General features: G+C 44.0%; 2 protein-coding genes across 6 annotated transcripts in view; both read right to left on the bottom strand.

Moving 5' to 3' along the window:
* The window catches only part of si:ch211-220i18.4 (SRSF protein kinase 3), a 15,735-nt gene extending 13,935 nt beyond the window's left edge, over nt 1-1,800 (bottom strand). The window contains exon 1 of the mRNA XM_037541176.1: nt 1,551-1,800. Coding sequence (XP_037397073.1) covers nt 1,551-1,552 — 2 coding nt within the window. The 5' untranslated portion in view covers nt 1,553-1,800. The remainder of the gene's footprint in view (nt 1-1,550) is intronic.
* Nucleotides 1,801-12,268: 10,468 nt separating this feature from the next.
* On the bottom strand, nt 12,269-114,020 carry plxnb1a (plexin b1a). 5 transcript variants are annotated; one of them, XM_037541333.1, is made up of 39 exons: nt 113,716-114,020; nt 60,689-60,756; nt 58,716-58,892; nt 57,438-58,548; nt 56,219-56,398; nt 52,575-52,703; nt 51,304-51,404; nt 51,020-51,152; nt 48,985-49,141; nt 47,320-47,428; nt 42,407-42,515; nt 41,368-42,039; nt 40,140-40,274; nt 37,980-38,102; nt 35,845-35,938; nt 35,107-35,273; nt 33,831-33,982; nt 31,255-31,360; nt 30,366-30,502; nt 30,015-30,191; nt 29,019-29,247; nt 27,769-28,011; nt 25,534-25,710; nt 25,189-25,337; nt 23,418-23,518; nt 23,114-23,331; nt 22,821-22,999; nt 21,594-21,660; nt 21,305-21,451; nt 19,935-20,100; nt 19,584-19,687; nt 19,411-19,495; nt 19,117-19,289; nt 18,465-18,625; nt 18,190-18,337; nt 16,837-16,901; nt 15,557-15,632; nt 14,943-15,017; nt 12,269-13,278 (listed from the first exon to the last, which is right to left on the bottom strand). In XM_037541333.1, the coding sequence occupies exons 4-39, from the start codon at nt 58,524-58,526 to the stop codon at nt 13,174-13,176; spliced, it is 6,438 nt and encodes a 2,145-aa protein (XP_037397230.1). In that variant the 5' UTR covers nt 58,527-58,548; nt 58,716-58,892; nt 60,689-60,756; nt 113,716-114,020; the 3' UTR covers nt 12,269-13,173. The 5 variants fall into 5 exon arrangements, with proteins under 5 accessions (XP_037397230.1, XP_037397228.1, XP_037397229.1 ...); XM_037541331.1 differs by having other exon boundaries at nt 40,140-40,277; XM_037541332.1 differs by lacking the exon at nt 58,716-58,892 and having other exon boundaries at nt 40,140-40,277.
* Between the last annotated feature and the right edge of the window lie 6,041 nt (nt 114,021-120,061).

A 120,061-nucleotide genomic window follows, 5' to 3' on the forward strand; every position in this document is an offset into this window, starting at 1 on the left:
ACCTTATGTCCCAAAAAGATGGGTTAGAGAAAGGTTTCCGTTATATTATGACGTGTTTATTAAGATTAACATCAGTTGACCCTTATTAGTCCCACAATGGGGAAATTTCACCTCCGCATTTAACTCCACCACACACACACACACACACACACACACACTAGGGGGCAGTGAGCACACTTGCCCGGAGCGGTGGGCAGCCCTATCCACAGCGCCTGGGGAGCAGTTGGGGGGTTAGGTGTCTTGCTCAAGGGCACCTCAGTCATGGACTGTCAGCTCTGGGGATCGAACCGGCGACCTTCCAGTCACAGGGCTGGTTCCCTGACCTCCAGTCCACATATATGTCACGTTATATATAATATGTCCTCATTCAGTGCTCCATGGTTGCTTGGCAACAGAAGCCTACTCAAGCAGCTTAATGCTTTAAAGCATTTCTAACTGAACCTTAATAAAACTCTAACCTTGCTGTTTGTGAGGTGATCTGCGTTTCTGTCCAGGATGGAGGACGATGTCCACAACATCAGTGTCCACCACCATTCATGTACGCATCATGTGGGTGCAGATGACTCTGACCATTTTCACCACGTTTTAATGCACAACTACTGTGCGTCAAATGTGGCCTGTGCAAAAATGATGGCAAATTTGATGTTTTATGTTTAGTTTTTCCGCAATCCAGGGTGAGTCAAAAGTCACAGGACACCGTTTTACCTTATGCGGTCACAAGCCTCCACGATGCGGTGCTGAAGGTGGTGTTTGTTGCGGATTTTCTCAGCATACACAGTTTGTTTGAGATGACCCCAGAGATAAAAGTCCATAATAAAATAAAAAATCAAATAAGATAAAAACGGTGTCCTGTGACTTTCGACTCACCCTATACAGTAAACTACATGCATTAAAATCAGCAGAAAAATGGCAGAGTTAAGCATAAGATTCTACAGAACAGTAGTCAGTATATCATGAAATATAATTTCACCACAATTTAATTAGGCTTTCTTTTTATTCACTGCCGTCAGAACAAAACCTCCTATCTGCATTTCTGTAGTTTTTGGTTTATGACATTATTTGAAAGCACTTTACTTCGTGTGTGAATGTCATGACGAATGGACCAACAGAAATGACCCAAAATCACTAGAATAAACATCTGGTTTCATTGACTTACATTCATTTTTTTGCATTAAATGCACAAATGTGACTGATGCAACTATTAAACAAGAGTATATAGAATACGATATCAGTGCAGCAAGCTTTCCTCTGACTGTCTCTTTACATTTAACTTTCATTTAACCATGAACAACTCGTTAAATGCATTTCATATGCATGATGAAGAACATCCTGAGAATTTTGGTTTATCCAAACATTTAAGGAATATTAATAGAACGGATTAGATCGTCCAAAAGCAACTGATGCAGCTGAATCGGCACATTGCACCATTCATCCATGCATTTTTACAACCCTAATAATCATCACTGTCATCCAGCTGGCTGAAAACAACTTGTCAGTGCATTAATATGATGAACGCAAAAATGTCGAAGTGCAAGAAAAAGGTTACTCACATTTTAGTGCTGGTCAGCTCTGGCTTCAGTTTGATTGAAGGTTCTCAGACACTGTGAATGTGTGCAGGGGAAACCCCCTCTCACATAAAACCCCCCAACCATTTTCCATCACCACCACCCCTCCACACACACACACACACACATATACACACACACACACACACACACACACTCTCTCACACAGCTGGGGGATATTCTGAGCGGAGGGTGAGACAGGTGGCTGGAGCAGTGCTCAGGATCGTCAGCTCAGCCCTGAAAAGCCCCTGTAGAACAAAACAAGCAAAGCGTTTAAACTACAGCCAGCGCAGCAGCACTGAAATCAGAGAAGCATGCAAATCCAATCCAGCCTGGCACGGCGCTCAGACCGCGCTTTACACCAGCCTGTTAACGCTCAGCCATGACACAGAGCTCACAGATCCACACGACAGCAGCTCAGGAGGGCTGGACAGGACACAGAGACTGCTAACACTGGCTTATACAGTGACCTGTGGTTTTAATGGTATCTGTGGAAAAGGAAAAAGAAAGTTGATAATGACTGGCCTTTTTCTTGTGGCTTTCCTGGGATTTGAACTCATTTTCTCCCAACAATACAGCCACTAATTATGGGTTGTGCCCCTGGGAAAGCTGGTAAGTGGCTGCTCCACCCTGAACCTCTGCAATGTTTATATTATTTAAGTTGTTTGAGTTTAACACATTTCCCCTAAAAGTTGAAAACCTGTTAAAATTGGTTTCAGCACTGGCCACAAAATGTTCACATCAGTTAAGCCCTACTAAAGAGTGAGAAGCGAAAAAGGAGGAAGGGGTTTGGATTATAGGCGCCATAAATACACCCACCCATGATGTACAACAGTTAGTTCCGGCCATGCGAGCTGACTGGTTGAGAGGCGTTCTATCTGTGCTGTTATTTCACCATAACATCACTGGTTTTTCACAAACACTATCACTACACTGAGACGCTGTTGCTAAGCAACGGCTTTGACAGCTGTAGGAGACACTCAGGCCATTTGAACGTTTTTACTTCTTACTTTGCCACAAACAGAAAACGGACACTGTTAAGACCACATCTGACCGACAGCCGATTTGGTCCGACTCTGTAATACAACTGTGAACACAGTTCATCACTGCATCCACAAACGCTGTTAAACCTCTAAAATACAAAGAAGAGCCCAAATATAAACAGGATCCAGAAACGCTGCCACCTTCTCTGGGCCCGAGCTCATTTACAATGGACTGAGGGGAAGTGGAAAAGTGTCCGGCGGTCTGACGAATCAACGTTTGAAATTCTTTAGGAAATCATGGGCACTGTGTCCTCCGGGCTGAAGACCACTCAGCTTGTTATCAGTGCTCAGTTCTAAAGCCAGTATTCATGATGGTTTAGGGGGGCATTAGTGCTCATGGCCTGGGTGACGTGCTCATCTGTGAAGGCTCCATTAAAGCTGAATGATATAAACATGTTTTATCAACATCTGCTTCCGTCCAGACGACGTCTTTTTCAGGGAAGGCCTTGATTATTTCAGCAAGATGATGTCAAACCACATTCTGCATGTATTACAGCAGCACTGCTCCGTATTAAGAGTCCAGGTGCTAAACTGACCTGCCTGCAGTCCAGACCGGTCACCACTGAGAACATCTGGCACATTATGAAATGAAAAACACAACAAATGAGCCCCTGAAACTGCTGATCAGCTGAAATCCTGAATCAGACAAGAACAGAAACCATTTCACTTTCAAAGCTACAGCAGCATCTCCTCAGTTCCCAAACACTGACAGAGCTGTTAAAGAAGAGGAGATGAAACTCAGCGGTAAACAGACCCCAGAAATGAGCACATACTCTTTCCAAAAAACAATAAAATTTCTCAGTTTCACCATTTGATTTGTTGTCTTTACACTATTTCAATTAAATATAGGGTTTAAATGATTTGCACATCATTGCATTTTGTTTTTATTTACATTTTGCACAGTGTCCCAACTTTTTTGAAAACAGGGTTGTAACAATAATCAATCTGCTGTTAATTTCTATTAAACTGTTTATTGTTGTTATTCCTGCAATTCCTTTATTTCTCCATGTTCTTTATTGTCATTTTTAAAAATTGAATAATGTAATTTTCTAAGAATAATCTTCTAATATCGATTTGGTGAGTCAGTAGAACGTAAGACATAGGCGTTCTCTGTATTAAGTTCCGGTTAGTCAGTTAACTCAGTATCTACTGGTATCTAGCAGGTTTTTTGAATGTACTTCTTGATTTCGTCTGATTTTGTGATTTGCTAATCAAATCGACTCTGATTTGTGTGGATGCTGCTTGACCAACTCAGATACCTTTAAAAGAGGTTTACTTATTTCTGTGCTTTACCTGACCTGGATTTTAAGAAGTGGCCGTTTTGTTGTGGCACACAAGCATCCCTAAAACATCCCTAAAAGCATTTGGAGTGATAAATACAGCACATGAACCCGAGAAGCCCAGCAGGACCCCTGTTGTCCTCCTTTGAGTCCCAGTGATCTGACCCTCACTCTCTGGAAGTGACATTGTTCCCAAAAATAGTCTCTAACGTGCATCAGTGGCACATCTAATTTAGGTTAGTGATGCGTAGTGATTGGAACACATGCTTGAATGCACTTAAACAGTCCAGCATATTTATTTACGTCATTATTAGGACCAATATATATATATATTAATGTTTTTCAGCTTTTGACATAACTTGAAATACATTACAAAATACCAAACTTTGTGTAAATTTCAGCTGTGTCTGATCCACTCATACCAGCACAACACACACTAACACGCCACCACGATGTCGGTGTCACTGCAGTGCTGAGAATGACCCACCACCCAAATAGCACCTGCTCTGTGAGGGTCCATGGGGGTCCTGACCACTGAAGAACAGAGTATCAGAGAAACAGATGGACTACAGTCTGTAACTGTAGAACTACAAAGTGCAGCTATACAGTAAGTGGAGCTGATAAGGTGGACAGTGAGCGTAGAAACGAGGAGGTGGTCAGAACGTTATGCCTGATGGGTGTATGTATAAATAAAACATTTCTGAATGTTGTTGTGGTGCGATGTGAGAGGGTGTGAGATGGTAGCTGACAGACTCATATAAAGCCTCACGCAGAGGCTGTGCAGGTTTGCTGATATTTAATCTCTGTGTTTGAGCTGATTTTAGACATGGCAGAGTGTCAGACGACCCTATCTCAGGGCAGTTGTGGCTCTGAGTGACAGCCTGGCGCTTTGATCCCACTATGCGTGGTGAGGGACACTGCGGATTCCTTACATGGTAAACTCAGCTCAACCTCCTTCTCTCCACTGGAACAATACAGCCGATACGGTCTGCGTTTAATGTGGAACACAGGCACGAGGATTTTACACATCCAGATCAAACAGAGTTCACAGAAAACAAACAAGCGTTTCATTTGGTACAGATTGAGAAAGCAGTGTGTGTCATGACTGCTTCCTCCCACTCCCCCATGGGCCTTGTTTACTTCCATCGTCCACGTGTTTCGTTGTTTTGTTTTTCACCGTCCTGCCCCCTTGTTTTGTAAGTCTGCTGACTGTTTTCACCTGTTTTCCACCTGTGTCTTGTGATCCCTCTTGTATTTAAGCCCTGTGTTTGCCTCTTGGTTTCGTTGGTGTTTGTGCTCATTGTTTGTATGTATGTATACGCTGTTTTAAGTGCTGTCTGTATGTTTATAGTGTTTCTCTCATAGCCCCTGTTTTATGGTCTTTGAGTTATGTCTGCCTATCGTTTTATCCGTGTTGGCCACGTAACCTTGGACTGTTCCGACTACGACCCTGGATTTGCCCAAAATAAAACTTGCTTATCTCAGCGTATGCTTCCGCCTCCTTGCTCCACCTTAGTAAAATGATGCAAAACACAGTTAATACAGTTTATGTTGCTTGAACCTGTTATGGGATGGCATTGAGGCGGACCCACGTGCAGAGAAGAAAAGGTCTTAAATGAATTTATTGAGGTGATGGAGTCTGAATAGGATGATTATGCACATTGGAGTTGAGGTGGCTCAGGGCCAGACTTGAACCGGCAATGTACTGAGTGGTACTTCAAGGAACGGGAAGTAAAAAGGTAGGAAAAGGGCAAATAAAGGGGACGCTGATCGCAGCGCTCAAACAAAGGCTGACATAGAAAAGTGAAATAAAAGATCATCAGAAAACAAAAAACACTCTGTGATTCTAAGGGGAAGGTCAGCTTTATGTTTCACCTGTTTGCTCTTAGGGGAGCAAACAACTTTTTCCAGCCCTCTTTTCTTTTCCTTACTTTCTGTTTAAACACCCACCTGGGCTGAGTATCATACCGGTCACCCCTCTACAAAGGTGTGACAAAGCGCTGCCACGGCCTTCAGTAGAGGAGTCCACAGGTGTGCCAGGTTGGGCCTAATTCGCCTGAGGGCTTCTGGGAATTGGAGTTCCCTGAAGTTATGGCACCTTGCCGCAGTCGCCCTCTGCTGGTGGCCAGGAACGCAGGCTGGACCCTTACAGAATCAGATGAGCTTTCCAACTACAAATACAATTTATGGGCTTTTTTGGTATTTTTCCATTTTCTCCCCCGTTTATCTCCATCCACTACCTAGGTCTCCCAGAATACGCAGTATGACCAATGCTGGGAGGGTGAAGGCTGAGTCATGTGAAGCCAGCCTTCACATCTTTTTGATCTCCTGCTAATGCAATGTCACCACGCAGGAAGGAGAACAGATGCCTGCACTGGCTAGAATCATGCTGGGTGATGGAGGGAGAGGGAAGGTCCTCCATCGCCCTAAGTTATTCCACATGACATGATCTAAAAAGAGTAACGGTAAATGTTGTTGAAATCTGACCGAACTGGACTTTATTTGATCTGATGTTCAGTAAATGTTGTTGAAATCTGACCGAACTGGACTTTATTTGATCTGATGTTCAGTAAATGTTGGTGAAATCTGACCGAACTGGACTTTATTTGATCTGATGTTCAGTAAATGGTGGTGAAATCTGACCGAACTGGACTTTATTTGATCTGATGTTCAGTAAATGTTGTTGAAATCTGACCGAACTGGACTTTATTTGATCTGATGTTCAGTAAATGTTGTTGAAATCTGACCGAACTGGACTTTATTTGATCTGATGTTCAGTAAATGTTGTTGAAATCTGACCGAACTGGACTTTATTTGATCTGATGTTCAGTAAATGTTGTTGAAATCTGACCGAACTGGACTTTATTTGATCTGATGTTCAGTAAATGTTGTTGAAATCTGACCGAACTGGACTTTATTTGATCTGATGTTCAGTAAATGTTGTTGAAATCTGACCGAACTGGACTTTATTTGATCTGATCAGCTGTCGACTGTATAAGATGTTGATATTCCTAATCAGCTACTTCAGTAAACAGTATATGGCTCTGAGTCACGATGCAGGTCAGACGTTATGATATTCCGAACCTTTGCCTGAGGAAATTTTCTCTAACTGGACCTTGAATTTTAATTAAGGACCTCTGGCCTAAGGAGATGTTTTTCATTAGTCTCACCAATTGGAAATTAAAGGCTGATTGGTTGATTTCACTGTCACTTCCTAATTAAGTCGGTGGTTAACCTGACAGACCAGCTTCTGAAGGCCTAACTAGTGGGAAAGTTCTCTTTACTGTACCTTCCTACATCCATCCATCCATTTTCTAAGCCACTTCTCCGTCAGGGTCGCGGGGGGATGCTGGAGCCTATCCCAGCAGTCATCGGGCGGAAGGCAGGATACACCCTGGATGGGTACCTTCCTACATACCACAGTGAAAAAAGTCCTGACTGGATAATTTTCCATCGGGCATTTCAAGAATGTCACCCTTTATCCGAAGAAATGAACCTTTTGTTAAAGAGTAGTAGAACAGTAGTTAAATACAACAAGCATGATGATCATGTTAAATAAATCTGAAGAAATATTACAGCCATATATTTTTTATTTGGAGTGGTCCTTTGTAGATGATTAATGAACTCCTAACAGGTCATCAGCAGCACATCAGCAGCACATCAGTGAAGTAGTAGTGAAGCGTCTGAAGACACTGAAGTAAATATCCTGTAGATTTTCTGTTAACCTTAACCTCAACCCAAAATCTAATGCTAACCCTCACCCTGGCCCTAATCCTAACCTTAACCTCAACCCAAAATCTAATGCTAACCCTCACCCTGGCCCTAATCCTAACCCTCACCCTGGCCCTAATCCTAACCTTAACCTCAACCCAAAATCTAATCCTAACCCTCACCCTGGCCCTAATCCTAACTCTAACCTTAACCTCAACCCAAAATCTAATCCTAACCCTCACCCTGGCCCTAATCCTAACTCTAACCTTAACCTCAACCCAAAATCTAATCCTAACCCTCACCCTGGCCCTAACTCTAACCTTAACCTCAACCCAAAATCTAATGCTAACCCTCACCCTGGCCCTAATCCTAACTCTAACCTTAACCTCAACCCAAAATCTAATCCTAACCCTCACCCTGGCCCTAATCCTAACTCTAACCTTAACCTCAACCCAAAATCTAATCCTAACCCTCACCCTGGCCCTAATCCTAACTCTAACCTTAACCTCAACCCAAAATCTAATCCTAACCCTCACCCTGGCCCTAACTCTAACCTTAACCTCAACCCAAAATCTAATGCTAACCCTCACCCTGGCCCTAATCCTAACTCTAACCTTAACCTCAACCCAAAATCTAATCCTAACCCTCACCCTGGCCCTAATCCTAACCTTAACCTCAACCCAAAATCTAATCCTAACCCTCACCCTGGCCCTAATCCTAACCTTAACCTCAACCCAAAATCTAATGCTAACCCTCACCCTGGCCCTAATCCTAACCCTCACCCTGGCCCTAATCCTAACCTTAACCTCAACCCAAAATCTAATGCTAACCCTCACCCTGGCCCTAATCCTAACCCTCACCCTGGCCCTAATCCTAACCTTAACCTCAACCCAAAATCTAATGCTAACCCTCACCCTGGCCCTAATCCTAACCCTCACCCTGGCCCTAATCCTAACTCTAACCTTAACCTCAACCCAAAATCTAATCCTAACCCTTACCCTGGCCCTAATCCTAACTCTAACCTTAACCTCAACCCAAAACCTAATCCTAACCCTTACCCTGGCCCTAATCCTAACCTTAACCTCAACCCAAAATCTAATCCTAACCCTTACCCTGGCCCTAATCCTAACCTTAACCTCAACCCAAAATCTAATGCTAACCCTTACCCTGGCCCTAATCCTAACTCTAACCTTAACCTCAATCCAAAACCTAATCCTAACCCTCACCCTGGCCCTAATCCTAACTCTAACCTTAACCTCAATCCAAAATCTAATCCTAACCCTCACCCTGGCCCTAATCCTAGCTCTAACCTTAACCTCAACCCAAAATCTAATCCTAACCCTTACCCTGGCCCTGATCCTAATTCTAACCTTAACCTCAATCCAAAATCTAATCCTAACCCTCACCTTGGCCCTAATCCTAACTCTAACCTTAACCTCAACCCAAAACCTAATCCTAACCCTCACCCTGGCCCTAATCCTAACCCTCACCCTGGCCCTAATCCTAACTCTAACCTTAACCTCAACCCAAAACCTAATCCTAACCCTCACCCTAGCCCTAATTCTAACCTTAACCTCAACCCAAAACCTAATCCTAACCCTCACCCTGGCCCTAATCCTAACCCTCACCCTGGCCCTAATCCTAACCCTCATTTGTTTCTGCCGTGTTACTGAGAGTCTGTTGAGTGTTTGTTTCTGGGTCACTCTGTCCGACTGCTGCCAACACTCACTGATGACGTTCCTACAGGAGCATGAAGCTGCTTAACTGTCTCGAACATCCACGTTGCATCTCACACCATGTTAGGCTGTGCCTCACTCTCCTCTACGCCTGCAAGGCTGACAGCGTGCAGTGAGCGCTTACCCCCAAACCTCCGATTAAAACTACACCAGAACCGGCAAAGCTGGTCTTTCTCACAACTTTATTACAGGACAGCTTTCACAAATGCACCTTTGCTCCATTTCAACCGCTTGGGATGCACACGGGTGTTTACAACGTCTCTATTTACAATACAAAAGCGCAGCTAAACATGACAATGTTAATGTGACATGATCAACAGTCAAGAGCTCAAAACACCTCCGAAGCATGATTTACAGAGAAGCAATGTGGAACTTTCACCACCACACAAAGTTCCTAAAATAACGAGCACACTGTAAATAAGACTCGTACGTCGGGAATTGTCAGTGTAAACTAGAACAACATTCCGGGGAACCGGAGGCCTTCAGAAACGGGGTGGAACCTCATTTATGGAAATTTGGTCTTCACATAAATCCAGCCGTCAGCAGCCAATCGGACACAAGATAAATAAATAAATAAATAAAAAGTTAAGAACATTCGAAAGGAAAACAGTCAGGAGGGCAACCTGTTGGCGCGCAGTGGCCCATTATTAATGCACCTGATGGCTATTAACAGCAACAAGGAAATACACAAAGCATTGGAAGTCCGCACGAACAGCGCATGCTGAAGTTATCCGAGTGAAATTCCTCTGGCGTGCCTAACGTTTTGTGCTTTACTGGGATTCAGGGATTTACAGGCATTTGAAAAGCAATTTCCACACAAACTTTTCTCTTTATTTCTATCCAAACACAGCACAAATATACAATGTCAATCATTTTTCTAGGCATTTAGGGGGAAGAAAAGGATCTGGTGGTCGCCCAGCCCAAAGCAGGAGATCCTGTGTGCAGTAGTATTGTCAGGTTAAGAGCTTGAACTACACTAATGGTTAATTTGTCAGTACCTGCAGGGCTTTACTAGAAGGAGCCACATTACTGCAAGCAATACAGAGGAAAACATAAATTAATGTCATGAGTAATAAAAAGACTGGTGATGGGCCCTTGCTGAGAAGAATTCCACTTTAACTTGTCCAAGCAGCTTCTTCGGTTGATCGGACTGCTGTTGTGATACGCCAATCAGGCGTGACATCATGACCACCTCCTCGTTTCTACTCTCACTGTCCACTTTATCAGCTCCACTTACTGTATAGCTGCACTCTGTAGTTCTACAGTTACAGACTGTAGTCCATCTGTTTCTCTGATACTCTGTTACCCTGTTCTTCAGTGGTCAGGACCCCCATGGACCCTCACAGAGCAGGTACTGTTTGGGTGGTGGGTCATTCTCAGCACTGCAGTAACACTGATGTAGTGGAGGTGTGTTAGTGTGTGTTGTGCTGGCGTGAGTGGATCAGACACAGCAGTGCTGCTGGAGTTTTTAAACACTGTGTCCACTCACTGTCCACTCTATTAGACACTCCTACCTTGTCGGCCCACCTTGTAGATGTAAAGTCAGAGACGACAGCTCATCTGCTGCTGCACGGTTTGTGCTGGTCATCCTCTCGTCCTTCATCAGTGGTCACAGGACGCTGTTGGCTGGATATTTTTGGTTGGTGGGCTATTCTGAGTCCAGCAGCGACACTGAGGTGTTTAAAAACTCTCTGATCCACTCAGACCAGCGCAACACACACTAACGCACCACCACCACGTCAGTGTCACTGCAGTGCTGAGAATGATCCACCACCCAAACAGTACCTGCTCTGTGAGGGTCCATGGGGGTCCTGACCACTGAAGAACAGGGTAACAGAGTATCAGAGAAACAGATGGACTACAGTCTGTAACTGTAGAACTACAGAGAGCAGCTATACAGTAAGTGGAGCTGATAAAGTGGACAGTGAGCGTAGAAACGAGGAGGTGGTCATGATGTTACGCCTGGTCGGTGTATGTGATCTATACATACAGTACTGTATTATTTCCAGGAACATTGATAGTGTTGTAAGACCATAAAGAAGCACAGCAAAGATTATGCACAGGTTAGTCTTCAACACTTACGGACAAATTAACGACAGGACAGTAGGTGCCACAAGCTACATTACAGCGCCATCCTAATGGGGTTAATCTAGCGATGAGTTATCAGCAGAAAAGCTCAGCTCAGGGTCAAATGTCTAAATCTGAGAGAAGCATCCATGCATGCTCCTTCAGTGTAGTGCTTATTATCACCATCTAAAGCAAGTTTTAATACTGCGCAAAGTCAGAGAGTCTTCATTTACTTCATTTTCAGTCAAAAAAGCCCTGAAGAGTTATAGGCTATTCAGGAGGTACTTCTGAGGAGATTAGATATAAGATACTCCAGAGTTTCTGAACTTAATTTATAGACAGAACATAGAAAATGGGACTTCTAACAACCATGCAAGACCCGGTGGATCACCGATACGATCACCATCAGATAAACAGCAACTTTCATACTTAAGAGAGTAAAAAAAATCAAGCTTCGCTTTTCCTTCAGACCTGAAAAATCCCATGTACTTGTCCACTGTGGGAAGGAAATTGGTGTGAAAGGATGCAAAGTTATTACTGAAAACAAAGATGTCCCAGACTTCCAACGTCATTGATTGCGTGGGAATATTTGGAGATAAGAAGAGAAGCAGACAGACTGAACTTTGGAAAAACGTGGAATGCGGACAAACATCTCTGCAGATTCCTACGAACAACTGAAAGCGAGTCTCCCGGAAAGAATGGAAGCTGGAATAACAGAGTGAAGACTGAGAAACCCTGAAAAACGGAATATTGTTGCCTTTTGACTGGAAATGGAATAAATGAAAGGGTGGTCTTTAACTTTTACATAGTGCTGTATTTGTCCCTGGAACCAGTGCTACTTCCAAACAATCCAGATAATCATCCGATAAGATAATAGCGTCTGTTTTATTCGGCTTCACCGGCATCTGTCACATTAATATAAAAAAAAAGGCTGAACTGGAACATCTCAAGACTGTAAGTAAGGCTGAAGTGAACTGTACATCATACACTGTACCGAACGTCAGAGAGAGCAGTTCCCATGCTGCCAAATGTAATGGAATTAATCGTGCAATTAACCGTGGTGGTCATCAGCTCGCTCTCAATCACTGAGCAGTTCTGAATGCTTTCGGAGATGGAAAATGAATCAGATTCATGCATTTTAAGGTGGACTGTTATGTGGCTACAGTACATCTGACCTGTGTAACACAGCATGTATTGCTATGCAGTTAACGCGCTGAGTTTATATTCTGTGTACCTGGTATTTTTTCTCTTCTTGCTCCTGCATATATTATTAGCCAGATGTGTATATAATTCCCTTTAACCGTTTCAAGAACACTACGTTTTACTCATGAATGAATCGGAGAAGAGCCAGATAAAAACCCTGTAGATGGCAGGGAAGGAGCTGCGTTGTCCTTCATGCAGCTGCCGAGAAACCTTCTCCCATCAATGCATAAAACAGAGACAATCAAGCTTCAACACATGCTCTTCACAAACATCACTGAGCTTCTGCCGAGGTCCTGTGGAGATCCAGACAAGCCCGTCAGCATCCCCCAGAGTCAACGTCACACGAGTCCTGCCTCATGAGCAGGGACAGCAGTCTCGACTTCGCTGGACATGAAAAGCCCAGGGTATAATCTCAGCACGCACCCAAAGACCACCTGAGCATCTCCCAGCGAGCAAATCCGAGGAAAACAGTTTCGCTTTGAGTGAAGGAACATGCCTTTCGAAGTCTTCGCGCCATCTCTGTTCCTGGCCTTCGTGTCCTTTTTCAGCCCCGATCTGGGTCTGTAGGTTAAAGGTCAGTAACCTTATTCTCCACGGCAGCTGCGATCTGCTGAAGCCTGTAACCCAGCTGCATCTTCTGAGCTGTGGAGTCTTCCTCTAGAGCTGTGATGATCTAGTGGCGGCACAGAAAGAAAGAGAGAGGACAACGATGCAGCGAGATTAAAGAGACATGGGGTGTCTAAATGAGTTCAGGAGGTAGATGCAGACCAGGGATGTCCAGAGTGCGGAAAATCCCTACAAGGACTGTTACTGTAGTGGTAATTTACTCAAGTACTGGTAAAAGGATTAGTACATAAAATGACTCAAGTAAGAGTCAATGAGTAGTTAGTAGGTGAAAAACTACTTAAGTACTGAGTTACTTGCTTACTGCTGTCACAACCTGAACTTGTCTCTGAGTTACATCATTTAAATAATCTGTACAGAAAACCACTGAAGCTAAAGGTCTGAGAGCTGAGACTGACCACAGTTCGCTCCGCATTACATGGTTAGACGATTATATGGGACGTCCTAGTTTTACTGTTTCCGATATTTTAGAATCCCTGAAAGGCTGTGCAGAGGTTATTACTGTTTAATTAACTTCATTTAAGTTTCATTTGAGTCAAAATTATGAGTAGATTGCTTAATTGACAATGTAATTTTAGTGAGAGTCCTTTTCTTCATAACAAGCAAATCACTACCAATAGGCTGACGTCTCAGTATCTCGTCTCGCTAAACTTCCCGTTCCACCTTAAATGGAACAGCAGTTACATTCTGGCTCTGTTTAAGGTGGAACGGGAAAATTCTATCAAGAATCTGGAGAATCTCTGACTTCAGCTTCACATCACTGAAGAATTAATGGGGGGTGATAATAAATAACTGCCCCCCTCTTTGAAGGCGTATGATCCCTAAATGTAACTAAAGCCCAGCAGTGAGGAGCTGAACTTTCCCCTCCTCTGCTGTCCCTGCAGACGGTCAGGGTCGCCTACAGAGCGGCGCTGGTAGCTGTTAATGAAGTGATGCTCTGTTTATTAGAGGGTCTCATTTCAGAGGGAAGATCTCAACCACTGCCCTGTAGCTCAGTAACAAGGGGCAGCACTCCAAAACAAGGGGTAGGGGTAAAAAGGAGACTGGGATTTGGGCCTATATCACTTTTTTACACATCTCTGTGTGCCAGTGCTAAAATAAAGATGATTTGGTTGCTCCATCTGAATTTACGTGACCAAATTGTAAGGCAAATTATTCAGTAACTGCATTAAATAAACGTCAATTTTATTTATTTATTTATTGTAAAAGCCCCTCAGATGATCAGAGCGTGTGTTCTATGATCTCCACATTTCACTATACGCTCACAATTTACTGCTGAGAGCCAAAAATCTGCGCCGCTCTTTGTGTTGTTCTCTAAAAGTGATGTTTCCAGAGCAGATCACTGAAGAGACGCCGTCTGTTTATAGTTTAGAGCCCAGATTTGGGGAAAAACGGGTCGACTTTCAGTAGAAAAACAAACTGAGTTCAGCTTCTTTTATTATAAGGGTTTAAAATGACGTCACCGTCTATTAGACTGGAGAGAAGAGCTACAGCCTCACACGACGCCCAGCTTCTGAATGGAGCTTATGGAATATGAACGTTATGGAGAACATGACCAAGTGCGGTTTGGGACCACCGGTGGTCCCGAGGAGATTAAGAGGTTAAACTGTATCATGCAGCAGCCCAGTCATCTGTCTCTTTTCTCATTCAGTCAGGTTTTCCTTTCTTACCCGTCTGCAATAAAGAACAAGCAGGTCTGCACAATTTCCTTACCTGATCGTAATATTTGTTGATGTACTTGTATAGTTCGTGTAAGGCCACTAGGTGATTCACCTCACTGGAGTAGTTCTGAAACAGTAAAAGTATTTATGATTTTCTATGTGTGAACAGTACCGAGAATTGGTGACTACATGATGTACAATATTACGATGATATTGCTGAATCGTTCTGAATACAGTATGCTTTGTAAATGATTAAAAATTTGATGCAACAATTCCTCCGTTCTGTTTATTCTAGATAAACAGTTTCCTGCTCGGCCGGTTCAGCCGGTTCTTACACTGATACCAGGCTGGTGCTGATGAGCAGGAGAGACGGGGAGGCTGAGTGTTTCTTTATGGGGGAATCGGATGAAAGTGCAGCTCCACCAACTCACCACTCCTCATTTAACACGAGGAGGTGCTGCTTCAGTTCAAAGCCTTTGGCCACAATACTGACCTTTCCTGTATTAATGCCACTTTATTGTCGTAATTCTTCCACTTTTTAAAAAACATATTACGACTTTTTTCTCTCGAAGACAAGTTTTTTGTTTCTATGAACAGTGGCCCTAAAACGCCGTCGTAGGACCTTCATCGTTTCCAACGGTTTTAAAAAGAAACGCACTCACTCACCCTGGACAGCTCAGCCAGAGCAGAGTTCATCTCTTGGTCACTGGCAGATATGGTCTGCCTTATATCAGCGTAATATCTGTAGAAACACAAGAGTGGCAACAGTCATGTATAAATACTGCAGCATACAAATCACAATGTTTATCTTAATTTCTACAATAAAATTGGGCAAATATACCGTTCACATTTTAAAACTCCAAAAAGGGGTAAACGAATAAATAAACAATGAGTAGGAGGCCAGATCAAAAAGAACGGTGTCAAAAGAAGCAACAGATATTAGAAAATGTAAAACTTGACAAGTCGACTAACGAGTGGCAGGCAGTTTCTAATGTTTAGTTACAAATTCTAAAACAAACAAACAAACAAACGGTTCCCAAACGATATAAAGCGCTGGTAAGAGGAGTAAGAGGATTAAGAGCAGCGCTCCATCTTCAAATTTACTGTATACCCTGGAAATTAAAGTTATATGCAAAAGTTTGAAAACTCTTGATCACATTTTTTGATTTTCTGATTGAAAATAAGTGAATCCGTCCTCTAAAGGGAACTTAAATATGGTGTTCTCTGCCAATTTCTGTTTATTTGCTGAGTTTAACTGGGAAAAAAAATAAAACATAAAATAGAAATGTGCCAGACGTTTTTCATGGGCCACATTTTATGTTTATTCCAGTATGTTAATGCCACGATTGGCTCCTCCCACTCCATGTGCGTTTTGTTTTGGTCCAGCCCCCTCGTTTCACGACTCCACCCCTGATTGTTTCCACCTGTCCCTCATCAGTCCTGGTGTATTTAAGCTCTGTGTTTGCTGGTCTTTCTTGTTTGTACTGGTCTATGTACAGTTGTTTGTTCTGTTTGATTCTGGTCTGTCATGTCGGTCCCCCGATCAATCCGTGTCGGATCTATGACCCTGGACCGTCTTGACTATGACCCTGGATTCGCACATAATAAAAGTGGCTTATCTCCGTATGTGCGTCTGCCTCCTCGCTCCCCGTTGCTGTTAACTTAAAATAAACAGAATTTTTTCATTAAAAAGTGCAGTAGTGTGTCTCTGTAGAGGACGTGTTAACTTATCTTCACTTAGAAAACCAGGCCGTTTGACCGGAGCGCCCAAACTTTTAAATACAGCTGTACACAGAGGTGGATCAAAGGTGTCCGCAGGTTTAGAGACGAGCAAAGCTGAGAACTGAGGCCACGTTTTGTGTACAAAATCCCCGACTTGACGGTACTGAAAGAAACTTATTAGAATGGCGACAATCAGAGGAATCAAAAGTAGGGAAAACACTCACCTCTCCACCATCTGCTTGTAGCGTGGGATGTCTCGAGCATACAGCAACTTATTGATAGGGGAGTCCTATATGAAGAAAAGAAAAACCCACCACCCGTGACATCTTCTGTATTTTAAAAGGCTACACTGAGTAGCTGGTTTACTACTACTACTACTACTACTAATAATAATAATAATAATAATAATGTTTATTTATATAGCACTTTTCATGCCGGGTGGCAGCCCAAAGTGTTTTACACACAGTTACACGTGAAATTATAAGCATTTATTTAGAATCATAAGAAAATAAAACAGATCAAATTAGAGTTTTAAATAAATGCTGAGCTAAAGCTGCGTTTTCAGATATTTATTAAAAGCGAGCTCTGAGCTCGACTGTCTAATGAAAGCTGATCTGAGCTCCACAGTTTGGAAGCAGAGTAACTGGACGAGTTTCTCTCTTTTCTGTGTTTTATTGACGGTGTTTGTAGGTCAGAATCTGCAGATCTAAGATCATAGCCAGATACTCTGTGATGTAAACAGAGCTTTAAGGCCATTTAGAGCTTTAAAAACTAGTAGCAGAGCTTTAAACTCTGTCCTGAGTGATACAGACAGTCAGTGCAGCTCTTTTAAACCGGACTGATCTGATCTCTCTGTGTTTTTGTTAGGATGCTGCTGCGTTTTGTCCGAGCTGTAAAGGATGTACTGTTTTCTTTGGAAGTTCAGTCGGAAGACCATTACAGTGATCAACTCTGCTGGAACAAACGCATGAGCAGGTTTCTCTGCGTCGCTCTGAGAGAGAAAAGGCCGAACTTTAGTGATTCTCTCAGATGATAAAAGCTGCTTTAGTGACTGTGTTTACATGCAGATGAAACGGAGCTCAGACTCTAACATCTCACCCAGGTTTCACACGGCAGGTTTGGTGTATGAAGCTACAGACTACCTGCTTTTTTACCTGCACTTACAGTTACTGACTGGCTCATCAAGTGCCAGTCACTCTCCATCCCATCCATCAACAGAACGGGACCAACACCTGACCAGATAATACTTGGTGGAAAACCATTCACAGCACAGCAGTACCACGGACATAGCTGCATGTTAGTGAGTGTTGTGCTGGTACAAGTGGATCAGACACAGTTGCATTGCCAGGGTTTGTCAACCTGTCATCATTACTGCTGGGTATCTCAATAATCCACCAACCAAAAACATCCAGCAAACAGTGGTTTTGTGGTCATCTGGTCAAAAAACGACCACCGACAAACGTCTAGATGATGAATAACGGAAACCAGCCAGGTGTACCAGCAAGGTAGGTGTGTCTAATAAAGTGCAAGTAAGTAAGTTTAGAAACTAATACTTGGAAATTCTCCTCTTATCTCACCCTGCCCAGTTTGTGGTCAGCAATGGTGCAGGAGTCCATGAAGGTCTGAGCAATAACAGACAGCACAGCATCCACGTTGTCCGATGCTTGAACGTCGAAGATAAACTGTGGGTTCTTCAGAATATTGATCCAAAACCTCAGTGGCAGACTGCAGAACACAGACACGCAATGGAGTGTTGTTCACTGTCAAATTATCTTCATCAGTCTGGCAAAGAGATGATCTGTACTGGTGTGCAGTACGTTTACTGATGATACAGTAGTTCTGGAGTTATTACCTGTTTGTCTTCCAGATGTGGATGGTTTCTGGGTCAGTAATATTGTGTTGAGCTGCCTGGTCGTCCAAAAGATCAAAGAAATACTTCACGGCCAAAGGAACCGGCCGACTGGTGCTTAGAATGACGGTGAACAGGTCATCTACAAACTTCTGCAGTGTGCCCTGCAACACAGAGACAGCAGACGAAGTTTAAGGGTGAATTCACTAGCCAGTCAAGACCACTGACAGAGTGGTCTATCTATCTATATTATATATATATATATATTGGCTTTCAGCAGTACTTTACTTTATGCAGTTATTAAATAATTTCCCTTATGATTTGGGGATGTAAATTCAGATGGACAAACCAAAATATACCCAGTAGCACAAGAGGCTATTTACTTTATCACTACGGCTTGTAACCATCTTTGTCCATCTTTATCTTTGGGCTATAAAAGAGTAAATAGGTCACAATGAGTTCTGCTGTCAAAGTCAACACTGGTGTTCACACGATCCCTTGCTCCTCCAAGGGCTCATGCACTGCCCTTCACTTGAGCTAATAAAGTAATTATGGCCCTTAGGATGACATCAGGGAATCCCCTGAGGGGAAATGGCAAGACCAAGTGGAATCCAGTCTTCCACACAGTGTGTGTGTGTGTGTGTGTGTGCACTACCTTCATAGACAGCAGGCGCGTGAGGTAGATCTCTGGTATGGCCTTGGCTCTCTCCCGCTCTCTCTCCCTCAGACTGCCTCGTCTGTGTTTGGACAGCTCCGGCTCCTCGCTGGCCTTCACCAGGTGCCACTGCCTCACCCCCCCTTCATCTCCATCCTCCAACATTGGAGTCTCTGAGCGAGAGAGATGGAGAAGGAGAGGGAGAGACGAATAGTGACGGACAAAGATTTGGTTATGCAAATCTTCCAGGTCCACACAAAGCTAAATGTTAGTGCAGTTGGCCTTGTTACTCACTCTCTCCCGGTACATAGTCATGGCTGTCATGGTGGACTTGTTTGGACTGCCGTGCCACCAGTGTGACCGTGGCACCATCTGGAACCTTCACAGAGTGGATTACAAACGAAAATAAACATCAGCAGGTCGACTACACACAGATACAACATCACATCAGAACTTCCAGATCAGACCTTGTAGTGCTGCAAGGTGTTGAGCCGTTTCCATGACCCCTGCACCACCGAGGTCAGGTCTTCATCAGACAGGATCAGATGCCCTGCCATGCCAGCCCTCCATTCTGCATTAGTGTTGGAAGAGAAAGCAACATTTAAGGAGTCACCTGCCTTGAAAATATCGTTCAACCAAACAATAACAATAAATAAAACCTGTGACATCTAACTGACATGTGCTTTCACAGTTTCGCAAGTTAGAGCCGTGTTAATGACCTGTTACTCAGCACTGTTTGCTTTCTGGCATATTTCCTACAGCCACAGTGCACACATTACAGCTTATAATGAGCTGCTTATGAAGAATGACGCACTGACCCAAGTGCACCGAGTCTGTGGAGGGTCTCTGAGAGTAAGATGTGCCCTTCCACGTCTGCTCCAGGATCTTCTCCTTCACCTGGGTGATGGTGTCGCAGTCCAGCACTTTCGTAGGAACCGTCTGAGACTCACTTGCGCCCCCGGCGGTTACCAAGACATTCAGTGTCTGGAGAGTGAATTTAAGGAATAGTTTGTGGAGAAATCTTTTTCACATTTTGGTAATTTTGTTTCTTAAGCTGAGAGCTGGAGCTGCCAGGCTAATTTTACAAACAATAGTCAACAGTAAATACTGTGACCCTGATTTGGTTTAAGGCAGAGTACGACTTACTGTGCATGTTAAAAATGAACAATGTCAGCGTGTAAACATCGAGGGCAGGCGCACAGGCGCTAGGTGAGATTCACAATTCCCGTTTGCAATTTTTAAAATTTACATTTTCAGTTAGAATATTCAAAATTAATTAATATTTATTTAATAATATGCTGCCTGCAGTGTTCAGCTATATATTGTTTTGTACATTTTGTAGGAGGACTGTTGGGGGGCTATCTGTAGGGGGACTAACTGTAAGAGGACTAACTGTAAGAGGACTAAATGTAGGGGGGGTTAACTGTAGGGGGACTAACTGTAGGAGGACTAACTGTAGGAGGACTAACTGTGGGGGGGGGGGTTAACTCTAGGAGGACTAACTGTAGGGGGGGGGTAACTCTAGGAGGACTAACTGTAGGGGGGGGGGGGGGGTTAACTCTAGGAGGACTAACTGTAGGGGCACTAAATGTAGGAGGACTAACTGTAGGGGGACTAACTGTAGGGGGGCTGCTATAACATGTTGGGGTCTCGGTTGCTGTTCCAGAACCACATCAATTAGTCTGTGCAACCTTAAAAAAGGTGGACACAGGTAGAGAGAACCTTTGGGGATGTATTTATGGAAAAGATTTGAGTGACTATTGATTACTAGTGCTTGTTAACAATGTTAGACTCATGGGGAGGCGGAACAACGAGCTCTCCTTCCCTTTCACCTCAGGCTGCCCTTCATGCTGATCTAGCTGGCAGCGTGAGCGCCTTGTTAAAGAGCAGAGAGGGACCAGACAGCGAGAGAAGGACGAGCAGCAGCAGAGACTGAGTGAAGAGCTGAAAGTTGGGGTGAGAAAACGACTGAAAAAGTCTAGTTTAAAGCCACCGAAAACTGGCAGGCGTAGCTGTGGTTGGCGTTTTGTTTTTAGTGAGGAAAATTAAAGCTACTGGCTGCTGCAAACCTGCACCCTGCCTCTGTCGAGCTTCCTGAGCCTGGGGCAGCACATTTCTCAGAGGAAAGAAAGTGAAAAGACGTTGCTAACATTGACACCGAGGCCGTTACACTGGACGTATCTCTCACCAGCGTGCGGTATTCCACATCTTCACGCAGTAGCCTGTTGTCGTTGAGTGTGTACTTGGCTTTGCCTGTCACAGCATCTACAGGGCCTTTGTCCACCTGATGTTTTATGGCTCGGAATAACATGTAGAAAGATTCCCCGGCCGAGTCCTGCATTCCAGGGAAAATGCAGAGAAACGGAGAGAGTGAAACACAAGCTCTCACCGCGCTGAACACACACTCACTTTAACGTAACAGTCTTCTTTTTCTTCACAGCAGGTTCCCTCGAAAGAGTGTAGAAATCCAAACTCACCCTTAAAAAGGAGTAAAGACAGATGGACATCCAGTTGGTCAGCAGTTTCTCCACCACAGACTCTGTTCTGCAACAGCACAGAAGACAAAAAAGATATTAATGAAGTTAATAAAGTTTAAAATTAATGAGTTGATAAAGTACTTTTAGCAGTGCTTCTCATTCCCGGTCCTGGAGCCCACTGCTCTGCATTTTTTGTGTTTTCCCTGCTCCCAACACACCTGATCCAACTAATCAGCCAATCGTTGGGCTGAAGTGGGCATGTTACACTGGGCCTCCAGGACCAGGCTTGAGAAACGATGCTTTTAGGACCAAACCTATTTATGCTGCTACTGTTTATGCTCTACAGGGTATGTTATTATATATATGGATGACAATACACCGGTCAGGCATAACATTCTGACCACCTCCTCGTTTCTACACTCACTGTCCACTTTATCAGCTCCACTTACTGTATAGCTGCACTCTGTAGTTCTACAGTTACAGACTGTAGTCCATCTGTTTCTCTGATACTCTGTTACCCTGTTCTTCAGTGGTCAGGACCCCCCTGGATCATTCTCAGCACTGCAGTAACACTGACTTGTGGTGGTGTGTTAGTGTGTGTTGCGCTGGTCTGAGTGGATCAGACACAGCAGGGCTGCTGGACTGAGAATAGTCCACCAACCAAAAATATCCAGCCGACAGTGTCCTGTGGGCAGTGTCCTGTGGGCAGCGTCCTGTGGGCAGCGTCCTGTGGGCAGCGTCCTGTGACCACTGATGAAGGACTACAGGATGACCAGCACAAACTGTGCAGCAGCAGATGAGCTGTCGTCTCTGACTTTACATCTACAAGGTGGACTGACAAGGTAGGAGTGCCTAATAGAGTGGACAGTGAGTGGACACAGCATTTAAAAACTCCAGCAGCACTGCTGTGTCTGATCCACTCGTACCAGCACAACACACACTAACACACCACCACAAGTCAGTGTTACTGCAGTGCTGAGAATGACCCACCACCCAAACAGTACCTGCTCTGTGAGGGTCCATGGGGGTCCTGACCACTGAAGAACAGGGTAACAGAGTATCAGAGAAACAGATGGACTACAGTCTGTAACTGTAGAACTACAGAGAGCAGCTATACAGTCAGTGGAGCTTGGGGTATAATCATCCATCACTTAGATACATTAGCTTTGTAACTTGGGTGCATTACTAGTGAAGCAAATCGATCTAAGCATCTAGTTGAGAGCTAACCTGCGAAGCATGAGTTTGGGGTTCTTGGTGGTGTACTGCTCCACTAGGTGACTCAGCAGGGTTTTAAGGATGTCTGTGAAATACTCCAGCTTTCCATGCAGCGCCACAGTGAGCAGAGAGGCCACATATGCACGGTCCCGTGGAGAGAACGTTCTCTGCCCCTCCAGAGTGTGGATGAACTGCAGTTATGGAAAAAGCTAAATGAACTCCACACATTCAACTTCAACTCTTCTCCAGGTCATGTCATTTATGAGTCTAGGGCTGTGTGAGTGTTTGAGGGTAGAGGAGGCTACCTTGGTGAGGAAAAGCTTGCTGTTGAGTAAGTTGGAGAGTTGAACGAGGCCCTGCTCCACTGTAACCCGACGACAGGCCGGTACATCCAGGTCTCGTCTCAGTGGCGACTCCCGGTGGCCAGGGAAGAAGATTCTCTCGGCATAGGTGCGATAGTCCAGAAACGGAATACCTGATCCCACCAAGTCGCTGGACATATCCATCATCTCGGTCATCAAATCTAACAAGAATAAGACAAGAATGTGGTTTATCATCTAACTTTTGCAAGGGGTACTCATCAACTTAGGGCACACAGAGAAACTATACCGGTGAACTCCTTCTTGCAGCAATCCCTCACACTGGTCTCCAGGTTCTCAAGCTGAATTTGAACTTTTTTATAGTCCCTCAGAGCCTGTTTACTTTTCCTCCTGGGGGAAAAAACACATGCAAATTCTCATACAAATACGTACACAGACAAATTTTGGAAGTGACCAGGCTTATGAGGTCGTGTGAAATATACAATTGACCGTATCCCCTAGCCAAGGCTGATGGACAACAGCATGGTGGAGATCTTATTCTTATTAAACACGTTAATAAGCCAACCAAGCTCCACTAGTGCAGCATTTGGCCACAATCTTGTAAGCTAATTTTTTATTGTTATGGTTTTTTAAGACTAAACCACTTTTTCTTAAAAATAACACGCTGAAACTTACCGAATTAAATTAACCTACACCAATCCTTGTTTCTACACTCACTGTCCACTTTATCAGCTCCACTTACTGTATAGCTGCCCTCTGTAGTTCTACAGTTACAGACTGTAGTCCATCTGTTTCTCTGATACTCTGTTACCCTGTTCTTCAGTGGTCAGGACCCCCATGGACCCTCACCCCCATGGACCCTCACAGAGGAGGTACTGTTTGGGTGGTGGGTCATTCTCAGCGCTGCAGTAACACTGATATGGTGGTGGTGTGTTAGTGTGTGCTGTGCTGGTCTGAGTGGATCAGACACAGCAGTGCTGCTGGAGTTTTTAAACACTGTGTCCACTCACTGTCCACTCTATTAGACACTCCTACCTCATCGGTCCACCTTGTAGATGTAAAGTCAGAGACGACAGCTCATCTGCTGCTGCACAGTTTGTGTTGTTCATCCTCTAGTCCTTCATCAGTGGTCACAGGACGCTGTTGGCTATTATCAGTCCAGCAGCGACACTGAGATGTTTAAAAACTCCAGCAGCACTGCTGAGTCTGATCCACTCGGACCAGCGCAACACACACTAACACACCACTACCACATCAGTGTTACTGCAGTGCTGAGAATGACCCACCACCCAAATATTACCTGCTCTGTGAGGGTCCATGGGGGTCCTGACCACTGAAGAACAGGGTAACAGAGTATCAGAGAAACAGATGGACTACAGTCTGTAACTGTAGAACTACAGAGTGCAGCTATACGGTCAGTGGAGCTGATAAAGTGGACAGTGAGCGTAGAAACGAGGAGGAGGTCATGATGTTACGCCTGATGGAATATACGCCACTGTTATTGCAGCCTGTGATCGTCGTTAGGTCGGATTATATTAAATCGTCTTTTTAAAGTAAGAGCTTTGTTGTAACTTCATCCTCTTTTGCATGGCCAACCTTGGTGAGATGAGCATATGACATAACAGCTTATTACAGCTTGTAAAGGGCATGAACAACAAAATAAAAGACAACATAGATTATGGCACAAATAAGAAACCACTAACAGTAGAATTTCTGGTGGTTGGATAGTGAAGTGAGTAACACCTCTGCCTCCTACACTGTGGATTGGGGTTCAATCCCCCACCAGGGAAAGCCCTATACACATAAGAGTCCTTGGGCAAGACTCCTAACACCACCTTGGCCTACCTGTGTAATACGACCAAACTGGAAGTCGCTCTGGATACGAGTGTCTGCCAAATGCTATAAACGTAAATGTTATTAATTTCCTCTAAAGGGAAAGACCAAAGAAGTTTAATGGCCATTCCCTATCCTGTTTCTGACGGTTTGCTAATACCATCATCAATCAGATGTAAAAAGTCTATAGGTGAGTATGGGGAGTATGGCCCCGCTGTCTTCTGTACCTGTATATGAGAACGATGACGAGCACGATGAGAGCCACGATGAAGGCACCAACCCCCACCCCCACCTGAGCCTCCAGAGGGAACATGGCCTGGCCCTGGGAGTCATACTGCACTCTTCCCAGAGAAAAGTTCAGGTTCCCCATCCGCACCTACACATAGGAAACACCTTAAATGCGATCTAAAGATTTATATTTCTAACCAAATCTTCTTTCAGAACAAAGCCAAGTCTCCAAACGCATGCAAACTGGTTTGGGTCATGCCAAGAGTTGAACACATGGACGTTGGTACTGATTACGCTAAATCCTGAAGACTTTTTACAACAAAGAATCATCACTCGTGACTCACTGTGAACTCCGGTAGAGCGTCTGTGCCCTCTCGCTTCTTTGAAGCGGACACTGAGGGCTGCTGGGTTGGAGGCTCACAGTAAAGATGGTTCCTGGTGAGGGTCTTCACAGCACACACTCCATCTCCTATCAGAGCCACCACTTCCTCCTTAAAAATGGCCAAATCCAGATTCTCCCCCTACATCAGACAGAAAACAGCAGCTTCAACCTCAACAGACATCACTGCTACGTTAATAATGACAGCAGTTTTGGAAAATCTACTGAATGTGACAATCTATCTATCTATCTATCTATCTATCTATGAAGTCTTTAGGTGCACGTTTGAATTGACCCACTCACTTGGGCCCTCCACTGACAATCTAGCAATGTTGCATCATACACTGATAATATGAGCAATGTAATCGCATTATAACATATGCTAATAGAGCAGGTGTTCCCAAAGTCTTATCTTCCAGGGGGTGGTGCAATGTTTGTGGTGGGTTGAGGGCCAAAAACTCAAAACAATATACAACCACATTTCCAAAAAGAGTTGGAATGCTGTGCACAATGTAAATAAACAAAATGCAATGATGTGGAAATCATTTAAACCCTATATTTCATTGAAAATGGTACTAGGACAATAAATGAAATATCAAAAATGAGAAATTGTATTGTTTGTTTTTTAAAAATATATGCACAGAAGAAGGGGAAAACATTTCACTTTCAGAGCTACAGCAGCGCCTCCGCAGTTTTCAAACATTTACAGAGTGCTGATAAAGAAGAGGAGAGGAAACACAGCGGTAAACAGACCCCGTCCCGACTTTTTGGGAACATGTCGCTGGCATTAATTCAAGGTGGGCATATATTTTTCAAAAAGTTTCTCAGTTTCAACATGTGACATATTGTCTTGGTGTCACACCAGTCGTTTCTGGCGCTCCTGTCTCTGGCAGTGAAAACTCACCCTCAGACTCCAACTCCCATAATGCCCTGGACTCTTGCATCACACGTCCCACGGATCACATGACTCTGACCAGCTCTCAGTCACCTGAGTTCTAGATTGCCTTCACCTGGTTCCACTAGTATATATACCCCTTTGTTCCATATTGTACTCGCTGTGAATTGTTTGCGGTTCCGTCCCAATTCTACAGAGTGTTCCTGTTATGACTGTGTTCTCTGTGTATCTCATTTTTGCCTTGCCTTTGATATTGATCAGCCGTGCTTCGAAGCCTGGACTATTTCCCAACTCTGGTACGTTTTCTGTTTTGCTTATTTTTCTAACTTTGAGACCCTGGCCCATTTTTCACCACTCTTTTGGATTTGCCCCTTTAAATAAAGCCTCATTTAACCACCCGCGCTTGTCTTCTCCCTGCCCGGTCGTGACACTTTGTAGTACTTTCCTTTAAAAATATGGTTTGTATGATTTGCACATCATTGCATCCTATTTTTATTTACATTCTGCAAAGCGTCCCAACTTTTTTGGAAGCGGAGTTGTACAAAGTAAAGATGGAAAGGGAAAGTAGGTTACAATTTAAGCTTGTGAAAATATATTTTACAACATTACACTATATTTTATCCCTATAAATATAATGTAACCCCTTAAACTCCCAGGCTACATACTACAGCTTATTATCCAGTAACTACACGGACTTCAATGCAAACTGGTTGAGGTGTTTGTCACGATTGGCCCCTCCCAGTCACCCATGTGCTTGTGTTTACCTTTTGGTCTTGTCCATGTGCTTTGTTTCTTCCCTGTTCTGCCCCCTTGTTTCTAGACTCTGCCCTTGATTATTTTCACCTGTGTGTCGTTAACCTGCTCCTGTATTTAAGCCCTGGGTTTTCCCCTGTGAGTCTGGTGGTCTTTGTATTGTATCGTTTGGTGTTTGTTCTGCTGGTCTCTGTTTGTCTAGCCCGTTTTTCCTTTTCTGCAATGTCGGTCCCTCGTTCTCTCCGTGTTGGCTCTCTGACCCTGGAATGTCTAGACCCTGAGACTGGATTTGCCCCTGATAAATCTCGCTTCTCTCAGCACACGCGTCCACCTCCTCATTGCTCCCCGGCGTGACACTATTCTCAGGTTACAGAAGTGTGTAACAGTGTAAAGGGTTAAAGTTAATAAGTTCTCTCACTGGCTAAGCGGGTGGGGTGAGGGTAAATTTCTAGCAGGTCAAATCAAGTGACCTCACAGGCCGCTTTGGCCCGCAGGACAGACTTTGAGCAGCGCTGGTATGCAGTGTGCTGTGGGTGAAAGGTGATGTGTAACCTCCACAGAGATGACGCTTCCAGGCTTGTGGCGATAGGGTTTGCTGGGGTCGCCCCGGTTGAGTGGATGGAGGATGGGGTTCAGCTCATAAGAAAAGGGGCTGCCGCTGACCGCCTTGAAGTCAAAGCTGAGGTTATCCAGCAGGAAGTGGACATTGATGACAGCGTGTCGAGCCTCTGGGCCCAACTCCGGCGTGGGGCACAGGAGCAGAGTGGAGCTGTTGACTGTACAGTGCTCCTCTATCTGAGTAAAACAGGACGTGTTTTATGTCCAAACATTTCTGGGTTCCTCTATTCAGGCCAATCTATACATACATATACACACTGAATATGCATGCGGTCCTACAAGTTCATTTGTCATGGAATCAAATAAAACCTAAAAAACAAAACAGAGTCAAGGTTTTCTTGTAATAGTGATCACACACCGGTCAGGCACAACAGTCTGACCTCCTCCTTGTTTCAACACTCACTGTCCACTTTATCAGCTCCACTGACCGTATAGCTGCACTCTGTAGTTCTACAGTTACAGACTGTAGTCCATCTGTTTCTCTGATACTCTGTTACCCTGTTCTTCAGTGGTCAGGACCCCCATGGACCCTCACAGAGTAGGTACTATTTGGGTGGTGGGTCATTCTCAGCACTGCAGTAACGCTGACGTGGTGGTGGTGTGTTAGTGTGTGTTGCGCTGGTCTGAGTGGATCAGACACAGCAGTGCTGCTGGAGTTTTTAAACACCTCAGTGTCGCTGCTGGGCTGAGAATAGCCCACCAACCAAAAATATCCAGCCAACAGCGTCCTGTGACCACTGATGAAGGACGAGAGGATGACCAACACAAACTGTGCAGCAGCAGATGAGCTGTCGTCTCTGACTTTACATCTACAAGGTGGACTGACAAGGTAGGAGTGTCTAATAGAGTGGACAGTGAGTGGACACAGTGTTTAAAAACTCCAGCAGCGCTGCTGTGTCTGATCCACTAACACACCACCACCACGTCATTGTTGCTGCAGTGCTGAGAATGACCCACCACCCAAATAGTACCTGCTCTGTGAGGGTCCATGGGGGTCCTGACCACTGAAGAACAGGGTAACAGAGTATCAGAGAAACAGATGGACTACAGTCTGTAACTGTAGAACTACAGAGTGCAGCTATACAGTAAAATGGACAGTGAGCATAGAAACGAGGAGGTGGTCATAGTGTTGTGCCTGATCGCTGTATATTCATATGCACACATCACATTTATTCACTGCCTACCTGCTTGACATCACAGAGACTGTCTTCAGGACAGCCGGGTTCTGGGACTATCCGCCGTTGCCTTTTGAGAGGCCAGAGCCTGTCTTCTCTCCTTGAGTGTCCGTCACTCCTCCTCTTCCTTCTCTTTCTCCCTGAAAAGTGTGGCTCCAGAGGGCTCAGGGTCACACGGATGCGAGGCTCCTGGACCACATCCAAATTCTGACCAGAAACTCGAATTACACGACCCCCACTGGACCATGAGAAAAATGTAAATATTGCTTACCGGGTTACTCAGGCAATGGTCTGTATAGTTTATACAGCACTGTGTGGAAGTCTGAGGCAGCCAAGACACGTTTTCAAATTCTATTTATTTGTGTAGTTTGTGTTTATTTGCTGAGAAAAGTGTTAATATTTGAATAAATATTGAATAAAATGTATATAACATTAATTAATAATGATTTATATATATATATATAATAAACAGTGATTTTCTGTATGTGAGTGTGTTTGTTGACCCATCTCCAAGCCTCTCCTCCTCGAGGAAGCCCAGTATTATATGTAGTTAAAAAGCAGCTCCTGGTTTGACCAATCAGTGCTCAGTAAACTGAGCTCATGATGTAATTGATGATATTAAGTCTCTGTGGCGGCTGTGAAGGTGTCCAGGAAAAATATGGACCCAAGAAATTCTTGTTGCTTTTTATTGTTTTTCTGTTTATTTGAATTATGAATTCGACTTTATTCTAATGTATATTGTGATAAACTCACTGCTGAGGTCAACTGGTTAAAAATGTGCTTAGATGCCCTAAAACTTTCCCACAGTGCTGCACAGTGAATCTGGTACTTGGTAGAACCTTATTTGCCTCTAGAAGCGCCGGAAACGTTCCTTTAGGATCTTGGACTTTAATACTTCATGCAACAAAATTCTGTTCCATCTCATGATCATCTGTACACCACACTGTTCTGCTGAAAAGAGTCTGCAGGTGTAAGTTTCTTAGACACTTTTAAATATGAATATACCTGAGGAAGCTTTTACAGGGAGCAGCACTCGTGATGTTGGGGTCTGGTGTGTAGTGATAGGAAGATGTCTGTAGATGGCGCTCTGCACTACCGAACTGTACAGTCACGCCATGCTCCCCTGTTCTGTTACAGCCGCCGGACAGACATTTGATTTGCTCGTCTTCCAGTTCAGAAGAACTGCAAAACAAGTGTTTTTAAATTGGCGACTTTCCGTAATCATTTACACCAACGTTAAGCCACAAAACCAAAACCACACTTTATTTCAAATAAAGATGATTGTGATTCATTTTCACCAAAGTTGTCATTCATTAAAACGACTTAATTAAATGACCCGTGAACAGTGTAACTCACATGAGACACGGCACTCCACCAATCAAAACACTGATCTCACTCAGCTGGCCTGTCCGCAAGCCCCGCCCCATGATGGTGAGTGACGTGCCTCCAGACATCGGGCCTTTCAGGGGGGACACTCCCAGTAACACTGGGTCCTGATATTTGGAAACACACACACACACACACACACACACACACACACACACACTCTTATACAACAAACAGCACATCTAAATGCTAGAAATAACATATTAAAAGGAAATTGAGATTTTTTAAAACTTCTGCATAATTCAAACCACTGAGATCTAATCTCATTACACATTCCTCAGGACTCGTTCCGCATCGTTCAGGGTTGTTTGACAGTAAGTTCTCAACCGACTGACTAAGGCTTCTTTACTGAGGTGGTGATCAATGTCCCAATGTTTACAAGCCCAATTAAAGCCATTTTAACTGCTACCCAAGTCGCCCAGTGAAGCTACACGTCTTCAGTTTTTACTTGTAATGTTAATAGCAGTACAATAGTGGTAAATCTAACATGTTTTCTTTGAGGACTCAAAGAAAATGTTTCTGTGAAGGAGCTGTTAGACATTAAATGCTCTGGATGTCTGGTTCCTATCACCACTACTGTGAGCAGTTCTGACCTTCACCAAATTGCTCTGAATGACTTTGTATTCCTCAACCATTTAAAGATGCAGAAACATTGGTCAAGTTCTCTCTCACCGTTTAACACCGCAATCAAAGAGAATGAGGAGTAATACAAGGAATCTGTCAGATTAAAACTGTATGAAACTAGATGTGGTTCTTAATCCTGTTGTGGCTCAGCCATAAAGTCTAGCCCCAAAAATCTGAAGGACAATCGTGGAAAGTTCTAAGAAACTTTTCAGAGGAAAGTTGTTCAAGCAGTTACCTGGTAGTGAAAGTGCTGTACAGACTGACCGGTCCCTCCTTCTTTAACCTCCACTGAGACCTGCCCTCTCCTCTCACCACCGCTTGCTGTAGTCTCACACACAATACTGCGTGCACACACACACACACACACACACACACACACACACACACACACACACACACACACACACACACACTCCCATTAATTACTGCTTCACATCAGCTTCACAAATCGTGTTATTTTTGTTACACAGCAGTGGTTTGACTTCTTAAAACAAACACTTGTTTAAAGTTAAAGGATCAGTATGTAATACTGCGGACAGCAGTCCAAATATAATATAAAATATTGGAGACAGCTGTCTGTCTGTCTGAAAGCTCACGAGGGTTGCCAGGTTGAGGGCACTATACTTATACCAGGGGTCACAACCCGAATGTTAAGAAGAGCATCAAACCACCTTGGGAGCCACAACATTTCATGTCCATTTTACCATCTTGACTGTAAATGTGTCTGATGTGCTGGCAAAGGCTAAAAAAATATACTACAAACGAAAACGCTGACTTACTCAGCTACAGCCACTTTTCTCACATCTCCAGCAGGAAACCTTTTCACAAAACTAGATCAGCTTCTTGTGAAATGTCTCCTAAAGTTTGAATTTTTATGAGGCTGAAGTCGCTTCTCATTCACCAGCTTCTTTTCACGTTCCACCTTAAATGGTCACTGAGGTGCCAGAATACAGCTGCTGCACCATTTAAGGTGGAACTGGACAATTCAAATAAGACGATGGCAAAGGAGCAGCGACTTCAGCTTTGGGACTTTTCAGTGTTTGACAGTTTTTCATTGTAGATTTAACTTGTTAGGAAACGAGCTGGAGCGATTCTGAAGACAAATCAGTCCATTTGTGTCTGAAATATCAACGTTTGCCTTAAAACGACCTCTTTGTCCTGGCATTAGTTACTAGCTAGGTGTAATTGTTGCCTGCGTTGCTGAGAGCAGGAGTCTGCACGCAAACCTTCAGGGTAAAAGTTTGGTGAATTGCCAGTTGTAGGCTACATTACCTCCAGCGTTTAGGACCATATATTGCTATAACTGTGCAAGAACATTCAACAGAGCTTATTTTACTGCAAAGGAAGATTTTTCCTGCGACAGGGCAGTTAAAGAGCTGCATGTTGCTCACGACAGCAAGCAATGACAGGTTCTTCAGTGTAAGTTGTGAGGCTGTGTGGTTGTTTAGTGTAGTGGGTAACACCTCTGCCTTCTACACTGTAGACTGGGGTTCAATCCCCACCTGGGCAAACACCCTACACTATACCAATTAGAGTCCTAGGGCAAGACTCCTAACACCACCTTGGCCTCCCTGTGTAAACTGATCAAATTGTAAGTCGCTCTGGATAAGAGTGTCAGCCAAATGCCGTAAATGTAAATGAGGCAAGTTATACATTTGCAATATTATTACTGTTTGCAAAATATCATTCAGCTCATGTAGATGAACTGTGAAACAGGCTGGTTGAGCAATTCGGTTTTCATATACGCAGTGTGTCCCAATTCAGGGGCTGGACGTGGTCTTCGAAGGCTGTGGAGACCCACGAAGGCTGAACTGAAATGAGACACTCTGCTCTACGGTGGATCTCCTGTCTTTGTGTGTGTTCTCTAGTGTCAGACAGGCGAAACTTCCCCATTGTGGGACTAATAAGGGTCACTTAATCACACTCAGTTTAAACCCAGCACTTATATTTCCGGGGCGGTTCCTTCGCCAGCCAACATACCCTGAGGTTCGTTTCACGCCTGCAAGGATTCGAGAACACGGCAGCATCAGCAGAAGAGTGAAGGACGGCTGGAGAGACAATTTTAAATATAGCTGGAAAAGGAAAAATGTATCGTATGCGTACAAATTTATCCCAGCGTATGAAGGAGCCTTCGAAATGAAACAGCCTAGTTGCGCCACTGTAATGCAATCGGCCTTCAACTGCAGCGTCCGAATGTCGCAGCCCCTGAATTGGGACACAGCACTGGGAAGTGAACACACACACACACACACACACACACACACACACACACACACACACACACACACAGACATTTCCTTAGCCGCTTCTCCCTCAGGGTCACGGGGGGTGCTCAAGCCTATCCCAGCTGTCATCGGGTGGAAGGCAAGATACACCCTGGACGGATCGCCAGTCCATCGCAGGGCAGACAGACAGACACACACACACTCACACCTAGGGGCAATGTAGCGTGTCCAGTTGGCCTGACTGCATGTCTGTGGACTGTGGGAGGAAACCCACACAGACATGGGGAGAACATGCAGACTCCACATAGAGAGGACACCGGTCGCCCGGCCGGGGAATCAAACCCAGGCCCTTCTTGCTGTGAGGCGACAGGGCTACCCACCGTGCCACCATGCCGCCGGGAAGTGAACAGTACATTTTTTAAATTAAACAATGTTTACATACTTTATCAAACTCTTATTTCAACAATATAGGCCCTTTAAGTTAGAGTAAACACTTAACAGTATTGTTACATCACTGACTTTATACTCCGAACAGTGTTTGGGTTCACCACCCTGGTAAAATCAGGGGATGTGAAATGAAGTTTACCTGGACGAGACCTCGTATCTGCTGGGGATTACCCTGCAGGGCGCTCCAGCTACAGTCACAGAGTGCTGGATGTCCTCTGCTCTCTGACCAAGATTTGACCCAGAGATGGTAATCACAGTACCGCCCTCCACTGGACCAGACAGAGGCTCTATCTACCACACAACAGGATAAGGGACTGTCAGAAAGAAATATTCAAAGAGAGCATTTAACAATATTTTGATATCTTGTGAACATACTGATCTGATTGTACCATCAGCCCAGCATTGCACTGTGGACTGTAGAAGCGGAAACTGCGACAGGCCTCGTGACACAATATTAAAATCACGACACAGTTGAATTATTGCGATTTAACATCATTGTATGGACCGTGAGTTCTGGAAATTATTCCTCCAAGAAGAATATCGGATTACCAAAGTTTGCACTTATTTCATCTGACCTGAATCTTTTTTATTGAAGCAAAACAGATCTGTGTGTTTACATTCACATATTTAGCAGATGCTTTTATTTGTAAAGTTTACAAAACAGTTGATCTATTTAATGAATGCTTTCATCACCTTTCTGTAATGCTGGTTTTTCTGAAAAGCTGCTTTGTGACAACACCGGTTGTAAAACGCCGCTTGCTTGCTCATCTGCAATTTCCCTCTGGGATCAATAAAGGATTCTGATTCGGATCTAAGGCATCCAGTACTATTTTTAACCTTGTTCTGCTGGTGGAAATTGATTTTTAATTAAAAAAAAAAAAAAAAAAAAAAAAAAAATTATATATATATATATATATATATATATATATATATATATATACACACACATACACAGTATATATAAGAATGAATTAACATTATTAATTAAGAATTAATTAACTTAATTAATATAACCAAATAATTTCCCCCCTATAACTTATCAGATTAACAGAGTTAACTAACCACCTCCAATCTTTTTTACTTGATTTTATTTTCTATATATATATTTTATAGCCATGTTTTTAGTTGTTTAATTTTTATTATTGTGTTCTTATTTGTTTTTATGGTGCCAAGCTATTGGGTTACATCTTTTATGTATTTATTTTATTAACTATATATTCTTACTTTATCCTTATTTTTTCTTTTTTACTATATTTTTGTATTCTTATATAATTTTATGTTGTAATTTAGCATTTGTTGTTTTAACCATTTAACTTCTCAATCCCTGATCTCAGTGTTGGCTCGGCTACACTGTGCACGAGGGTCTCCCTCAATGTACTCGGAGTTTAAACACACACACACACACACGCACGCACCAGGTGTATGTGGGGTGCGGGGCAGGTGTGCTGGATGTGGTCGGTACAGGAGCTGTTGAAGACGCAGCTGGAGTGGGCGCCCTCACACCACACACAGCCGTACTGTTGCTGCGCCGTGCGGCAGCGGCTGCAGTCCGAACGGCCCACCGAGCAGTTATACAACCTCACTGTGAATCAAACACAAGCCCAACTGTAAACACATACGGCCAAACATCAACTCAGACACTCCCAGCCACTAGAAAACATTCCCACCAACACCAAAGCAAACCCTCCACTGCAATTTAGGTGCTTCAGTCACACGCAGAGACCTGGGTGCCCATTACAGGTTTTTCTTTTTGAGTTAATAAGTTAACACATCCTCTACAGAGAACATATTTCTGCACATTTTTATGCACAAACACTTTATTTCCTGAATTTCACATATTATGTTTTTTTCAATATGTTAATCCTCTATTGCACAATGTTGCCTCTAGGCAACAAACACATTTTCCTCACTTTACACTAACATCATACATATTTAATGACAGTGACGGGGTGAATAATAGAGGGAAGAGTTTGAGTAAGTCAATAAAAAGCATGTATCTGGCCCTCCTCTCTCTTAGTGGACACGATTAAACCTCTTTTTTTAACATTTCAGTATGCTTTTTTTTTGTTATGAGAACTTGCAGAAGTACATTTGTTGTCTAGAAGCAACACTGACACTTGAGGCTGTTAACTAAAGGGCAGGGCCTCGCTTACCGTGGAGACCCTGAGGACTGTCCATCTGAAAAGAGCCCCGTCTCCTCACTGTGATTGCAGCATTGTATTCTTCCACAGCAGCAGAGTAAGAGTACTGCAACACACACACACACACACACACACACACACACACACACACACACAAGTTTCAGCTCATTGTTTCACACTTCCGAAGCACTTTACTAGACCTCACTGGTACAACTTGTAGGTGTAGTTACGGACTGTAGCTTATTTTTCTGTGTACAACTTCTATTATCCACCCTCTGGTTCCTTCCAGCAAAGCCTCCATGACTTCAAATCAACCTGCTAGAAAAGGGAAAACTCTCCAAAACTTTGGGCTGGAAGGAATCAAGTGTGACATGGGTTACTCTGGATTAGTTTGGTAGACTATTCTTAAGCTACGTTCACATTACAAGCCTCACTGCTCAGATCCGATCTCTCTGACTTGATGCTTCCCACTCGTTTAGGTCAGTGACTCTAATCAGTCATTAAAGTGATGAACCGGCTCCTGAACTGACCCTCATGAGCTCCTCCTACTCAGTAACGTGACGTGACTGAATCACTGCATCATCAGCACAAACTAACGAGCAGAACGAGCTTCGCTGAGAAGATCATTAACTCTGATCAGCTCTCAGCTTCATTATTAGAGCCAGACGGAGGAGGAAAAGGTGAGATGAGCTGCTTTTCCACCGTTTACAGGCTTTAACGTCTGTTCGGCGCTGTTGCCGTGGTAACGCTGAATGACATGAATTCCGATCTGAGCGTCACATTGAGGTCACATGGCCACGAATCAGATACGCATCCGGTCTAGGACCACATGCGAAAGGCTCAGGTCGGATTTGAGAAGATCAGATTTGTGTCCACACAGCCCTGAAAACACCAGATCGGAGTCACATTAGAGCAGGACATCGGATTCGTGCCACTTCAGCCTGGTAATGTGAACGCAGCCTTACTGAGGTGTGTACAATCCCCAGAAACAGTGATGTGCCACTGATACCAGCGCAACACACTAACGTACCGCTACCAAGTTAGTGTCAGCACTGAGAATCAAACCTGATGTAAATAATATCCGGTCATTGATGGTCTGCTGTGGTAGCCTTTGTCCACTGATGGATGGGGAAGGGGACCACCTCTGATTTTATCACCACTTTGAAATAAATTCATTTTATATTTTTAGAAATTCACTCTCAATGTTATAATAACTTCCTCGGTGATTTTAGAGTCTTTGATGGCTCTGTTCATCATCCTGGACACATTTAAAATGTATTTATTTTTTACTTGCACCTGATAAAATGATCATTGGGTACAAGGTATTTACAGAAACGTCCCCATCTCCGTCTCTCCACAGGAGTCACTGGTGTTACTGGTCATCATCGGTGTTCCACATAATAAAGGAAAAACCAGAGACGTTTTTAATGATCAATGCGTTTTACAGAACATCAAACCACACACTGTCAATCAGGGAACGTCCACTAAAATATGGAATTTAATCCATTTGTGTTTCTATTTTTTCACAGTGACCTCAGAATAAAGTCGGTCACACCAGTGACGTCAGCTAAAAGCTTCATATGAGATCATGAGCTGAATGAGAAGATCTCTGAGAGCTGAGAGACACAGTGGACTCACCATGAGCTTTTCTCCATAGATCCTCAGAAAACAGGTCAAAGGAGGTCGAGTGACGTCATCGGCGTGACTTTTATTTCAAAATAAGAGTTTTTTGTTACGCGGTAACACCAGTGACATGACGCCTGGGGGACTTTCATTATAAATTTTATAATATTTATTTGTTTTCTTTGTAACTTAAATCATATATTTTATAGTCAGGTATAGATTATTGCAGTTAAAATAGCAGAAAAACATGTTTTTACCTCAATATATGGCCTCAGCCTTCACAGATAACTGTGGACGTGCTGGAATTCTATAGGACTGATTTAAAAACCAATAGGTCAAAACTGAGGCTCAAGAAGGTGTAACTGCTAAAATAACTTGTTTTATTTTAAAATATAAATAAGTTGCAACCCTCACATGTTTTTGTGTGTAATATATCTGTAAACACAGTGGACGTTTCTGTAGAACGACCCATTTATGCTTAATAGAAGGCAACTCAACGTATGTGTATAAAAAACTGGGAAAACCTGGTGCAGCTGGCAGGTGATGTAGAACAAAGAGGACTGTGAATCATCCATCTCCACGAACGCAGCTACCACCACAGATCTGCCCTCAATGGACAGCACGCACTCGTAATCCAGCTCCTCATCCTGAGAGCACAAACCCAGCGGAGGAGTCAAAGGTTCAAATCTTACCAATCCTCTCTTAAGGCCCAAACACAGACATGCAGATACAGATCAGCCAGGTTTCTGTGATGCAGTGATCTGGCAGGTGGTTTAGGGGAAACCTGGTGCCTCATATCTGAACAGGCATGTGAGGACATGGGATGTTTGTGCGTTATTGTGGACTAAAAAGATCCACGAATATTTCTGTTATATTAAACAGGATAATCTGCATCGAATTCAGATTAGAGCGTGCTGCTTGGTTTGCAATGAACTGAAAGCTTTAAATCCCATTTTTGGAAACCATCCTAACAGAAAATCTTCCAAGTACATTCCCTCCCCTATTTACAAACCTGTCTCCCACCCAGGCTGAACAATTTGGGAAAAAAAGGATAAATCTTGCCTCATCAGCTCGTCCCCTATACAGCAAGTCACAGAGCATATGCAAAGTACCAGATGAAGTGCTTCTTGAACTGCAACTGCAGCAGTGCACCTGGTACATGTTTTGGGAATGCTGCAAAGTAGTAGATGTATAGACCACTGCAGTAGACATTTTGACCCAGTCCCGTTCCTCCTTTTCATTCCTACCCCTTGTTTTCAAGTGCTGCCCCTTGTTACTGAGCTACAGGGCAGTGGTTGAGATCTTCCCTCTGAAATGAGCCCCTCTAATAAAAGAGCATCACTTCATTAACAGCTACCAGCGCCGCTCTGTAGGCGACCCTGCCCGTCTGCAGGGACAGCAGAGGAGGGGAAAGTTCAGCTCCTCACTGCTGGGCTTTAGTTACATTTAGGGATCATACGCCTTCAAAGAGGGGGGCAGTTATTTATTATCACCCCCCCTAATTCTTCAGTGATGTGAAGCTGAAGTCAGAGATTCTCCAGATTCTTGAGAATTTTCCCATTCCACCTTAAATGGAGCAGCAGTTACATTCTGATGCTTCAGGCGACTATTTAAGGTGGAACGGGAAAGTTAGCCAGATTGCTACTGAGACATTAGCATGCTGTGAGTGATTTTTTATGCTTGTTATGAAGAAAAACAACCAAAATCCACTGAAACCGCATTAAACTAAGTGAATACGATAAGTATTGTAATTTTTTAAAAGAGAAAATTCCCACATTTGTGGGTTTCTTTGGTGTCTTGTTCTCCGTCTCGCCGGTTTCTCTGTTTTTCTCGTCTCTCTCTGTTTGGAGTCTCTGAAAAACCTCCGTTTGAAGGGTCATGTAGCCCCAACACTTCACCCCACCCCTCTATCTCATCAGGAGTCGGGACACCCACCCCTAGACGAGAACACGCATAACAGAGGGCTAAGGGCTCAGGGGTAGGGGCGAGGGGCGAAATGGGACTGGGCCTTTATCCAGATTATATGGAGCCAATATTCCATCATCACTGATTCAGACCTTTATTTTTCCTTCACTCAGCACAAGATGGAACTGGCAGGTTTCAAAGCCACCAAAAATGATTTTGCATGGAATGTCTTACACGGGTATTGGTAAACTATTACTAGAGTTTATGATTCAATCAATTCTTCAATCTTCGGTTTTTAACTGTACTCTGTAATAATCATCTTCACCTGGGATCTTTTGTACATCTGTGATCTGCATGTGCACCTAACCCTGCTGTCTGGCTGCACTGCCTCCCTCCCTCTAGTCAGCAGTGCAATAAAAAGATGATCACAAAATAAAAACAACAACAGTCCAGACAGACAGACAGACAGACAGACAGACAGACAGAGAGATAGACAGACAGATAGACAGAGATAGATAGACATATAGATTGATCAGACAGACAGACAGATCAGATAGATAGACAGACAGGCACTTTATTGATCCTGGAGGAAATTTAGCAACTGTCGACTTTGCCAAACTAAGCTGAAATAATAATGGACTGAGATAAAATACAGATGGACTGAGATAAAATGCAGATGGACTGAGATAAAATACAGATGGACTGAGATACTGACACGAGTAAACAAAGCAGACAAACAAAAAGTGGCAACAATCACGGAAGCTTGTTTCTCACGTTACCTGGTACAGGTGCAGGTTGCGTCCCACCAGAGTGACTTTCCTCTCAATATTAACAGGTAGGAGAGAGGACCCCTGAACAGTTTCAACACATGGACAGGCAAAGGACCCCCCACTGACCAGCGAATCCTCATCGCCCTGCTTCACACACACACACACACACACACACACACACACACACACACACACACACACACACACAAAATGCAACACCTGTTTCTTACACACTCTAAGCTTCAGGACTTCATCTGCAATGTTAGAAGTTTAAATATGACCGTCTACATTGAGCTGCATCTAACATAAAAACCAAGCCTAACAACAGTAAAAGACAAATGAGCTGCTGCTCAAAGAATAGCAGACTCAGCGTTTGCTGAGAAACCGCTATTTTTTGTCAGGTTGTGTTGGATGAGTTTTTCAATGAGGACACAAGGACACAAGAAACAGAGGCAGGAAAGGGAAAAACACATGATCTTCCTAGAGCGAAATGCGGGAACTAAGCGACAGATAAAGCTAATTATTTCTGATGAACCAAATTAAAAGGTCAATCCAAGGGCGGCAAAGTGACACGAACTCAAATTTACAGCCGAATGTAAAAGTTCGAACGCCTCGGTCACATTACGCTTTCTTGATTTTCTACGTAAAAATATGCACATAATAAACACCCAAACAATTACTTATTAATTTTTATTCATTATTTATTCTCTACAGGGAATAAACGGTAAATATGGCATTGCAATGCACAATTTGTATTTTTAATATATTAAAAAAAGGAAAATACTGTTAAAAGTAAAAATAAAACATAAAAAGTACCCGAACTTTTGCTCAGGATCCCTTTTATGTTTTTGTGCAGTATGTTAATCAGCAAATAAACAGTAATTGTATACTAAAATGTTCAGACGAGTGTCCTCTGTAGATGAACTGTTTATCTGAATTTGAAAATTTGACTGTTCCATACATATACATGCATTTTATACGCATTTCGTTAAATAGTGTGCAGTTTATTCCCCATAGGATTGTAATAATATGTGACCATTGTTGCTTTGCATGTGTAAATATTAATATGAAGCACTGGATTTTGGTCTTAGTTGATAAGACTTAAAAACTGTTTAATTCTAACATGTTCAGCTTGTGTTTCACTGTTTTTTGGGGTTTTTCTGCTGGTATTTATGACATGGTAAAATCCACACCACGGGACAATCAGTATTCCCGCATACCTCCCTCTCTTACTCACCGGGAGGAAAAACTCAGCTGGATCGGACTGGTAGTTCACATCTTGAGCGTGAGAGAACTCAGTTGAGATGGGTTCTTCCTCGCCGTCTCCAGACGGAGCGGAGGCAGAGGACACCGGAGGCCCGGTCTCAAGAGAGGCTTCCCCGTCGTCATTCTCCTCTGACCAAAGGGTTACTACAGCGGTAGAGGAGGGGGGCAGCGCTTCACCCAGTGGCCCCATTGCGCCCGCATCCCCAGAAAGGGCAGTTGAGGCGGGAACTGTAACCGAGTCTACAGCTGACTCTTTATGGGACACATCAGCCGTGTCTTCACCATGGCCACCAGGAGCAGGTGTTGACAGCAAACCCACATGTGCCACCTTCCTACCTGCTATGCTGTCTTTAAGCAGAGTGTCGGCCCCTGCCACTGTGGTTGGAGCCTGTTGGGTTGAGGAAGGCATGGTATGCTGGAATGTGGTGGGCAGGTTGCGGAGGGGGGGTGTAGTTCCCATGGTTGTTGAAGGGATTACAGCAGGCTCTGGAGTGCTGGGAGGGGCCACCGGAAGAGCACTCACGGCTACAGCTGTGGTTGGCATGGATTCTTTGTGTGGCGCCGTGGTAGGACGTACGGGCATTGATGTCGTGAACTTAGTAAAGTCGCTTGTTGTCGTGGGAGAAGAAGCTGGTAGTTTGAACTGGACGTGCAGTCAGTGAGGATAGGGAGAGGACAATAGGAAGACGGGAGGGAAATAATGAAAAATATGCAAAGAAAATAAACGATTGTAAACAGACAGACACAAAATTCTGGCAGACAGTTAAAAGAATGGCAAAATATGGGTGAGGAGGCAACACGGACGCACTGCACACACACACAAGCAAATGTATGAGACTACTCCTGGTGGTCTACTGGTTTCAGTAAGCCAGCACAAATCAGCAGAGATGCTCACCACATCTCAGCCTAACTTGCCTCAGCTCAGCTACAGCGTACTAGGAGGATTTGAATGAAATACACAATGTTTTCCACCCCCTGACGCTCCTCTGTTGAGCCCCGGTCACACTTACATGCTGATTATATATGATCACCCCTCGGTCACACATGGCCTGGTGCGTGCACACGTGCTGATGGATGCACCAGTTACACCTCCAGCGACTACTCACACACCCTATACATCTGAAAAGAGATAAAAGGAGAAAAAGGCCTCCTGTTAGTGCTGTAATGTTGAGGCAAAAAGCCGCTGTTTCTGCCGTTTTTACACTTTTAGTGTAAAATAAATCAAATTGAAATGCTGCATTTTAGTTTAAGTTCCCACTCACATATTTGACATTCAAAAATTTGAATTTTTAACCCTTGTGTGGTGCTGGGACCCATTTTCAGTGTTTACCAAAAGAAAAAATGATGCGATTTATTAATGTTTGTCACGATTGGCCCCTCCCAGTCCTGTCCATGTGTTCTTTGTTTTGGTTCTGTAGTCCAGCCCCCTTGTTTCGTGACTCCACCCCTTATTGTTTCCACCTGTCTTCCCGCCTGTTTCTCGTTTACCCTGTTATTATTTAAGCCCTCTGTTTGCCCTTTTGTCTTTGCTGGTCTTTGTACTGGTCTTTGTTCTGCTTGTTTGATTCTGGTTTCTGTCATGTCTGTCCCCCGATCAATCTGTGTTGGCTCTATGATCCTGGACCGTTTAGACTATGACCCTGGATTTGCCCATAATAAGTCGCTTATCTCTGCATATGCGTCCTCCTCCTCCTCGCTCCACTTTACAATATTTCTCCTTCAGATTGCTGGTCTTTGCTATAGATAGTAATCAGCTAAATATATACAAAATCCTCATTAATAGGCTACTTTCTATTGGGAGCTGTCTGTCCCAAACACTAACCCCCTAAATTTAAAATGTTATTCATTGAATAATTCAATTTTCCTTTTTAAAACATCTTTTTTATATCTTTTCAAGTTTAGGGGCAGTCGTAGGCTGGAGGTTAGGGAACTGGCCCTGTGACTGGAAGGTCACCGGTTCGATCCCCAGGGCCGACAGTCCATGACTGAGGTGTCCTTGAGCAAGACACCTAACCCCCAGTTGCTCCCCGGGCGCCGTGGATAGGGCTGCCCACCACTCCGGGCAAGTGTGCTCACTGCCCCCTAGTGTGTGTATTCACTAGTGTGTATGTGGTGTTTCACTTCACGGATGGGTTAAATGCGGAGGTGGAATTTCCCCAGTTGTGGGATTAAAAAAGTTTCGCTTAAGTTCAACGATTTTGATTTATCATGAGTGTAATTTATGAACATTATTTTTTCATGTTTTTCGTGATCTGAAGCACTAGCATGCATCTACTGGGAACGATCGGTCACTTTCATGTTTTCATCATGAGAAGGAATGTAAGAAGCAGCTGCTACATCATCAGAGAGACATCTGTCACTGAGACGGGACTGGGCCAGATGCTCTTATACGCTCTCACTTTCCTGACATGCTAAAACCCTGAGACTGCAGTTCTCTGAGCACGAAGCAACAGGATTAGCTCAAATGGAGAAAATAAGTGTAATCAAGCCAGCCAGCTAAAGCGTAAGATTACAATCACTCAGGATTTAAACCTATACAGACTGATCAGGCGTGACATCATGACCACCTCCTCGCTTCTACACTCACTGTCCACTTTATCAGCTCCACTTACTGTATAGCTGCACTCTGTAGTTCTACAGTTACAGACTGTAGTCCATCTGTTTCTCTGATACTCTGTTACCCTGTTCTTCAGTGGTCAGGACCCCCATGGACCCTCACAGAGCAGGTACTAGTTGGATGGTGCGTCATTCTCACTGTGTCCACTCACTGTCCACTCTATTAGACACTCCTACCTTGTCGGTCCACCTTGTAGATGTAAAGTCAGAGATGACAGCTCATCTGCTGCTGCACAGTTTGTGCTGGTCATCCTCTAGTCACTGTCAGTGTCACTGCAGTGCTGAGAATGATCCACCACCCAAACAGTACCTGCTCTCTGAGGGTCCAAGAGGGTCCTGACCACTGAAGAACAGGGTAACAGAGTATCAGAGAAACAGATGGACTACAGTCTGTAACTGTAGAACTACAGAGTGCAGCTATACAGTCAGTGGAGCTGATAAAGTGGACAATGAGGTGGTCATCATGTTATGCCTGATGGGTGTATACTGCAGTGTTCTTGGAGAACAAAGCACTGGTGGGGAGCACGCAAGCAGTGAGCTCTTCTGCAACACCACACATGTAAATGATGTCAAATCAAAGAGAAGAATGAAAGGTAACACACTGACAGCAACACGAGCTCCAGTAAAAAGGCTTTCAATGGAAATGCAATCATCAATTCATTTGGTACTTTAACGCACGGTCCTTAAATGGAAAATAATTTGAACAGCAGCTACTGGACGGTAATCAGTGGACATTAGTGATGTGGTATAACCCCACATTGTGTAGAAAGCTCACTGAGATTTAATGTAAAGATTACATTATTGATTATAGTTCCGTAATAGAACTCATATTGAAAGTACCTTACTAACTATGAGTCCTTCCTATGAAGTGATTTCACACACACTCACCGGCCACTTTATTAGGTACTTTATTCAATTGCTTGTTAACATGAATATTTAATCAGCCAATCACACGGCCACAGCTCACTGCATTTAGGCGTGTAGAGGTGGTCAAGACGACTTGCTGAAGTGCAGACCGAGCATCAGAACGGGGTAGAAAGGGGATTTAAGGGACTTTGAACGTGGCGTGGTTGTTGGTGCCAGACGGGCTGGTCTGAGTATTTCAGAAACTGCTGATCTGCTGGGATTTTCACACACAACCATCTCTAGGGTTTACAGAGAACGGTCAGAAAAAGAGGAAATATCCAGTGAGCGGTCAGTTGTGTGGACGAAAATGCCTTGTTGATGTGAGAGGTCAGAGGAGAATGGGCAGACTGGTTCCAGATGATAGAAAGCCAACAGGAACTCAAATAACCAACCAGAATCTCTGAGGAACGTTTCCAACACCTTATTGAAAGTGTGCCACGAATAATTAAGACAGTTCTGAAGGCGAAAGGGGGTCCAGGGGGGCTCTTTTACTAGCAATAAAAAATTAATTTATTATAAATAATAACTCCAATGAACAATTCTTGATATGTTCTGTTTACTAAGTATTTTATTTGATTTAATTGTTGCTGCATTTTTACACAGCATAACCATTTAGGTACCCAAACAAGCCTTTGCTGGACGGAGGTCATTTCTGTGTGTTACCTCATTGTCATGCGGATTTTCATTGGCTTACACGCATAACAATAAAGCCCATATTTAACAATACTTTGGTGTAGACAGTTGTTGTTTTAGCTGTCTACCACAGGATACTGGAGCTTAAACGAAATAATGAGTATGAGATCAACGTGCAGACCTTTAGCTTTAAGTTGAGGGTGTTTACACAATAAATCCGGTGAATATAACACCATTTTCATGCATTTCAAAAGCCCGAAAACCCGAAATGCCTCAAAAGAGGCAAAATAGTGGACAAAAAGTGGACAAACTGACATAAACATGATACTTTAGCACTTGGTTGTGAATCTCTCACAGTTAATGAATGACTGTCTGAAGTCTGGCACCTCTGTTTAGGACTCTCTCTCTCGCCCTTCACTTGAGCCCCTGAGCGAGGTTTGCCTGAGTCGCTACATGGGAGCCACCAGAGCTGCTTGAGTCACCAGAGCTCCATCTCTGCTGGCTGCACCGTTTTGACCACCTTGGAGCTTCACGCTGTATAAAGCTGTGCGCACCTCACCTGCATGAACTGACCCTCCTCCTGCTGCTGCATGAACTTAAACTATCTAATGAACCGTTGCTCCACCTGTTTTTCCCCGTTTTGTATTCTAATATTTTATACTAACGCTGTCGACCAGAGGAGGACGGGTTCCCCTCCTGAGTTTTGGTTCCTCTCAAGGTTTCTTCTCTTACACTTGGAGAGTGTTTCCTGGACACTGTTGCCACTGGCGACGCCTATGGACACCTCGAACCCAGATTTTCCTGTAAAGCTACTTTGTGACAACACCTGCTGTAAACAGCGCTACATAAACTCGGACCTGACTTGGAACCTTCCACGACGCGATGCTGAAGGTGGTGTTTGTTGTGGATTTTCTCAGCGTACACAATCTGTTTGAGATGACCCCAGAGTCAATATCTTCTTCTTCTTCTTCCGGCTGCTCCCTTTAGGGGTCGCCACAGCGGATCATCTGCCTCCATCTTGCCCTATCCACTGCCTCCTCTACTTTCACACCAACCATCTCCATGTCCACCTTCACTACATCCATAAACCTTCTCTGAGGTCTACCTCTTCTCCTTCTACCTGGCAGCTCCATCTCCAACATTCTTCGCCCAATATATCCACTATTCCTCCTCAACACATGTCCAAACCATCTCAACCTGGCCTCTCTGGCTTTATCTCCAAACTGCTCCACCTTCACTGTCCCTCTGATCTGCTCATTTCTAATCTTGTCCAGCCTGGTCACTCCCAACGAAAATCTCAGCATCTTCATCTCTGCCACCTCCAGCTCAGCCTCCTGTCTTTTAGACAGAGCCACAGTCTCCAAACCAAACATCATAGCAGGACGCACTGCTGTCTTGTAAACCTTCCCCAGAGTCAATAATAAAATAAAAACTAAAATAGAATAAAATAGTGTCCTGTGACTTTTGACTCACCCTGTATTTCACACACTTGGTCATTAAACAGCTGAATGGTCAACCGTACAATTACTTTTGAGACCCTAAAAAAGGAAGAGCTGTGTATAAAAATGGTTGTAATTCCTTCAACGTTCACCTGATTTGGATGTAAATAGCCTCAAATTAAAGCTGAACGTCTGCACTTCGAGCTCATATGTATTATTTAACTTCAATTCAAACTAAAATAACAACAATAACTTCAATATTTATGGACAGTTTCTGCTGAATTGTATGAACATGGCCTACAGTGCATCAGGGGCAGTGAGGTACTTACGGCATGGTGCCTGACAGCTGCTGCACAAGCGAGCAGTCATAGAAGGTGAACTCCTGAACTGCCACAGTTACATTCAGGAAGCGTAGAGACAGAGTGACTGTCAAAGAATCTGTCACAAGAGAAAAAACAACTAGTAAAGCATGTCAGTCATTAAGAATTCGTGACTCTGCACAGAACCGTGGTGAATCATTGCAAGACAAAGATAAAACTGGTGGCTAAACTTTCCCACTACATCACTATTTTACCATTGTGTGTCACTATGTTAACAAAGTCCAGTCTCCGTGGAATATTTCTCTGGGAAAACAGCCGAGGGAAGCCCCAAAGAGAGACCATTCAGTTCCACTTCCTTTTAAGTAAACCACAAAGTTTGGGACACAGGAACTAAATGTGGGAATTCTTGGTTAGGAATGACTTAAAGTTCTAAGCACATTCAACCCATTTTGGGAAACAGCCAAAGAAGCTGACTGGAAATAAGACGCCTTAAGGCTTAAGTCTTTATTTCTGTATTAATTTATCCATAGTTTACTGATTACCTTCACAATCCACCAACCTTGATGACATACACGTCAACAATAATCAAATGCATACTTTTCTCTTATAACACTAATACTGTACAGCGTTCCAGGCCGTATTACAGAAAATTCTTAAGTCTGAGATCATATCTGTTTTGATGTCATGGCAACTTCAGTTAAGACTGAATTTAGGACAGAAGCTGTTACAGAACACCAGATCTTAGGACTGTAATCTTATTTCCAGATAAGAAAACGGTTTAACAGAAACATCCTAAGTGGCCAAAATATCCTAAATATTTTCTTAACTTAAAGTTAACCTCCAGAGCGCCTTAACTTCTGTTTAAACCGTCTGTTTCTATTGTTTTGGGCAACCCAGTTCACTATAACCAGCATAATGATGCTACATTTATCTACATTTAAAAAGGTTTTTTTCAAACAGCGTTTTTTAAAAACTCAGACGGTGCAGACATGATCTCCACCGTCCCCTCTTAATACCCTAAAGTGTGTTATTGTTGATAAAAACTCGTCAGACAAAACATTCCAGGGATGGTGGTTAATAATGAGGAGACAGAGCTGAACATGTGTCTGTTTATTAGGAGGAATAACATTAGCACGCTCGACTAAAGAGTTTGGGAAATGGAGACTGAAACTGTGGAGCGGCGACGCTCTGATAAACAGCACAAAGTGCTGATACGACATTATTAACTCTTAGTTTATCGCATTATCATTTTATTTGACCTTCTTTACATCAGTAACGGTAGCCAATATGAGCTGTCTAACTACTTTGATTATGTGTTTGAGTTTCAGCTGTGCGCATATGGCTGGTTGCTAGGTAACACACATGACAGCTTACTGCCAACTTCAGTCGAATAAGTTAAGACTTTTCTAACTTGTGATAAGAAAAGATGCTGTAAGACAAGATAAGATTCATAAATTAAAATAAGATTTGCTTATGTAACACAAATTTGTGAAAAATCTTATCTCGATATCTTAAAAACATAAGAATTTTCTGTATTATGGCCCCTGCTCTTTTAAAATGTAGTTCTTGCCACGTCCCACACAGCCCTTAGTGTCAAATGCTACTAAACAGAAGGCTCTGAAATTGTTAATGAGGAACTTTTCCGCCAGATAATGTGAAACCTGAGTGTCCTACCCTGTCCGTGAGGCACAGTAGGAATCCTGTGGGCTGGAGGAGTGGAGCAAGTGACTGTAGTGGCATTAACAGTGGCAGTACTCTGTGTTTCCTGGAAGAAACAGGAGTATTCCTCCCCATCAGAGAGGCTGGGCAAGCCTGGCACTTCCAGAGCCACCTGCAACGACAGCAAGAGTGTATATTATACTGTATAGCGAAAAAAAATGACTATATTAGTATACATAATAAAAACCAATAGTCTTCAGAATTTTTTTTCTCAAGGGGTAGAACCTCAACTTCTGGCTGGAAAAGCACTTTTTAATTTGTTACCTAGATAAAAATACAGCTCTCTGCTGCTGACCTAATGGTATATTGCTATTATTTAGCAATATTAGCTACTTTATTAGTAATCTTTATTAATTTTTTATTCATTCATTCATTTTCCAAGCCACTTCTCCGTCAGGGTCGTTTGGGGGGGTGCTGGAGCCTATCCCAGCAGTCACTGGGCGGAAGGCAGGATACACCCTGGACAGGTCACCAGTCCAACGCAGGGCAGACAGACAGACACAGATAGTCACACCCAGGGGCAATTTAGCATGTCCAATTGGCCTGACTGCATGTCTTTGGACTGTGGGAGGAAACCGGAGAACCCGGAGGAAACCCACGCAGACACGGGGAGAACATGCAAACTCCACACAGAGAGGACACCCGGCCGGGGAATCGAACCCAGGCCCTCCTCACCGTGAGGTGTGAGACCACGCCGCCCTATTAATTTTTCAGAATAATGAATTTCAAATTCAATTTTATTAAACTTAATTCATTAACATGCATACTGATCATACACAGACACCAAAACATCTGCATGCCAGCAAGAGAAAATAGTTAAGCAATTGTTTTGTTATTATACTTAAATAGTACTTAAGAAGTCAAGTATTACTAAAACTGAATACTTACTTAGTACTCTTTACAGTACACATGCAAAGCTGTGAACATCCCTGTCACATGGCATGTTACAGTGATTTTAGAAGTGAAAGTAAGTAAAACCCACCCTCTAAAGACAAATGTAAATCTTTCTGCATATTTTAGTGCACAACTTCTATTTAACACATAGAAAAGAAGTTTAATGTATAGAAAAAAAATAAAAACATACAATATCAAATGTGACATTTCATTGAAATACGTTAAATTCAGCAAATAAACAGGACTTTATTTAGGGTTTTTTTATAGGAATCGTGCATTTAAACGTGCAGAAGTGTGCAGAAATCAACAATACGTCATTTGCGCAGTGGTGCCCCAAAATGTTGCATATGCCTGTACATTTTTATTTAGATTAAGCACTTGCTACAAATCTCAAAGACCAGATTGTGATGTGTGCCAGTCCCCTGGGCCCTGACTGAGGCTGCGAGAGCCGGCAGGAAGACGGGGCGCGAGCTCCGAGTGGAGACAAAGCCTGGCGAGTGACGCCACTTTAATTTGCCTCACGTTCGAACCAGGTGGACGAGCTACGGAGTGTGGGAGGTGACAGGGAGGTGGAACAAAGAGCCCTCGTTCCCTCTCGGCTCAGGTGCTTTTAAGAGGAGCAGAGAGGGAGCAGAGAGGAAGAGAGAGGGACGAGTCTGAAGAGCTGAAAAGCTTAGCTTGGAGAAAAGGACTGAAACGTCTTGCTTTAAGCCACTGAAAAGCGTCCGGCTTTGATTTGGTTGTGAGTTTGTCTCGTCTTTGTTTAGCGTGAAAATAAAGTAAAATTGATGCTCCGTCCCTGAATCCTGCCTCCAGAGTCCTCCTTGAGCTCGGGACAGCACACGACGTGCGATGCAGATTTGTCTCTTGTTTTTATTGAAGTAGCCAGCCAAATTTATATCACTGTAACACTATACTTTATTTCTCCATACTCGAGAATGCTTAATATTAATACTTTCATTTTTACTCAAGCACATCTTCGTCCAGGTTTTTATAGGTTTTATAGGTTTTATACAGGTTATATTTTCCCCCCTGTTGTACGCACCAGCTTGCAGAGCCTTGCTACACAGAGTTAAATCTGAATACATCTGCTTACGTTCTGCTGCTCTCCAATGCTGATGTTGTGCTGGCTCAGTGACTCCACCCTCAAACATTTCTGCTCCTCGTCAAAACTCCACAGCCAGTGGCCTTGACCCGAGCCTCGCCTGCAGTCGGAACGCACTCCACACCTAGGAGACAAAACCGAGGACATAGAAGATGAAGGTAAAGATAAGCTGAGGAGAAAGAAAAGGAATCTTTGAACTTGAATGCAAAACACAGCTAAAAAATAAAAAATGTTTGTCATCATTTTGCTGTGCTGAACTAACTGATGACACTTACTTGCCCTCGAGGACACACCAGCCACAGTAAGGATCGCGGGCTGCGAGACAGGACTGGCAGTCTTTGTGTCTTTCACACTCGGCTACAGGCCTTTTCTCAACCTGCATTAACACAGACACAGCAAAGTGAAACAAAGCAAAGCTCTCACATTCCAGTTTATGTGAGAATTATACCCCAAATCTGATTCTAGCGCTATAGTACCCATTACATTATACAGTGACTGGACATTTCATTAAGGACAACTCATTGCTTTTACACTCTTTCCACATTCTGAGACCTCCACTTACTATGTTGGTGCACTTTTCTACAATTGCAGACTGTATTAGTCCCCCTTCACTGTTTTCAGTGGTCAGGACCCTCACAGGACCACCACAGAGCAAGTACTATCTGGGTGGTGGATCATTCTCAGCACTGCAGTGACACTGATGTGGTGGTGGTGTGTTAGTGTGTGCTGTGCTGGTCTGAGTGGATCAGACACAGCAGCGCTGCTGGAGTTTTTAAACACCGTGTCCACTCACTGTCCACTCTGTTAGACACTCCGACCTTGTCTGCCCACCTTGTAGATGTAAAGTCAGAGACGACAGCTCATCTGCTGCTGCACAGTTTGTGTTGGTCGTCCTCTAGTCCTTCATCAGTGGTCACAGGACGCTGGTCACAGGACGCTGTTGGCTGGATATTTTTGGTTGGTGGACTATTCTCAGTCCAGCAGCGACACTGAGGTGTTAAAACTCCAGCAGCGCTGCTGTGTCTGATCCACTCACACCACACCACTGTGATTGTGAATTCTCACATTCTTTAAACTCATTTTCTTTACAAAGAAATACTTTTTTGGTTAGGACACTGTGGCACGCGTCCGTCCCCCGGGCCCCGGCGGTGGCAGCGAGAGCCAGCAGGAAGGCAGCAGCAGCAGGAGCAGCGACAGATCAGCATGAGCTGGTTCTCATTAGGAGTAGCGTGAGCACCTAAGCGAAGAAGGAACGAGAGCTCGATGCTTGGCCTCCTCGTCATCGTCCCCGTTCAGCAGCACGGCCGCCTGGATTGAACGTGAGGCAAGTTAAAGTGCCCTCACTATGGAACCCGGAGGCCACACCTGGGAATTCTGTCAGGAATTCGGGATTCTGTCCCCTCTTGCGGCTGCCATTGGCTGGCCCATGAGGACAGGCTCACACCACAGACACACTTGTCCTAACCATGATCACACATTTTGGTGCTGAATCAGCAGGAAAAGGGCCTTAATTCTGGCCTTCAGCAGTGTTTGGCTATAAACTCACAGTATTGCTGGTCATAATGTACAGGTGTTTCTGCGAAGAATCCAGCAGTAGGTCTCTGTTAATAGGAGAGTCAGGCTGGATGGAAAGAGTGGAGTAATTCTTCACTTCTCCTGACCTCCCCAGGAACACCTAGAACGTGGCAGATAGCACAATCATTCAAAAAATTACTATGAACAAAAGCCTAGAAAGCACTTCAAGAGCCAGTCAGCTTTCAAGATGTAATCTAACCCTGAAGCCAAAATATTAAAAAAAGAAATTACAGTTCCTCAACAGCCTCCTTAAGTACACACAAGTGCATCACATGCAAAATAAAATCTCTGGGAACTACACAAAGTGTTCTGCGGGCTTATGGACATGATCCAGTCTGCAGAGTAGACTGTAAGGGCCAGAGTCTGGAGAAAATGTGGGCAACAGAATACATCCGTGAAAGGTACTTAATGCCTCTCGAATCATATCACGAGCGGAGTAGATTTCAGGAAATGAGATTACAGGCTCGAGAAGCCCATCAGCAAAGCAGGTGACATAGCTAAGAGTGTCAGACACCTCAGCCTAAGAGCCGCACAGGCCCTCACACACTCAGGTTAGGCAGCTTTAACTGGATTAACATCGACTAGCTGCCAGCTACTGAAGCTTAGCAGCAGAATCATGCACAGTTCAAGTGTAAACGTTTAAGACTGACTAAGAATATCGGTGTGTTTGACCAGGGTTTGTTGGACTGACCAAGAAATGAATATGATATCAAAACTTTCTCTTTATTACAGCTTTGATTCTTTTTAGGAAACTTGCTTTGAGAAAGAAATATGCAGGAAAAATTTCCCACCCCTGTAAAGTTTAGTCTTAGAAGTTTGTTGCATTTCTATTTTCTCACAATCCAAGCAATGCCAAAGACATTCAGTGATGTTGAGGCCTGGCCTCTGAGGCGGCCAGTGCAGGGCTCTGAGTTTTCGTCAATTCAGTTTTCTCAATGTCTTCTTGACAGCTACTCATCCTTTCAGAGCCATTGCACAGTGGCAGGACAGTCAGAAACTCCCTGAGGATCCTCAGATCCTCAGATCTCTCAAAGAAGAAAGCTTTAAGCACTGTTAAACTGATGGTGACCGTTTTCGTGATCTATTACGTCTTGCATGCTTGTTATGAGATCCATTTTTTTTGTATCTTTTAACTCCACTTTAGAAACTCCTGATTTTCCTTAGACTTTCATATCTCTTTTGCTAGTGGATTATCTCAAATCTATTTTTCCTCAGAAATATCCTCTGAAAAATGAATCGTCTGTATTGTTACAGGATGGCAGGGAGGTGGACCCAAGTGCAGAGAGGAAAACTTGTGAGAAAGGGTCTTAAATGAATTTACTGAGGTGATGGAGTGTAAATTTGGTGATTGTGCAGCTTGGAGTTGAGATGACTCAGAGCCAGGCACACACCGCCGATGTACTCACCGAAAACAAGAAAAAACACCTCAATGAATGAGAAGTTATCAAAAAAAAAAAACGGCAGGAAAAAGGCAAACAAAGGGGATGCTGAAAACAGTGTACTCAAATAAAGGCTGAGACAGACAAGTGGAATAAAAGATAATCAGAAAACAAAAAACTCTTTATGTTTCACCTGCTTGCCTTTTGTGGAGCAAACGCTTTTGTGTGATTTGGTGCCGTTTCTTGTTCAAGCCTTCTTTTTGGCTTTTAAGTAGTTTTAGGGCGATTTCTCTCTTTTCCTTTTTCCAGCGCTCTTTTCTTTTTGTTTAAACACCCACCTGGGCTAAGCATCGTACCGGTCACCCCTCTACAAAGGTATGACAAAGGGCTGCTGTTTGCCACAGCCTCAAGTAGAGGAGTCAACAGGTTTGCCAGGTTGGGCCTAATCAGCCAAAGGGCTTCTGGGAATTGGAGTTCACTGAACTTGTAGCACCTCACAGGCTGGGCCCTTACAGTACATAATCACTGCTTTGATTAGAAATTAAACAAATGAAAATAACGTGGTCTCTGACCTTTTCACAGGACTGTAAAGTGTATTCAGATACCCTACTTTAGAGAATCTATTGCGCACATACGCCTTACAAAAGCACTTCCAGTGGAATGGGACACTGGGACAGCAGCGCCATGCCCAGTGCCAAGCGTTTATACTCTAGAGGGGTTTAAAGCCCTTTCCAACTCAGAGACTTTGTGATCCAGAACTAATCATCAAACATCAGTACCTGACCTCACTAAAGCTCTTGTGGTCAAATGCAATCAAATTCTCACAGCAATGTTCCATCATGTAGCGTAAGCCCTTCTTAGAAGAGTGGAGCAAAAGTGTGTGTGTAGGGAGGGTAAGCTCTCTATTAATACCGCTGATTTGAGAAGATATACTGAATGAACATGTGTCTACACACACTTGGGCATACAGCACAGACATGTACGTGTGGAAGTCTGTGCCTGTCGGCTTTGGGATTTGTCCTACTGTGATGTCTTAAGCTGGGCATAATAGAAAAACTTCTGCTTAACTGAACACAGAGCTTTGATCTGAGACCCGCTCAGGGTTTAGGAAAGAATGAACTGCAAGGCTAACACCTCACGCTGACACGAACCTGCATGATCAGAACGTTAAGGTCAAGTTTATTACCCAAGTCGTGGAGAAACACTGCACCGTCCTTAATCCGGAAACTGAGAAATCCACAGGTTGTGGGCCTTTGGCACCAAATGCCGCAGTTGCCAAATTGGATTATGAAACCATGGACTAAATCAGAAGCAAGTAGATATGTAACAATACACTCAGCTTACAAATTGGACCACAATACTGGGTTTACGATTCTCATGATAAGTTTTTAATGAAGAAAAATGTTAACTGCATCCATGCATCCATGTCATTGTTAGACCTGCTCATAAGCCTGGAGCTCAGAGTGTCTCGTCTAATATGAATATTAGTGAGTTAGTGAGTGGTGCTGGGCGATATGACCTCAAATCTATATCCCGATTAATTGAGTGTTTCACCTCGATCACGATTAATGAACAATTATTTCGTGTTTATTTGTTTGTTTTTTTGCCCTCATAGTTCACTGACAAGGTGTGGACTGTAAATATTCTGTGCATATCTTAATGTAAATCGCCTCAACAGCTAGTTCGGAATTAATGACTTTTACATCAATCCAACTCGACATTCGTTATAATTCCTCGCCGTTGAGACTCATAAACGTTTGGGGTGATGTTTCTGTACAAACATTAAAAGAAACCCTCCGTGTTTGAAAAGATTCTGAAAGAAATGTCCGAATGGGAATTTAGTGTAAGGAGCTGGAGAACGAACTGCCGGCTGAGCAGTGAGTGGGCGGAGCTCGTTACTCTGACGTAGCAACGAGCTGCTCGTTAAGGAGCTATAATTAGGAGGAAGGAACTGAACATTAAAACATATTAAAGCCGCGTTCACGGCCAGTTTATTCATTTCTTACTGTATTTATTTACCTGCTGTATTAAAGCAGTAGAGCACTCGAGGAGTGAGTTATCACCAATAACATCACGGCTGTGATGATCTACGGACACCGGATCACAGCCGGGATGTTATTCCATGATAACACACTCCCTCTCATCTTCTATTGGTAAAATATCACGCTATAACTACAATACAAAAACAACTTGACAAGTAACAATCGAGAAAAATATATTTCACAATATAAATTACCTTGTGCAAATTTCCTTTGGAGTCTCCCAGAAAAGCAATAGAGTGCCCCTCCCTCACGCTGACCGCCACAGCAGTCAGACGAGCAGGGCTGTCCAACACCGCCTCAGCTTCCACCGGCTCCCAACTGGCCATTGGACTAGGGGTGTGGTCTGAGCCGCAGGGGTAAGCTTTCAGTGTGTTCTGGAAAAGAGAGATAGCCAAACTTTCCTTTCAGTGGATGTTCTTTTCATAGTCGTTCTAAGCATAAGCCACCTCATACCGAGATGTTTCATCTCTTGGCCCTCCTTTCTTTACTGTAAAGCTTCAGGCTATTGTCTCTGAGTCCTTAAAATCCTCTTAGCCCAAATAAGCAGATTTAGCCTAGATTAGACTAATCTAATACTATGTCTGCAAGGTGGTTCCTTTCTTTGTGACTAACACCACCAAATCCGCCAACTGTAGCCTTTAGAAAAAAGACCAAGGTTAGGTTCGCAGTGATGTCATCGCACCCATCATGTGGTTTTGGCTGTGCCAACGTTTTTTAGGAGGGAATCTACGGGATTATTATGATGTTCGTTTATGAGACAAACATAATGGCCCATTTATGACTATTCACTATTCTCTGTGTTTGCATCTTGGGGTTTTCCCGTCTATAACGTCAGACTGCTAATGGACATTCCTCTGTTTTCGCTTTCAATTCATGTCCTTCAAATCCTTAATTCTCCTGATACCCCCCACAGGAGGCGTCATTAGAGTAGCTTGGATGAGTGGGCCTTATTGATCCTTAACAACCCTGGTAAAGGTACTGCGGGCGGAAGACTGGCCAGCCAGCAGGCAACAACGTGGGGGTCAGGCCGCGGTCAGGTGCCTGTGGGCCTGCTTTCTGGACGTCTGCGATTCGTCCTGTAGCCTCGTTAAGGATAATTCTAAACTCCGGAGTAGGCTTGCTCTACATTTGTCAAACAGCATGAAAGTCACTCATCGAAAGGAATATAAGAGACGCATATAATCTGCCTGTGATTTAACGAGGGATTTGATCTTTTCTTAACTTAATCCTTCTGTGGTCAGAGAACTGCTTTGCTCTTCTAATGAGAAAATATCATTATTATTATTATCATTACGACGTGAACCACATGGCCTTAAAACCAATTAAACATGTCAGCTGTTTGTTTACATATTTTTGCACATTATTTTAAAACACAAATCTGGAAGAGATTAAAAGTGCCACCCGTGTTCTCACCGTGGGAAGGTTGGCACAGCTGGATTTGACATCGTACTCGATATACGCCACCTTTCTGCCCTCTTTCTGGCCGTCCTGTGTGTAGCACAGGTCTCGTGTGGCATCAATATGGCCATCCAGTTCATCCAGTGCATAAACGCAAAGTGCCGATTCCTCGCTTGGCTTGCTGGCCGCACTGAGCGCGGTGGAAAACACCGCCATCAGAACCTGCCCCTCGCCCGCCTCGTTTCCGCCGACCTGCGCCCCCTGCAGGAGGTTGTAGTTTCTCCCAGTTGAGCCAGAGCGGCACGCTAGAGGAACTTCAACATAGGAATAGTACGCTTGATCATCCAGACACACCCGTGCAACATACGTGATGTATTCCCGAGAAGCTCCTTTGATATTGCGCCTGTAGAACAAGAAGTAAACGTGGTTATGATGCGTGAAGGTGGCTACAAAATTGTGGTCGTACTCCGAGAGCCGGCCAGCCACGGCCAGTTTAGCCGTCTCCTCGTAGGAAAAAATGGGTTCGGCTGAAAGCTGGCGCGTTGAGATTGGTGGGTGGCTGCTTGTGTAACCTCGTCCTACATAGAGGAGGGACGGGGCCCCATCTCGTGGTCTTACCACGAGACCAACGGTGGAGACGGCTGGGTCGTTAGCGGCTACATACTGCGTGTCCACAGGCCTCTCAGCAGAGAACAAAACATTGCTGACGCTAGCCAGGCTTCGTTTCTGGCAGGTGCCCTGATGAGCGCTGCCGCAGGTAATGAGCTGGAGGGAGTAGGGGTCCACCAGCAGCAGCTTGTTGTGGTTACTGACCAGTCGGGCCTGGGGGCAGTTGTCCAAGGTTACAGGCGGGAGGCATTCCTTGCTGTCCCTCACCGGACCTGTCCGCTCCTCAACCTCCAGACGCAAGCCGTCTAGGCTGGCCAGCTGGTAGAGGTGATCACGTGCGCCCACATAGACCGTGCCCACGGCAGGGTCAGGATGCAAGGCCAGATGCTGGAATGCAGTGTCGTTGGAGGAGAAGCGGGGATAGTGGCTGCAGACCAGCGGAGTTCCCAGCACGCCCAGGAGGAGGGGAAGAAGCAGAGTGAAGATGAGAGCCATCCCACGTGGCACTGCAAATGCACTGAACAGAGAGAGAAATGAGGAATAAGAAGACGGCTTTCCCTGGGGACACTGGAAATTACAGTGGTCCACCACAAATGATCATATGATAATTTACACTGACCAGCCACTTCATTAAGTACAACTACTTGTGTCCACAAGCTTGTCCACTTTATCAGCTCCACTTACTGTATAGCTGCTCTCTGTAGTTCTACAGTTACAGACTGTAGTCCATCTGTTTCTCTGATACTCTGTTACCCTGTTCTTCAGTGGTCAGGACCCCCATGGACCCTCACAGAGCAGGTACTGTTTGGGTGGTGGGTCATTCTCAGCACTGCTAGGTAACAGCTGTGACACTCTAACCAACTCACAAGAAAACAAGAAATTATTTTATATAGTTTAATTTTACCATATTTATAAAGGTTTATTTAAGTGTTTTCCATTTTACTGTTCACATAAATGGTTTGCCTTCGGCTCTTACACAGCTCATGTACTACTTCTATCTATTTTTAACAGTATGCATAATATAATACGCTTACTGTATTTTATACAACAGTTAGTTCCGGCCACGGAGACGCTCGAGCTATTTGAACGTTTTTACTTCTCACTTTGCCACAAACAGAAAACGGACACTGTTAAGACCACATCTGACTGACAGCCGATTTGGTCCGACTCTGAAGACGAGACGACACTAAATTCCCAAACTGTCGTCTCCACTGAGCAGCTTTTCAGTCGGCAGCTGTGACAGAAGAACAGCTGAACAACCTGGAATCAGCCAGAAATGAACCCAACACCATTCGCCAAACTAAACGGGCTGTAAGAAGCTTTACAGACCGGCTGGAACAAAACAACATTAATACTGATCTGGACAAACTGACCAAACTGAGCTGAACCTGATATTGGGTCAGTTTTACGGCTCAGTCTGATTCGTTCCGACTCTGAAGATCAGACACGTCTGGCGAATGGTGTTGGGTTCATTTCCGGCTGATTCCAGGTTGTTCAGCTGTTCTTCTGTCACAGCTGCCGACTGAAAAGCAGCTCAGTGGAGACGACAGTTTGGGAATTTAGTGTAAGGAGCTGGAGAACGAACTGCCGGCTGAGCAGCGAGTGGGCGGAGCTCGTTACTCTGACGTAGCAACGAGCTGCTCGTTAAGGAGCTCTAATTAGGAGGAAGGAACTGAACATTAAAACATATTAAACGCCGCGTTCACGGCCAGTTTATTCATTTCTTACTGTATTTATTTAACTGCTGTATTAAAGCAGTAGAGCACTCGAGGAGGGAGTTATCACCAGTAACATCACGGCTGTGATGATCTACGGCCACCAGATCACAGCCGGGATGGTATTTGGTTATAACACACGACCTCGAGTGTTCTGTTGCTTAATTATAGTTAGCTAGAAACAAACTCCACAAAAACAGGCTGGACTATAAAATTACACACTGTGTGGCTGGGTAGTCTGCCTAGTAATTTCTATGATTGGGGGTTTCCTTTTTTATTTATGAGAAATAGCCTTTTCAGATATCACATTGATGCCGTTAGAAGCTGGAGCTGGAGCTGGAGGTGGATCGTCTAGTGAGCTCCATTTGAATCTACATGACCAAATCATGAGGCAAATTATTCAGTAACTGCATGAAATAAATGCAAATTTTATTTATTTATTTATTGTAAAAGCCCCTCAGGTTAACAGAACGTGTGTTTTCTGATCTCCACATTTCACTACATGCTTACGATTTACTGCTGAAAGCCAAAAATCTCCGCCGCTCTTTGTGTTGTTCTCTAAAAGTGATGTTTCCAGAGCAGATCACTGAAGAGACGCCGTCTGTTTATAGTTTAGAGCCCAGATTTGGGGAAAAACGGGTCGACTTTCAGTAGAAAAACAAACTGAGTTCAGCTTCTTTTATTATAAGGGTTTAAAATGACATCACCGTCTATTAGACTGGAGAGAAGAGCTACAGCCTCACACGACGCCCAGCTTCTGAACGGAGCTTATGGAATATGAACGTTATGAAGAACATGATGAAGTGTGGTTTGGGACCACCGGTGGTCTCAAGGAGTTAAAAAGATTCAAATGAAACAAAGTTAGGATTTTCCTGGATTCGGCATTCCAACATCAATTTACGAACTTCATGATCTTAAACATGTTATTGAATGTATTCTTACCATCAATACGTTGGAGTGGTTTCTGTTCTCTTGATCATCATGCAGCACAGCATGTCTCCACTGAGCCTCTGTGAGAAACAAACAGTTTAAGTTTCAGCATCTAAATCTCCAAGCAGCTCATTACTCATTAGCTTGGGCAGTCGTGGGCTGGAGGTTAGGGAACCAGCCTCGTGACCGGAAGGTCGCTGGTTTGATTCCCAGAGCCGACAGCACATGACTGAGGTGTCCTGAGCAAGACACCTAACCCCCAACTGCTCCCCGGGTGCTGTGGATTGGGCTGCCCACCGCTCCGGGCAAGTGTGCTCACTGCCCCCTAGTGTGTGTGTGCTCACTAGACCGTATGTGGTGTTTCACTTCACGGATGGGTTAAATGTGGAGGTGAAATTTCCCCGTTGTGGGACTGATAAGGGTCTCTTAATCTTAATTAACGTTAAGTAGCTGAGTAGAGCATCATTACTATCGAAGGAGATGGGATAGAGTATATCTGTATCAAACCATGACAGCTATGCTCTGCACTTATTCAATGCTCACTGGCAGGCATCCCACAACAGACGGAGGCCGTCTGTAGCTGTTTTATTGCTTTACATCAATTAAACGCAACGAATGACAGGATAATAAAGTAGAGTGCTCAAGGGGAACCGTCCAATCTATTAATACACAAAGCCAAACAGACGTTCAGCTGATCAGATCGGCCTTTTCCTTTTACTTCTAAAGCATTTTAACTCTAATTTCCCAACTCGACGTCCATAAAGCCGTCTCTCTGTCTCTGACGTCTGCCCTCCATGAACTTTAGTCAGTTCGCCCACACATTTGAAAGGAATACTATCACCCGTCTCAGACACAGACTCCCTTCACAGAGAGAGAAAGAGGCTCTCATTGTAAGGCATGTCACTGACCCACGGATGTGGGCCGAGAAAGGGAAAGTGGGGTCACTGCTGCTCTTAGCTCAGTAAAATATTAGCATTACCATCAAGCTACTGTGCTGTTTTCTGATATACTGGGAGATTCACTTGAAAGAGGCCCCGGATATTCATTAATAACTCAGTATATGGAGCTTCAAAGAAGCTGGGATGTCCCTGCGTCGGAGCGATGAGGTAGACGACAGACAGCCTCTGGGTGCATAACCCCCCGCACCCCTTCACTCAGTCAGGATGCTGGTGTACAGTATACACTATGCAAGGAACATGGCAGAAAGAGTCGGTCTTCGGTGACAGGGTCATTCCAAAGGGGATTTGGCCACCACGGTCGCTGGATTGAGCTTATCTGGCAAAACAAGCCTCGCACTGTGGAAGATTTGAAGGAGAACATCCAACATGAAACCACTGCTATTCCCTGATATGAAAGCAGAAAGCGGAGATCTTTTCCATGTAATGCATTACACACACGTCAAGGTACAGTATGTAACGTAGCATCCTAATGGGAGTTACAACAGAATATCCGGGGCCTCTTTCGAGTGAATCGACTTTTGAATCAAAAGTCACTTTAACAATTAGAAAGGAAAAAACCGGAAAAGCCTGCCTCCTTTTTAATCAAAAAGCTGAACGAATTCTACCAAATTCCAGTCCATGTGCCTTGAAGACCCTTTCAACAAAATTAATCCCAGTTGTATCTAAAAAGCTCAAAAATTTCCCAAGAATTGCCTCCCACAAAGAGCAGCACGGAGGAAGCGGACTGACGAGAGGACAATGGAATTTCCCTGCTGCATTACTGGAATTACGCTCCGCGCCATTAAATCTTTATTATCACAGACATGCAGATGTGCTGTGGATTTAACACCGCAGACATTCAGAGGATCACTGACAAAACAGATTCCACTTTTCTGTAAATCAGTAATGCGAACTAGAGGAACCAGGAATGCAGACAGTGCAAAAGATTTCCCCCAAGAATGACAAGTACTTCAAGCCTCGTTCAAGCATAAAGGCTTCTGCCTGGCTGGCTGAATGGGTTGGGCCTGAAAGGAGAGCATTGTTTGGAAGCGTTCCCAAAGGCATGGATGCCGGGGACTGGCAGGACAACGTCAGGCCCGCGAGGCCTTCTCCCGCGGCCGGCGGGAGAAGAGGAGACTGACCCCACTGTCTCGCGCTGAAGCACTGGCACTGACCCCACATTTTTATGGCCTTCAACAGAACGTCTCGCTGTCACGCCTCATTGGGAATGACAATGAACATGAGAAGTTGCCACTCTGAGTGATTAAGAAACCTATTTATCCCTCCCGGGGGACAATGTGACCATTCACCGAGCAGCGAGAGTGTCGAAACCGAGTTCATGCTGCAGAAAAAGGACGTCAAATTGATGTCGTTAGGAGCTGGAGCTGGAGGTGGTTTGTCTAGAGAGCTCTGGGTAATGCAGATAGACATTTCCAAACAACAATGCTAATAGTTTATAATGCAATCATCATTTGGCAAGCGCTCACTGCTTACAATTACGGAGAGATTTACTGAAAGAGAGAGGGAGCTGACAGAAAGACGGCAGAGAGACAGAGTGAGGGAGGTGGGGGGGGGAGTGATAGAGGAAAAGAGATGGAGAGAGTGGGAGAGAGAGGTTATTTATAGGGCCTCTGGACAGGCGCTGCAGTCGGAGAGGAGTTTTAGAGCGTACTCTTCATACCACACACTACAGACGACTTCCAAATCAGGCTTTCCAGCTACTTTCTCCTGAGGGACGGTTTGTCATTCATCCTGTCATCGAACTACTTCTGCAGAAACGGCATAAAAACATGCGTGCAGTTTATGGAGTAAGTGTAATAAAACAGGTACTGACTGTAAGAGCAGGTATAATGTGTAGAGCTGATTATAGTCCCTTTTCACAACAGCCTGAAGTGTCTAAACTCTGAGTAAACCAAGCTCCGCTATTGCCTTTCAGACAGTTACTAGCCTCAGAAATACAGGCGCTCGTATCACTTCAGCTCCACAGAAAGGTGCGTCACTTTATCTTTGTCATAGTCGCCCAGATTGAAATCCGAGGATGCGTCTAGAACTGCTGGAGAACCGAACACACAACAATGTGGGAGGCCAGACTAAATAAAGGACATAAATGATTCGTGGAAAATCTCCACAGCTGTCAGAGCGCAGTAACGTCAGCTGACGTCTGGATACGTCATGTTAGCTGGAGATGCTGAAACAGCTCTCTAACCATAAACTAGTTAAAGGGGCAAAGAGCTAAACGCGCACATCCCAGCAGGGGGCGCTCCGGGTCAGACATTTCATTTGCGTTTATAAGCACTCCAGCTGGTTTCATGATACGTTTAATTTGCAACTGTTCCTCTGAAAGCGGCTGAAGCAGCAACTTTAAAGCGCAAACTGCATTCAGTGTAATATTAACCTGTTAGTCAGCAGTGCTGAAACGCTGACGCAGAGGTTCTTTTACTCCGTATGACGAAGTTTATTCCTTTATTAATTGCACAAACTTGTTTTCCTCTGCTCATCATCAGCTGACAAACCGCTGAAACTGCAGCAAGGCGGTTTTTGCTTCAAGCTCTAAGACCTGAGTGATCTGTACACGCTCTGCTCGTCAGTGTTGCTGTTGTAAGTGCTCTAGCGGAAGCAGCGTCGCCTGGAACAACTGCTTTCATAAAGTGCTTCCATAAAGAAATCACTGGTAGTATGTAGGGCTGTCACTAAATGTATAATGAACAGTTTGATATGAATGATAATGCCTATTTTTATTTGTTGGTCACTACTGTGGCTCTACATACTGTATATAGTATCTCCAAATCGCCAACTTTACAGGAGAAGAAAAAACATACCTTACTTTTAATGCAAGTCAATGGAACCAGACGTCTTTCCAAGGAATTTTGGCTCATTTCTGTTGGTCCATTCATCATGAAATTTACAGAAAATATATAGGACCATGGGTGCTTTCAAAATATGTCAAAAACTGAAAAATGAAAGACTGGAGATACGAGGTTTTGTTCTGACAGCAACGACATGCACTTCAGCTCTCGGCTCGAACTCCTAAAGCACCTCCTTTACAAAACTCACAGACTGTCATATTAAATCAAATCAAATCACAGGTGTTTCCACAGGTGTGACATCTTATACACCAGTATTGCGACATTTCCAATGCACAGTATTATAAGCTATGAAATAAAAGCTGTTATATGACCACCTCCTCGTTTCTCCGCTCACTGTCCACTTCATCAGCTCCACTGACCGTATAGCTGCACTCTGTAGTTCTACAGTTACAGACTGTAGTCCATCTGTTTCTCTGATACTCTGTTACCCTGTTCTTCAGTGGTCAGGACCCCCATGGACCCTCACAGAGCAGGTACTATTTGGGTGGTGGATCATTCTCAGCACTGCAGTAAGACTGACGTGGTGGTGGTGTGTTAGTGTGTCGTGCTGGTCTGAGTGGATCAGACACAGCAGTGCTGCTGGAGACTGAGAATAGTCCACCAACCAAAAATATCCATCCAACAGCGTCCTGTGGTCCAGCGTCCAAGGTAGGAGTGTCTAATAGAGTGGACAGTGAGTGGACACAGTGTGTGACCGTCAATTATTATGATCTGGTTCAGTGTTAGTGACATTATATGGTTCAACAATTCCTTTAAAGCGACCAGTTGAGGGTCAGACAGGCCAAATGAAATTTCAGAACTGGCACAGCGTAAAAACAAACTCAACTCGTCTCAGGGCTCTCTGGCGTTCCGAGGCATTCTCAACTAGTGCCCCACTCCCTTCTACCCAGAGGAAGTTCCCATGACAGCAAGGCCCCCAGTGCTATAAATAGGCCCACCCCTCGCCACTGAGGTCAGACGGTCAGACACGGGGTGGGGAACACCAACATCTCTTTACTGCTGATAGGGCTCCATTACATTTCAGCTAAAAGCCAAACCTTTCGTTTCTTTGCTTGATTAGTCACAATATCACGCCATAATATTATACTATAACATTCATACAACAGAATACAACACACAACTGTACGCAGCAAGAAACAGCATATATATATTATATTATAGTATTTATAGTATTATGTGAATATATACATGTATATATCATCCATAGAGATATGATTAATTTTGTATATACTGTTCATATAGTAATATATTTCATAGATATGTCGTATTTATGCACATTTGCACTGTCCATGTTGCACTATTGCTACTATTTGCACTTCTGGTAGATGCAAACTGCATTTCGTTGCCTCGTACTTGTACTGAGCAATGACAATAAGAATCAATCAATCAATCTTTTAATCAATCTATATATCCATTCATCCATTGATCTTACACTCACACTCACTAAACCACTGGTGTCTGTCTGCTTTTTCTCTGGTCTTCTGTCAGCGGTCAGACAGGCCGGCATGGCACGACTGTGCAGAATCTTGGCTCAGGTAACAAAGCCCTGAGTGTATTTGGTACATTGTGCTTGATGCCAGTTGACTCATGGACCACCAGCGAGAACTGGAAGCTTTTCAAAAAAAGAGAATAAGTAGAAAACAAAAGCAAGCATTTAGGGCGAAGCCAGAGAACGACATGAACGTCCTAAAACGACCCCCCCCCCTGCACTTTCTAAATATTACTTTGGGTCATGCATTTTTCATGGCCCTTATTGCTAAAATGCACCACAGTGGGCTGATGCCCGTCTCCCTGAAAGAGCAGAGGCTTTTTTCTGACTGACTGACCACTGAAAGTCTTTCTCTGGCTCAGCAGCATAATATTCTCCATCAAATGGGCTCTCGGTGGAGGAGATGCACACCTGCCTCTGAAGCCCCTCCTCACTGGCCCCACACTCAGCCAACAACCCACAGCCACAGGCCCAAACGATGCCCAGACATCCAGGGGAGTCCTGGAGAAGGCTTGTGGTTTGGGGCTGTTCAATTATTCAGCTCTCAGCCTTTACGGTATTCCGACCAGTCACTGTCATCCAGCTCAGTGAAGTGTTAAGTAATGGATGAATGACCCCAGATGTGGGCACTGGTTTACTAGCCTGTTCGACTAAGGCTGAGACACGGTCACAAAAAGATCACTGAACGGGCGAAGATTGGCGTCTATCAGGAGTTCCTACATCTCATACATCTACCAACATCACCAACGTTTAGACAATGTATCTCCATTTTTATTGGTTTTCAGTTTTTGACATAATTCGAAAGCGCCTGTTGTCCTTTACACTGTGTGTAAATTTCATGGAGGATGGACCCAAAGAAGTGACCCAAAATGACTTGGAAAGACGTCCGGTTCCATTGACTTGCATTAAAAGTAAAGCCGGTTTTTTCCTTCTCCTGTAAAGTGACCATTTTGCATTGCTTTACTTAACCATTTGTGCATGGTTAATGATGGAGAATGTGCTCTAGATGATTCCATATAGAACCTTTGTTGATGGTTCCACACAGCACCAAAAAGGACTGTTCTGTTGTTACGATATCAAGCTTTATGATGTTGGAGACCAACAATCATTTATTTAGTTTCTAGTCACATTCACATTCCCTGTTTTACGTACAAACAGACAGAATAAAACTAATTCCCTTTCCCTGCCTTTTTCCCCGAGTATACAACCGCCCACCTATCCGGCCGGACACTGAAGGACGACTGACTGTCGAGCTCTCCTGCTACCCGCTTCAGACCAGCTGCCCACACCCCAGCTACCCCCACCTACCTTGGACTAGCTGCCCACCCTACACTGAAGTTCTCATGGACTCCCAGCTATTCCTACTACTAACACTACTGCTATTAATATTAGTAGTATAATAACTCTGTAGGTAGTCTGACTAGAGGAGGACGGGTCCCCCCTGGTGAGCCTTGGTTCCTCCCAAGGTTTCCTCCTCAGCTCTGAGGGAGGTTCTCCTTGCCACCGTAAAAAGCGCCACAAATAAATTTAATTTAGTCAAAACAAGAAGAGCACAATTTCACCTCCAGCTGAAAATAAATACTGCTTTCATTCACTTCTTCAAAGAAATCTGCAAACAAATGTGTTGATGCTCAGCAGCCGTCATAATTAGTTAAGAGTTAAGAGAGGACTTCTGAACTGGAACCGTGAACTCAGCAACCTGCAGACCATGATTAATAATTGATCGGTGAAGATGTGAGTTATTTGTTGATTCCCTGTCAGGACAAGCCGTCTTGAACAGTAACAGCATCACGCATCACAGTTTATCTACAGTAAAGTCAACCTGTGCTTCTTTAATTATGCATAGGATCTGTTAAAAACACATTCATTCTAGTTATTAAACATCAGATTAGGCATAACATCATGACCACCTCCTCGTTTCTCCACTCACTGTCCACTTTATCAGCTCCACTTACTGTATAGTTCCACTCTGTAGTTCTACAGTTACAGACTGTAGTCCATCTGTTTCTCTGATACTCTGTTACCCTGTTCTTCAGTGGTCAGGACCCCCATGGACCCTCACAGAGCAGGTACTATTTGGGTGGTGGATCATTCTCAGCACTGCAGTGACACTGACGTGGTGGCGGTGAGTTAATGTGTGTTGTGCAGGTACGGGTGGATCAGACACAGCAGTGCTGCTGGAGTTTTTCCACTCACTGTCCACTCTATTAGACACTCCTACCTTGTCGGTCCACCTTGTAGATGTGAAGTCAGATACGACAGCTCATCTACAGTGATGCATAGAGTAAACCACACCCACCCCACCAACAACAACCCGAAATTAACATAAATTTACATGTTAGACGCTTTGAAAAGGGCAAAGACGATGCTGATCATACAGGAAATGCAACACCAATTAATCAATTCATGTTTTTTACATTCATTCATTTACATCAATTAATCAATTTACCAAACTTCTGTGCGTGGAACCTTTGCTTTTGTCGTTTTTCAGCAGGTTTTTCACACCAACTCTGGCTTTACTGTAACATCCCATCATGAAAAAAAAAGGTCAAAATGTTTTTTTTAAGATTATTTTGAAACTATTTTATTTTCCGTTCTGGCAGACATTTCACACACATGAAATGAACTTTAATGATCTTTAAAATTTAAATTTGACCATGTGAACTTCACGTGAAAATCCATAAGGAAGCGGTCATGTCCCCCTATCTTCACCCTCATTTTCATCACGTAGGTAGCAGCGCTTTTAACAAGGCCAATCTTTGTGAGAGGCTCATAAACAGAACGTGCTATGAAACAGAGCTAAGCTCACATACTTATTCATCTATTCTGTTTGCACACTAAATGCATACATTACCTCCCACCCACAGCTCCACAGCCCTGCACAAAAGCCCCTCTCTCTCGTGCCTCTGAATGGGACTGAGAAGGCTCTTTGTGGCCTGCGGTTGTCTTGACGACACCCCGTGGTCCAAGGATGAAAGGGACTTCATGGATGCATGCTTCGCTTAGGAAAGGCTATTAGATCAGCCTAAAACGGACAAAACTTAACTATAACCTGCTACGCCCGGCCGAAGAGAGCTACCCGTCCCCTGCTAAGGAGTGAACTCCCTACCTTCACCTGCCCTAAAGGCGTCGGCCACCAACTGCAGGCTTTAATATAACAACGCAGCATAAACTGCAGCCTACAACTGCGTCTTAGGCGTCTGTTAATAATAATAAAACAGTAGACTTTGAGAAAAAAGTCGGAATATTTTGAGAAAAAGTCAATATTTCAAGAAAGAAGTTTTAATATTTTCAGAAACAAGTTGAAATATTTAGATAAAAAGCCACAATATTTTGGGAAAAAAGGTGGGAATGTAAAAAAAGTTAATATTTTTAGAAAAGGTAGTCATATTTTGAAAAAAAGTCAATATTTAGAGAAAAAAGGCATACGATCTCGAGAACAACTAGTAATATTTAGAGAAAAAAGTCATATTTAGAGAGAAGTTGTAATATTTTGAGGAAAAAAGTTGTAATATATAAGAAAAAAAGTAATATTTCAAGACAAAAAGTCATAAGTATGAGAAAAAGTTATATTTTGAGAAAAAAGTCAATATTTTGAGAAACAATAGTAATATTTCGAGAAAAAAGCCATCAAATTTTGAGAAAAAAGTCATGTTTACAGGAAAAAAGTCATAATACTGCTGATATTCTTGAAATATTGAAACTTTTTTCTCAAAATATTCATTTTTTGTTTCTGTGAGGCAGTTTAATCACAAATGTATGCAGTCGTAAATATTGTAGTTGTATATTTGCCTGTAGATGATCTTTTGTACATTTACTGCTTTTTATATAGCGTCACCCTTATGATTATAACTGTCCTGTGCTGTGCGATTCATACTGGCTGCTAAAGGTTCTTAATAAAGTTAAAAAAATAAAAGTAAAGGATCAATAAACTATCTATCTCTCTCTCTCTCTCTCTCTCCCTATCTCTCTCTTTCTTTCTCTATCTCTCTCTCTCTCTCTCTTCCTCTCTTTCTCTCTCTATCTCTCTCTCTTTCTCTATCTCTCTCTCTGTCTCGCTCTCTCTCCCTATCTCTCTCTCTTTCTCTATCTCTCTCTCTTTCTCTATCTCTCTCTCCCTATCTCTATCTTTCTATCTCTATCTCTCTCTCCCTATCTCTCTCTCTTTCTCTATCTCTCTCTCTCTCCCTCTCCCTCTCTCTTTCTCTATCTCTCTCTCCCTATCTCTCTCTCTCTCCCTCTCTCTTTTTCTATCTCTCTTTCTATCTCTTTCTCTCCCTATCTCTCTCTCTTTCTATCTCTCACTCTCTCTCTCTCTCTCTGTGTCTCTCTCTCTCTCTTTCTCTATCTCTCTCTCTCTTTTTCTATCTCTCTCTCTCTCTCTCTCCCTTTCTTTCTATCTCTCTCTCTCTCTCTCTCTCTCTCTCTCCCTCTCTCTTTCTCTATCTCTCTCTCTCTCTCCCTCTCTCTCTCTCCCTATCTCTCTCTTTCCCTATCTCTATCTCTCTCTCCCCCTCTCTCTTTTTCTATCTCTATCTCTCTCTCCCCCTCTCTCTTTTTCTATCTCTCTTTCTATCTCTCTCTTTCTCTCCTTATCTCGCTCTCATTCTATCTCTCACTCTCTCTCTCTCTCTGTCTCTCTCTCTCTCTTTCTCTATCTCTCTCTCTCTTTCTTTTTCTATCTCTCTCTTGCTCTCTATCTCTTTCTTTCTATCTCTCTCTCTCTCTCTTTCTATCTCTCACTCTCTCTCTCTCTCTCTCTCTCTGTGTCTCTCTCTCTATCTCTCTCTCTCTCTTTCTCTATCTCTCTCTCTCTCTTTCTCTTTTTCTATCTCTCTCTCGCTCTCTATCTCTCTCTCTCTCTCTCTCTCTCTCTCTCTCTCTCTCTCTCTCTCTCTCTCTCTCTCTACTGAACAAGCACCTGTGACATAGCAGTGCTAAACCATTAGACCTCCCCTACACTGGGTGGTTTATTTACGAGATGCATTAAGCAGCTGCGCAGCGTCACTCCTGATCCGAACCGTTAGACCTGAGCTGGTCTGGAAGTGAAGCTCCAGCTACGTCTGGCAGCCTCACAGTGAAAGCTTTGTGAGAAACCTTCACACAGAGCAGCTCTTCTGACAGACCGAACGGCGAAGCTCATATTAACATGAACGTTCCTTCTGTCAGCGCGTGGAGTGTGACGACAGGCTGACGTGGTCAACGGTCAGTGAGAGAATGAAAAGTAAGAGTGGACTGAAGGCAGCAGCAGAGACAGTAATAGAGATTACAGAGCTGATGCAATAGACGCCAGTTCATTAACAAGTGCCTGGGGCTGCATTCTTTCAATGAGGCTTGGCAATAACACAGGCACATGAACGTCCCTCGCCTTCTCCCTGACAGCCGAGGAAACCTCTCAGGCCCTTAAATCCCCAAGCGATCATGACTTCGAGTGTTTATGGGACACATCCACATGCGTCATAATGGTCACACACTTCAGCTACATCAAATCGCACTTGGCTGGGTTACGGCGACGGTTCCAGCACAGCCACGGAGCAAAAAAAGCCCCGTCTCTCGCCTTTTCTGCTCCGTTTTATCCACTGCCAGTGAATCCATGCAGAAGTAATCGCGTCCAGTGGCTTGTGGTCATCCGTGAAGCACACCAGACCCTCTGGTTTATTTACTGTTTTTCCTGACAAACTGCAAATGGATTTAACGGAAGCGTCTGCGAATCGAACCCTGGTATTATTCATGGGACAAACTGGAATGAGCCAAAAAGGAACATCCTTTTAGCAGCCAGTCATGAAATATTCACGGTTTTCAGTTTTTTTTGGCAGGCGGCCAAATGAACAGGGCCCGGGACAGATAGCATCTGTGTTGGCTCTCCTAATTTCCACAATACAAAGGCCCACCAGACACCGGTCACTAGGGCTGCACAATATGGACAAAATACCATATTGCAATTATACTGCTACATATTGCGATTGCCATATGCCTCACAGTACATCAAAAAACAACGAACCTTTATGTGATGTGGTTAACCCTTTAATGCTTACAGTAAAAAGCATCTATTTCTGCCTTTTAATCTAATGATGTGACTGTGATTCCTACAAGAGCAGGAATATACACACCGGTGAGGCGGAACATCATGACCACCTCCTCGTTTCTGCGCTCACTGTCCATTTTATCAGCTCCACTTACTGTATAGCTGCACTCTGTAGTTCTACAGTTACAGACTGTAGTCCATCTGTTTCTCTGATACTCTGTTACCCTGTTCTTCAGTGGTCAGGACCCCCATGGACCCTCACAGAGCAGGTAATATTTGGGTGGTGGGTCATTCTCAGCACTGCAGTAACACTGACGTGGTGGTGGTGTGTTAGTGTGTGATGTGCTGGTCTGAGTGGATCAGACACAGCAGTGCTGCTGGAGTTTTTAAACACCTCAGTGTCGCTGCTGGACTGAGAACCAAAAATATCCAGCCAGCGGCGTCCTGTGGGCAGCATCCTGTGACCACTGATGAAGGACTAGAGGATGACCAACACAGACCGTGCAGCAGCAGATGAGCTGTCGTCTCTGACTATACATCTACAAGGTGGACTGACAAGGTAGGAGTGTCTAATAGAGTGGACAGTGAGTGGACACAGTGTTTAAAAACTCCAGCCATGTAAACACCTTAATCATTGAGGCCATTTGGAATACAGTTTCTATCCGACTGAACAAGGAATCAATCCTGTAAATAATCCGTTAAATAGAAGAATAATATCCGTGTAAACGTCTGTATCCGATTACATTCCCTATCGGAAAGTTTAAGCCCGTTCTGCTTGTGCGTCGCGTCACAGTGAGAGTTTATACCGTTCAACACGGCGGAGCAGAAACTGGTCTGCAGAGGAGACGAAGTTCATGCTCTGATCTTTAAAAGACGCCGGTGGGACGGACGTCCAGCTTATGCGTCTCAGAGCACGACGTCTTCCTCTCGGCCTTCTTTAATAAGGACATGTGAAGGATGTTTTCCTGAGTCTGACGTCATTTTAAAGCAGTTAAAAACACAATCACTGCTCACTGCTGCTCATCTCACTCTGACTGGACTCACCTGATGCTGGTTGTCATGGTAACGTCTACACTAAGTGGTTCTCTAAGCATGCGTGTGATTTTGGATCTGATTACTTGTAATGAGCATGTAAACAGAGATTTTCCACTGGACTGTTGAATCGAGTAGAATAAACACTTCAGTCTTAATCTGTAATCGCAGTGTATCCAATCAAATCTCTGCCTGTAAACACAGACAGTGTGACATTATTAGGTTTCGGCATGACTCAGGGAATTTTTAACAAAAATCACCTACCATTCAATAAAACTATTGGCGACTGGTTGGAGTTTCTTTTACATTTTGCAGCCTTCTGTGATTTCAGTGTTGAGAATATCGCAATGACGATTAACAAACAATATATTGAACAGCCTTATTAATTCCAAGCCTTTCTGTTATAAATGTAAAATAGTCAAATTTTCCCATTTTACTTCACTGAGACTTCATCTATCATTCTACCTTGTCTACAGCTGTTGGAGCAAGCCTTAGGGAAACTGAGTGGAACAGAAACAATTAAGCAGCTGCCGTCACATATGGACGAGCATTAACCTGGGACTCGCAAAGTGCCGATGACAGATGAATCGTAATCGATACGTTCATCGTTTTATGAGTTCATAACAATGAATGCTCACTTAGCAGAAATGGATATTGAAAGGGATATCGGGATATTGGAACTGTGAAGGGTCATGTCTTATGATTAATGACTTTGACTTCTGGACAACAGTGATACAAGATGAGGTCAGCGGAGAGCGCTGTGAATTTTGGACCGTGCCTACAATCGTACGAACCTGCGTCGACAAAGAAGTCCTCCCACCGCCAGGAGAGAGCTTTCACGGCCTTCTGTTCCACTTTTGGAAGAGCGACAGCTTCATTTGAAAGACAATGGCCAACTGAGGGACACGCGCATTGTTCTTACCAGCAGACTGCAAATGAAGAGGGTGAAGAATCTAAGCTGTGGCTTTACGAGTGGGAGGTCTTAGATTGTCAAACACTTTATAAACCCTTTCTTCCTTTCCTAGCACACACGCAACCCCCCCCTTAAAACATGTGCATGGACACATTTAAACACTGCCAGTACTTGGAGTCATAAAGATGTCCCATATCTATATATCTAGTCTAGTAATATTTGAAATATTTCTAATTATAAGATGAAGCTTAAATCTAACTTTTAATAAGTAAAATGCAGCTTTTGTGAAAAAAAATATTATTGGTCTTGTAAGTTACCAATTTTTCTTTGAGAATGACTCAAAAACAAACGTGGACTTGTACCAATAGGGTCTGAAAAATACACAAACGAACGTGTGTGTACACACACACACACACACACACACACACACACACACACACACACACACACACACAAACACAAACACACACACACACACACACACACACACACACAAACACACACACACACACATCCACACAGACAATTGCAAGTGATCAATCTTTGTGGCTCTCAGTCAACACCGACAGGAAATCGTTGGCGATCAATGCTTGCCAAGTTGAACAGCTCCAGTGTCGCTGACAGTGGGCATGAACGTGGACCCGGCACAGGCCGGAGGAGGATCGGCCCTAATGGGTAGGTGGAGCTCTGCAGGTGGTCCAAAATAAGACATCTGTCTGTTTGTTTCCTCTCCGCGAGCAATGGCAGCGGAATAAAAGGAGCCGGGGACGTGAAGAGGTGACGAGTTCCGCTCGGGCTGAAAGAGAGCTGTGGAAATGGGAAGAGAGAGCGGAGGGGGTGTTTTTTTATTTTTTTTGAAAGGATGAGCAGATGCCTCCTCTCTCTGAGAGGGCTTTCGGCAGTTCTGTCCACCACCGCCAGCATCTGCCCACGGCAGAGCAGACAAAGGGGCACGCCCGAGCATCTGCATCTGTCTGTCAGGCAAACGCAGCGGATCTGCACCCCAATCTCAAAATTGAAGGAGCCAATCAATATTGGTCGCCAACGCGCTTTGCTTTCACGATCGTTCTCCTTCTGCTCTTTCGTTCTGCTCTCTCTATTTCTTTCACTCTCTGTCTCTGTCTTTCTGTTATGTACTAGATTGATCTTTATGTTATTTCATATCTTTTTAAGCAGCATATCACTGTCGTAAGAAAACCTCATATCTCCAGAACTGTAACTTTACAGGAAACGGAAAAAACCTACTTTAATTTTAATGTAAGTCAATGGAACCAGACATCTTTCCGAGTCATTTTGGGCCGTTTCTTTTGGTCCATTCATCATTAAATTCACACACGATGTAAAAGGTAACAGTTTTTTTCAAAATATGTCAAAAAGTGAAAAATGTAAAATTGGAGATATGAGGTTATATGAGCGCTATAATAAGGCAACACAGTATGTTATTATTTTTGTTGTTCTGACATTTACAATATTGATATTGAATAAAGCTACAATATGCAAATGATGCCTCCGACCAAATCAAATTAATAGTATCTCTGATGCTCCAGCTGAGGTTCCGTGGATGTTTTTGACCAATCAAATAATGTGTGTGATCCTACAAAGTTAAATAGTTTCGGTCAAAATAAAGCAGATTAGTTTTTAACCATGTTGCCTCAAGCATTTCCCAGTTTTTGACATATTGCCGAAATACTGTCTATATTGCACAGCTTTTATTTCCACTACTTAGTACTATTTTCTATTGTTTATTTCTACAATCCGTTATTTTTTATGATGAATGAGTGAGAGAAAGTGAGGCGGAGGCTGTGGCAGAGGGTGGGGGGGGATCAAGGCTTCCAAAAATATGGCTAATGGCTTAAGGAACCCTGCCGCTTGCTTAATTGAAGCAATCTTTCCAAAATCAGGGATGGAGAGCAAGCGCGCGTGGTCTTAACTCCTCAGCCGACTCGAGTGGCCTCGGGAGATTAGAGGAAGGGTGTGGGGGAGCGGTAGGGGGGAGGATCGGAGGAGAGGAAAAGCAGCCGGGCTCTCCCCTGTGGTCTGTGCCAGTCGGTTAACAGCCCTGACACCTGGGAACCACATTAATGATTAATATGAGTGGAGACACTCTCAGGACGAGCCTCAGTGGGCCGCGGGCACAGAGACGCACTGTTCAGTCTCCGGAGTCTATCTCCTTCGCCCAGACCGCCTGATAAAGAATACATCAGAGCGCACACTCACAGCGCCCTCCTCAGAGACCTGGCCAAATCAATGCCTTTATCAGTAGGAGCTTTGATTGGGGCTGATTTTTCAACCTAGACGTTCAGAGGAATATTTAAGAGCCTCTTCAAAAGTCTTAAAGGAGCAGCTTGGCAAGGAGTCGGATTTACACAGTTTTCCCCTGTAGCTGTCTGCTGTCTGAAATCTGCATCTTCAGCTTTGTGCTTAAGCATCAAAGCAAACGTAGGTAACAAGTAAAGTAAACAAATAAAAGTCATCTCACATTCGCCTCGAATCACGTTAAGTAAGTTCAAAGAGACGCGCTTATGTGGCTCGTTTTGTGCTTTACTTTTAATGTAAATCAGTGGAACCAGAATGTTTCCCAATTTCGCTGTTGTCGTATTGGTAAATATTCCCGCTTCCAGCATGTTCATTTCTGGTTTATGCTGCACTCACCTTTGGTTTGTAGTGTTTTAAAAATATATCTGAAAAAATTTCATTCAATAGTACCTGCTCTGTGGGGGTCCGTGGGGGTCCTGACCACTGAAGAACAGGGTAACAGAGTATCAGAGAAACAGATGGACTACAGTCTGTAACTGTAGAACTACAGAGAGCAGCTATACAGTAAGTGGAGCTGATAAAGTGGACAGTGAGTGTAGAAACGAGGAGGTGGTCAGAACGTTAGGCCTGATTATTAGATATACACTATATTTCCAAAAGTATTCGCTCGTCTGGCTTCACACACATATGAACTTGAGTGGCATCCCATTCTTAATCCATAGGGTTTAATATGATGTCGGCCCACCCTTTGCAGCTATAACAGCTTCAATTCTTCTGGGAAGGCTTTCCACAAGGGTTAGGAGTGTGTTTATGGGAATTTTTGACCGTTCTTCCAGAAGCACATTTGTGAGGTCAGACACTGATGTTGGACGAGAAGGCCTGGCTCACAGTCTCCGCTCTAATTCATCCTAAAGGTGTTCTATAAGGTTGTGGTCAGGACTCTGTGCAGGCCAGTCAAGTTCTTCCACACCAAACTGGCTCATCCGTGTCTTTATAGACCTGCTTTGTGCACTGGTGCGCAGTCATGTTGGAACAGGAAGGGGCCGTCCCCAAACTGTTCCCACAAAGTTGGGAGCGTGAAATTGTCCAAAATCTCTTGGGGCTGAAGCTTTAAGAGTTCCTTTCACTGGAACTAAGGAGCCGAGCCCAACTCCTGAAACAGAACCCTACACCATGATCCCCCCTCCACCAAACTTTCTTGTGCGTCAGCTTCCAAAGAGGCTTCCCTCTGGGACGACGGCCATGCAGACCGAGTTGATGCGCTGTGCGACGTATGGTCTGAGCACTGACAGGCTGACCTCCCACTTCTTCAACCTCTGCAGCAATGCTGGCAGCACTCATGCGTCTATTTTTTGAAGCCAACCTCTGGATGTGACGCTGAACACGTGGACTCACCATCTTTGGTTGACCCTGGCGAGGCCTGTTCCGAGTGGAACCTGTCCTGGAAAACCGCTGTATGACCTTGGCCACCGTGCTATAGCTCAGTTTCAGGGTGTTAGCAGTCTTCTTACAGCCTAGGCATCTTTGTGGAGAGCAACACTTCTATTTCTCACATCCTCAGAGTTCTTTGCCATGAGGTGCCATGTTGAATATCCAGTGGCCAGTATGAGTGAATTGTACCTCCTCGACATGCACATGCATTTCACAAGATATTGTGCTTCCTGACTTAGCATCTACTAGTTTAAGCATATACTGCACTAGGAGCTGTTCTCAGACGTAGACAATCAGACTTAGATGTCATACTTCTTATTATTTTCCTTCTCTTTTTATATCAGAGGAGGTGATAGTAAATATATCTGTATCGAGGCATGGAGAATTATATGTTGTGTGAATCTGCAGGGCTGCATCAAGAAAACACTTGATGTACTGAAAAATCCAGTGGTGCATTTGAAGGACTAGCTGGCAGAAGAGGCGCAACGTCACAATCATTTCAGTAACCAAACCTTAAAAGCGTGAAACCATCGTCTTTGTTTTACTGTGCGAACGTCAGCGCATGTTGGTATAAAGTAGTATAAATCAGCTTTTAGGGATGCAGCTTCCATGACGCTACGCAGCTCCAGTGCAAGACCAAAGACGCAAAGACCAAACACATTTGCTTCATTTAAATATTGAAGCATTAATTGCTTTTTAACTGACCAAATTTCCTCAAACTAAAGTGAACTTAAGCCATCAGGACAATGTGCCATTCCGTCGGCGCGCTCTGTGGGGTCTGAAGATGAGGACGCTCCCACACTCGTTAGCTGCTGCCGGCAGTCATCCCTCCATCCCCCTCCCCTCCCCTTCCCTCGTCTCCCCTCCAGTAAAAAAAGGGGAGAGGAAGTAGAGTCGGGGATGTGCGCAGCATCTGAACGACCGGATGCTCTAACGAGGGAGGCAGCCTCGCAGGCTTCTGCCTAAGCCCTTATTGCGCTTTAGCTTCATGACCCAGTTAGATTTGCTCAATTAAGCACTGTCACTCCATCCAAATACTGTCTTTATAAACGAGCTTCTGGCATGACCTCTTTTAAAATGCATTTCAGATGACGAGAGCACGTTTAACCCTTAATGCTGATGCAGAAAGTGGCTCTCTTTGCCTTAGAACAGTCCGAATTCTGTTCTGAATGTGCGCAAACACTCACAACCTTTAAGGCGGCACTGAGAATGTGAACATGCACACATCCCAATTACTCTGGGGGTAGATTTTAGTGAGTTAAAGGGGTCAAAGCCAAAGCCTCTTCATGTAACAGCAATAAAGCTGCAGTACCGACATCTTCGTTCAGTTCCTGAATGAAGCTTTTTCAGATATATTTTTAAAACATTACAAGCCAAAATCGAGTGTGGCGTAAATAAGTGTGAGGTGCTGGAATTGGGTATATTTACTGACGTCACGATTGGCCCCTCCCTGTTCCTGTCCATGTGTTCGTGTTGTGTTTTGATCTTCCATGTGCATTTGTTTTGGTTTCCTAGTCCGGCCCCTTGTTTTGGTGACTCATCCCCTGATTATTCTCACCCTCGTTAGCCCTCTTGTATTTAAGTCCTGTGTTTTCATTAGTCTAGGGCTGGTCTTTGTTTGATTTGTACTGTTATATGCTGTATTGGATGTTCTGCTTGTTCTGTTCTATTCTGGTTTATGTCATGTCTGCCCCCCGATCTATCCGTGTTGGCTCTATGGCCCGGGACTGTCTCGACCCTGATTTTGGATTTGCCCTTAATAAATCTCGCTTATCTCAGCACGTGTGTCCGCCTCTCCGCTCCACGTTACAACTGATCACAACACTGACACTGAGCACAGTTTCTAAAATGACAAAATAATTCAAAAGTAAAAGTTCCAAAGTACTAAAATAAAATAAAATAAATAAATAAATCAAGGATGCTGGAAAGCTTTTTTGGCTTTCGGCCAAGTGTGTCCTGAATTTCAGCTTCAGCGAAGGATTTCTACTTTGATGCATCACTAATGCATTTAGATTTAGACACCAGGCCGATCACCAGTCCATAGTTTGGATCATTCACGCTCAGTGGCTGACACAGCCTGACAAAACTGATTTTGATGCATAATTATTTATTACTGATGCATCAATACCATTTTTCCAGATAGAGTACAAGAACATGTTTTTAAGTACTTGTTGATACCAATTGCAATACCAAACTGAGTAGCCTGCTTAAAAAATACACCACCACTGAGTTCTGAGCAAACACACCGAAAGACTGCACTAAAGCAGCTTCGCTGACTTGTGCTACACTGTGCATGGAATCTAATGCACACAGGCACAGCAACGGCTGTTTTCTATGGCTATTTTACATAGACAGGTCATAATACTAGAGGTTATACTTTCCAATTCTATGCAGAGAGAGTAAAGTCGGTATACATGGACAATGAATCTGCAGTTATCTATTCAAATAGTCATGTAAACACCACACTCCCATCTAGAAATCCGATAAAGAGGCCGGATTTTAGCTCAGTAGTCAGATTTCTCAGTGCTGTGAACTCTTACTCTGATTTCTTTCGAATTTTTCAGTCTGTGCATGCGTGAGATCAGATGGTGGACGTCGTGATCGGAGCAAAACACTGTTGGAGTGATGATGAAACCAAACACAAATTAAAAGACGTAAATAATCTTCATCTTCTAGATGATGCTTGTTCATGTCTTCAGGTAAAGAGGCATGAAGTTTGAGTTTTACGTTACGTTTACATCACGTCGTCTTCTGTAAGTCTATTGGCTGGTTGTAGAGCAGAAATCTGATTACTGTCTGACTCGTGTGGACCTGGAGTTTCCCCATTATCTGATTACTCAAGTGCATATAAACGTGTTGATCGGATTATTGACAAAATCTGGTTTTCTGCAGTTATATTAAATTAGATTATTAATTAGAAAATAGATTATTAAATGCATTATTACCGTATTTTCCGGATTATAAGTCGCACTTTTTTCATAGTTTGGCCAGGGGTGCGACTTATACTCCGGAGCGACTTATAGTCCGGAAAATACGGACTTCACGGCAACCGGGAGAATGCGCCACGCTACGTTCTCGGAAGTCATTGAATGGATCAGCAAAGCATGGGCTTCCGTGAAAACCGAAAGCATCCTGCTGGGATTCAGAAAGGCTGGAATAATTGCAAATGTAACTGACGACGAGTCTGACAAAAGCGACCAAGAAGAGGAAGCGGCGCTTCGTCCACCTCCAGAGTTAGCGGAGTTGTTCATAAGTGACACTGAGGATGAAGAGTTCAATGGATTTGATGATTTGGAGTGATATAAACTTTGATAAAAATGGTTTGATAAACTTGTTAGCATGTTCTTTGTTATAGTCTGTCATTGTTATCTGAATAACTGTTCATGTTACGTTAACTTGGATTTTATTAAACCCCCCCCCCCCCCCCCAAAAATGCGACTTATACTCCGGTGCGACGTATAATCCGGAAAATACGGTAAATGGAATTGGTTCTGCAAATGTTGACCTTTTTCGCCTCTTCCCATTTTAGGGAAGGGGTTGTGACTGCCAAGGCATCAACAACACTTAGCTGTGTGATCAGACCCTCATTCGCTGCAAGCTGCAGTTGTTTGTTCATAGAGTGGCAGCTTATACTAGGCTTGCGTCACATGCTTTCAGGTAATATCGAACGTTGGTATTGGTGCATTTTTACAAGTATGACCTAAACGAGTATCAGTATCGATGCCTCCCCACTACTTAAACACAGAAATTTGCCACAATGTGCACCAAACATTCTTTTTATACCATAGTGCTCTCTTACTTTAGCACACTGTCAGTACACTACTCAATAATCCACTTACAATCAACAATCCCAATAATCCATGCACTCAATAATCCATGTTTCGCTTGACGTCACACTGCATAGTCACCTCCATTCTGAGGACCGAATCAGGGACTGACCGCGCTGCACGACGCCTTTAATCTGCTGTGCTTTGTGAACGATTCACCTGGAAGACTCGACAGAAGCCGAGAGACGAGACACACAGACCTTTAATTCAGTGTTTTCACTCCAGGTTTGGAGCCGCTGCACTGCACAGTTCAGTGTTCCTCTCTGATGTTCACACCTCGATCAGCTCCAGAATGGATTAATCAGCTAATAATATCAGGAATTTTAACCAGCAAACCACAGTTATGCAGTGCAGGGGTTTCAGGACTGGAGCCGAACTCTGAACCAACTGCACCAGCAAACCTACAGAATCACGTTTGTCGGCACACGACGTCGTTTTCCGTCCTGCGACATTCAGCCTGATATTTAACGTTTATGTTTCTCCATTCCAACCTCTTTAAAATCATAAACAGAGAGTAAAGCTATCCCGGCGGTCTGCGGCTCTGCGGGACGACTCTTCATCTCTCGGCTGTTCTCTAAAGGCCAGCACTGATCACATGAGTGTTAATTAGCTGGCGTCATTACCCTCCTATAACGACAGAGTTTATCTCCCCTTTATGAAACACCCTGGGATCCTTTACCCACCCTGACGTGAAGAGCCGGTGGGCTTCTGCGCTGTTAAACACTGTGAGAGACTCTCCAGAATAGTTAGAGGGGCTGAGCATGAGATAAATATAAACGCCAGGAAAACACAAATTTGGTATCTTTCCACCAGTTTGAGTGGGACCAGGAGTTCAGGGGAAACTGTATAAGCAAGATTTATTATGGGCAAATCCAGGGTCATAGTCGTCACAGTCCAGGTGCAAGTAGCCAATACGGAGAGAATGTGGGTCAGACATGATAAACAAAAACACTGAACCTCAACCAAGAATCAAACAACAAACAAGATCCAGACAGAACAAGCTTCCAAAGACAAGACAAGGGGCAAACACAGGGCTTAAATACACAGAGAAAACGAGGGACAGGTGGAAAACAGGTGTAGACAATAGGGTCGGAGTCACGAAACAAGGGGGCTAAACCAAAACAAACACACATGGAAGACCAAAACAAAAAGCACATGGAGTGGGAGGAGCCAATCGTGACATGGTCACATTTTTCTCTTCCAAAGTGAGGAGAGTCATTTTAGCCATCTTTCACCTCTAGTTACGTTCGTGCGGAGCAGCAACGTCAGAAATTCGGTCCCAAATACGGCAGCCACAACAGGAACATCACATGGCTGAAACCACGTGCAGTGGACTGTTTTATGATCTCAAGCTGAGCATTTATATTCATGGTACTTGGCTGACACTCTTATCCAGAGCGACTTACAATTTGATCATTTTTACACAAGTAGGTGAAGGTGGTGTTAGGAGTCTTGCCCAAGGACTCTTATTGGTATAGTGTAGGGTGTTTGCCCAGGTGGGGGATTGAGCCCCAGTCTACAGTGTAGAAGGCAGAGGTGTTAACCACTACACCAACCAACCACCTTAATAGTATTAGCAATCACATTAAGCTCTTAGTGTTTGACAGCCACACTGCAACCCACCTGTGCAAATAGGCCTATTAGTAAAGTTATGCTGCACTAGGCTACTGTGGCTTCATGTGATCCACGAACGTGGATGAGGATCAAATTCCACCGCTGAACCAGGCTAAACCGTCCAGCGAGGACATAGTTGATAGACGTTCGATACCCGTCTGCATGAAAAAAAGAAAGTTTAGACAAAAGTGTTCCTGGAAAAACAAACTGCATCACTTTTCCAGAAGTGTTTTTGAGACTGAGTGCTGTACATTTTACTGTGATTAATGTTCTGTGATGCAGTTGCAGATGTTGTGAGCGGAAGTCTAATCTAGACCTGCTGTTTACTTTGACTCTGTTTGTATCTCAAGCTCTACGCCACAGTAATAAATCTGAAGTGAGCTTTCAGAACACCACAAATGGAAGGTAATCAAAGTCTTCTAATGAAATATCACTGCTTCTACAGTGTTATTTGGGCTGCGACAACTGCAACTGCTAGCGTGCTGAGAAAAATACCTCTCTAAATCTCCAGCACGTGATGCCGGCAAGCCAAAACAAAGGACACGGCACAGCTGGCAAAACAGAGAAGCTGCAACAGGAGCCAAGAGCGGCAGCAACATCAACAGAATGGTCCAGCTTAGCAGCAGACACCCACTGAGCAAAGCCAATGGGGTAGAGCTCTGGGCTGAATGGATCTATGATGGTTTTAGCAAAGGACTCTGCGCACGATAAAAATAAAGATCTACACTATATCAGTCATGATAACGGAGACCAGGAGCACCTGTTCTACAATCTTCTCCTTCTGAATAGTTCTGTAATGTTGCCTTCAATCTTGGGCCTCAGAGCTGCTCCTGATATGACTGTGATGCTGTCATTGTCAATTATATTAGAAATCAACTAACAAGGTGAGATAACAATAAGGATGGACTTAATTGAACATTATACAACAGTTAGTGTCGGCCACGCGAGCTGACTGGTTGAGACGCATTTTAACTGTGATGTTATTACAGTTTTTCACAAACACTATCACTCCACTGAGATGCCGTTGCTAAGCAACGACTCTGACAGCTGTAGGAGACGCTCGAGCCATCTGAACGTTTTTACTTCTTACTTTGTGCACAAACAGAAAACGGACACTGTTAAGACCACATCTGACCGACAGATGATTTGGTCCGACTCTGAAGACGAGACGACGCTAAATTCCCAAACTGTCGTTGCCACTGAGCAGCTTTTCAGTCGGCAGCTGTGACAGAAGAACAGCTGAACAACCTGGAATCAGCCAGAAATGAACCCAACACCATTCGCCAAACTAAACGGGCTGTAAGAAGCTTCACAGACCGGCTGGAACAAAACAACATTAATACTGATCTGGACAAACTGACCAAACTGAGCTGAACCTGATATTGGGTCAGTTTTACGGCTCAGTCTGATTCGGTCCGACTCTGAAGATCAGACACGTCTGGCGAATGGTGTTGGGTTCATTTCTGGCTGATTCCAGGTTGTTCAGCTGTTCTTCTGTAACAGCTGCCGACTGAAAATCTGCTCAGTGGAGACGACAGTTTGGGAATTTAGTGTAAGGAGCTGGAGAACGAACTGCCGGCTGAGCAGCGAGTGGGCGGAGCTCGTTACTCTGACGTAGCAACGAGCTGCTCGTTAAGGAGCTCTAATTAGGAGGAAGGACCTGAACATTAAAACATATTAAACGCCGCGTTCACGGCCAGTTTATTCATTTCTTACTGTATTTATTTAACTGCTGTATTAAAGCAGTAGAGACACTCGAGGAGGGAGTTATCACCAGTAACATCACGGCTGGCTGTGATTTGGTCGCAGGCACGAGCCAAAGGCGAGTACCATAGATCATCAAATATTCTGTAAGTTAATTCTCAAGGCTATACAGATTTCTCACTTATTATTATTGATGATGTCTTAATTTTGCAGAATATAAGCATCATATTAGTGCCATTTTATACAGTCATATACCTCTGTTATTCAAAACACTGAGTGTGTTTACATGCACTCAATAATCCAATCATAATCGTATTCCTGCAGTTGTCTGATTATTCAAATAGTCATGTAAACACCATACTCCGATCTAGAAATCTGATGAAGAGGCTGGATTTTAGCTCAGTAATCAGATTTCTCAGTGCTGTAAACTCTTACTCCGATTTCTGTCAGACTTCTCTGTCTGATCATGCACAAGTCTTCTGGAGCGGCACTGAAGCCAAACACGAAATAAAGGATTTGAATATTCTTCATTTTCTAGATGATATATGTTCGTATTTTCCAATAAAATGGTGCAATGTTTAAAAAAACTGCAGCATAAACTTCGACGTCGCGTCTTCTTCTGTGAGTTTATCGGCTGGTTGTAGAGCAGAAATCTGATTACTGTCTGACTCATGCAGACCCAGAGTGTCCCCATTATCTGATTGCTTAAGTTCATGTAAACGTGTTGATCGGATTACTGACAATCTGATTTTCTACAGTTATCGGATTATTCAAATGGTCATGTAAACTCCATAACCGGATCTAGAAATCCGATTAAGAGGCTGGATTTTAGCTGAGTAATCAGATTTGTCAGCGCTGTAAACTCTTACTCAGATTTCTATTGGATTTCTCAGTCTGCACATGTGCGAGATCAGACGGTGAATGTCACACAGGAAAACACTTCTGGAGCGGCACTGAAGCCAAACACGAAATAAAGGATTTGACTATTCTTCATTTTCTAGATGACGTTTTCATATTTTCAGATAAAATGGAGCAATGTTTAAAAAAAATGCAGCATAAACTTCGACGTCGCGTCTTCTTCTGTGAGTTTATCGGCTGGTTGTAGAGCAGAAATCTGATTACTGTCTGACTCATGCAGACCCAGAGTTTCCCCATTATCTGATTGCTTAAGTGCATGTAAACGTGTTGATCGGATTACTGACTATGTCTGATTTTCTGACCTCATTGGATTATTAAGTGCACGTGAACACACTCAGTGATTCTAAACCTGTGAAATATTGCGTTACTCTTTGTAGCGCGGTGAATTTGATCAATTTGATATTACTTACAAAACCCAAACATTCTCTCCACCGTATAAACACAGACTAAACAACCTCAGGAATGCCCGTGCTGAACGTCTGTTTGTTGTTCTTGGCTGTAATGCCGGTTATCCTGTGTATCTGTTCTTCATTCTCTTTGCTCGTGTGACTCCTGTCCCGGTGGACGGGGGGAATTTGACACTTTGCCACTGTGCCACTTGTCTCTTGGCTTGCCAGCCATTTCAAATATGCCTCCTCCTACGCTGGGAGCAGGGCGTATGCCGCAGATCCACAGCCTGACTCCAGACAGCTGCATCTGTTCTCATCGGCCTCAATCCATTAACCAACATGTTAAGAGTCACTGGAGGGGGTTTGACCTGTGGTCATGGCTACTTTGCCACACGATATATTGGTCACACCAGTGGACACACACACACACACACACACACACACACACACACAAATAGCCTACAGGTCAATGAGGCTGGTGATTGTAGTAAACGTTTATGTGCTGTGAGAACTAATGACACAACCACAACCCTATTTCCAAAAAAGTTGGGACGCTGTGAAAAACCAAAATAAAACCAAAATGCAAGGATGTGCAAATCATTTAAACTAGAGATTTAATTGATAACAGTACAAAGACAACAAACCAGATGTTAAAACTGAGACTTTTTGTTGTTTTTTAAATATATGAATTTGATGCCAACAACATGTTCCAAAAAAGTCGGGACGGGGTCTGTTTACCGCTTTGTTTCATCTCCTCTTCTTTAACAGCTCTGTCAGTGTTTGGGAACTGAGGAGACGCTGCTGTAGCTCTGAAAGAGAAATGTTTTCTGTTCTGGTTTGATACAGGATTTCAGCTGATCAGCAGTTTCAGGGGCTCATTTGTCATGTTTTTCATTTCATAATGTGCCAAATGTTCTCAGTGGTGACCAGTCTGGACTGCAGGCAGGTCAGTTTAGCACCTGGACTCTTTTAATACGGAGCAGTGCTGCTGTAATACATGCAGAATGTGGTTTGACATCGTCTTGCTGAAATAATCAAGGCCTTGTCTGAAAAAGACGACGTCTGGACGGCAGCAGATGTTGATAAAACATGTTTATATCATTCAGCTTTGATGGAGCCAAAGCTCTTTAGTATTTTACATTGAAAGACATTCTTCTTGAACTGTTGGTCTATTTGATGGTCCAGTCTTTCACAGAGTGGTGACCCCTCCTCCTCTTTACTTCTGAAATACTCCGCCTCTCTGAGATGCTCTTTATACCCAGTCATGTTACTGACCTGCTGCCAACCAGCTGTTTTTATGATTACACAAATTCACCAGCCTTTTGTTGCCCCATCCCAACTTTTTTGGACAAAACAATACAATTTCTTGGTTTCAACATTTGATTTGTTGTCTTTGTGCTACTTTCAATTAAATATAGGGTTTAATGATGATTTGCACATTGTTGCCTTTTGTTTTTATTCACATTTCGCACAGCGTCCCAACGTTTTTGGAAGCAAGTGTATCTTCTGCTTTGTTTCAAAGAGTTGGTGGAGTGGCAGTTAAAATTGATCAACTGATCAAACAGACAATCCTTCAATTAACAGGATTAAGAGATTATACATCAGACATAACTAGAGAATTGGGAATGCAGAGTCAGGCAAGTTTCTCACCCTCTTCTCTCTCTTTCCTTCTTTCCGAGGGATCTGGGGTGAGAAAGAGGTGAATGTACATAATGATGTGCAGTGGTGGACTTTTTGTTTCGTATATCTGTACTGAAGTTTCTCCGTTCTGGACTTTCTCCTTTCACTCCACTACATTTCAGAGTCTAATATCCGACTTTTTCCTCCTACATTCTGAGAAATCTGTCGTTCCTTTTGGTTTCTGTGTGTATAAAAACGTCACATGTCAAAACGAAAGAAGCGCAAAGCCAGAGCACCAATCAGGGCCCAGCGGTCACTTTGTTTAGAGCTGGTTTTGACCTGTTGGTCAGACCGACCCAGTGCAGCACGCGGTTCAACGTCAGCGCAGCAGCGTAAAACTTTGGGAGAGTCTGTTCAACATAAATGATGAACTAACCTAACTTTGTGTAAATAGAGCACAATATAGAAATATGTCCACATATGCAGTCGAGACTGACGCGGCTTTTTTCTGAATTTCTACAAACACCATTTCATTTTATAGTAAATGAGTTTGGGCTGGTTTATGTTTATGAACAGACGCCTACAGATCAACATAGTAAAGGAGCTCATCTGTGATCCTGAGTTTAAAGCCAGTTTTTATTCAACTTAAACTTGGAACTAAGTTGTAAATAAATCTGAAACTGAAACTTTGCTTGTGTGTAAAAAGTGATTTCAGAGCCACTCGGTTCTCCCTGATGGAAACTGTTTACCTTCAGTGTTTTGTGCTTCTGATCATTTTAATAGACGTCAGCGTCACTAATTAATGACGTTCTATTAAAAGACTGGTTTACCAAGAGAGACGCTGGAGGACTTTCACCTGAAATGAGTTCATGAAGCCAGTCTGGTTATAAAAATGATAACAGGACATCAGAGCCAGAATTACTCTTTTAGTACTTTTACTTTATACTTAAGTACATTTGAAGGCAAATACTTTAGTACTTTTACTCAAGTGGAGGTCTAAAGGGAGGAACTTCTACTTTTACTGGAGGAATATTTTACCTTGGGGGTCTCGACTTTAACTCAGTACATGGTTTGTGTTCTTGGTCCACCGCTGACGATGTGTAATCCCCCCATTCTCAGTAGCAGCGGGAAAGTGGAGCGAAGAGCAGATGCATAGAAATGTACATTTCAGAGAGGTCCTCCTCCAGGCTGTGGTACTATCCTTATTGATTTTATCCATCTTAGAGGTCTTTCAAGCGTCTGCGTGAAATAGCAGAGTGCAAACTAACCACATTTTAGAGCCATTATCACTGTGAAATGTCACATTATACACTCTGTTCTCGCCAGTAATGGATTTCCCATACGCCCATTGACACTCGCCATTTTTGCTTCTGCAAAGCACATCCATAAGTAATGGGACAGTGAAACAGTTTGTTGTTTTGGCTCTGTACTGGATTTGAAATGGAACATAGACTATAAGGTTAAAGTGCAGGCTCTCTGCTTTAATGCAAGGGTTTGAATTTCCCCATGCACACAAGGCAGAGACCACACTTTATTTAAATCCCCACCAAAACAGACATCAAAGTCAAGTCATTTATATTTCAGCATCAAAAAAGCTGAAAATATATATTTAACAGAAAATTACACTCAAGGACTCTGCGTTTATTACATTATTATTCTTTTCAAGAGATTTAGGCCCAGTCCCATTTCTTCTTTTTACCCCTACCCCTGGCTTTGGAGTGTCACCCTAATCCCTTGGAACTGAGTTACCAGTGGTAGATGTTGAAATCTTGCCCCTAGGAATGGAACAACCCTCAAATAAAAGAGCATCACTTCATTAACAGCTACTAGCGCCGCTCTGTAGGCGACCCTGCCCGTCTGCAGGGACAGCAGAGGAGGGGAAAGTTCAGCTCCTCACTGCTGGGCTTTAGTTACATTTAGGGATCATACGCCTTCAAAGAGGGGGGCAGTTATTTATTATCACCCCCCCTAATTCTTCAGTGATGTGAAGCTGAAGTCAGAGATTCTCCAGATTCTTGTTTGAACTTTCCTGTTCCACCTTAAATGGTGCAGCGGTTCTGACGCTGTTGGATGCCTGAGGCGCCAGAACGTAACCATTTAAGGTGGAACGGGGAAATTTAGCTAGCTACTGAGATGTCAGCATAGTATTGTTATGATACATGGAAATCATATTAAACAAAGATAATGCAGTGGTTACGGTGCTTATTATAATCTGACATTTGTGGGTTTCTTTGGTCTCTTTTTTCTTTTTTTCTCATATCTCTCTGTTTGGAGTCTCTGAAAAATCTCAGTTTGGAGGGTCATGGAGCCCCAACACTTCAAAATCGGGACACCCTACTGCTCAATGTGCAAAAGTTAGGAGTTAGGGCTAAGTGGTCAGGACGAGAGGTGAAATGGGACTGGGCTTAAGTCAGTGGTTACCCAGATTTACAGTCCTGTACCCATTCAGATATTTACCACTTTCTGTGTACCCCCTCATTCTTTATACATACACATGCACACATTGCCATGATGCATATGTAAGACATTTAGCCATGTAAGATCAGCCCTCCTTAAAATATCAAACATGATTATGGTGCGATGACACTTTGCATCAGGTCTACTCACTAATACTGAATAAATAATGTTATTTACAAGCGCACGGTGATCTATGAGAGCAAATATTATGTCTGCAGCTGTAAAATGAACAGCAAATAGATAAATGCTCACTAATATGTGCCACAGATCACATCCAGCACAGTAAAAACATCCCTTTAGTTTGTAGAGCCCTCAAACCAGCTCTAGAAAAAAACCAGTGCTAATAAGGTGTCCTTGAGCAAGACGCCTAACCCCCAACTGCTCCCCGGGCACTGTGGATAGGGCTGCCCACCGCTCCGGGCAAGTGTGCTCACTGCCTCCTAGTGTGTGTGTGTTCACTAGTGTGTGTGTGGTGTTTCACTTCACGGATGGGTTAAATGTGGAGGTGGAATTTCCCCGTTTGTGGGATTAAAAAAGTAACTTAACTTAAAGAATGAATAACTGACTGTAACCGCAAAACTGAACCACAACACAGACGCGACTAACAAGGATCATTAATATCAGGCCTTAATATCAGTTAGAAAATTCTACTCATATCAAAAACACCAGGCCAAAAACAGAAGAACTGGACTTTAAGTTATTTTATCCAGAGTGTGACTCACAGAAGAAACCGGCGTGAAACACGTTCTTCTCCAACGAAGCTTTTCATACAAGTAACGATAAATAAAGAGCAAAATATCTAACAGATCCTGTGTTTCTCATGCTGGATTATGTAAGCACCACACTCACTCATCACTCCTGCATATATGCCAGTGGGGCTATGAAATGCATTGGCTTTAGATTAAACTCGGTATTCAAAGATCTCCGAGGTTCTCTTGTTCAGCAGTTGGAGAGCGAAGTGCTGGAATGGCAGAGCTGTTGTATTTGCTGTATCCAGTGGTGCCGGAGTGGCTGTGCAGCCAGCTAATGGAATGAAATGAGGATTAAATTAAGTGTAAATGCCAAACTTCAGAAATGTTTGCGTACCCCAACCTTATCTGGTACCACAGTTTGGGAACCACGGGGCTAAGCACGCGGTTCTCACGCGGGAAAGGGTGGAGAGCCCTTTCTGGGTCGGGGATAGGCTCAAGTGGAGGAGTTCAAGTATCTCGGGGTCTTGTTCACGAGTGATGGTACAAGGGAGCGGGAGATTGACAGGCGGATTGGTGCTGGGTCAGCAGTGCTGTGGGCTCTTTACCGGTCTGCTGTGGTAAAGAAAGAGCTGAGCCATAAGGCAAGGCTCTCGATTTACTGGTCGATGTACGTTCCCACTCTCACCTATGGTCATGAGCTTTGGGTAATGACCGAAAGAACGAGATCGCGAATCCAAGCGGCCGAAATGAGTTTCCTCCGCAGGGTGTCTGGACTCTCCCTTAGAGATAGGGTGAGAAGTTCGGTCATCCGGGAGGGACTTGGAGTAGAGCCGCTGCTTCTTCACGTCGAGAGGCGCCAGCTGAGGTGGTTCGGGCATCTTGTTAGGATGCCTCCTGGACGCCTCCCTTGGGAGGTGTCACAGGCAAGTCCACCGGGGAGGAGACCCCGGGGAAGACCCAGGACACGCTGGCGTGACTATATCGCCCAGCTGGCCTGGGAGCGCCTCGGAATCCCTCCCAGGGAGCTAGTGGAAGTGGCTGGGGAAAGGGAGGTCTGGGCTTCATTGCTCAGGATGCTGCCCCCGCGACCCGAACCCCGGTGAAGCGGAAGATGATGGATGGATGGATGGATGGATGGATGGGGCTAAGCAATGCTGAAACTAGCTGGTCTGTAAGACTGCGTTCACACAGCAGGTAAAAGTGGCCCAAATCTGATTTTCTCCCCGAATCTGATTTTTTGGTTTGGCTGTTCAGATTATCTTTTAAATGTGGTCTGTATGCGTCATCCAGTCTGAACAGATCAGCTCCTAAACCGACCCACATGCTTCACGCGGCTCATCCAGAGGTAAACAATCACACCTGCCAACAACGCCAGTCGCTCCCGGAGGATCAGCTTCATCTTCACCAGCATCACAGACAGGACGCATCACGAAGCTTCGCTGACGGACAGCTGGGCTCATCACCCACAATGTGTTTGATCTTGCTGTAAAAAGGGCGCGGTCACTTCTTTGGTTCACGTCCTCGGGTTTCTTTAAACTTCGCTCTCAGACGTTTTCTTGACGCTCGACGTTTCATGGTTGATCATTTCTTTCGAAATCTCTTTGAACACTGAGCGGTTGTGATAAGTGTCTTCTCATTTTTAGAACAAACATCAGCCTAAATGTTTGAGTCTCAGCAGCGCGAAGTGATGACGAGGGTCAAGTTGGATTGATCTGGCTGTTCAGACTGAGTCACATTGCCGCACATCGGGTCAATATCAGGTTTCAGTACTGAAAGTGTCTCGAATTAATCGAAATGGTCAGATTCAGTCTGTTTTTTGCTGTTTACACTGACACAGAGATACACATCTATGTCACATGTGAAGAAAAAGACTGCGTTTGGGCCACTTTTACCTGCTGTGTGAACAAAGCCTAAGTAGCTGCCTGTAGATGCGACCAATACTCTCTCTACCACTCCCTTCACCCCCTGCGCTGTCACACTGGGCCGAAGTCCAGTCGGTCTTGTGGAGGACAGCTGACATTAGGCATTTCTTATTTGGCTAAAGAGCAGAGAGCAGCCAGTAAACACAGTAATTTAAACCCACTTTTCAAATTCAGTATAACCCTCCAGACTGCTGAGGAGGCCTGTCCTTAGCCAGCTCCATCTGAGGCTTAGTTAAACGACCTTCCGGCCTGATCCTCAAGTACGCTATCACATAATGACATTCTGCTTCCCGATGTGAAGCACTCAGTGCAATCCAATTAATTGTGGTTGGAGCACCCGGACCATGATCAACAGCATTACAGTGAACAGTATGCAATGTCGAATTCAAAGAGTAGCAGATTTGGTGGTTTAGCTGTGGAGGTCAGCGCTTGAGGTGAACGCCAGCAGTAACAGTAGAGTTTGAGCTTATTAAACAAGTAAACTGAATGGAAAAAGACCCTCACAGAGCAGGTACTGTTTGGGTAGTGGATCATTCTCAGCACTGCAGTAGCACTGACGTGGTGGTGGACTATTCTCGGACTATTCTCAGTCCAGCAGCGACACTGAGGTGTTTAAAAACTCCAGCAGCACTGCTGTGTCTGATCCACTCGGACCAGCACAACACACACTAACACACCACCACCACCCAAACAGTACCTGCTCTGTGAGGGTCCATGGGGGTCCTGACCACTGAAGAACAGGGTAACAGAGTATCAGAGAAACAGATGGACTACAGTCTGTAACTGTAGAACTACAGAGTGCAGCTATACAGTAAGTGGAGCTGATTAGATGGACAGTAAATACAGAGAATACAGGACTAAATACAGAGAAAGGCCTTCAGCTGTACTCTTCTCTCAGGGCAACATGTAATTAAATCTTCATTTCTTAATTTACCAGTTTGTTTGGTTTAATTCATTTAAGGAAATCTAATTACTTCCACGTCTTGATATGAGATGCAGTGTAGATTACTAAAATAAATCCTTGAGTCTTTCGTAGAAAAGCAAAACAAATACAGTAACACAGAAAATAACTTCCTGCACTTGATAGAGTTCCTCTGTTTCCATTTTCTTTTTTTTTAACTTGGGTTGGAGATATATACCAATGCAGTCAATTCCACTATAATCCAGCCAGGGGACGGAGATCAACCCGGCAATTTTCAAATGAAGGCAAGATCAAAGACTGAGGGGGGTTGGAGAGTTGAAGGCTGTGAATACAGCACTGGAAATAAGGCAGCTGCACTATCCATGTGAAAATACCCTTTAAGGCTACGTTTACTCAGCAGGTAAAAGTGGCCCAAATCTGATTTGCTCACCAAATCTGATTTTTTTTATTTGACTGGTCGCAAGATCCGGTGGTTGGTTAGTGTAGTGGTTAACACCTCTGCCTACTACACTGTAGACTGGGGTTCAATCCCCCACCTGGGTAAACTCCCTACACTATACCAATACGAGTCCTTGGGCAAGACTCCTAACACCACCTTGGCCTACCTGAGTAAAAATGATCAAATTGTAAGTCGCTCTGGATAAGAGCGTCAGCCAAATGCCATAAATGTAAATGTATGTAAATGTAATCCTTTAGATGTGATGTATATGTGACATCAGTCTGAACAGATCAGCTGCTAAACTGACAGAAGAACAACCTTCATGTTGCGTCATGCGGCTCATCCAGAGGTAAACAATCACGACCGCCAACGAACGCCAGTCGCTCCCGGAGGATTCAGTTGCACCTTCCCCAGCATCACAGGAGCATCATGAAGTTCCAATGTTTGACAGCTGCGCTCATCACACAGAACGTGTTCAAGCCGTAAAATACTGATATAAAAAAGGTCACATGAATTCCGAGTCACGCCACCGCAGATCGGATATGTATCGGATTTCAGTGCCACACATGAAAGTGCCTCAAATTGGAATTGAAAATATCAGATTCAGTGTGTTTATCTGTTCACACTGACACACATCTGGGAAAAAGATGGGATTTGCCTGCTGTGTGAACAAAGCCTAAGAGTGATCCTAAATAAGAAATATACAATAATATTACAGTGAAGATAAAAACAGTCTGTAATCAAGCTCACTGAATTTGAAATAAATAAGGACCAAACCTCCAGCTTGAATTCAATGATATGTGCACCTATGTAAGTATATAACTACATGGAAATATACACCAAAAAAATGAATGAATAAAGTTCTCTTTATACATTACACGCAGTAGTTCAGCGTCTGGCTGGAGTCCGTGACTCAGTATGTTCCCTTGTGATGCTCTGGCAGGCCTGAAAAGGCTTTAGTAAGTGAAATGCTGGGGTTCAGATTGCGTGGTTGACTTGGCCACTCAAGAACGTTCCACATTTTGGTCCTGAAACCTCCATAGTAGCTCTAATAATACATTTCAGGTCAATGACTGCAAGGCGAAGCACCATTCACTGAGTTTTGAGGCATTTTATTGGATTTCCCAGAAGCATCTTTGTGCAAAGTGAGCATTACACTGAACACTCCCTCTACAAGTGAAGATGATCTTAACACTGAGACGTTTTGGGAAAGCTGTTGTCTATAGTCACATCAACAATACAGATTAGTGAGAAAGTGGTTTGCATCATTTGGTGAATCTGAGATTCAGAAATTCTGAATTTCTGCCTTATGACAGCTTTTTTGACACATCTTTGGTCTTTAGATTAAAAGACGACAGTACGGATGCAAATGCCAAAGGATCTCCTAATAGCTCTCTTCTGCATGAACAATTAAACTTACGATTTTAAGAAATAGTAGATAAAATAAAATGAAATAATGTATTCCACCTGCAAAAGGAAGGAAAGGCAGGAGTTTCTAAAACTTGGGTTCAACCTGTGAGACTGAGGTACGGAAAAACATCCAACCTGTGAGACTGAGGTACGGAAAAACATCCAACCTGTGAGACTGAGGTATGGAAAAATATCCAACCTGTGAGACTGAGGTATGGAAAAACATCCAACCTGTGAGACTCAGGTATGGAAAAATATCCAACCTGTGAGACTGGGGTATGGAAAAATATCCAACCTGTGAGACTGAGGTATGGAAAAACATCCAACCTGTGAGACTGAGGTATGGAAAAACATCCAACCTGTGAGACTGAGGTATGGAAAAACATCCAACCTGTGAGACTGAGGTATGGAAAAACATCCAACCTGTGAGACTGAGGTATGGAAAAATATCCAACCTGTGAGACTGAGGTATGGAAAAATATCCAACCTGTGAGACTGAGGTATGGAAAAATATCCAACCTGTGAGACTGGGGTATGGAAAAATATCCAACCTGTGAGACTGAGGTATGGAAAAACATCCAACCTGTGAGACTGAGGTATGGAAAAACATCCAACCTGTGAGACTGAGGTATGGAAAAACATCCAACCTGTGAGACTGAGGTATGGAAAAATATCCAACCTGTGAGACTGAGGTATGGAAAAACATCCAACCTGTGAGACTGAGGTATGGAAAAACATCCAACCTGTAAGACTGAGGTATGGAAAAACATCCAACCTGTGAGACTGAGGTATGGAAAAATATCCCTACAGATTTCTTTGAAAAGCTGAAAGTAAGGCCCAATCGCCCCTCGCCCCTACCACTGAGCCCGTAGCCCTCTGTTTTGTGTGTTCACGTTTAGGGGTGGGGGTCCCAATTCCTGTTGACATAGAGGGGTGGGGTGAAGCGTTGGGGCTACATGACCCTCCAACCTGAGGTTTTTCAGAGACTCCAAACAGAGAGATACGAGAAAAACAGAAAAACCGGCGAGACGGAGAACAAGAGACCAAAGAAACCCACAAATGTGGGAATTTTCTCTGTTAACAAATCACAATAAACACTGTTTTATCTTAGACCTGTCCAGGAGTCATCGGGCAGAAGGCAGGATACACCCTGGACAGGTCGCCAGTCCATTGCAGGGCAGACAGACAGACACTCACACCTAGGGGCAATTTAGCACGTCCAGCTGGCCTGACTGCATGTCTTTGGACTGTGGGAGGAAACTGGAGAACCCGGAGGAAACCCACGCAGATCCGGGGAGAACATGCAGACTCCAAACAGAGAGGACCCCAGTCACCCGGCCGGGGAATCAAACCCAGACCCTCCTCGCTGTGAGGCGACAGCGCCACCCACCACGCCACCGTGCCGCCCAGAGCTGGGTTTAAAGTTAAAGAAAATGATGGTCAATTTAGTTGATATTTAGTTGAATGTAACTTCAAAGTAAATTAAGTATCTACAAAAGGTGTAAAGTGGACTGTCCAAATTAAGTGTTACCAAACTTAAGAAACGGGACTGGGCCTTAGTCTATTTATGAACTGTTTCAGTCAAAATGACCGTTATTAATGAACTTAATGAACATGTAAAATATTCAAACACTAAAATGCTGCTGTGGAACGTCATTAGTAATGCGAGGACGGCTGAAATATTAGCATATTGAGACTCGCCTGTATTAGTGTTATGTTGACCTAGATGTGTCTGGGTTTTTAGGCTGTAAGACCACAGTAGGAGTTGTTTACTCTCCCTGGTGTGACTATGCGAATTGCACTAACCAGGAAAGGCCCGAAAGCGCCTAATTATCCAGCTTACTGAAGGCTGTGATGGAAAAAGGCCACAGTGTTCTAGCGAGAGCTTGTTAAACATTACACATGGAGAACAGGCTGACCAGCCGGGGACTGAGAGCCTTTGGAAAACTCTTTGGAAGTATTTATTTTTATTTATTTATTTTTAGTCTTGTTCCCGCCCCACTTTTTGCATGACTAGGTCTCTTAGACTTGCATCCTGTCATTACTGTCTCTTACCAAGAGCCTCATGTGGTGCGAATGTCAACGATCCAATCATTCGGTGTAACTGATGTTTGGGCTTCTTGTCTTTTCTTTAGCTTGCGAGTTCAGATTATATGACACTAGTGTTATGAGGTCGAATTTCTCATGTTGAGAATCTTTGATGAGCGGTTTGGTGGAGCGTTCTGGTGGGAGGCCATGGAAACCGTGTCATTTTGCCACATCCTCACACCACAAGGCTAAATCAACTGCATGGCTTTGCTGAGTGTAGGTTTCCCAGACTGTCCCGTACAGACCTGCACTGTTTTTCTCAGCAGTCCTGCTGTGATTAGTCAGCAAAGTCGAGATCGTAGATTAGGGAAAAGTGTGCCCCGTGCCCATCTCTCGGCTCTCGTACATTCAGGCTAAGCACGGCTTTAGCTGATTTATTCTTAATTTGGCCAGGAAACCAATTACAGTTTCATGGCCAAATTAAAGGCGATGAACTGCAACCACAAATTTTACTCAAATATGTTATGATGCTCTTTTATCTGACAGAGCTTAAGCTTCAACTCTCACACTATCACTGGTTTGCCTCAGTGTCTGGGTCCGTCTCAATATTACAAGAAGAAAAAAGTCTTCTTTAAGTACATCTGCTGGTGCCCCTGGACGCATCATCAGTGATGCTGCTGGAAGCATCACCATGATAATGATAACAATGATAATAATAATAATAACAATAATAATAGCAACACTTTTGAGACAGTTCCTAACTTTGTAGTGGTGCAAAGAAAGTGACAGCATGTGATTTGAATCTCTGTCAAACAGAGGGATATTTTCAACCAGTTTATCCACTTATCCCAACAAGAAGGTCCTCCTACCAGCATTGGGGGGAGGACGGGGGGCATAAAGCAGATTAAATAGATAGATGAAATAAAATAGATTAAATAAAATTATGAAAAGTAAAATAATAGTTGATAGTGTAGGTGAAATGGTGTCTTTCAGTCAAGCAGAAGTTCAGTAGATTGACATGCAAGTTTTCACCCCATTCATTCCTATGGGAAAAAATTCGGCAAAATTCCATTACCACACGGAATCAGTGCATCCGATCCAAAAGCTGTATAGGAGCATGCATCAAACAATCAGACCGGACAATCTGGAACTGGAACGGTGTTGATATCTCAAAAAAACTGCAGGACAAGTTACGCAGCAAAGAAACGTACCTTACTTTTAATGGAAGTCAATGGAACCAGACGTCTCTCCAAGACATTTCAGGCCGTTTCTTTTGCTCTATTCATCACGAAATTTGCCCACAGTGGTAAAGGATAACAGGTACTTTCAAACTAGGTCAAAAAACTGGAAAACAACAAATATGGAGATGGTTCTCTTCCAACAGCAGTGATATACACAACCACAATCATGCTCATTCTTAAATACATAAACTGGCAAATTTTAAAGGCATGTGGTGATGATGAGATTATCTTGGATTATTAAAACATCTGCAGATAATCTTCTCCATTAAACACCAGCTAACAACCGATCCAAGCCCTGACTCTTGCCCAGGTCCATATTAAACTGATGGGCCAGGCATCAGGGAGAGGCTCTTTCCAACAAAGTAAACACTTCAGCTTTGCCTTAATGAAACGGGTTATTTATGGAGAAGGCCCAGAGGATAAGCATTAGCATGGAAATGTGGCATCTAAAGGTTTAGCCACAAGAGCCCTGGACGCTGGAAGTGGAAATGAGGGGTCCGGCTGGGCTGTAGGAGGATTAAGCCACTATAAAATGTAACAGTGCAAAGAAGAAAGACCCTGCAATAAAATTAATATATAAAAATAAATGAACTATTAGCACTGCACGAGGGGCTGGGGGGGAGGGGGGTGACTCTCAAGTCTGACGGAATAAAGGAGAAGTGCAGGGAAGAATGCAAGGCCTTCACACATGTGACCGTAACTAATGAGCAGTAAGTCCTGGGTGGGATTGCCTTTCATACGCACCTCTGGAGAGACCCAGACAAGATCTCATACCACAGCACACCCACCCTGTACAGCACCACCAGAAACTCTGCAGTCATGCAACAGTAATTTAGACAGGGCTGCACAGACACACCTATCAGGCGTAACATCATGACCACCTCCTCGTTTCTACGCTCACTGTCCACTTTATCAGCTCCACTTACTGTATAGCTGCACTCTGTAGTTCTACAGTTACAGACTGTAGTCCATCTGTTTCTCTGATACTCTGTTACCCTGTTCTTCAGTGGTCAGGACCCCCATGGACCCTCACAGAGCAGGTACTATTTGGGTGGTGGGTCATTCTCAGCACTGCAGTAACACTGACATGGTGGTGGTCTGTTAGTGTGTGTGGCGCTGGTGAGAGTGGATCAGACACAGCAGTGCTGTGCGCCTACATAGTAAGTGGAGCTGATAAAATGGACAATGAGTGTAGAAACAAAGGTTGGTGTATATCGTTGTTTAGTTGTTAGTATGTTAATTAGTTAATTATTAGGTTAATTTGGAAAAAAAAACGTAATTTAAATAAACATTGACATATGTAACCAAGAGCCTTTCAAAGACTCTGCAAAACAATTCCTATGATACTTAGAATTTCTTGTATTACTGTTTAACTTGTTCACATGTCTGTGAAGCACTTTGAGCTGCCAGCGGCTTGAAAAGTGATATTATTATTATTATTATTATTATTATTATCTGCTGCATGTGAAACCTAAACATCGCGCCGCTCCTTCTTCAAACCTGTGCACAGGACGTTAATATATAAAGGCGTATAATATGGTCCAAAAAGCTTCCATGAAATCTGACCTGACACCTTTTAGAGATGTTGCAGCACTGCACACACACACACACACACACACACACACACACACACACACACACCCACACACACACACACACACACACACACACTCTTTACTGTTGTAGCACAAAAAATGAGTACAGGCTGAACCTGCTTTTAAGTTACATTCAACAAAATATCTTTTAAATTCACCTAAACACACGTAACCCTAACTCTGATGAGTTTCACCACAATCTGTGAACAATGTGAGCATCTGTTGACAAGCCATAGGGGTTTATAGTACTATCCAAATAAAGTCACACCAAAACTGCTGACACATAACAGATACACTCACCGGCCGGTTCAGTTGCTTGTTAACACAAATAGCTAATCAGCCAATCACACGGCCGCAACTCACTGCATTTAGGTATGTAGAGGTGGTCAAGACGACTTGCTGAAGTGCAGACCGAGCATCAGAACGGTGAAGAAAGGGGATTTAAGGGGCTTTGAACGTGGCGTGGTTGTTGGTGCCAGACGGGCTGGTCTGAGTATTTCAGAAACTGCTGATCTGCTGGGATTTTCACACTCAACCATCTCTAGGGTTTACAGAGAACGGTCCCAAAAAGAGGAAATATCCAGTGAGCGGTCAGTTGTGTGGACGAAAACGCCTTGTTGATGTGAGAGGTCAGAGGAGAACGGGCAGACTGGTTCCAGATGATAGAAAGGCAGCAGGAACTCAAATAACCAACCAGAATCTCTGAGGAACGTTTCCAACACCTTGTTGAAATTCTGCCATGAAGAATTAAAGCAGTTCTGAAGGCAAAAGGGGATCCAACCTTTTACTAGCACCTAATAAAGTGGCCGGCGAGTGTATAAGTGTCCTTCCAGCTCTGTTTCTTACTGTAAGAGACACCAATAGAATTTAAAATATACATCATCATCGTGCCAAACAACAACTAGGATGAGCGAGAAAGCCAACCGGCTCCCTCTGAATTAAAAGCATTAAAATGTCCAGTGTGTCTCAGTGTCGCTGATGTTCTAGTATATCGCTGTTGTCAGAACAAAACCTCGTATCTCCAAAATGGTCACTTTACAGGAGAAGGAAAAAACATACTCCACTTTTAATGTAAGTCAATGGAACCAGACGTCTTTCCAAGTCACTTTGGGTCATTTATTTTGGTCCACTTGTCATGGAATTTACAGACAATATACAGAACGACGTGTTCTTTCAAATGATGTCAAAAACTGAAAAATGGAAATACGAGGTTTTGTTCCGACAGCAGTGATACGATAAACAACATAAACAAAAACGCAGACTTACTTGGCTCTGCTTTAAGCTTTAGCTAATGGTGCGGCACCAATTAAGGTGGAAGAGAAAAGTTTGAAAGAGAAGCAACTTCATCTTCACAACTTTTTAGTGTTTTGACATCTCTCGTTGGAGGTCTAACGTTCCAGGAAACCAACTGAGTGCTTATAAATGCAAATAAGTCCATTCGTCTCCAAATGTTCGTCTTAAATCTCTCTCTTTGCCTTTTCGTAGGTACCAGCCAGGTGAGACTGCGCTGCTACGGGACCTCCAGTCTGCACGGCCTTTGGCAGTCATTGAGAACCAGGGCTTTTTGTGGCAGCAGCGTCTCATGGGCTCCCAACAAGTGCAGCGAACGAGAGCCTTCCAGTTCACTCGCCTCAGCACTCCCATTTGTTTAATTAATAAAAGACACTGGAAGCAAATTCGTAATTGAATCATTACAATCACTTCGCTTTAAAAGTACCGAGTCCTCACACAGGGAGAAAACTGAAATCCTGTATAGAAAAAAAGATCGATAATCGTTTTATAATCGCATCACAGCCTCTGAACCGGAATCGTGTGGTGCTTAAAGATTCCCAGCCCTAGTATGTAGCAAAGTACAATACAGTGCTGGATGATGTGTCGTCTATACCCACACTCCTGTTACACCAGCACTGATTTGAATAGAGATGATGATAGATAATAAAAATATTACTGGTGAACTGCAATGCGTGTCATTTGTTGATTGCGGGATGCTTCTGATTTTTCTGATATACAGTGCTGTGTGCGGTTCCACTTGGTGTCATTTTAAGAAAAGGAAAACAAAACTAAAAACAGTCCAATCATTAGCTGTATGTCAGGTTTGTAGTGGTTGTAGTGCCCAGTAGTGGTTGGTTAGTGTAGTGGTTAACACCTCTGCCTTCTACGCTGTAGACTGGGGTTCAATGCCCCACCTGGGTAAACACCCTACACTATACCAATAAGAGTCCTTGGGCAAGACTCCTAACACCCCCTTCACCTACCTGAGTAAAACGATCAAACTGTAAGTCGCTCTGGGTAAGAGCGTCAGCCAAATGCTGTAAATGTTTGCAAGACATTTTGGCGAAGACTGGCGAAACTGACCGTGAATAGCTAGAACCCTTCTTGCCCACAGATGCTTGGGTAGTTAAACTTCCCCTTGCAAGTTTTCACGTGTTTGCTGAATGTGTAAGCGGCTGGATCCTGTACCCGTCATGGTAACCGACTCTGGTCTCTGAGGCAAAACCTCAGAGGCCTTGGAGAAGCAGGATTTCTCTGGGCAGCGAAAGCCTGGCACCAGTCACGAAGTCACAATAGTGATATCCTGTGGCTTTTCCATGGCTCATTATTCCCTAGACCGACGGACTGGACTCTCACTGGAGTGTAATCTGACACCACGCAGTCAATGGCAAGAGAAGTGTTTTGATATCATAGCAAAAGTACAATAAACATCACGCGAGGCGAGAATTTTAGAGCAGATGCTCGAAAAAAATCCAGCAATGGATGTTCTCATATTGCTTGTATGACTGTGATGTGCTTTCTGTGCTCCCTCTGTCACTCTCCCTCTCTCTCTCCCTCTGTCTCTCTCACTCTCCCTCTCCCTCTGTCACTCTCCCTTCACTCTCTCTCTCTCTGTCTCTCCCTCTGTCACTCTCCCTCTCCCTCTGTCTCTCTCTCTCCCTCTGTCTCTCTCTGTCTCTCCCTCTGTCACTCTCCCTCTCCCTCTGTCACTCTCCCTCTCACTTTCTCTTTCTGTCTCTCTCCCTCTCTCTCTCTCTCTCTCTCTCTCCCTTCACTCTCTCTCTCTCTGTCTCTCCCTCTGTCACTCTCCCTCTCCCTCTGTCTCTCTCTCTCCCTCTCTCTCTCTCCCTCTGTCTCTCTCTCTCCCTCTGTCTCTCTCTGTCTCTCCCTCTCTCTCTCTCCCTCTGTCACTCTCCCTCTCCCTCTGTCACTCTCCCTCTCACTTTCTCTTTCTGTCTCTCTCCCTCTCTCTCTCTCTCTCTCTCTCCCTTCACTCTCTCTCTCTCTGTCTCTCCCTCTGTCACTCTCCCTCTCACTCTCACTTTCTCTTTCTGTCTCTCTCCCTCTCTCTCTCTCTCTCTCTCTCTCCCTCTCTCCCTCTGTCTCTCTCTGTCTCTCCCTCTCTCTCTCTCCCTCTGTCTCTCTCTCTGTCACTCTCCCTCTCCCTCTGTCTCTCTCTCTCCCTCTGTCTCTCTCTGTCTCTCCCTCTGTCACTCTCCCTCTCCCTCTGTCACTCTCCCTCTCACTTTCTCTTTCTGTCTCTCTCCCTCTCTCTCTCTCTCTCTCTCCCTTCACTCTCTCTCTCTCTGTCTCTCCCTCTGTCACTCTCCCTCTCCCTCTGTCTCTCTCTCTCCCTCTCTCTCTCTCCCTCTGTCTCTCTCTCTCCCTCTGTCTCTCTCTGTCTCTCCCTCTCTCTCTCTCCCTCTGTCACTCTCCCTCTCCCTCTGTCACTCTCCCTCTCACTCTCACTTTCTCTTTCTGTCTCTCTCCCTCTCTCTCTCTCTCTCTCTCTCTCTCCCTTCACTCTCTCTCTCTCTGTCTCTCCCTCTGTCACTCTCCCTCTCACTCTCACTTTCTCTTTCTGTCTCTCTCCCTCTCTCTCTCTCTCTCTCTCTCTCCCTCTCTCCCTCTGTCTCTCTCTGTCTCTCCCTCTCTCTCTCTCCCTCTGTCTCTCTCTCTCCCTCTGTCTCTCTCTGTCTCTCCCTCTCTCTCTCTCCCTCTGTCACTCTCCCTCTCCCTCTGTCACTCTCCCTCTCCCTCTGTCACTCTCCCTCTCACTCTCACTTTCTCTTTCTGTCTCTCTCCCTCTCTCTCTCTCTCTCTCTCTCCCTTCACTCTCTCTCTCTCTGTCTCTCCCTCTGTCACTCTCCCTCTCACTCTCACTTTCTCTTTCTGTCTCTCTCCCTCTCTCTCTCTCTCTCTCTCTCTCTCCCTCTCTCCCTCTGTCACTCTCCCTCTCACTCTCACTTTCTCTTTCTGTCTCTCTCCCTCTCTCTCTCCCTCTCTCTCTCTCTCTCTCTCTCTCCCTTCACTCTCTCTCTCTCTGTCTCTCCCTCTGTCACTCTCCCTCTCACTTTCTCTTTCTGTCTCTCTCCCTCTCTCTCTCTCTCTCTCTCTCTCTCCCTTCACTCTCTCTCTCTCTGTCTCTCCCTCTGTCACTCTCCCTCTCCCTCTGTCTCTCTCTCTCCCTCTGTCTCTCTCTGTCTCTCCCTCTCTCTCTCTCCCTCTGTCTCTCTCTCTCCCTCTGTCTCTCTCTGTCTCTCCCTCTCTCCCTCTCCCTCTGTCACTCTCCCTCTCCCTCTGTCACTCTCCCTCTCCCTCTGTCACTCTCCCTCTCACTCTCACTTTCTCTTTCTGTCTCTCTCCCTCTCTCTCTCTCTCTCTCTCTCTCTCTCTCTCTCCCTTCACTCTCTCTCTCTCTGTCTCTCCCTCTGTCACTCTCCCTCTCCCTCTCCCTCTCTCTCTCCCTCTGTCTCTCTCTGTCTCTCCCTCTCTCTCTCTCCCTCTGTCACTCTCCCTCTCACTCTCACTTTCTCTTTCTGTCTCTCTCTCTCTCTCTCTCTCTCTCTCTCTCTCTCCCTCTCTCCCTCTGTCACTCTCCCTCTCACTCTCACTTTCTCTTTCTGTCTCTCTCCCTCTCTCTCTCCCTCTCTCTCTCCCTCTCTCTCTCTCTCTCTCTCTCTGTCTCCCTCTCTCTCTCTCTCTCCCTCTCTCCCTCTGTCACTCTCCCTCTCTCTCTCTGTCACTCTCCCTCTCCCTCTCCCTCTCTCTCTCTCTCTCTCTCTCAAATTCTTCTAAATGTCTAAACTACCCCCGACCCTCTGAGCACAGAGCTTTTATACAGTGCTGAATCAACACTGCACACTAAAAACAGCTCCCGGTCTGAGCGCAGGACGCATTCTCAGATCTTAACTGACAAAAGATAACAACAGCATAGCTCTCGGCCTCAACTGTAGACCACTGCAACGCATTTCCCTTAGGAAAGTATAATAATATCAGAATCATGTAGATAAAATGATTATATTCATTCATAACCCCATTTTAAAAAAAGTTGGGATGCTGTGTAAAATGTAAATAAAACCAAAATGCAATTATGTGCAAATCATTTAAACCCTATATTTCATTGAAAATAGTACTAATGTTGTTGGCATCAAATTCAAAACAGCCATATATTTAAAAAAATAAATAAATAAAATTTTCAGTTTCAACAACTGATTTGTCTTTGTAGTATTTTCCTTTAAAAATATGGTCCACATGATTTGCACATCACTGCATTCGATTTTTATCTACATCCTACATCCCAACTTTTTTGAAATGGGGTAAAAATGTGTCATATCTAAATATATTAAATCAGTTGGTCTCAGTCTTCAAACATTGGCCATGTGATCATCTCCTGATCTGCTAGGATGAAAACCTGCAGCCCACCAGGCCTAAAATTGGACACCCCTGGTTTAAAGGAGAACTCCACAGGTTTTTCAAATTATCTGCATAACTGAACATACAAAGTCATTCAGAGTGGTTTGATGTGAAATGCTCCACTCTGGAGAAATCACAGAGTCAGAACTGTTTACAGTGGTGGTGATGGGAACCAAACGTCTGCTGAGTTTAATGCCTTTAAAATCTCCCTCACATGAAGTGATTACATGAAATGGCTATGAATATACTGTCTGATGCCTGAGACTTTGACAGCTTTGAGATAACGTATTTTTCAAAATCCATTCATTTAGTGCATATACACTGTATTTCCAAAAGTATTCAAAGTTTTCACTCCCCCATCCAAATCACTGAATTCAAGTGTTCCGGTCACTTCCATGGTCACAGGTGTATAAAGCCGAGCCCCTCGGCCTGCAGACTGCTTCTACAGACATTAGTGAAAGAATGGGTCGCTCTCAGGAGCTCAGTGAATTCCAGCGTGGTACCGTGATCGGACGCCACCTGTGCAGCAAGTCCAGTCGTGAAATTTCCTCACTACTAAATATTCCACAGTCCACTGTCAGTGGGATTATAACAAAGTGGGAGCGATTGGGAACGACAGCAGCTCAGCCCCGAAGTGGTCGGCCACGTAAAATGACAGAGCGGTCAGCGGATGCTGAGGGGCATAGTGCGCAGAGGTCACCGACTTTCTGCAGAGTCAATCACTACAGACCTCCAAACTTCATGTGGCCTTCAGATCAGCTCAAGAACAGCGTAGAAAGCTTCATGGAATGGGTTTCCATGGCCGAGCAGCTGCGTCCAAGCCTTACATCACCAAGCGCAATGCAAAGCGTGGAATGCAGTGGAGTAAAGCGCCGCCACTGGACTCTAGAACAGTGGAGACGAGTTCTCTGGACTGACCAATCACGCTTCACCGTCTGCATTGTGCCGAGTGTAAAGTTTGGAGGAGGGGGGATCATGGTGAGGGGTTGTTTTTCAGGAGTTGGGCTCGGCCCCTTAGTTCCAGTGAAAGGAACTCTTAAAGCTTCAGCTCCAAGAGAGTTTGGACAATTTCACGCTCCCAACTTTGTGGGAACAGTTTGGGGACGGCCCCTTCCTGTTCCAACATGACTGCACACCAGTGCACAAAGCAGGTCCATAAAGACGTGGATGAGCCAGTTTGGTGTGGAAGAACTTGACTGGCCTGCACAGAGTCCTGACCTCAACCCCATAGAACACCTTTGGGATGAATCTTCATCTTCTAGATGACGTTTGTTCATATTTTCAGGTAAAGTGGTGGCATGTTTTGAAAAAAAAAACAGCGGCATGAAGTTTTACGTCACGTCTTCTTCTGCGAGTCTATCGGCTGGTCGTAAAGCAGAAATCTGATGACTGTCTGACCTGTGTGGACCTGGAGTTTCCCCATTATCTGATTACTCGAGTGCATGTAAATGTGTTCATCAGATTACTGACAAAATCCGATTTTCTGCAGTTTTCAGATTATTAATGAGTTCACACCACCACTCTGAATGACTTTGTTTTCCATCTCAAAGCCAGAGTTTTTAAAATGCAGGAATTTCTGAAAATCGGTGGAATATCTGCATTTTATTTATTTATTTATCTATTTGTTTATTTTAACTGGATTTTCAGAAATAAATACTGTATTCCCTGGTAACGCTAACCCAAATGGGTCTAGTCCTGGTTCCTACATTTTATATCTACTGATCCTGTTTATGCTAAACACTGTAGCTTCAGATGAAAACTAAAAAAAGGTCAAACTTAAAAATGACTAAAAATGAAAGAGAAAAAAATTCACCCAGAGCAAAGTAGAGATGACTCAAACCATATCAAGTATCTACACCAGCGGACACCCATTTGGATCAGTTTTCTCAGGCCACCTGTTAACCCTCCCTGGACGTCCAGTGTCATACTACAACCCCTGCCGCCCTGGTGAGCTGAGCAGTGAGCCCCCCAGGCCGAGAGGTGACGAGTTTAATCTGATCTCACAACTACAGAGAACGGAAAACAGACGGGCATCAATCTGAATTCATAAAAGAGAAAGAAGAGAGTAGAAACAGAAAATGCATACAGGAGATTCTTCAATAACTCCACTGGTGTTTTCACATTTTCTGTGTGGAACAGTCACTGAGTGGTCTGACGTGAACTGGCCAATGCAGAGAAACTTACCCACTCAAATTTCTTTACAATGGTGGTGATAGGAACCAGGGGTCACGATGTCTGCAACTCAAATATAGACAGTGACTATTTAAAATGACCACGTCTTCTGAGGTTTTACATGCAATGTTGATAAATATATGAAAAAGAGAAGTAAATAAATAAAAAAAATTGCTTTGGTCACTATTTTATTTTATAACACCATGTAAATGAATGGATTTTAGAAATATATTCAGTACTGTGTGAAAGTCTGAGGCACCCAAGACACATTCAAAATCTATTTATTTGTGTAGTTTGTGTTTATTTGCTGAGAAAAGTGTTAATATTTGAATAAATAAATTTTATAGAACATTATCAATGATAATGATAAACACAACAACATCCAGAAAATTGGTATATATATATATATATATATATATATACCAATTTTCTGGATGTTGGCGTGTTTGTTTACCCATCTCCAAGCCTCTCCTCGAGGAAGTCCAGTATTATATGTACAGGTGCTGGTCAACGAATTAGAATAATTTGAAATAGTGCAATCATGAAATTCTTTGAATGCATTTTTTGTGCAGAAAGCAAATCAGGTGTTCACCGCACCTGTCCTACTCGTTAGACTAATCACAGAACTCGTTACCTGTAGAAAATTTGCTCAGCTGAGCTTTCCAAAAGGCCCATTTAGGCCATTTAACTGTGACACTGTTGTTTTATTGAATTAGAATAATGGAGAAACCGTTTCATTGAATTAGAATAAATGCTCGAATTTTTGTTTTCTGTGAAGAGTGTTCACTGTGCAGTATAAAGTCAGGGTTGAGTAGAATTTCTAAGTTGTAAAATCAATCATGGGTAAGCAGCGCGACCTCTCAACCGGAATAGTGGCTCAAATTCAAGCCCTTCGCCAACAAGGCTTGACCCAAACTAAAATTGCTGAGCAGCTCGGCATCAGCCAGTCTTCCGTCTGCAAAGCTCTCAAGAAAAACTGCAGCAAGCGCACCAACTGTTCCGGCGTCCGAAAAACTTCTGCTCGCGACAACAAGCAGCTGAGAAAGATCGCAGTCAGCAAACGGTTCAAGTCCACTTCCGAGCTCACCGACTTGTGGAACAAGCAGACCGGTGCTGACGTCTCCAGATCAACCACTTACCGTCGTCTGCGCGAACTCGGCTTCAAATCTCGCGTTCCAGCAGTAAAACCGATGCTGAACAAGAAACAAATGGAGAAACGGCTGAAGTGGGCCAAAGAACACAGCGAGTGGACTGCTGAAGACTGGCAGAAAGTGGTCTTCAGTGACGAATCACGCTTCTGCATCTCCTTCGGTGACCAAGGTCCTCGTGTCTGGCGTCGTGGTGGCGAAACCTACAACCACGAGTGCGTGAAAAGATCCGTCAAGTTTCCCCAGAGCGTTATGGTCTGGGGATGCATGTCCGCTCGAGGTGTAGGGAAACTCTGCTTCCTCAAGAAGACTGTCAATGCTGCCGTATATCAAGATATTCTGGAAACGTTCCTGATTCCGACTGTTGAGGAACAGTTCGGCGAAGAAGACTTCATATTTCAACAGGATCTTGCACCGGCTCATGCGGCAAAGTCGACCAAAGATTGGTTCACTAAAAAACAGCTTGAAGTTTTGGCATGGCCGGCCAACTCGCCTGACCTCAATGTCATTGAAAACCTTTGGGCCATCGTCAAGCGGAAAATTCGCGACAGAAAGCCGACTACGCTGGACCAACTGAAGCAGAACATCGCCACTGCCTGGGAAGCTGTGAGTGCGGAAACTTGCGACAAGCTGGTCAAATCGATGCCGCGGATACTTCAGGCAGTCATACAAGCCAAGGGGGCAGCCACAAAATACTGAGAAAGTGATGATTGTAATTATAATAAAAATTATTCTAATTCAATGAAACGGTTTCTCCATTATTCTAATTCAATAAAACAACAGTGTCACAGTTAAATGGCCTAAATGGGCCTTTTGGAAAGCTCAGCTGAGCAAATTTTCTACAGGTAACGAGTTCTGTGATTAGTCTAACGAGTAGGACAGGTGCGGTGAACACCTGATTTGCTTTCTGCACAAAAAATGCATTCAAAGAATTTCATGATTGCACTATTTCAAATTATTCTAATTCGTTGACCAGCACCTGTAGTTATAAAGCAGCTCCTGGTTTGACCAATCAGTGCTCAGTAAATTGAGCTCATGATGTAATTGATGATATTAACGAGTCTCTGTGGCGGCTGTGAAGGTGTCCAGGAAAAATATGGACCCGAGAAATTCTTGTTACTTTTTATTGTTTTTCTGTTTATTTGAATTATGAATACGACTTTATTCTAATGTATATTGTGATAAACTCACTGCTGAGGTCAACTGGTTAAACATTCACTTAGATGCCTAAAACGTTCCCACAGTGCTGCATCTTTTAGGTCAAAAACCTAAACCTTCTCAAAACTATCACCAAACAAAGTTTCTGTAAACACCTCATTTCACACCAAACCTCTCTAACTTTGACTGCATTTTCATGAATAAATTATACAGAAATATAAATATATATATACACACTTTCCCTTTAAGTACTCCAAGCTCATCTAGACTATTTAATTATAACGATCACAAGTCAAATGGAAAAAAGAGATCATGGAGAAGATACACCGATCAGGCATAACATCATGACCAACTCCGTGTTTCTAAAACACTATTCATCAGTGGTCAGAACCCCCATGGACCCTCACAGAGCAGGTACTATTTGGGTGGTGGTTGCGCTGGTACAAGTGGATCAGACACAGCAGTGCTGCTGGAGTTTTAACACCTCAGTGTCGCTGCTGGACTGAGAACAGTCCTCCAACCAAAAATATCCAACCAACAGCGTCCAGTGGGCAGCGCCCTGTGGGCACCGTCCTGTGGGCAGCATCCTGTGACCACCGATGAAGGACTAGAGGATGACCAGCACAAACTGTGCAGCAGCAGATGAGCTGTCGTCTCTGACTTTACATCTACAAGGTGGACCGACCAGGTAGGAGTGTATAATAGAGTGGACAGTGAGTGGACACAGTGTTTAAAACTCCAGCAACACTGCTGTGTCTTATCCACTCAGACCAGCGCAGCACACACTAACACACCACCACCACGTCAGTGTTACTGCAGTGCTGAGAATGACCCACCACCCAAACAGTACCTGCTCTGTGAGGGTCCATGGGGGTCCTGACCACTGAACTACAAAGTGCACCTATGTGTTAAATGTGGAGGTGAAATTTCCCTGTTGTGGGACTAATAAGGGTCACTTAATCTAATGTCTAAGTGAAGCCCATGTAGAAACACTTGTGTGTGCATTAGTGACGTCACAGCTGGACGACTGCAATGTTCCTTCTTTTGGCCTCCCTGTCAAAACCCTCACTAGAGTTACAGTATGTCCATGTCAAAACGAAAGAAGCGCAAAGCCAGAGCACCAATCAGGACCCAGCGGTCACTTTGTTTAGAGCTGGTTTTGACCTGTTGGTCATACCGACCCAGTGCAGCACGCGGTTCAACGTCAGCGCAGCAGCGTAAAACTTTGGGAGAGTCTGTTCAACATAAATGATGAACTAACCTAACTTTGTGTAAATAGAGCACAATATAGAAATATGTCCACATATGCAGTCGAGACTGACGCGGCTTTTTTCTGAATTTCTACAAACACCATTTCATTTTATAGTAAATGAGTTTGGGCTGGTTTATGTTTATGAACAGACGCCTACAGATCAACATAGTAAAGGAGCTCATCTGTGATCCTGAGTTTAAAGCCAGTTTTTATTCAACTTAAACTTGGAACTAAGTTGTAAATAAATCTGAAACTGAAACTTTGCTTGTGTGTAAAAAGTGATTTCAGAGCCACTCGGTTCTCCCTGATGGAAACTGTTTACCTTCAGTGTTTTGTGCTTCTGATCATTTTAATAGACGTCAGCGTCACTAATTAATGATGTTCTATTAAAAGACTGGTTTACCAAGAGAGACGCTGGAGGACTTTCACCTGAAATGAGTTCATGAAGCCAGTCTGGTTATAAAAATGATAACAGGACATCAGAGCCAGAATTACTCTTTTAGTACTTTTACTTTATACTTAAGTACATTTGAAGGGAAATACTTTAGTACTTTTACTCCAGTGGAGGTCTAAAGGGAGGAACTTCTACTGTTACTGGAGGAATATTTTACCTTAGGCTGAGCATGGGAAAGGCGCTATATAAACGAAAGTGGTGATGATGAAATTCTTGAGTGAATCCCAGAATAAAGCTGGTCTGAGGCTCATGTGAGGGACTGTCTGAGCTTCCTCAGTGATTCCGCCTGCAGGGAGGGGAGCAAATGGCACCAGCCACACACTGACAGTGACAACCAGTGCAGCTGAAGCCAGATATCCATTTCAGTTGAAAGTGATGGGTGTGAGCTCATTATCCGGTTTGTGAAAATAAGCCATTCCCACTAAAACAGGCCCAGAACTGCCTGCTGTTTAACAGGCTGTAAGTATTTCTTACAGAAGTCGCTGTAACGTAGTTAACCCAATGTCATATCTTCATTTTTGACGTTTTTCAGTTTTTGACATCATTTGAAAATGCCTGTTTCCCTTTACACTGTTTGCGAATTTCCTGATGAACGGACCAAAGGAAACGGCCCAAAATGACTTGGAAAGACGTCCGGTTCCATTGACTCACATTAAAAGTAAAGTAGGTTTTTCCCTTCTCCTGTAAAGTCACCATTCTGGTTAAGTTAGCTGACTTAGTTGAGTTCAGAATCCTCACCAGAAGCTCATTAATGGGCTTCAGGAGGACGTTAAACACCTTTTCTGTTAAAATAATGGTTCAGAAAGCCAAAATATGCCTATTTTGATAGAGTTATCTTTATATATTTTCAAGTTCACAAAGCAGGCAGCTAAAAACGGCCCTTTAGCACAGTTCAGCTAGTTTCAGTGGTCAGGAATGTGGTCATTTTTGGTCATAGAAGAGAAAAACGAACAGAAAATCGATTAAAAACGTGTCACTAATCCTGTCAGAGTCGACTGCGTTCAGTCTTCAGGCTCGTTCGCTCGGATATCAACGCTGAGGCCCGCTGGCGACATGCTGTAGAAATAAAGACTAATGCGTGGCCACGGCTTATTAACGCGTGGGAACGAGATCCTACTGCGTGGCCACGACTTAGTAAGGCGTGGGACCGAGATCGTGGCCACGACTTCATTCTCATTCCCACGCCTTACTAAGTCGTGGCCACGCATTAGTGTTTATTTCTGCAGGAAGTCGCCAGCGGGGATAAACCACCGAGGAGCACATTTTAAAAAGTTTGGGCGCGGCTTCGCGTCAGACGGAACGCTTCTAACGCTTTGAACACCAAACACTGTCTCGGTGTTTTTAGCGAAACCGCTCGGAAACACCTGCGATCCGCGCGTTAAGGAGCGGCAGAAACGCGCGTTTCAGCTTCAACGTCGCCGCAGAGGGAGCCGCTTACCTCGCGTCGCTGCAGCGCCTCCAAACCCCGCGGGGGAACAGGAGTAGCTCCGACTTCACGCCGCTGTCCCGGTTAATCCAAACTCCTCAGCCGCCGTTCAGACGGGCGGCCGGCGGCTCCTCAGCGCTCACGGCGAGCGGCGCTCGGGCACCGAGGCGCACGGTGCGCTCCTGGTCTCCTCAGCTCCGCGCGTTCACTCACAGGCGGCGAGGCTGCGGCACATTCAGCGAGATAACTGACTTCGTGCCCGCTTATTACGACTAAAACTCGGCCGACCGCCGTCCGTCCGTCCGCTCTCGATATGCGGGACGTGTGAAGCGAATAACGGGGAGTAGCGGTCCGGTCCTCAGACGCTCCGCCGTTACTGTCCAATACTGACACCCAGCGGCCAACAGAGCCACCGCCGGTCTGAGCGAGCTGGGAAGATACTTTACTTTCATTGCACTAATGTAAAACATAAAATAATTTAAAGACAAAGTTAAATCTAATCTGATCTAATCTGATCTAATCTGATCTAATCTAATCTGATCTAATCTGATCTAATCTATAGGTTAAATGCAAGTTTGGCTGCACTTTTCCGTTTACTAAACCAAACTAACCGTGTTTAGTGTCTCTGCTCAGGAGCGAGTTTGGTTGCAGCAAAACTACACACACACACACACACACACACACACACACACACACACACACACACACACACACACACACACACACATTACTGCCAGCTCAGCAGATTTATGTTCAATCCCTTAGAGTCTATAACTGAACTCTCTTCTACAGTTTGCAACCCATGTGTCAAACACAAGGCCCACGGGCCTGACCCGAACTTTTCCCACTCTCCTACCCCGGCAGCCGGCTGTGGGACAGCGGTTACACCTCAATTCTACACAGTCCCATGCATTTCAATCTGCAGTTCAACCAATATCAACACAATGCAGCAGCTCAGAAACTGAGCCCGGCAATGAATGAACTTGCAGCAAAGAAAAGATGTCAGGTGTCTAATTCAAGCAGGTTTAAGAGGCTGAGCACCTGGGGACCATCAAATTTGGGATATTTCAAGGTCTGTTACAAGCGTCTGCATTTTACTGGCTAGTTGGGGTTAAAGCACAACATGAAATAAATCCTTTTTTACCCCGGCCCATATTTTTTATATTTAAAAACTCAAAAAACAAACAACAAGCCCAGAAAAGGTTTGTCTGTCATCACAGGAACTGAAGTTTATTCGGCTCTATTCTCTTCTTTTGGGTCTGTTTGGTTTTGGTCTTATCAACAAAGCAGTCCAGGTGTCACCGGTGATATGAAATGAAACTCAAAATAGGAATTGAGAACGACTGAAAGGGACCTGACCGCTGGGATAGGCTCCAGCACCCACCCACCCACCCCCCACCCCCCGCGACCCTGAGGGAGAAGCTGCATAGAAAATGTGTGGGTGTGTGTGTGTGTGTGTGTGTGTGTGTAAGGGAACTGAGTTGAAGGTATAGGCCTATTGCTTTTCCTGATAAACATAGAGTGCACAAGCATGCTGAGTGCGGATAAAACTTGGTCAGTAAAAACAGGTAAACTGACCAACACTGTTAGAAATGAAGGTACAAACAGTGTAGATGTTCCCTCAAAGCTCCAACAGTGGTTCTAAGGTCTGATTGTGGAGCTTAAATCAGTTCCTCCAGGTGAAAAGTTGGTATTTGTTCCTTTTCATAACCGAATGTTTTAAAACAGAGCAGTGGAGTAAAAGCCTGGAGGCGAGGCGAGGCAGGGTGTGTGGAGTCAGTCCAGCTTAAAACAGATCATCTCAGTGAATTATGGTTCAGTTATGGTCCCTGACTAAAGGCACTGAGATGGAGCCTTGAGGGTTCCTCCCCAGTGACGAGAGGGGAACTGGCCCAGAGACAGTCTAGCACCTTAATTTCTGAGAGTGCTGTCATAGCCTGGACATAAACCTTTGGTGGATGTATTCAAATCTATTATGTACGCTATAAAGCTGCCTAGTTATTGCTGTCTTATAAAATTAGACCATGTATAGCATCATTTGTCCAGGGATGAATAAACAAGGTAATATGGGACACATAAATCATGAGCCATAAATGATGAAGTCCTATTAATCTTCAGAATTTCTTCTTGTGTGTTTAGGAAACATCAGATCAGATTCAGTGTAAACAAAACGGGAGTTTTTATTTTGTCCAAAAATATTTCAAAATCATTGAGGTTCATGGACCAAGAGGACGGCACAAGTGCATCGCGAGGCCTAGTGTCTCACCAGTGTAAGCGAAGTAGTGTTTATTAACCTAAAAATCTATTTATATGTTTATAATACTGTATTCTGCACTTTTGGTTAGGCGCTAACTGCATTTCATTGGCTCTGTACCTGTAAATCTGCACCGTGACAAAATCAAATCAAATCCCATCCCATCCCATCCCATCCCATCCCATCCCACCCTAGACTACAGTGATATGTGATATTATGATCCTTATCCAAGCACCTCGTTAAGCTACATTATAGTTGATTGTGAGACGTTAACAACATTATTATTTTTAATGGTTTTTTAGACTCGGGTTCTCGTTGGGAAAAACCAGCGAGTACTTGAAATCTGGAAAATGTTTTTCTGAGCATTTTGCAGGCTTTTACAGTACGTACCACAGCTGCAACACAATTACAGTAATAAGTAAGGAGGGAGTAGGGATTATGGTCCCTATATGGGGCAGTCATGGGCTGGAGGTTAGGGAACTGGCCCTGTGACCGGAAGGTCGCCGGTTCGATCCCCAGTGCCGACAGTCCATGACTGAGGTGTCCTTGACCAAGACACCTAACCCCCAACTGCTCCCCGGGCGCTGTAGATAGGGCTGCCCACCGATCCGGGCAAGTGCTCACTGCCCCCTGGTGTGTGTGTCTAATCACTAGTGTGTATGTGGTGTTTCACTTCACGGATGGGTTAAATGCGGAGGTGGAATTTCCCTGTTTGTGGGATTAATAAAGTATCACTTTATATGGTCTTAGCCTGGAAAAGGATGGCATGTCTACTCCAGGTAACGGGAAAGGACCTGCCCCAGGTGGTGGAGTTTAAGTATTTTGGGGTCTTGTTCACGAGTGATGGGAAGAGGGATGGTGAGATCGGCCGCAGGCTGGGACAGGCAGCAGCAGTCACTGTACCAGACTGTAGTGGTGAAGAGGAGCTGAGCCATAAGGTGAAGCTTTCTGTTTACTGGTCGGCCTGACCCTCACCTGTGGTCATGAGCTGTGGGTAATGACCGAAAGAACGAGATCACGAATACAAGCAGTGGAAATGAGCCTCTTCGTCGGGTGGCGGCTACACGCTATTTGATAGTGAGGAGCTCGGCCATCCGGGAGGAGCTGGGAGTAGAGCTGCTACTCCTCTGCATTGAGAGGAGCCAGGTGAGGTGGTTTGGGCATCTGATCCGGATGCCCCCCTGGACGCCTCCCGGTGGGGGTGTACCAGGCACGGCCTACCAGGATAAGACCCCGGGTTGTCCTAGGACCTGCTGGGGCGATTACATCTCCAAGTTGGCCTGTGAGCAGGTTGGGGTCTCTGGGAACGAGCTGGAGGAAGTTCATCTGGGATTTTCTGCTCTCTCAACTGTGACCCTATCTGGACTAAGCGGTTAACGACGGCGATGATGATGATGATGATGATGATGATGATGATGATGATGATGATGATGAAGAATAGGGATTATCATGAATGAACGCTTTGCTCAGCCGGTTTTGTTTTGGGGTCACTGTGGAGGGGCTGCACTTTAAGGCTGCTGCTTCAGCTTTTAGTTTGAGCTACAGAGAATGAGAGCAAGAGATCAGTGTCAGGAGTCTGGACATACTCTCTGCGTAGAGGACACACACACACACACACACACACACACACACACACACACACACACACACACACACACACTTTGATGATTGCACCGCCAGTACCTCCACAGTCCCTCAGCTCTGTACACATCACAAAAACACCACCAATCCTTCCTCAGTTTGGCCTGCTCGCGGTTAAAACCCGACCCGTACCTCAGCACGTCCACGTCATGGCCACACCTACAAAGTAAACTCATGGCCTAACACGTCAACTATAAGACCAACTAGGCCACTCTGATGCACACAGTTACTGGTATTTAGTCTTTATAATAAGAGCGTAACAGACAGTATGTGCTTTTATAATTCTTTATATCCTCTGCTTATGTTACCCCACTGAGTATGAGACTCAGCTGGCTCTCCAGAAACTGCCAGAATGAGGTAATAGATGAAATATTGCAAAATGGGCCATCCCTTCTCTCTCGGTCTCTCTCTTCACTCCCCCACATCTCCAATTTCCTCTCAAGATACCCTTGTTGCTGCGGAAATAAACTCAAGCAGATGATCCAACATGTGTTTTAAAGAGCCCATATCATGGAAATCATGTCCTCACCAAGAAAAAAAGCAATGGTATTTCCTTTTTTACATATTTTTTATTTGTTTGGAGCAATAATAAAAACAGTGGGGTTTTTTTTCTTTTCTTTTTTGACCCCATAATTTTTAAAATATTCACATCTACCAAATGCTTGAGAGGTCACTTTGTGGCATATATAGTGACTCAAGGGTTAAAAACAAAAGAGTTTGATGTTGCATGTAAACACAGCATTCGCTCCACAATTCTTACAGTCTATGCGCAGAAACTAAGCTGCAGGTTCGGTGCAGGCCGCTTTTATTGACGAGGCACATTTCAGAGCAGCCAATCAGAGCAAAGCTCATTTGCATATACCAGTCTTAAAGGATTTAAAGCACTTTCAGCCCTGGTTTTGGTGTCTGGTGTCTAGTTGGCCTTGTCATTTTGCCTTGGGCGAATCCTTAATGTCGTCTTACGGGCGGCTCCGTTACTCAGATGATGTGTGGTGTGTTCCCTGAGCCCTTGGATGGCCGAGGGATCGAGTGAACACAAGCGTCAACCTCGGCAGAAGAACCTGCCCAGAAATGTTTGTAAATCTGAGGCTTCTCCCTTTTCAAACCCAGCAATAACGGCAGACAAAGCTGTTAATGAACTATAGCCGTACATTACTTTAAAATGCTTGATGTTTTTAACTCATTTAATTTGCTGAGCTTTAAGTTGCAAACTACACCATCTATTATACAAGACTGCTAATATAACTTCAGTACCATAATCTGTCAGCTGATGAACTAGTTGGCAAGATGAAGGCTACACAGACAACAACAACAAAGAGAAAGACAATACATCAAATTTTATAGCCAGACAAATCAATTATGCACAAATTTTATATATGTTATATTGAAAGTTCTCCAAAAAATGCTTGGACACTGTGTCCTCCAGCTGAAGATCACTCAGCTTGTTATCAGTGCTCAGTTCTAAAGCCAGTATTCATGATGGTTTAGGGGGCATTAGTGCACATGGCCTGGGTGACGTGCTCATCTGTGAAGGCTCCATTAAAGCTGAATGATATAAACATGTTTTATCAACATCTGCTGCCGTCCAGACGACGTCTTCTTCAGGGAAGGTCTTGATTATTTCAGCAGGACGATGTCAAACCACATTCTGCATGTATTACAGCAGCACTGCTCCGTATTAAGAGTCCAGTCCTGTCACCTCTGAAATGACTGAAATATGACAAAAGAGACCTTGAACAGCTGATCAGCTGAAATCCTACGTTGAACAAGAGCAGGAAAACATTTCACTCTCAGTGCTACAGCAACATGTCCTCAGTTCCCAGTCTTTTCTAATGGGATGTTTCTTTTGGTCCATTCATCATGAAATTTACACACAATGTAAAGGACAACAGATATTTTCAAATTATGTCACAAACTGAAAAACGAAGATTCACAGGTTTGGAAGTTGGAACACAGGAGTGTTTGGACAGGACGCCCTGTGATGTTCTGACTGTTCTAAACAATCGTTGTTTAGATCTTGATGAATCTCAGCTTGCGTATGCATGTCCTAATCTCTCTAATAAGACACACAGCAGTGGTGGACAGTAACTGAGTACCTGAGTAACTAAGTAAATGTAATGAGTTTCTGTACTTTAGTATTTTTGGTGTATCTGTACTGAAGTTTCTCCGTTCTGGACTTTTTCCTTTCACTCCACTACATTTCAGAGTCTAATATCCGACTTTTTCCTCCTACATTTTGAGAAATCTGTCGTTCCTTTTGGTTTCTGTGTGTATAAAAACGTAACATGTCAAAACAAAAGAAGCGCAAAGCCAGAGCACCAATCAGGGCCCAGCGGTCACTTTGTTTAGAGCTGGTTTTGACCTGTTGGTCATACCGACCCAGTGCAGCACGCGGTTCAACGTCAGCGCAGCAGCGTAAAACTTTGGGAGAGTCTGTTCAACATAAATGATGAACTAACCTAA

This window comes from Pygocentrus nattereri, chromosome 9 (genome assembly GCF_015220715.1).
Source record: "Pygocentrus nattereri isolate fPygNat1 chromosome 9, fPygNat1.pri, whole genome shotgun sequence".
Classification (NCBI taxonomy): Eukaryota; Metazoa; Chordata; class Actinopteri; order Characiformes; family Serrasalmidae; genus Pygocentrus; species Pygocentrus nattereri.

Coding starts and splice junctions, on each gene's coding strand:
- plxnb1a (XM_037541332.1), bottom strand. CDS start 58,526: ATGGCTCTCATCTTCACTCTGCTTCTTCCCCTCCTCCTGGGCGTGCTG. Junction 25,338..25,533: donor ACGCTCTACCGGAGTTCACA/GTGAGTCACGAG, acceptor TCCTATGTGTAG/GTGCGGATGGGGAACCTGAA. Junction 21,661..22,820: donor CCCAAACTCATGCTTCGCAG/GTTAGCTCTCAA, acceptor GTGCTGTTGCAG/AACAGAGTCTGTGGTGGAGA.